At 37.0% G+C, this 144,179-nt stretch overlaps 4 protein-coding genes across 8 annotated transcripts in view; 1 reads left to right on the forward strand and 3 right to left on the reverse strand.

The window, feature by feature from the left end:
- Nucleotides 1-17,419: 17,419 nt before the first annotated feature.
- Nucleotides 17,420-30,073, reverse strand: LOC120494119 (uncharacterized). 4 transcript variants are annotated; one of them, XM_089118857.1, is made up of 9 exons: nt 29,784-30,067; nt 26,997-27,282; nt 26,792-26,914; nt 25,256-25,513; nt 23,569-23,660; nt 22,770-22,966; nt 20,725-20,894; nt 19,886-19,925; nt 17,420-17,897 (listed from the first exon to the last, which is right to left on the reverse strand). In XM_089118857.1, the coding sequence occupies exons 1-8, from the start codon at nt 30,051-30,053 to the stop codon at nt 19,897-19,899; spliced, it is 1,425 nt and encodes a 474-aa protein (XP_088974983.1). In that variant the 5' UTR covers nt 30,054-30,067; the 3' UTR covers nt 17,420-17,897; nt 19,886-19,896. The 4 variants fall into 4 exon arrangements, with proteins under 4 accessions (XP_088974983.1, XP_088974984.1, XP_088974982.1 ...); XM_089118858.1 differs by lacking the exon at nt 19,886-19,925 and having other exon boundaries at nt 29,746-30,073; XM_089118856.1 differs by lacking the exon at nt 19,886-19,925 and having other exon boundaries at nt 22,785-22,966.
- A 512-nt stretch (nt 30,074-30,585) lies between these two features.
- slc35f1 (solute carrier family 35 member F1) lies at nt 30,586-119,894 on the reverse strand. The gene is made up of 8 exons (XM_039693267.2): nt 119,495-119,894; nt 73,605-73,780; nt 61,259-61,386; nt 54,316-54,475; nt 52,985-53,141; nt 50,167-50,219; nt 44,505-44,659; nt 30,586-31,773 (listed from the first exon to the last, which is right to left on the reverse strand). The coding sequence occupies exons 1-8, from the start codon at nt 119,602-119,604 to the stop codon at nt 31,549-31,551; spliced, it is 1,164 nt and encodes a 387-aa protein (XP_039549201.1). The 5' UTR covers nt 119,605-119,894; the 3' UTR covers nt 30,586-31,548.
- Nucleotides 119,895-128,800: 8,906 nt separating this feature from the next.
- Nucleotides 128,801-136,614, reverse strand: nus1 (NUS1 dehydrodolichyl diphosphate synthase subunit). Its single transcript, XM_039693105.2, has 5 exons — nt 136,073-136,614; nt 134,908-135,039; nt 133,535-133,687; nt 132,083-132,182; nt 128,801-129,732 (listed from the first exon to the last, which is right to left on the reverse strand). The coding sequence occupies exons 1-5, from the start codon at nt 136,419-136,421 to the stop codon at nt 129,642-129,644; spliced, it is 825 nt and encodes a 274-aa protein (XP_039549039.1). The 5' UTR covers nt 136,422-136,614; the 3' UTR covers nt 128,801-129,641.
- A 2,576-nt stretch (nt 136,615-139,190) lies between these two features.
- Nucleotides 139,191-144,179, forward strand: part of gopc (golgi-associated PDZ and coiled-coil motif containing) — a 14,818-nt gene continuing 9,829 nt past the window's right edge. Inside the window, exons 1-2 of one of the 2 annotated variants that reach the window (XM_039693248.2) lie at nt 139,191-139,694; nt 142,365-142,529. In XM_039693248.2, the coding sequence (XP_039549182.1) occupies nt 139,413-139,694; nt 142,365-142,529 (447 nt within the window). In that variant the 5' untranslated portion in view covers nt 139,191-139,412. The remainder of the gene's footprint in view (nt 139,695-142,364; nt 142,530-144,179) is intronic. The other variant, XM_039693249.2, reaches the window with a different exon arrangement.

A 144,179-nucleotide genomic window follows, 5' to 3' on the forward strand; every position in this document is an offset into this window, starting at 1 on the left:
TCTGGAAGGGTTTAGAGCCTCCATTTTTGCACTCAGGACAAAGTTTCGTGGCCCTCTATCAGAATCCAGAGTTTTGAGAAGATTGGAGAAACTTAAATTTTTTGCCCAAAAACGGAAAAAAACGAAAGGGGTAACACTGTCGTTTTTTTTTTCAGGTCGAAATTTTGAATTTCGATATCTCAGCTCTGGAAGGGTCTAGAGCCTCCATTTTTGCACTCAGGTCAAAGTCTCACAGCCCTCTATCATAATCCAGAGTTTTGAGAAGATTGGAGAAACTTTATTTTTTGCCCAAAAATGAAAAAAAAAAAAACGAAAGGGGTAACACTGTCGTTTTTTTTTCGGGTCGAAATTTTGAATTTCAATATCTCAGCTCTGGAAGGGTCTAGAGCCTCCATTTTTGCACTCAGGTCAAAGTTTCGTGGCCCTCTATCAGAATCCAGAGTTTTGAGAAGATTGGAGAAACTTAATTTTTCGCCAAAAAACTGAAAAAAACGAAAGGGGTAACACTGTCGTTTTTTTTTCAGGTCGAAATTTTGAATTTCGATATCTCAGCTCTGGAAGGGTCTAGAGCCTCCATTTTTGCACTCAGGTCAAAGTTTCGTGGCCATCTATCATAATCCAGAGTTTTGAGAAGATTGGAGAAACTTTATTTTTTGCCCAAAAACTAAAAAAAACGAAAGGGGTAACACTGTCATTTTTTTTTTTTCGAGTCAAAATTTTGAATTTTGATATCTCAGCTCTGGAAGGGTCTAGAGTCTCCATTTTTGCACTCAGGTCAAAGTCTCACAGCCCTCTATCATAATCCAGAGTTTTGAGAAGATTGGAGAAACTTAATTTTTCGCCCAAAAACGGAAAAAAACGAAAGGGGTAACACTGTCGTTTTTTTTTCGGGTCAAAATTTTGAATTTTGATATCTCAGCTCTGGAAGGGTCTAGAGCCTCCATTTTTGCACTCAGGTCAAAGTCTCGTGGCCCTCTATCATAATCCAGAGTTTTGAGAAGATTGGAGAAACTTTATTTTTTGCCCAAAAATGAAAAAAAACGAAAGGGGTAACACTGTCGTTTTTTTTTCGGGTCGAAATTTTGAATTTCGATATCTCAGCTCTGGAAGGGTCTAGAGCCTCCATTTTTGCACTCAGGTCAAAGTTTCGTGGCCCTCTATCAGAATCCAGAGTTTTGAGAAGATTGGAGAAACTTAATTTTTCGCCCAAAAACGGAAAAAAACGAAAGGGGTAACACTGTCGTTTTTTTTTTCAGGTCGAAATTTTGATTTCCGATATCTCAGCTCTGGAAGGGTTTAGAGCCTCCATTTTTGCACTCAGGACAAAGTTTCGTGGCCCTCTATCAGAATCCAGAGTTTTGAGAAGATTGGAGAAACTTAAATTTTTTGCCCAAAAACGGAAAAAAACGAAAGGGGTAACACTGTCGTTTTTTTTTTTCAGGTCGAAATTTTGAATTTCGATATCTCAGCTCTGGAAGGGTCTAGAGCCTCCATTTTTGCACTCAGGTCAAAGTCTCACAGCCCTCTATCATAATCCAGAGTTTTGAGAAGATTGGAGAAACTTTATTTTTTGCCCAAAAATGAAAAAAAAAAAAACGAAAGGGGTAACACTGTCGTTTTTTTTTCGGGTCGAAATTTTGAATTTCAATATCTCAGCTCTGGAAGGGTCTAGAGCCTCCATTTTTGCACTCAGGTCAAAGTTTCGTGGCCCTCTATCAGAATCCAGAGTTTTGAGAAGATTGGAGAAACTTAATTTTTCGCCAAAAAACTGAAAAAAACGAAAGGGGTAACACTGTCGTTTTTTTTCAGGTCGAAATTTTGAATTTCGATATCTCAGCTCTGGAAGGGTCTAGAGCCTCCATTTTTGCACTCAGGTCAAAGTTTCGTGGCCATCTATCATAATCCAGAGTTTTGAGAAGATTGGAGAAACTTTATTTTTTGCCCAAAAACTAAAAAAAACGAAAGGGGTAACACTGTCATTTTTTTTTTTTCGAGTCAAAATTTTGAATTTTGATATCTCAGCTCTGGAAGGGTCTAGAGTCTCCATTTTTGCACTCAGGTCAAAGTCTCACAGCCCTCTATCATAATCCAGAGTTTTGAGAAGATTGGAGAAACTTAATTTTTCGCCCAAAAACGGAAAAAAACGAAAGGGGTAACACTGTCGTTTTTTTTTCGGGTCAAAATTTTGAATTTTGATATCTCAGCTCTGGAAGGGTCTAGAGCCTCCATTTTTGCACTCAGGTCAAAGTCTCGTGGCCCTCTATCATAATCCAGAGTTTTGAGAAGATTGGAGAAACTTTATTTTTTGCCCAAAAATGAAAAAAAACGAAAGGGGTAACACTGTCGTTTTTTTTTCGGGTCGAAATTTTGAATTTCGATATCTCAGCTCTGGAAGGGTCTAGAGCCTCCATTTTTGCACTCAGGTCAAAGTTTCGTGGCCCTCTATCAGAATCCAGAGTTTTGAGAAGATTGGAGAAACTTAATTTTTTGCCCAAAAACTAAAAAAAACGAAAGGGGTAACACTGTCGTTTTTTTTTTCGAGTCAAAATTTTGAATTTTGATATCTCAGCTCTGGAAGGGTCTAGAGCCTCCATTTTTGCACTCAGGTCAAAGTCTCACAGCCCTCTATCATAATCCAGAGTTTTGAGAGGATTGGAAAAACTTTATTTTTTGCCCAAAAATGAAAAAAAACGAAAGGGGTAACACTGTCGTTTTTTTTTCGGGTCGAAATTTTGAATTTCGATATCTCAGCTCTGGAAGGGTCTAGAGCCTCCATTTTTGCACTCAGGTCAAAGTTTCGTGGCCCTCTATCAGAATCCAGAGTTTTGAGAAGATTGGAGAAACTTAATTTTTCGCCCAAAAACGGAAAAAAACGAAAGGGGTAACACTGTCGTTTTTTTTTTCGGGTCAAAATTTTGAATTTTGATATCTCAGCTCTGGAAGGGTCTAGAGCCTCCATTTTTGCACTCAGGTCAAAGTCTCACAGCCCTCTATCATAATCCAGAGTTTTGAGAAGATTGGAGAAACTTTATTTTTTGCCCAAAAATGAAAAAAAACGAAAGGGGTAACACTGTCGTTTTTTTTTCGGGTCGAAATTTTGAATTTCGATATCTTAGCTCTGGAATGGTCTAGAGCCTCCATTTTTGCACTCAGGTCAAAGTTTCGTGGCCCTCTATCAGAATCCAGAGTTTTGAGAAGATTGGAGAAACTTAATTTTTTGCCCAAAAACGGAAAAAAACGAAAGGGGTAACACTGTCGTTTTTTTTTCGGGTCGAAATTTTGAATTTCGATATCTCAGCTCTGGAAGGGTCTAGAGCCTCCATTTTTGCACTCAGGTCAAAGTTTCGTGGCCCTCTATCAGAATCCAGAGTTTTGAGAAGATTGGAGAAACTTAATTTTTCGCCCAAAAACGGAAAAAAACGAAAGGGGTAACACTGTCGTTTTTTTTTTCAGGTCGAAATTTTGAATTTCGATATCTCAGCTCTGGAAGGGTCTAGAGCCTCCATTTTTGCACTCAGGACAAAGTTTCGTGGCCCTCTATCAGAATCCAGAGTTTTGAGAAGATTGGAGAAACTTAAATTTTTTGCCCAAAAACGGAAAAAAACGAAAGGGGTAACACTGTCGGGTTTTTTTTCAGGTCGAAATTTTGAATTTCGATATCTCAGCTCTGGAAGGGTCTAGAGCCTCCATTTTTGCACTCAGGTCAAAGTTTCGTGGCCATCTTTCATAATCCAGAGTTTTGAGAAGATTGGAGAAACTTTATTTTTTGCCCAAAAACTAAAAAAAACGAAAGGGGTAACACTGTCGTTTTTTTTTCGAGTCAAAATTTTGAATTTTGATATCTCAGCTCTGGAAGGGTCTAGAGCCTCCATTTTTGCACTCAGGTCAAAGTCTCACAGCCCTCTATCATAATCCAGAGTTTTGAGAAGATTGGAGAAACTTAATTTTTCGCCCAAAAACGGAAAAAAACGAAAGGGGTAACACTGTCGGTTTTTTTTCCTGTCAAAATTTTGAATTTCAATATCTCAGCTCTGGAAGGGTCTAGAGCCTCCATTTTTGCACTCAGGTCAAAGTCTCACAGCCCTCTATCATAATCCAGAGTTTTGAGAAGATTGGAGAAACTTAATTTTTTGCCCAAAAATGAAAAAAAAACGAAAGGGGTAACACTGTCGTTTTTTTTTCGGGTCGAAATTTTGAATTTCGATATCTCAGCTCTCGAAGGGTCTAGAGCCTCCATTTTTGCACTCAGGTCAAAGTTTTGTGGCCCTCTATCAGAATCCAGAGTTTTGGGAAGATTGGAGAAACTTAATTTTTCGCCCAAAAACGGAAAAAAACGAAAGGGGTAACACTGTCGTTTTTTTTTCGGGTCAAAATTTTGAATTTTGATATCTCAGCTCTGGAAGGGTCTAGAGCCTCCATTTTTGCACTCAGGTCAAAGTCTTGTGGCCCTCTATCATAATCCAGAGTTTTGAGAAGATTGGAGAAACTTTATTTTTTGCCCAAAAATGAAAAAAAACGAAAGGGGTAACACTGTCGTTTTTTTTTCGGGTCGAAATTTTGAATTTCGATATCTCAGCTCTGGAAGGGTCTAGAGCCTCCATTTTTGCACTCAGGTCAAAGTTTCGTGGCCATCTATCATAATCCAGAGTTTTGAGAAGATTGGAGAAACTTTATTTTTTGCCCAAAAACTAAAAAAAACGAAAGGGGTAACACTGTCGTTTTTTTTTCGAGTCAAAATTTTGAATTTTGATATCTCAGCTCTGGAAGGGTCTAGAGCCTCCATTTTTGCACTCAGGTCAAAGTCTCACAGCCCTCTATCATAATCCAGAGTTTTGAGAAGATTGGAGAAACTTAATTTTTTGCCCAAAAACGGAAAAAAACGAAAGGGGTAACACTGTCGTTTTTTTTTCCTGTCAAAATTTTGAATTTCGATATCTCAGTTCTGGAAGGGTCTAGAGCCTCCATTTTTGCACTCAGGTCAAAGTCTCACAGCCCTCTATCATAATCCAGAGTTTTGAGAAGATTGGAGAAACTTAATTTTTTGCCCAAAAATGAAAAAAAACGAAAGGGGTAACACTGTCGTTTTTTTTTCGGGTCGAAATTTTGAATTTCGATATCTCAGCTCTCGAAGGGTCTAGAGCCTCCATTTTTGCACTCAGGTCAAAGTTTCGTGGCCCTCTATCAGAATCCAGAGTTTTGAGAAGATTGGAGAAACTTAATTTTTCGCCCAAAAACGGAAAAAAACGAAAGGGGTAACACTGTCGTTTTTTTTTCGGGTCAAAATTTTGAATTTCGATATCTCAGCTCTGGAAGGGTCTAGAGCCTCCATTTTTGCACTCAGGTCAAAGTCTCGTGGCCCTCTATCATAATCCAGAGTTTTGAGAAGATTGGAGAAACTTTATTTTTTGCCCAAAAATGAAAAAAAACGAAAGGGGTAACACTGTCGTTTTTTTTTCGGGTCGAAATTTTGAATTTCGATATCTCAGCTCTGGAAGGGTCTAGAGCCTCCATTTTTGCACTCAGGTCAAAGTTTCGTGGCCCTCTATCAGAATCCAGAGTTTTGAGAAGATTGGAGAAACTTAATTTTTTGCCCAAAAACTAAAAAAAACGAAAGGGGTAACACTGTCGTTTTTTTTTTTTCGAGTCAAAATTTTGAATTTTGATATCTCAGCTCTGGAAGGGTCTAGAGCCTCCATTTTTGCACTCAGGTCAAAGTCTCACAGCCCTCTATCATAATCCAGAGTTTTGAGAAGATTGGAGAAACTTTATTTTTTGCCCGAAAACTGAAAAAAACGAAAGGGGTAACACTGTCGTTTTTTTTTTCGGGTCGAAATTTTGAATTTCGATATCTCAGCTCTGGAAGGGTCTAGAGCCTCCATTTTTGCACTCAGGTCAAAGTCTCACAACCCTCTATCATAATCCAGAGTTTTGAGAAGATTGGAGAAACTTTATTTTTTGCCCAAAAACTAAAAAAAACGAAAGGGGTAACACTGTCGTTTTTTTTTCGGGTCGAAATTTTGAATTTCGATATCTCAGCTCTGGAAGGGTCTAGAGCCTCCATTTTTGCACTCAGGTCAAAGTTTCGTGGCCCTCTATCAGAATCCAGAGTTTTGAGAAGATTGGAGAAACTTAATTTTTCGCCTAAAAACGGAAAAAAACGAAAGGGGTAACACTGTCGTTTTTTTTTTCAGGTCGAAATTTTGAATTTCGATATCTCAGCTCTGGAAGGGTCTAGAGCCTCCATTTTTGCACTCAGGACAAAGTTTCGTGGCCCTCTATCAGAATCCAGAGTTTTGAGAAGATTGGAGAAACTTAATTTTTTGCCCAAAAACGGAAAAAAACGAAAGGGGTAACACTGTCGTTTTTTTTTTTCAGGTCGAAATTTTGAATTTCGATATCTCAGCTCTGGAAGGGTCTAGAGCCTCCATTTTTGCACTCAGGTCAAAGTTTCGTGGCCATCTATCATAATCCAGAGTTTTGAGAAGATTGGAGAAACTTTATTTTTTGCCCAGAAACTAAAAAAAACGAAAGGGGTAACACTGTCGTTTTTTTTTCGAGTCAAAATTTTGAATTTTGATATCTCAGCTCTGGAAGGGTCTAGAGCCTCCATTTTTGCACTCAGGTCAAAGTCTCACAGCCCTCTATCATAATCCAGAGTTTTGAGAAGATTGGAGAAACTTTATTTTTTGCCCGAAAACTGAAAAAAACGAAAGGGGTAACACTGTCGTTTTTTTTTTCGGGTCGAAATTTTGAATTTCGATATCTCAGCTCTGGAAGGGTCTAGAGCCTCCATTTTTGCACTCAGGTCAAAGTCTCACAACCCTCTATCATAATCCAGAGTTTTGAGAAGATTGGAGAAACTTTATTTTTTGCCCAAAAACTAAAAAAAACGAAAGGGGTAACACTGTCGTTTTTTTTTCGGGTCGAAATTTTGAATTTCGATATCTCAGCTCTGGAAGGGTCTAGAGCCTCCATTTTTGCACTCAGGTCAAAGTTTCGTGGCCCTCTATCAGAATCCAGAGTTTTGAGAAGATTGGAGAAACTTAATTTTTCGCCTAAAAACGGAAAAAAACGAAAGGGGTAACACTGTCGTTTTTTTTTTCAGGTCGAAATTTTGAATTTCGATATCTCAGCTCTGGAAGGGTCTAGAGCCTCCATTTTTGCACTCAGGACAAAGTTTCGTGGCCCTCTATCAGAATCCAGAGTTTTGAGAAGATTGGAGAAACTTAATTTTTTGCCCAAAAACGGAAAAAAACGAAAGGGGTAACACTGTCGTTTTTTTTTTTCAGGTCGAAATTTTGAATTTCGATATCTCAGCTCTGGAAGGGTCTAGAGCCTCCATTTTTGCACTCAGGTCAAAGTTTCGTGGCCATCTATCATAATCCAGAGTTTTGAGAAGATTGGAGAAACTTTATTTTTTGCCCAGAAACTAAAAAAAACGAAAGGGGTAACACTGTCGTTTTTTTTTCGAGTCAAAATTTTGAATTTTGATATCTCAGCTCTGGAAGGGTCTAGAGCCTCCATTTTTGCACTCAGGTCAAAGTCTCACAGCCCTCTATCATAATCCAGAGTTTTGAGAAGATTGGAGAAACTTAATTTTTCGCCCAAAAACGGAAAAAAACGAAAGGGGTAACACTGTCGTTTTTTTTTCCTGTCAAAATTTTGAATTTCGATATCTCAGCTCTGGAAGGGTCTAGAGCCTCCATTTTTGCACTCAGGTCAAAGTTTCGTGGCCATCTATCATAATCCAGAGTTTTGAGAAGATTGGAGAAACTTTATTTTTTGCCCAAAAACTAAAAAAAACGAAAGGGGTAACACTGTCGTTTTTTTTTCGAGTCAAAATTTTGAATTTTGATATCTCAGCTCTGGAAGGGTCTAGAGCCTCCATTTTTGCACTCAGGTCAAAGTCTCACAGCCCTCTATCATAATCCAGAGTTTTGAGAAGATTGGAGAAACTTAATTTTTCGCCCAAAAACGGAAAAAAACGAAAGGGGTAACACTGTCGTTTTTTTTTCGGGTCGAAATTTTGAATTTCGATATCTCAGCTCTGGAAGGGTCTAGAGCCTCCATTTTTGCACTCAGGTCAAAGTTTCGTGGCCCTCTATCAGAATCCAGAGTTTTGAGAAGATTGGAGAAACTTAATTTTTCGCCCAAAAACGGAAAAAAACGAAAGGGGTAACACTGTCGTTTTTTTTTTTCAGGTCGAAATTTTGAATTTCGATATCTCAGCTCTGGAAGGGTCTAGAGCCTCCATTTTTGCACTCAGGACAAAGTTTCGTGGCCCTCTATCAGAATCCAGAGTTTTGAGAAGATTGGAGAAACTTAATTTTTTGCCCAAAAACGGAAAAAAACGAAAGGGGTAACACTGTCGTTTTTTTTCAGGTCGAAATTTTGAATTTCGATATCTCAGCTCTGGAAGGGTCTAGAGCCTCCATTTTTGCACTCAGGTCAAAGTTTCGTGGCCATCTATCATAATCCAGAGTTTTGAGAAGATTGGAGAAACTTTATTTTTTGCCCAAAAACTAAAAAAAACGAAATTGGTAACACTGTCGTTTTTTTTTCGAGTCAAAATTTTGAATTTTGATATCTCAGCTCTGGAAGGGTCTAGAGCCTCCATTTTTGCACTCAGGTCAAAGTCTCACAGCCCTCTATCATAATCCAGAGTTTTGAGAAGATTGGAGAAACTTAATTTTTCGCCCAAAAACGGAAAAAAACGAAAGGGGTAACACTGTCGTTTTTTTTTCCTGTCAAAATTTTGAATTTCGATATCTCAGCTCTGGAAGGGTCTAGAGCCTCCATTTTTGCACTCAGGTCAAAGTCTCACAGCCCTCTATCATAATCCAGAGTTTTGAGAAGATTGGAGAAACTTAATTTTTTGCCCAAAAATGAAAAAAAACGAAAGGGGTAACACTGTCGTTTTTTTTTCGGGTCGAAATTTTGAATTTCGATATCTCAGCTCTCGAAGGGTCTAGAGCCTCCATTTTTGCACTCAGGTCAAAGTTTTGTGGCCCTCTATCAGAATCCAGAGTTTTGAGAAGATTGGAGAAACTTAATTTTTCGCCCAAAAACGGAAAAAAACGAAAGGGGTAACACTGTCGTTTTTTTTTCGGGTCAAAATTTTGAATTTTGATATCTCAGCTCTGGAAGGGTCTAGAGCCTCCATTTTTGCACTCAGGTCAAAGTCTCGTGGCCCTCTATCATAATCCAGAGTTTTGAGAAGATTGGAGAAACTTTATTTTTTGCCCAAAAATGAAAAAAAACGAAAGGGGTAACACTGTCGTTTTTTTTTCGGGTCGAAATTTTGAATTTCGATATCTCAGCTCTGGAAGGGTCTAGAGCCTCCATTTTTGCACTCAGGTCAAAGTTTCGTGGCCATCTATCATAATCCAGAGTTTTGAGAAGATTGGAGAAACTTTATTTTTTGCCCAAAAACTAAAAAAAACGAAAGGGGTAACACTGTCGTTTTTTTTTTCGAGTCAAAATTTTGAATTTTGATATCTCAGCTCTGGAAGGGTCTAGAGCCTCCATTTTTGCACTCAGGTCAAAGTCTCACAGCCCTCTATCATAATCCAGAGTTTTGAGAAGATTGGAGAAACTTAATTTTTTGCCCAAAAACGGAAAAAAACGAAAGGGGTAACACTGTCGTTTTTTTTTCCTGTCAAAATTTTGAATTTCGATATCTCAGCTCTGGAAGGGTCTAGAGCCTCCATTTTTGCACTCAGGTCAAAGTCTCACAGCCCTCTATCATAATCCAGAGTTTTGAGAAGATTGGAGAAACTTAATTTTTTGCCCAAAAATGAAAAAAAACGAAAGGGGTAACACTGTCGTTTTTTTTTCGGGTCGAAATTTTGAATTTCGATATCTCAGCTCTCGAAGGGTCTAGAGCCTCCATTTTTGCACTCAGGTCAAAGTTTCGTGGCCCTCTATCAGAATCCAGAGTTTTGAGAAGATTGGAGAAACTTAATTTTTCGCCCAAAAACGGAAAAAAACGAAAGGGGTAACACTGTCGTTTTTTTTTTTCGGGTCAAAATTTTGAATTTTGATATCTCAGCTCTGGAAGGGTCTAGAGCCTCCATTTTTGCACTCAGGTCAAAGTCTCGTGGCCCTCTATCATAATCCAGAGTTTTGAGAAGATTGGAGAAACTTTATTTTTTGCCCAAAAATGAAAAAAAACGAAAGGGGTAACACTGTCGTTTTTTTTTCGGGTCGAAATTTTGATATTTCGATATCTCAGCTCTGGAAGGGTCTAGAGCCTCCATTTTTGCACTCAGGTCAAAGTTTCGTGGCCCTCTATCAGAATCCAGAGTTTTGAGAAGATTGGAGAAACTTAATTTTTTGCCCAAAAACTAAAAAAAACGAAAGGGGTAACACTGTCGTTTTTTTTTTCGAGTCAAAATTTTGAATTTTGATATCTCAGCTCTGGAAGGGTCTAGAGCCTCCATTTTTGCACTCAGGTCAAAGTCTCACAGCCCTCTATCATAATCCAGAGTTTTGAGAAGATTGGAGAAACTTTATTTTTTGCCCGAAAACTGAAAAAAACGAAAGGGGTAACACTGTCGTTTTTTTTTTCGGGTCGAAATTTTGAATTTCGATATCTCAGCTCTGGAAGGGTCTAGAGCCTCCATTTTTGCACTCAGGTCAAAGTCTCACAACCCTCTATCATAATCCAGAGTTTTGAGAAGATTGGAGAAACTTTATTTTTTGCCCAAAAACTAAAAAAAACGAAAGGGGTAACACTGTCGTTTTTTTTTTTTCGAGTCAAAATTTTGAATTTTGATATCTCAGCTCTGGAAGGGTCTAGAGCCTCCATTTTTGCACTCAGGTCAAAGTCTCACAGCCCTCTATCAGAATCCAGAGTTTTGAGAAGATTGGAGAAACTTAATTTTTCGCCCAAAAACGGAAAAAAACGAAAGGGGTAACACTGTCGTTTTTTTTTCGGGTCAAAATTTTGAATTTTGATATCTCAGCTCTGGAAGGGTCTAGAGCCTCCATTTTTGCACTCAGGTCAAAGTCTCGTGGCCCTCTATCATAATCCAGAGTTTTGAGAAGATTGGAGAAACTTTATTTTTTGCCCAAAAACTAAAAAAAACGAAAGGGGTAACACTGTCGTTTTTTTTTCGAGTCAAAATTTTGAATTTTGATATCTCAGCTCTGGAAGGGTCTAGAGCCTCCATTTTTGCACTCAGGTCAAAGTCTCACAGCCCTCTATCATAATCCAGAGTTTTGAGAAGATTGGAGAAACTTAATTTTTCGCCCAAAAACGGAAAAAAACGAAAGGGGTAACACTGTCGTTTTTTTTTCGGGTCGAAATTTTGAATTTCGATATCTCAGCTCTGGAAGGGTCTAGAGCCTCCATTTTTGCACTCAGGTCAAAGTTTCGTGGCCCTCTATCAGAATCCAGAGTTTTGAGAAGATTGGAGAAACTTAATTTTTCGCCTAAAAACGGAAAAAAACGAAAGGGGTAACACTGTCGTTTTTTTTTCAGGTCGAAATTTTGAATTTCGATATCTCAGCTCTGGAAGGGTCTAGAGCCTCCATTTTTGCACTCAGGACAAAGTTTCGTGGCCCTCTATCAGAATCCAGAGTTTTGAGAAGATTGGAGAAACTTAATTTTTTGCCCAAAAACGGAAAAAAACGAAAGGGGTAACACTGTCGTTTTTTTTTTCAGGTCGAAATTTTGAATTTCGATATCTCAGCTCTGGAAGGGTCTAGAGCCTCCATTTTTGCACTCAGGTCAAAGTTTCGTGGCCATCTATCATAATCCAGAGTTTTGAGAAGATTGGAGAAACTTTATTTTTTGCCCAAAAACTAAAAAAAACGAAAGGGGTAACACTGTCGTTTTTTTTTCGAGTCAAAATTTTGAATTTTGATATCTCAGCTCTGGAAGGGTCTAGAGCCTCCATTTTTGCACTCAGGTCAAAGTCTCACAGCCCTCTATCATAATCCAGAGTTTTGAGAAGATTGGAGAAACTTAATTTTTCGCCCAAAAACGGAAAAAAACGAAAGGGGTAACACTGTCGTTTTTTTTTCCTGTCAAAATTTTGAATTTCGATATCTCAGCTCTGGAAGGGTCTAGAGCCTCCATTTTTGCACTCAGGTCAAAGTCTCACAGCCCTCTATCATAATCCAGAGTTTTGAGAAGATTGGAGAAACTTAATTTTTTGCCCAAAAATGAAAAAAAACGAAAGGGGTAACACTGTCGTTTTTTTTTCGGGTCGAAATTTTGAATTTCGATATCTCAGCTCTCGAAGGGTCTAGAGCCTCCATTTTTGCACTCAGGTCAAAGTTTTGTGGCCCTCTATCAGAATCCAGAGTTTTGAGAAGATTGGAGAAACTTAATTTTTCGCCCAAAAACGGAAAAAAACGAAAGGGGTAACACTGTCATTTTTTTTTCGGGTCAAAATTTTGAATTTTGATATCTCAGCTCTGGAAGGGTCTAGAGTCTACATTTTTGCACTCAGGTCAGTCTCACAGCCCTCTATCATAATCCAGAGTTTTGAGAAGATTGGAGAAACTTACTTTTTCGCCCGAAAACGGAAAAAAAACGAAAGGGGTAACACTGTCGTTTTTTTTTTCGGGTCGAAATTTTGAATTTTGATATCTCAGCTCTGGAAGGGTCTAGAGCCTCCATTTTTGCACTCAGGTCAAAGTCTCACAGCCCTCTATCATAATCCAGAGTTTTGAGAAGATTGGAGAAACTTAATTTTTCGCCCGAAAATGAAAAAAAACGAAAGGGGTAACACTGTCGTTTTTTTTTTCAGGTCAAAATTTTGAATTTTGATATCTCAGCTCTGGAAGGGTCTAGAGCCTCAATTTTTGCACTCAGGTCAAAGTTTTGTGGCCCTCTATCAGAATCCAGAGTTTTGAGAAGATTGGAGAAACTTAATTTTTCGCCCGAAAACGAAAAAAAAGAAAGGGGTAACACTGTCGTTTTTTTTTTCGGGTCGAAATTTTGAATTTCGATATCTCAGCTCTGGAAGGGTCTAGAGCCTCCATTTTTGCACTCAGGTCAAAGTCTCACAGCCCTCTATCATAATCCAGAGTTTTGAGAAGATTGGAGAAACTTAATTTTTCGCCCAAAAAAAAAAAAAAACGAAAGGGGTAACACTGTCGTTTTTTTTTCGGGTCAAAATTTTGAATTTTGATATCTCAGCCCTGGAAGGGTCTAGAGCCTCCATTTTTGCACTCAGGTCAAAGTCTCACAGCCCTCTATCATAATCCAGAGTTTTGAGAAGATTGGAGAAACTTAATTTTTCGCCCGAAAACGGAAAAAAAACAAAAGGGGTAACACTGTCGTTTTTTTTTTTCGGGTCGAAATTTTGAATTTCGATATCTCAGCTCTGGAAGGGTCTAGAGCCTCCATTTTTGCATTCAGGTCAAAGTCTCACAGCCCTCTATCATAATCCAGAGTTTTGAGAAGATTGGAGAAACTTTATTTTTTGCCCGAAAACGGAAAAAAACGAAAGGGGTAACACTGTCGTTTTTTTTCGGGTCGAAATTTTGAATTTCGATACCTCAGCTCTGGAAGGGTCTAGAGCCTCCATTTTTGCACTCAGGTTTAAGTCTCATGGCCCTCTATCAGAATCCAGAGTTTTGAGAAGATTGGAGAAACTTCATTTTTCGCCCGAAAAAAAAAAAAACGTAAGGGGTACCACTGTCGTTTTTTTTTTGGGGGGGGGGGGGGGGGGGGGGGGGCTCGAAATTTTGAGTTTTGATATCTCAGCTTTGGAAGGGTATAGAGCCTCCATTTTTGCACTCAGGTTTAAGTCTCATGGCCCTCTATCAGAATCCAGAGTTTTGAGAAGATTGGAGAAACTTCATTTTTCGCCCGAACAAAAAAAAAAAACGTAAGGGGTACCACTGTCGTTTTTTTTTTTTTTGGGGGGGGGGGGGGGGGGTCGGTCGAATTTTTGTGTTTCGATATCTCAGCTCTGGAAGGGTCTAGAGCCTCCATTTTTGCACTCAGGTTTAAGTCTCATGGCCCTCTATCAGAATCCAGAGTTTTGAGAAGATTGGAGAAACTTCATTTTTCGCCCGAACAAAAAAACCTAAGGGGTACCACTGTCGTTTTTTTGGGGGGTCGAAATTTTGAGTTTCGATATCTCAGCTCTGGAAGGGTCTAGAGCCTCCATTTTTGCACTCAGGTCAAAGTCTCACAGCCCTCTATCATAATCCAGAGTTTTGAGAAGATTGGAGAAACTTAATTTTTCGCCCAAAAAAAAAAAAAAACGAAAGGGGTAACACTGTCGTTTTTTTTTCGGGTCAAAATTTTGAATTTTGATATCTCAGCCCTGGAAGGGTCTAGAGCCTCCATTTTTGCACTCAGGTCAAAGTCTCACAGCCCTCTATCATAATCCAGAGTTTTGAGAAGATTGGAGAAACGTAATTTTTCGCCCGAAAACGGAAAAAAAACGTAAGGGGTACCACTGTCGTTTTTTTTTTTGGGGGGGGGGGGGGGGGGGGGGGGCTCGAAATTTTGAGTTTTGATATCTCAGCTTTGGAAGGGTATAGAGCCTCCATTTTTGCACTCAGGTTTAAGTCTCATGGCCCTCTATCAGAATCCAGAGTTTTGAGAAGATTGGAGAAACTTCATTTTTCGCCCGAACAAAAAAAAAAAACGTAAGGGGTACCACTGTCGTTTTTTTTTTTTTTTTGGGGGGGGGGGGGGGGGGGTCGGTCGAATTTTTGTGTTTCGATATCTCAGCTCTGGAAGGGTCTAGAGCCTCCATTTTTGCACTCAGGTTTAAGTCTCATGGCCCTCTATCAGAATCCAGAGTTTTGAGAAGATTGGAGAAACTTCATTTTTCGCCCGAACAAAAAAACCTAAGGGGTACCACTGTCGTTTTTTTGGGGGGTCGAAATTTTGAGTTTCGATATCTCAGCTCTGGAAGGGTCTAGAGCCTCCATTTTTGCACTCAGGTCAAAGTCTCACAGCCCTCTATCATAATCCAGAGTTTTGAGAAGATTGGAGAAACTTAATTTTTCGCCCAAAAAAAAAAAAAAAACGAAAGGGGTAACACTGTCGTTTTTTTTTCGGGTCAAAATTTTGAATTTTGATATCTCAGCCCTGGAAGGGTCTAGAGCCTCCATTTTTGCACTCAGGTCAAAGTCTCACAGCCCTCTATCATAATCCAGAGTTTTGAGAAGATTGGAGAAACTTAATTTTTCGCCCGAAAACGGAAAAAAAACGTAAGGGGTACCACTGTCGTTTTTTTTTTTGGGGGGGGGGGGGGGGGTGGGGGGGCTCGAAATTTTGAGTTTTGATATCTCAGCTTTGGAAGGGTATAGAGCCTCCATTTTTGCACTCAGGTTTAAGTCTCATGGCCCTCTATCAGAATCCAGAGTTTTGAGAAGATTGGAGAAACTTCATTTTTCGCCCGAACAAAAAAAAAAAACGTAAGGGGTACCACTGTCGTTTTTTTTTTTTTTGGGGGGGGGGGGGGGGGGGGGGTCGTCGAATTTTTGTGTTTCGATATCTCAGCTCTGGAAGGGTCTAGAGCCTCCATTTTTGCACTCAGGTTTAAGTCTCATGGCCCTCTATCAGAATCCAGAGTTTTGAGAAGATTGGAGAAACTTCATTTTTCGCCCGAACAAAAAAACCTAAGGGGTACCACTGTCGTTTTTTTGGGGGGTCGAAATTTTGAGTTTCGATATCTCAGCTCTGGAAGGGTCTAGAGCCTCCATTTTTGCACTCAGGTTTAAGTCTCATGGCCCTCTATCAGAATCCAGAGTTTTGAGAAGATTGGAGAAACTTCATTTTTCGCCCGAAAAAAAAAAAACGTAAGGGGTACCACTGTCGTTTTTTTTTTTTGGGGGGGGGGGGGGGGGGGGGGGGTCGGTCGAATTTTTGTGTTTCGATATCTCAGCTCTGGAAGGGTCTAGAGCCTCCATTTTTGCACTCAGGTTTAAGTCTCATGGCCCTCTATCAGAATCCAGAGTTTTGAGAAGATTGGAGAAACTTCATTTTTCGCCCGAACAAAAAAACCTAAGGGGTACCACTGTCGTTTTTTTGGGGGGTCGAAATTTTGAGTTTCGATATCTCAGCTCTGGAAGGGTCTAGAGCCTCTATTTTTGCACTCAGGTTTAAGTCTCATGGCCCTCTATCAGAATCCAGAGTTTTGAGAAGATTGGAGAAACTTCATTTTTCGACCCCTGGAAAAAAAAAAAAAACCGACAGTGGTACCCCTTTCGTTTTTTTTTCGGGTCGAAATTTTGAGTTTCGATATCTCAGCTCTGGAAGGGTCTAAAGCCTCCATTTTTGCACTCAGGTCTAAGTCTCATGGCCCTCTATCGGAATCCAGAGTTTCAAGAAGATCAGAGAAACTCAAAATTGACCCCCCAAAAAACGACAGTGGTACCCCTTTCGTTTTTTTTTTCGGTGCGAAAAAATAAGTTTCTCCAATCTTCTCAGAACTCTGAGAAGAACTCAATCTTCTAAGTCTCATGGCCCTCTTTCAGAATCCAGAGTTTCAAGAGGATCAGACAAACTCAAAATTTTGACCCGAAAAAAAAAACGACAGTGGTACCCCTTTTAGGGTTTTTTTTTCAGGTCGAAATTTTGAGTTTCGATATCTCAGCTCTGGAAGGGTCTAGAGCCTCCATTTTTGCTCTCATGTCTAAGTCTCAGGGCCCTCTATCAGAATCCAGGGTTTCAAGAAGATCAGAGAAACTCAAAATTTCGACCCAAAAAAAAAAAAAAAAGACAGCGATACCCCTTTCGTTTTTTTTTTTCGGGTCGACATTTTGAGTTTCGATATCTCAGCTCTGGAAGGGTCTAGAGCCACCATTTTTGCACTCAGGTCTAAGTCTCAAGGCCCTCTATCAGAATCCAGAGTTTCAAGAGAATCAGAGAAACTCAATTTTGACCCGAAAAAAAAACGACAGTGGTACCCCTTTCGTTTTTTTTTTTCAGGTCGAAATTTTGAGTTTCGATATCTCAGCTCTGAAAGGGTCTAGAGCCTCAATTTTTGCACTCAGGTCTAAGTCTCATGGCCCTCTTTCAGAATCCCGAGTTTCAAGAGGATCAGAGAAACTCAAAATTGACCCGAAAAAAAAAAAAAACGACAGTGGTACCCCTTCGTTTTTTTTTTCGGGTCGAAATTTTGAGTTTCGATATCTCAGCTCTGGAAGGGTCTAGAGCCTCCATTTTTGCACTCAGGTTTAAGTCTCATGGCCCTCTATCAGAATCCAGAGTTTTGAGAAGATTGGAGAAACTTCATACTTCGCCGCAGAAAAAAAAAAAAAAAAAAAAAAAAAAAGACAGTGGTACCCCTTTCGTTTTTTTTTTTCGGGTCGAAATTGAGTTTCGATATCTCAGCTCTGGAAGGGTCTAGAGCCTCCATTTTTGCACTCAGGTCTAAGTCTCTTGGCCCTCTATCAGAATCCAGAGTTTCAAGAAGATCAGACTCAGACTCAGACGTGTCGTAAAGCTGCTTTATTAAGTCAGCAACCTTTGAGTCAAGGTCAGAAAACTAACCAGCAGTCCATCATGACAATTTACAAGTAAAATAAAAACATGATAGTAATATTAAAAAGCATCTCAAAAGGAGAGTACAGATCATTTGGATTGCTAAAACCAATACAGGAATAAACACATTACATTTACTCAGACATAAATTGAGAATGAATGGGTTGATGCACAAAAGCATGAAAAAAAAATTAAAATACAATCTTCTTTCAGTAGCCATGTTATAAAAAAAGTCAATTTAAAAAAAAGTCCAAATGTGTTCGTCTGTACCAAGGCTACGCTTGATGCATGCCGAGGCGATGGAGACACAGCTGAGCGCACTGCAGCACCATTCCCTTCAGCGCCTCCAGATAGAGCTCCTGACCTGAGTTCAGGTACAGCCACATGAGTCGACTCAGCTGGGACGCCACAGAGTCTCCATGTAAACACTCTGTTCAAACACAAACACAGACATGAATGCTAGGACAGGTTGATGGCCATCATCAACCAAACACTATAGTGAACAATCCAGATATTACAGCAAGGACACTGATGTACACAATATTATTTGATGGAAAATGTGCAAAAATGAAGACTGAGCGGGAAAAAAAAAAATAAAAAAAAAAACACTTGATATGGAAGTAGAGAGATGTACATCACAATAGGGAAGACAAGACTGAGTGGGGAAAAAAGTAGAACAAAAAAAAAAAAAACCCTTGATATGGAAGTTAAGAGATGTACAATAGGGAAGACAAAACTGAGCAGACAAAAAAAAAAAAAAAAAAAAACTTGAGATGGAAGTTGAGAGATGTACATCACAATAGGGAAAAAAGACTGAGGAGAAAATTTAAAAAAAAAAAAATTATGGAAGTAGAGAGATGTACACTACAATAGGGAAGACCAGACTTGAGCGGGAAAAAAAATAATAATAAAAACACTTGATGTGGAAGCTGAGAGATGTACATCACAATAGGGAAAAAAGACTGAGCAGAAAATTAAAAAAAAAAAAAAAAAAAAAAAAAACACTTGATATGGAAGTTGAGAGATGAACACACTATAGGGAAGACAAAACTGTGCGGACGAAAAAAAAAAAACTTGATATGGAAGTTGAGAGATGTACATCACAATAGGGAAGACAAGACTTGAGCGAAAAAAATAAATAAAATAAAAACACTTGATATGAAAGTTGAGAGATGTACATCACAATAGGGAAGAAATTGATATGGCAGTTGTGGTTTGCCATAGCTGTGATGTCATGCGAGTGACAGGTTGCCCCGTCCTGACAATAAATGTGCCAGAAGTCAAAGTTCTTTTCATTAAATTTCAGGGCACATAAAAAAAAAAATATATATATATAAGACCATTTTGCAAGATGTAAACACTGGTCCAGAAGCACTTCCTGTTTCAGTTTAACATTACATAAAAGCTGGGATAAAATACAACCAACAGAACATATGAAGAGTTCAGATGCAAAAGCCTCTAAGTGCCATTTGAAATTTTCTTCTAGAATGATCATTTTTAATCAAGTTTGTATATTTAAGTTCAGTGATTTCACTTAAATGGCAATGATAATTACCTATTAATTGTTATTTAAGTGAAATTACTGAACTTAAATATACAAGTTTGATAAAAAAAATCAGCATTAAAGAAGAAAATTTCAAATGGCATTTAGAGGCTTTTGCATCTAAACACTTCATATAAAAAAAGATGTTTTCTTTACTTGTGAAATAAAGAAAAGTTACAAACTGAAACAGGAAGTGTTTCTGGACCAGTGTTGTTTACATCTTGAAAAATGGTCTAATCCAACCCCCATAACTGCATTTAGGGCTTGTATGATTCCAATATTTAGTAATCATCATCCAGAGAAGCACTAAACAGGCACTTAGACAAAACACATTCCAATAAGATGCTTTGAAACGAAAGATCCAGCTAATAAAATGTCATGAACTTTGTGAGCGGTCGAGGCCCCACAGAGGAATGAGGTTTAACACCAACACTCGAAATGACTTGGCGAGCAGCGTTGAGAGAGACTGCATCAGCTAATGTTAAGTAGAGCCGAGGAGCACAGCAAAGATGAGCCCTGCTGTCAGAAGACCCAAAAGCATCGACCAGGCTAAGTCATTTAAAATGGGGGATAAATCTGTTACTGTACTAGGAATAAAAGGCATCAGTTAGAGCTGCTCAATATCTGGATAATTCTGGCACAATTTACTACAGGCTCTGACAAAATGTCAAATACTTCAATCATTTCATTCCTGGATGAATCAGCAAATCTTTCAAGAAACTTTCAAAAACAACGGCAAAAACATTTAAGTCACAGGTCACCACCTACAGGTGTAATGAAGTAATTGACACAATCTTTAAGGAAAAGGTTACTTTCAAAAGGTGATTTACTCCATTTTGATCACTTCCGTAGACAAAACTTTATAGTTTACTCACCAAAAGGATTATTAGGAACACCGGGTACCACTCATCTCCACTACAAATAGAAAAAAAGAGAGGCTACAATTTGCAAGAGCTCACCAAAATGAAACGGTTGAAGACTGGCAAAATGTTGCCTGGTCTGATGAGTCTCAATTTCTGTTGACATTCAGATGGTAGAGTCAGAATTTGGCATAAACAGAATGAGAACGTGGATCCATCATGCCTTGTTACCACTGTGCAGGCTGGTGGTGGTGGTGTGGGGAATGTTTTCTTGGCACACTTTAGGCCTCTTAGTGCCAATTGGGTATCGTTTAAATGCCACGGCCTACCTGAGCATTGTTTCTGACCTTTATGGCCATGTACCCATCCTCTGATGGCTACTTCCAGCAGGATAATGCACCATGTCACAAAGCTCGAATCATTTCAAATTGGTTTCTTGAACATGACAATGAGTTCACTGTACTAAAATGGCCCCCACAGTCACCAGATCTCAACCCAATAGACCATCTTTGGGATGTGGTGGAACGGGAGCTTCGTGCCCTGGATGTTCATCCCACAAATCTCCATCAACTGCAAGATGCTTTCCTATCAATATGGGCCAACATTTCTAAAGAATGCTTTCAGCACCTTGTTGAATCAATGCCACGCAGAATTAAGGCCATCAAAGGGGGTCAAACACAATATTAGTATGGTGTTGCAAATAATCCTTTAGGTGAGTATATATGAACAATACTTATGAAATATTTTGATTGATTTTTAGCCGTTTTAATGCTTGGTCTTATTTTAAATTATCAAGTCATCTTGGGGCCTGCTTTGAACTTTTAGAGCACCCTTCAAACTTCCGTTGAACCCACCTTGAGAAATTTTGGTGTCAAATTCCAGCAATGTGAAGAGCGATTCAGGAAGTAACTGTCTAGCCCAGATGTTCTCCTCCAGGTAAATCCAATCCCGGATTATCCTCTTTCGACGCAAGAAACCTTGCACATGATCCAGGTACACAGAATTACCAGATACCAGATACAGCCTTAAAAAAAAAAAATTACATGCATGAGCTGGAAAACCATTATGAAAGACTACACAAGGCAATAGTCAAGTCTAATTATTTGTTTTTTCATTAGCTTGGGGAATAAGACAACCTTTATTAATAAGCCACATAGAGAATTCAAAAACAAATGTAAAAGCTTTTGAGGGGAAAGTCATTTTTTTCATGCACTTCTGAACAAGGCGTTCATCTTCACAGTCATTATACAGAAGGAAATCTCAAGAGACCGTCTCAGCTTCAAACAGAACACCCCGGATGAAAAACGCTTAGGAAAACTCAGTTTGCTGTAAATATTCAAACATTTTTCAAATGTGGATTATTAGTTACATTTAAAACCAGCCAAACAGCACTGACAGTTTGAATGCTAATGACCAATTAGATGGAGAGATTACATAGCCGAGAAGTGCTCAACTACAAAACACAAAAAACGTTTTTATTTTGAGTTAAGCGTCACGGCATGAAAATATTTAATTAAGTCATCTTGTTTCTTTACCACGTCGATCACTCGCATCTACTTACGCAAGACGATCGCCCTTAAGGAACATGATCCCACTTAACTCTTCACAACACTGTTCTAGGTTTTCTCTGATGGTGTGGGACCAGCCAGTTCAATCCATGCTTTGAGATTAGTAGCCATACACTTCAAAGATGTCATCCACTGACTGCCCATAAGTCACTGCAGGGGATTTTTTTGAAGCTGCCATCTCCTCTAAGCTTCAAAGCCCAGTCTGAAAGCCAACCACTGGTAAAGCTCAATGCTTTCACCACTAGATTTTAGAGTGACAGCAACACTTTACAGCTTACAGTGATAAATGGGAACAATGTACTAAGAACAAAAATGTTTTTCCTTTGCATTTATGGAAAGTTTTGCTAACAGACGACAATGTTAACAATACCTGTCCACTTGGATCACTTTGTAAAGAAACAATACGCGCCTATAGATGGACTACATGACACGAATGCGCATGACAGTTAACAAATTCCCATTTTTGTAGTTTACATAGAGATCATAATTGAAACCGACTTTCAAAAGTCTGTAATTTCAGGCTCCCAAAACGCAGATGTCGTGGTAATCAAATGGCCAAAACTAATAAAAAGTTTTCACTTTAAAGTTGAAGACAGCGTTGTGTAAATGGCTTAATTTGGCTTTTTTAAAGTAGTTCACTTTTCAAAAAAAAATGTTTCTGATAATTTACTCACCCCCATGACATCCAAGAGGTCCATGTCTTTCTCTCGTCACTCGAAAACAAATTAACGTTTTTGATGAACATTTCAGGATTTTCTCAATACAAAGGGACTTCAGTGGGAACCAAACTGTTCAAAGGGCTTTAAACGATTCCAAACTATGAATAAGGGTCTTATCAAGCGAAACGATAGAATGAACGAATCTTTTTCCGAGTCAATTTGTTCGTTGAATGAACCAAATGACTCAGAAAAAGATTTGTTCATTTTGATGCACGTTTGTGACTCTCCTGTTGGAACTCGTTCGTCACAGAACAAGGTGAGCATTTGAGTTTATAAAACTTAAACTTTGTTTTTTTTTTAAATGACCAATCGTTTCACTTGATAAGACCCTTATTCATCGTCTGGAAACGTTTAAAGCCCTTTGAACAGTTTGCAGTTTGTACTGAAAGCGTCTTTTGGACCTTGAACCGTTTGATTACCAGTAAAGTGCATTATATGGAGAAAAGTGATGTATACATTGATGTTTAGATGAAAAAAAACAAATAAATTAAATGAAAAAATAAAATAAGCTAACTTTTCAAAACAAATAGAAAAGGATAAAAAAAAACAAAAAAAACAAACTTGCTGTCAATAAAAGAATATAACATTGTAATTCTGATTCTAAGCGCATACTCAAGCAGGACTGACTTGTAGTAAGGGAGTGTCTCAATCATTTTCCAGTTGACATAATTCACAGCCGTCTCCTCCAGCGCACAGACACGGGTCATCTGGACTTTGGCCACCTGCCAGAAGTGCTCGTGCTCGATGAGCGTCTCCTGCATGTCCCGCCTCAGCACAAGATATACACCCTCCAGGGTGTCTTCATAAACCTGCCAATGACAGGTACAACATTCTAACTGACCTTGCTCCCAAACAAGTGCATGCGTAAGTGAACAGGCCTACATTTGCATATTCATAACGCAAAAAAAAAGGAATTAAATTAAGACTAGAATAGTGATGTCGTATGTACCATGATAATGTGCACTTAACCTCTGTTGGTAAAAATAAGATTCACATTCAGTGTCCTTGAATGGTTACGTGTTACAAACCAGTGTGTGATACTGGGAGAATTTGTATGGTCAGTCGTGCAATGTAATTGACTGAGACATGCAAATCTATAATCCATTTAGGCAGCCATTAGATAGGAGCGTCTGCTCATGTCGTGACCTGTGAAATCATTCTCGCTGGCTAATGAAACGCAGAGGATGAGCACTGCTGGAATATTTAAGATCACCTCCTCTGAGGACCTTATTTGCCATTTTTAAGAAGGGGAAGACAATCAGGGACAATCATGTGTGAAGAAGAGATGGTCTCTGGAAAGACAGCTTGTCATTTATTCAAACCTCACAATGCACACCAGGGAGAGAGGAGTGCATGTCATGGAAAAATTATATATATTATTCAGCTTCCTGCATGTATTCTATAGACGTACCTTTCTTCGCTTCAGTCGGCCCCAGTCGCGGCTCAAGATCCAGGCAATGAGAGACTTACACATGGAAAAGTAGTTTCTAACAGTCTGAATCCCTGATGGAAAGAAACAAGTAGAGTCAGAACATGAGATGATATTCGAAGAGACTGGAGCAGTAACATTTGATCTACAGACTCTTTTCCTGACAAAGGACTAGTTTAGGCATAGTTTCTCAAGAGAGAGCGCCACATGAGACCGCCAGACAACAGAAAACATGAGCAAATACAGCAGGTCGCTTGACTCCTCAAAGGTTTAAAGATCAAGCCAATTCTCCACCAGAGATTGAACAATCCATGTCATTACTGAGACAGGAAAACAATTTTCCAAATGACTGGCTGATGGTGGATTTATGCAATAAATGTCCTTCAGGCATTTTTGGGCCAAAAAAAAAAAAGTATTCTTTTCTTAAAAATGTATTGGTACGAAACTTGCTATGTGAAAAAAAAAAAAAAATTATATATATATATATATATATATATATATATATATATATATATATATATAAAAGATTTAGACATGATTTAAGAGTAAAAGATGTTCTGTAAAATACATATTTCATTTAAAAATGTAATAACATTTGTGTGGACCTTTCATAATTGTAGAATTGCAAGTTGTTAACTTTTTTAAAATGTCTCACTTCAGCAATAATCTGCCATGTGTCTTTTAAAAGACAACAAACTTAAGTTTGTGCTCAAAAGCATTCAAGGTTTATGATAGTTTAAGTCAGAAAGGGAATAATTGGATTATAACTACTGCATAAATATAATTTGCCATCAAAAAATAAAACATTAAAATAACATTATTGATCTAAAATATAGTACATTAATTTCATTGAGAGAAAAAAAGGCCATTTGACCATCACATGATGAACACCAGAGGATTGAAAAAAAGAATTAACCCTTAAACCATATTCTGGACAAATGTGGGCAAAAAAAGTTTATTAAAAAGGAGGAGGATATATTTTTATAAGGATTTATTTTTAAAAAATAAATAGCCTTTATCTGAGCGGTACAATTTTTTTTTGACTCAATTCTGTTAAGTGGGTGAATAAAAAACCTCAATCTTGTATTTGGGTCAAAAATGGGCACCCATAGAAATGAATGGGAAAAACTGTCATTTAGAGCATTGTAAAATAAGCCAAAATAAGACACCAGGTGACGGCAAAGTTACTTTATCTTTAGGTTTTAGCTTTAAGAACGTATTGGAATGACATTTTAATGTAGTTAAAAAAAAATAAAAAAAAAGCATAACTTGCATAGGAAAGGTACTTTTTGAAGTAAATAAATTCAAAAATACTCCCAAAATAAATAAAAAAATGGATAGACAAAACGTTATCGAAGACAGTGATAACATTTATAATAAATAAAAATTAGGATCACACCCGAGTCCTCTGTGCCCACAATTACAGGATTAAGGGCTATAAAGTGAATACGGTTTGAGGGCTACACAAAGAATAAATTACATAAATTATATTAAATGAAGCTATTAAAAGTAATACATGCTAATAAATAAATCTATACAAAAGCTATTAGATAAATCTATACACAAGAACAAATGATCAACACAATATATGCTATTAAAGAAACAAAACGTCAGTAAAACAAACAGTAGTAGTAAATATGTATATAAATTAATTAACCAAGTAACTCACCCAGGCTCTCATTTCCCCGGGCCAATCGGCCTCTCCAGTAGTCTTTGGTGATGGGGTGAAGGGAGGCCAGGTACCTCACGTCACACAGCGTTTCACCCCAGGTGGCCACCTTTCTCTTGCTGTGCTTCTTCCACTGCAGGAAAATGGAGCGCAGCTGCTTGTTGTACGGACTCGGCTGACGAAACAACCAGTATGTGAACAGCCACTGGAACCTACACTGGACGTATTGATGGTACATGGACTCCAGCTCTGCATGCTCTAAAACCAGTACAAGAGATGGGTGTCAATGACAACAATAGCACCAATTAAAAAGCTAGTTAAGCAGAAACTACTTATGAATGCATATCTATATTATCATAAAGTAACCTTACAAGGAACTCCAAACCTCCGGGTGGAAATTTGATAGACCTTTAGATTGATACAGACCATGATGCATCACAACCTGTTCAAAGCTAACAGCTATAGAACATGGGCCTTTCATATACTAGTGTATTAAAAGATGCAGGAAATAGCAGGTGAGTGTGACCTATGAGTCACAGTCCTTTACCAGGAACATCACTCAGTGTCACACTCCAACTCTCCGATCAAGGGTCCATCACAGCAGTTTGAAGTGATCCACCAGTGCAAAAAATTTGATTACTTCATCTTTCTTCAGAAATCCCATTACTTTTAGTAGGAGAGAGGAAACATATAGCGAAGACAAAAGGTCAACGACAGTACCCAGACATCCACATGTCATTTCGGGCAAGACGACGATACAGTATAGGTGCCATCGTGAGCCAACCATCAATTTGCTAAATGCACTGTGGAAATTCTAGTTGATTAAGACAAGGCGAAATTGCATATTACACTATATTTGTTCAGCAATATCAACGCCAAAATACGGAACGTTGGTTATTGCACTTTTATTTGGCCATTAATTGTCCTGAAGACCATGCAAGTAGACCTAAAAGGGAGAATCTCAGATTTAAATCTTTAAATTTTGTAAAGTCCCCTTTGATTCAATAAACGTTAGATCGATAAAACAGATAAATATAATATTTTTTTTATAAGGCATGTTTGATTGTTTTATATTTCATATATGCAAGACTCAGTCACGGAGTAAAGTGATTACCATTAAAAAGGCATCTATATACAGTAGTCAAAGTTGTCCTTAGACAAAAACTGGTATTGTTCAAAATTCATGTATAACTTTAACCCACTTCAAATGCTGACTACTGTAGTTAACTGTATAAAGACGATTTATACTTTGAAAAATTATTAAAACATTAAATCAAAATATTTTTTGGATTCTATTAAAATTACAAAACTATATTTTTTTTCTGCTCATTACTATAATGATAGATGCATTTATTCACTCGCATCAATTTTTTATTTATTCATCCGTTTAATTTCATTTTATTTTTTTACACTTTGAAAAAAACATGAACATTTACACTGGCACATTAGCACTCCCAGGGGCCCCCAGATCCCAAGGATTGGTCTAAAAACTGCTACTTTTCCGTTTGTTACATAAACATTTGTGCAATATCTCACCCTTGTTTTGGTGTTGGCTGAGAACATGCTGGAAAACCCGTGAGACACTACCATGATGCTTCAGTGCAAGATGATACAGCTCCCTCCATTCAAATTTGAGGGCGTCACAATCTTCAGTTTTCTCTGGTAAAGACAAAAGAAAAATCAGCATGTTAAACTTGAATTAAGCATGGAAACCTCAGGTGTAAGTTGAGAACATGACCACCTTGGAGTTTGTCCTGGAACAAATCTGTGGTGATGCCCCACAATTTCTCCACATCACTGCAGGGAAGCCTCACTGAGGGCAACGGGACGATTTCCTCCAGCACGAGCCACTGGACCCAGTACTTGTGTGGCGCGAGTGGAATCTCCACGAAGAGCTTCTCCTGAAACGCACGGTTACAGTGGATGTTTCTGAAGAGGGATCGCCACATAAAAACCAAGCGGAAGGCGGTTTTGGCTGTTACGGGACACCTGGCGTGGGTATATGACAGACTGACCCCAAACGAATCCTGTGGAGAAACATTGGAGAGGATTAGCACACGAGTACCTGCTGCATTCACTTACAAAGCCTGCGGATCAACATTCAAAAATAAGAAAACCCCCAAATTACCATTATTAACGTAATGGGAATAATACTGATTTATCATCTTAAATAATATGTTCTTATACACAATAGTATATTTTGTACTGCTATTAAGCTGAATGTGGATTTTGGTGTACGGTCAAAAAATAACTATTGGTGACATCTTTGCAAACAGAATTCATGAAAATGTCATGAAAATTGGAGTAATGTTGTTGTAAAACACTTTGAAACATTATAAAATTGTTTGAATGAAAATTGGAGTAATGTTGTTGTAAAACACTTTGAAACATTATAAAATTGTTTGAATAAAACTTATTAAATGTATAAATACAAGATGCTCTGGATGCAATGATTAGCATTTAAAAGGCATCTATATAATGAAAAACATTCAAATCAAACCAAAGAATCAGACTTGTAACCTAAAGTCAAGGCAGGAAGCAAGGCAACTAATCACCAATTAGTGTGTGTGTTACTCCTAAAGTATGTGCACTAACTTGGATGGGTTAAATGCAGAGGACAAATTCTGAGAAAGGGTTGCAGTACTTGGTCTACATGTAAAATATTTATAGTTTACTAATAAAAATACTGAGTAATCTAATCAGTGATCATATGTTTCAACAAAATGACTAATTCACATCCATGAACCGACTGTATTTTTAGTTCTCTTACGCAAGTCTTTCCTGCCTCTGAATACGGATTATAGAATGAGCAGATATCATTCAAGTGTGAAGTGTGAAAGCATCTTGCCGTTTGAAGTGGTTGAACAAACGCACTGTGAATGAGTCAGTTTGTTTGTTGTTCATGAGGGGAATGAAAGAATCAGACAACCCGCTCTTGCATGATGGACCACCTCACAAACTAGAGGAATGCGTGTTATTTTCATTCACGAGTATGAATACAGTTAAAACTCTTAAATCGTTTAGGCTTTTACAAATCATGTCTCCATTGACTTCCATTCATTTTTAATTAGAGTTTTACTAAATCAGTTTTTACTAGTAATAATTGCATTAAAGAGCTCTCTTAATGTAATTCTTATAGTAAAAACTGATTTAGAGAGCACTCTAATTGAATTCTTACTATTAAGAATGCAATTGCAGAGCTCTGCAATTACATTCTTACTAGTAAAAATCGAATTAGAAAGCTCTCTAATCGTAATAGTTATTTGTAAGAATTTAATTAGAGAGCTCTATAATTGCTACAAGTAGGAATTAAATTGTAAAGCTCTAATTGAATTCTTACTGGTAAAAATGCAATAATGACGAGTAAGGTAGGATACAATTTAAGCTAAAACGGCTTGCCATAAGATTCTGACTTGTGGTGTGCAGACCATAGATCTCTATATAAAGGCTAGATATGTCGTCCACACTGCTGGCCAATGGGCTATATGCACGCATAAGTTCCGCATTTAACGCAAGGATGCTCGTCCATTTCCGGTTGTGTAGATTAAAGCGGAGGAAAACCGGAGAAAACGGGATTATGGCAGAGTCTTCAATATTTACTGTCCTCCCGTCTTTGAAACGAAACGTACGTTTAGATGTAATTTTATATATAGTTATGTTTATTTAATATAATTTTAAAAAGAAGCATAAACACAACGAGGGGTGTCTGTTTTATCTGTTTTTGTGACTAAAGTTTCATTAGTATAAGTAACCATGGAGTATAAAATTCAATATAAATTCTCGGTATTGCATTGGACTCTATGATCGGCGGAAGTTATCGAGCATCCTTAATCCTTCACCGGAAATAACGCCGTGCATAGAGCCCATTAAGGTCGACGTCTGCACCTGGCGGCCATCTTGTCACAGGCAGCTCGCTCACTCGAAACATTGTGTTTATGGTACATGTACTATTTAAATGACCATAACTTGCTCAATTTTCTACCGATTTTCAAACGGTTTGTTTTATTATAAACGTCAGAGATAGTTATGACACTGCAAACTTATGAATAAAAAGTGTAAAAATAAATAATCATCCAGATAATTATAGCCACGCGTTAATAACGTTTGTAAGAAACCAAACCGTTTGTAAATTAGTCAAGATTTCAACGAGATAAGAGTATTTGTGTTCGTGCTGACCACTCATCTTACATCAGCTTGTCTGTGACAAGATGGCCGCCGGTGATGACGATGGAAACTCCGCCGTTACACTTCCGACAGACACTTAACTAACCCATGAGGCCACAGGAGAGGATTTATGAATGGCAGTGAATCGACACAACGACGCTGGCACATGATAATGACAACATGGCGGTCCGAATTTTATTCAAACAACAAACTTTTTTTATTTATTTAGAACGTGCTAATTATTTAAAATGTATTCAAACCACTATTGAAAGCATGCACAAAGGTTGAATTGATGAATTAAAATATGAAATAAAATATCGACTTACTGTGATAAATCAGAAATCAATGTCCAAGCGTATTGTACCTGGAAGTGTGTGGTCCACAGGGAGTTGCACGAACAAACTCGGAACAATAAACTGCACGTGCTGCCGAGCCTCAGCAGCGACACTGGGTCCAAGTTCCTCAATATAACCAGGAGAACTTCATCACTTAAATGCAATAAGCCCGTTGTGTTGTCGCTGCTTTCCGAAGTAACATCTGAGGCATTCAGATGGAGCTCTTCCTCTGTGGCGGCAGTCAGACAGGAGAATCGCTCCAGCAACTCACACTCCCAGGTCGTACTAAGGTCAGCCATACCTGTGCCGGTGTCACCGCTCCGAGCGTAAACAATTCTCAGGTTTTAAAGGTTAGGAAGAAACCACTTGAGAGAGGTCATGTGGGGGTGTGGTTGGGGGGGGGGGATTAATGTTTTTAATCAGTATTGCACATAATGTAAATGAGGATTGATTGAAAACAGTGCAACCCAGTTTCATTAAGAGTTTGTCTTTTGTAAACAGAATGATTTTGTAAAATATGTAAACATGATTCAATCCGTTAATATTTCATCACATATTTAGGGTCGTCACAAATATTTAATTAAAGGAGAAATTGTAGATTGTGCTATTATGTAATCTGAGATGCATTAAGGGATATGTCACCCAGAAATAAACATTTTGTAATCATTTATTCACCCTCAAACTGTCTCAAATTGAGGGTGAGTAAATTAAGACAACATTTTTATTTTTTGGGTGAACTATCCCTTTTAAGTAAAGTTTGATTATGATGTGACATTGTTTTGCAATCTTAAAAACATTTTCCCACTCATGGCACATTCACATTTTTTTGAGTTTAAGACAAATATACTTTATTTTAAGCAAGTCAAACACATTAAGAATTTCCAATATTTAAATGACAATTTTTTTAAACAAAACAAAATGTAGATATCAGTTCAGAATAACTTTACACATGTATTGGATTTTATCCAAATAAGATGATAATTAAAGACTGAACTGCTTATAAAACAAAGTCAAGTGCAGTAAAATAGTTTACAAGTTTACAATCAATTGCTATTACACAGACTTTAATATTTAATACAAATGCATGTACCCTTTCTTGGCAGAAATAAAACAAAATAAACAATATGATGACAAATATAAAAAAATGAACTTCGTATAACATTTAAAGAAGGGTGGAAAATCACGTTTTTTGTTGTTGTTTTTTTTACCCTTTTGTGGATGGAAATATTGTTCATTTTGAGCAGATAATACAATATGCAATCATGACATGATGCCCAATACTGATGACACTGTTTTTAGAAGTCATGATTTCTCATTGGCTAAATGGAACCCACAATAATATTACATGGCAAGGCACTGGCTCAAATCAGCATTTTTAAACTCAGAATGCAGTTTTCCAGAGACGTCGTCAGATAGATCATTTAAAAAGTAAAATATTCATGAAACTGTAGTGAGACGAACCTTGTCAAACTTTCAGATACAATGAACCCTTTGTGCTTGTATAAGAAAGTAAAACATTCACAAGTGAGCATTTGGACAAAACAGTCAGCACGAATCCTTCTAAACACTTAATTTGCTGTGGGGAAAGAGGCAATGAGGTGAAATCATCTCTATACATGATGGATCTGATAACTCAGATGTACAGAAGTCACTGCTACCTATTAAAAGTTCGTAATCACAGTGTACTCATTTGCTACGTGGTTGATTACATCATTCAGTGATCGTTACCGTTCCCTTTTCTACAGACTGCTGGGCCGGGCCGTGGATGATTGGCTTTGAGAGACCACGCCCCCTTCAGGCGACTCGTATGCGAGGCTCCTCCTCTATTTCCTGACCCAGGCTCGTATAGGTCACCGAAGGCTCCAGCGGCCCCACAGTGGGCGTGTCTGTGAGAGCGTTTCCCGTGTTGCGGAACTGTTTATAAACGCGAGGATCCTGTGCCACGTACGTGGAGGACGAGAAGTAGAAGACCAGTCCCAGGACGATGATGAAGAAGGACAGCAGGTACAGCCCGGAAAACTGTAGTAGACAGATAAACAATATAATCAGCTTCATATATCGAGTGATTTAAAAAGTCTACATCGTGATCATTCTAAATCAAACACTGATTTACAAATTTGAATCATCATTTATTACTTGTAAATAGTACACTGACTTAAAACTGTAAATCATGATTTAAGTTGAACAAGAACACTGATTTAAAACTTTAAATCATAATCTACTACGCTCCCGCCGGTCTTAAAGGGTTAATAGAACACTGATTTAAAACTGTACATCACGATTTATTAATTCCAAATAGAACATTGATTTAAAATGTAAAATCATAATAGAACAATGACTAAAATATAATTTACTACTTTTAAAGTGACTTCGTAAATCATGACTTAATAATTCAAAATAGAATGCTAATTTAAAACTTCAAATCATAATTTATAAATAATAAATCAGAACAATCCAAATCTGTTATATGGAACATAAAAGGGGGGAAAAAATCCAAATCCAACTCCTCCCACATTACATGATTTACCTAAACCTAAACCTATCCAGGGATCAGTAGGCGGATTTATCTCCGCCTCCTGATCCCTAACCCCACCCCTAATCCTACCCATCTCCACCCCTTAGATCTGGATCCAACTCCGCCCCCTGGATCTTGTGTACTGCAATGAGGCGCTACTGGTTATAGAGAGAGAGAGAGAGAGAGAGAGAGAGAGAGAGAGAACTTGACAGTCACAAATGTCTGTATGAAAAAGTCTAACATAAATGCTCCTTTTGTGTTTCCTAACACATTAAATAATGACAGAACTTTTCATTTTGTGTGAGCTATCCCTTGATGCCACGGTCTAATGACAGCCATTGCAGACAACGTTTTAAAAAAGGTCACATTAGGGTTATATTTCTTTAATAAACATGAGGGAATCAGACATGGAGGCCCAATAGAAGAGTCTCCACTGAGAATGAAACTAATGAATAATATTAGAGATGGAGAAATGACTCTCTCTCAGGGTCAGTCTACTGTTCAAGGCTAGAAGTCTGTGATTGAAATTACAGATAGGATGGCATTAATAAATTAACCATGGTTCAAAATCCATGTTGTGATACATGTGATTTAATGCCCCAGGAATGCCTAAAGGTTCTTTATTTTTATTGATCAACATCCATGGACATTTTTTTAAATGTTCTTTATAGTGGAAAGGGTTCTTCATATTTTAAGAATGTTCTTCACACTATTAAGGGAAAAGGTTTCAGTCAACTAAAACTAAAAAAGGTTTCAGTCAACTATTGACTGAAAGGTTCTTTGGGGATCCAAAAAAAAGCATTGAAAAGGCATTGATGCTACATACATTTTGAATTTGCCAGAATTTTCAAAATGATCCCAAAGTCTACAGCATGAAGCCAAATTACATAGCAGGTTTTTATGGAAGATGGAAATGAGCACTCATGAAAGGGAGCCAAATCTTACATTTCTGAATTTTGCTTCTTTTTTATCTTAGAAACCTTCTAGACTGCTCAGACTTTTTTTAAAAATAACTTTAGCAGCTATGGTATTTCAACGCTTTCTCATCCTAGGGCGTCAAATAGTGACACTTTTGAAATTTTGTCTAAATCCAACGCACATGGCACCCTTTAGCATCAATATAACACACACAGAGCTTTGTTCGGTTATGGTAGGTTTAGTTCTGGGGTAGGTTTAGGGTTAGACCACTAGGAGGCTCCTTCTGGCCCATATATAACTGTGTCTCATATTGACGCTAAAGGGTGCCATGTGCATTGGATGTAGATGAAATGTCAAAAGAATCAGTATATGACGCCTTGGGATGAGAACGGGCTAGGTATTTCCAGAGGTGTCTACTAAATTATACACTGGAATGGAATGTAAAATTTTGAATTACTGATTATATTTTGCTCTGCATTATGGTCAAGTAGGGACTCAAAACCCTTGTCAGCACTTTGAAAATAGCAACAACAATCACGACTTGGAAAACTGAAACGCTAATGGTTCACTCTATTTGCCATCACTCAATCTTCAAATCACATCAATCATTTTTCCTAGGGTCTGAGGTGTGGATGAGAAACAACAGCAGAGCTGCTATGAACAATGTCTCTCAGCTGGATCGAGGTCATGATTAACAAAGTGCTTCAAATCACACATGGCCTTCAGCTCTGGCACGTAAGAGCAGGATTCAGCAGTTAGTACAGTCTTTTCACTGGGGAAAAAATATATAAATAAATCAATACCATGATATCTGATGCTTAACAATATCTCAAGAGCTTTTCTTGTTCAGCCAATAAAATGAATGGCAATTACAGATTTCTTTAATAGTCACACTCACATAACATTTTCATGCATCATCACTTCACCACTTACAGCGTCTCTAAATACTGTACAATTTGCAGTGAACTCAGTATCTTTGTGAGATGTGAAGCAACGATTGTAATTTCCATTTGTTTTAGACTTTCACATAGTATGGAGGACCAGGAGTGCCACTTACAAATAAAATGAAAATTCAATATATCAATTTAATAATTCACACATAAAAATGTAAAAACTTTTAAATGGACAAATTAATAGACATATTTAAAGTTGTTTATTTAATTTGTGTTTTTAAATGTATTGGAATAGAACCATAAAACCATAAATAAATAAAAATAAAAATAAATGTATAAATAAAGACACATTAAAAATTGTTTATTTATTTAATGTTTTTAAAACGTAGATTAATAAAACAATAAAAAGTACTTTATATACATTTTTATGTGTGAATTATTAAATTGATAAATTGAATCTTTATTTTATTTTTAAGTGGCACTCCTAGTCCTCCATATGGTGGAAGCTCACAGACCATTAACAAATTGAAAACATTGTTCAATATTAAAGTGTTTGATCAGGAAATCATCAAAATATCTGTGACTCCGTGAGCCTATGCAATTACTTTTTAGCATTATTAGCTGATCACATCCCATCCAAAAGCTTTAGAGAGGACCACCGTGAGACCATGTGTAAGCTGAGCTGATGCGACTTGTAAAAACTTACATGCATGCACACACACTCATAAATATTTGCTAGCACTCATACTCCAAAGCCCTGCAGTGATAGACGTTAGGCTTTTGAAGTCTAGAGAAACTCCACAGAGAATTTTAAATAATCTTTGACACTTTCTCACAGTTTGCAGCCCTCTTCTGCCTTCCCCCCCTCAGGCATCACAGCAGAATAAATATGTCCAATGAATCAATAAGTGACACTGTCCTGGTGTGGTTTTTGTGCATCTCCAGAGTTGCTTTTAATAAAATCAACTCTATATAAGTCAGCACTCAAAAAAAAAAACAAAAAAAAAAGATTATATGGTGAGTTTATTTTAAAAATAATTTTCATTTAACCCCATTTTATTAGCTTGTATTAGCTTTCTCATTCAAACACTGCTGATAATTGCTGATAATTTACTCACCCCCATGTCATCCAAGATGTCCAGGTCTTTTTTTCTTCAGTCGAAAAGAAATTAAGGTTTTTGATGAAAACATTCCAGCATTTTTCTCCATACAATGGACTTCAGTGGGAACCAAACGGTTCAAGGAACAGAGCAAGGCGAGCATTTGAGCTTATTGTTTTTTTGTTGTTTTTTTGTTTTTTAAATGAGCAATCGTTTCGCTTGATAAGACCCTTATTCATCGTCTGGAATTGTTTAAAGCCCTTTGAACAGTTTGCAGTTTTTACTGAAAGTGTCTTTTGGACCTTGAACCGTTTGGTTCCCAATGAAGTCCATTATATGGAGAAAAATGCTGGAATGTTTTCATCAAAAACCTTAATTTCCTTTTGACTGAAGAAAGAAAGACATGGACATCTTGGATGACATGGGGGTGAGTAAATAATCAGCAATATTTTTTTTTAAAAGTGAACTACTCCTTTAAGCATGCTTTAAAGGGATACTCCACTTTTTTTGGGAATAGGCTCATTTTACAGAGTTAACCTGTTGACTTTACCGTTTTTTAATCCATTCAGCCGATCTCCGGTTCTTGCGGTACCACTTTTAGCATAGCTTAGCATACATCATTGAAGTGGACAAGACCATTAGCATTTCTCAAAAAAAAAAAAAAAAATGACCAAACAGTTTCGATATTTTTTCCTATTTAAAACTTGACTCTTCTGTAGTTACATTGTGACGTGCACTAAGACCAATAAAAACAAACTTAGTCCCGGTCACGTTGGAAGTTACCGAGCTGGGGACTATTTTTCAGGCGCTGCATCATATCATTACAAGTATCCAATTACAAGTAATGAAGTTGCAATTGTGGGATAAAAAATGCATGATTTCTTGTTGCAATTGTAAGAAACAAAGTCACATTGTGAGTAACAGAAATAAAGATTTTTTTACACTATAAGGTGAAAACAAGCTTTTCCTAAGTGAAAATAGCAGAATAAATATAGCAAAGTCTCTTTTTTTTAAGTTAACACACCTGAGAGTTCAGTGCAAAACCACAGGATAGAAATTAGGCAGATGGTTCTGGCAAACGTATGGAAGATCAAGCACGGCCTGAGTGATTTTCCAGTACTGGAAGGGTATTAGAGCCAACAAGAGTAATATCTGCTGGAGAGGAATATATTCTCCTTGAATTGCCGGTGTGTCAGGTTGCTCATTTAAATATATCAAGTGATGCTACATGCCAACATAACTATGATAAAGCACCTGCTATTTCAAGCCAGACACATGGTGCCCCCTTTTTCCCAAGCGTTAGTTTTCAATAAGGGTACCGTGATGTAATTACAACCTCTATTTTTTTAAATGCTCACACTCGCAATAACTCATACTGTAATATGCAAGGTGTTCTGGGTGTCATATTTCAAAATGAAAGTTATGAACCAAAGATAGATTTTACTGTCCCAGAGACAAACAGCCATGTGTTAAAGAAGGGTAAGACTTATTCTTACACAAATATGGCTTCACAGATCGTTTGCATTGCTAATTTGAAAAAAGGTGCTAACTTGATATAGCCGAACCCCAATTTCAAGCCATCCTATTAATTTCCTCATATTTAATTGCTTTTGTCATTCTGAATGTTTCTATGGAAGCTTGTTCCCGCTATATAAAAAAAAAAAATAGCAAAATTTTTATCATTACATTTTTCCAGTTTCTTTCTCATTATAATTCAGACGTTATAACTCACAATTCTGAGAAATAAGTCTTAATTGCAAGGTATAAACTCACAATTTTAAAAAGTTGATATCTCGCAATTATGACTATTTTGTGTTATTCGGTTTATTACTTATTTAATTCTCATAATTGCAAGCAAAAATAAGTCAGAATTGTGATATAAAAAGGTACCTTACAATCACAAGTTACAATTACCATTTTTATTATTTTACACAAGCTTCCATATGTGTAAATGTAAAAAATTCAGAAAATCAGTCAAATCGGTGGTTTTCACCTATGAATCACACTTTAAGCTGCGCTGATGCGGCCTATACATGCAAGGCTGAATGGAAAGCATGTCTTGACCCACTAATTCTGCTAGAATTGCCTACAGAACGACCTAAAATAGCCCGAAAAAACAAACTGTGTTCAGCATTCAAGCTTTTGCGGCCACATTCAAATTGAATTTTCATCGATTCCAAGGAATAAAATTAGTCCGCTATTAACAACTGTCCTCAATAAAGGAGGCATGTTTAGAGAAGCATTTAAAATCCCCGTTAGCCTTGAAGTGCTGCAGATAATGGCTGAGACCGCAGCTCTCCGTGTTGTTGTGAAAGGAAATAGCACAGCCATTAAAGCAGACAAGAGAGAACTTACAGTAAAAGCACCAAGCCACACTCAAATCAATGCTAACAGCCTTCATCTGGTGCACGCTATATCTCTGAATAAATCAATAAAGTTTGATTAGATACTAGACTTAATTATCGGCATAAGCCTTAAAGGGATAGTTCACTTTGAAATTAATTTTTGTTAAGTTTTAGCTTACCTCAAGGGGATCCAAGATGTAGGTGCCTTTGTTTCCACAGTAGTTTCAATTTTAATATTTTTAGGTCAAACCGTTGTTGTCTGTCAGTCATATAATGCAGGTCTATGGTCACCACCTCAAAGAGCATGCACAGAGAGGTCCAAATTAAACATGATTTAATGACTCGTAAATGTAAGTACACATTGATGGCCTGAGGTGGTGACCATAGACCTGCATTATATGATTGACAGACAAGAACAGTTTGACCTAAAAATATTAAAATTGAAACTACTGCGGAAACAAAGACACCTACATCTTGGATGCCCTTGAGGTAAGCTAAAACAAACCAAAAATCAATTTCAAAGTGAACAATCCCTTTAAAGTTTAGGATTGCTGTACATACTGATGAACCAGCATTGACATCAATCTAAATGTGGTATGCGTTAAGTACAGTACATTGTTTTACTATACAAATCATTCCTAGTATGCAATGATATTTGTGTTTGTGTGTGGTTCAGGTATTCCCTACATTTTGGAGACAAATAATTTGTTCTGTAACCACAAAATGCTTCCGGTAAAAATTATCATTAACTATTTGATCTGGACAAACAACCCAACTGCTGCGAATAAGAAAATATGTCCATCCTCGTCATGGAACGGACCAAACAAGCCACAAAGTGAAAACCAAAGCCTAAGTGTTGTGAGAACATGCTTCTGTCACACATCTACCAGCAACCAAGATTTTAGGAAATTGAGCAACCTGTCAAGATAAGAACTCAATCTGGACGGCTCATTTTTCTTCTGAATTGGTCCGGCTGAACGGAACATCAAAGGCTATTGTGGGAATCAGCTCGATTCAAATTTCAAACACACTCTCATCTACTTCTGTCTGACAAGCGGCAAATCACTGTGAAAAACATGCAAGCACGTTCAAAACGCTCTTAGCCAAGAGTGGGCATATGCCAATATCTGTCCGCTGCAGATATGGACTCATATACAGTGGGGTCCAAAAGTCTGAGACCATTAGGAAAAAAAAAATCTAGTCTGAGACCATTAGTAAAAAAAAAAAAAAAAAAAAAAATCAAATTTTTCCTTTAAAAAAAATACTTTTTTAATAAAATGTTATATTTTTTTTTTCAGTTTTTATTTTAATTTTAGTTTTTTTATACATCAAGTTAAACTAAATGAAAATTAGATTAGCTGGACTTAAAGAAGTTTTTTTTTTAAATATAACGTTTATATACAAAAAAAAATTGTAACAAAAAATGTATTTTTTATGGTTTTAGTAGTAGCTAATTATACACTTTTAGAAGAAAGGGTTCTATTTAGAACCAGAAATGGTTCCATCCCCCGCTTCATATATGGAACTCCAAAATGGTTCTATAAAGAACCTTTTTTTTTTTTTTGTAAAAGGTTCTATTGGCCAAGTATGGAACCCCAGGGTTCTATATAGAACCAAGAGGAACCCTTTTTTTAAGAGTGTATAGAACCTTTTAGGGGTTCCAAATATGTAGCGCTGATAGAACCTTTTAAGGTTCTATATAGAACCTTTTCTTCTAAGAGTGTAATAACAGATTTTAGATGATCCAAATAACATATTGTGCTTTAGTGGAAGCAAAAATCAACGTGATCTCATGAGAATACGCGTGTATTTTTACGTAAAGTAAAATCACATGTACATTTATTTACGTTTTATACACGCAGAAAAACGTATAAAACGTAAAACATTTATGTATAGACAGCACAAAAACGTAATTTATTTACTTATGAACAAATCAACCGACGTACAAATTTGTACGTATTACTATTTATGCATATTAAAATCGTGGCATTAATGTTTTGACTGTATTGCATTCAATTAGGTTCAATTGAATTCAATTAGGTTTGACTGAATTCAATTCAGCACATTTATTAATATAACACTCATAAATATTAACATTTCGCTCGGTCCGTGCCTTCTGCTGCAAACTGGTTTCGGAGGATTAGACTGCATGGTGATAAACAAGAATACAACCTTAAAAATACCTTCTTTAACCATTTAACCATAAATGTTGCAGATACGTCCATATTATACGTTTCAGCATTTATCCAAAAATACAAAAAAGTATGTTTTCTATCTTTGAAAAAAAAACGTATTAATACCTACGTATTAACAATGAGACCATTTGACTGTGTCTATAAATAGGAGTCGCATAAATGTCACAAATTTGCTTAATGACACTACAGTTCGACAAAATCTGAAATATTGCTCATATCTTTTCTTATTCATTTAATGATATTATATCTTCCTTGTTGTCTCAGACTTTTAAGCTCTGCAGAACACTCACAAGGACCTTGAGTTTGCCTCGTGAGCAGAAACCAGGTTTCAGAACACAGAAAGCCAGACACAAAAATAAAGGAGATGAGACTGCAGGTGCAGACTACAGACCAACAATAACAACAGCGTGCAGAGAATCTCAGAGAGCTCTGGCTACATATGACCATACAAATGGCTCTGGCATTCAGTTCAGGGCTGGACAGGAAAGGAATTCATTAGACAGCGCTCCCTGTCTGCTGGCTTCTCTCATGCTGGTGTAACCCCTTGCCTTTTGTTATGTGTGTACAGCACAATGACCAGAGAGAAAAACAACACTTTTTATATCATACACCAGACATGAGCATCATAGAGTTAAGACTACGAATGTCAATTACTTAATGTAATGCATTTATTAACTTAATCATTCATTCATTAACTTAATTATCAAAAAAATAATGTGTTAAACATAAACGAAGGTTTGCGTCCTAGCAAAAGCAATATATATATATATATATATATATATATATATAAAATATCTTCATTTGGGGGCTTTTCATAGCATTTATTGATACAGTTTTGTGACAAATTGAATTATTCATCATGTAATTAATTTGATTTCCAAAAATGTAAAAAAAAAAATTGACAGCCTTGCTTAAATGCTAAATTAAAAAAGATCGTCTCTTAAAGAACCTTACTCTATTATATAATATAATAATGCATTACAACATGTCTATCAAATATTAGCTGAAATCCATGATTATTTCTGTCAGAGATGACAGCTGTGCTGAGCCTCTTCACACAAGGACATCGAAAACAAAGCCAGAGATGCTTTAGATGTGATCACTCCTTTTGTTGTCTCTAAAAAAAAAAAACACCGCTCCACTGAGACCAAATCTGATTTCGTTGAGCCACGTCTACCTTTTCCCAACAAGCAGAGAGAGCATCCAGTAACCCAGAGCTTTCTGCCTTCAGCCACAGAGATGGAGGCTTGTTTCATATCCATCACTCTTAATTGTATTTCATGAATCCTGAAGTTCAAAAACATGGCCCTAATACATTCAACTTGGAAAAAAAATTCACCAGCAAAACATCTCTTTCACACACACTTCTCTATTAAAAAAGTTCTTAATTGGCATTGATGGTTCCAAGAAGAAATGTATCCCTTTTGAAACCCTTCACTTTACAGTTTTTCTGAATCACTAACAACTCTTCTGAGTGTGCTTTACTGTAACATGCTTTTCATTTCGAGTTTTTTACTGTAAACCTTTTGGCTTTTGCAGTTGAGTCACTGTATTTTCACAGTATGAGATTCGATAGGCCTATAGACCTTATTCAGAGCAGCGCCATGACAGGTATGAAAGTGAGGCTGTGAGGGATAGACTTACCGTGTTTCCAATGGCATCCGCTGTAAAAAGCTGAATAAAGCGGCTAGATTACTTAAAATTTTCCACAGCTTACATTGTCGGGTTTTTTTTGTCAACTGACATTTCTTGGAAAGATATTTTTCCAGTGTTTCATGAGCAGAACAATCCGAAAACACATTAAATAACAGTACAGCCCATTGAAGAGATGCAAGTCTATCCCTCACAGCATCGCTTTCATTCTCATTAAAAATCAAAGATATCGCTGCCGTGAATAAGGCGTATTCAATATTCAGTAATACTACACTTGCAGTGGATACAATCCATTGCACTGAATATTGCAATCCATATTGAATATTACAATATATATTGAATATTACAATCCATAATGAATATTACAATCCATATTGAATATTACAATCCATATTGAATATTACAATCCATATTGTACTGAATATTGAATAGGCCTAGAGATTCGATAGGCCTATTCAATATTCAGTACAATACTACACTTGCAATGGACACAATATACAATTTATTCACCTTGCTACTGTAAGTTATCATTACTATACTTTTTATGCAATTGCAAAGTTTGTTTACTTTGTTACAATATACTTTTTTACTGTAACTGTAAACTTTTTTGATGTATTGTCTAATGAATGATCTGTAGCGTTTATAATTTTGTATGATCTGAGAGCATTGTTTGATTTTGAGCACGGATAAAATGGTTTTGAGGCAATTGTTTGATTTTGCCAGAAGAGTCAGAGGTTCTGTGAACGTGCTTTGAAAATTTGGTTTTGTGTTGAAGGTTTTCAGAAATTGAGTGATGGTTTCAAGAAATGTGTTTAAGCAATTCAGTAATAGCGCCGTAACCATTAAAACTAATCAGTGTGATACTCTCTATTATAATCAACTCAAAAGAAGCAGAATCTCCTTTTGTCCTCCAGACAGTGTAATCCCAACTAGACAAGGAAGGGGAGTTTAAAATACTGTGCTCATTGTACAATAAGACTAATGTCTTTGTTCATTGATGGCTTTCGCTGTAACGGTGGTGTTTAAAGATGAAGTCTCGCATTGTGTCTGGATCTTTGCCTAAAGACAAAGGAAAAAGTCCTTGCTCAATCTTTTAAAGGCATTGTATAATTGTATTGTGAATCTGTCTTAATATAATGCAGCTTTTCATAGTGTCCATTATTGAATCATGAAGCAGTGCAACTACAGGATACTGAACCCAACAGCATTACCACAACCAAAGTCTCCACTGCAGTGTATAGTACTAAATTTTTTATGGTGTTATTTTAAACAAATTACATATCTAAGACTTGGCAACACACACATATCTGCCTTCGCTCATCCTAAGAAAACGGTCATGCAAAACTAAATGGTGAAAGAAGTCTTGACTATAGGGGTGTAACAATATCTCGTGCAATAATACGTATCGTGGATAGTGATAATATGTATCGTGGATCGACCCCCCAAAATAAAAATTACTGTGTGAGAAAAAAATTCAAGTTTTCAGAGTTTTAGTGTAAGTACTACATTAAACTACTATATATGATGTTGATTATAATGTATAATAATGCAATGGTCCTGATAATGGCAAATGTCTGATGTTACCAGTAAAAAGTGGCCAATATTATTTTAAATATATCTAGTCAGTGAAAGCGTGCAAGCATATTCATCTACAATAATTCTGTATTTTCAGCTTCAGAATCATGAATATTGTTATTCTGGTGTCACCATTGTCCTTGGGTTACAAGCACCAAGTCCAAACCTATTCATTTAAACTTACAATGTAATAGGAAATGTTAGCATTTTAATCAACAGTACATTTTTTGTTAACCTTTTACCATGTCTTGGAGTATTGCAATAACATCGTATCATGAGTTCATCGTGATATGTATCGAATCGTGACATGAGGGTATTGTTAAAGGTGCCATATGTAATAATTGAGGTAACAATATACGAAAAATGAGCTACACGCATCAAAAGAATGAGAAGAAATAAGTGCAAAGATGTCATTAAAAAACTGACAAGTTATAGTGCTGCCGAGATATTAACCTGAATTAGCATGCTAAATTACTAGCCCCGGCCCGGCAGGTATCGTAATACCAGTTCCGGCCATGGGAGGCGGTATGCGGACGGGCAACGTTAGCACCAGCCAAACTGCAATAGACGAGTGAGTCGCGCTCGCGCCGGCTTGTATGTACTTGAACCTGATGTCAGTCGTGTGGAAATACAGCCAATTACTACATTTCAGTTCAGGGAAGAGTTCAAAAAATGATTGGTCGACATTATGCATGAGGAATACATTTTGGTAAGTTGTAGCATACTGTGTCTTTCACCAGTGTTCGTGTTCTTTTTCCAGCTAGTAGAGACGATCGGTTCACGTGCGCTAGGGATCTGTAGTGTAACATGTACAAGCGCCAAAATGGTATTTATTCTTTGAATTGCGTAATATAATTGACAGAATCTGAGAGCTTAACTAACCTGCTTGCTAAGTGTCAATTGCGTGTGTCTCACGGTGAATTCACGGCGCTAGCTTGATCAACATCAGCGAATGCTGTCTGTCAAATTAATTCACTAACAATAAAAGTGTAATATGAACAAAACGAATACCATAAACTTCAAATAATTGCCCAAGCTTTTATTTTCCCATACCGTCGAAATGCACCAGCTTGTTTTTGAGATCTATGAGGCGGTCTTCATCATTTAGTGTTGAGATTCATAGTGTTTAGTTTAGTTCACTCTAGTGTTTAGTTCATTGAGTCTCTGATCTCTAAAAATCTCCAAATGTTCCACGTGAAACTGCGGTCTTCCAACCTTTTACTATCATGTCAAATGATTTGAATAACATGCGCGATGGTAGGAGCACAAGTCATTTTTTGGAGGTATACTGCCCCCATCTGTTATGGAATATGGAGTAGGATTTGATTTATGATGTTAGATGGCACCTTTAAACCCCTACTTGACTAATATTGTAAGTAGAATCATGATGGGAATAATGATGAACAGAATTCTCTCCGAGAAGGAGAGCAGAGAAATTATGCTCAACATTCATGAGAAAAAAATGGAAGAGACCAGGGCAAGTGGGCAAAATTACAGCTGGTGTAGAGATGTGTATAATGGTGGAGGTGAGAGAGAGAGAGAGATCATATTGTAACCTTGTATTGGAACAGGAACAGACCGCAGAAGAGGCTGTACAGGTCAGCCGTGAGCAGAGAGAGGTTCACCGCTGTGGCGCTGGTCCTTCTGATGACCACAGGCATGAAGCTGTACAGGCCAAACATGCACGCGCTGAATCCAATGTACAGCAGCCCTAAGAGGACATAAAGAGTTACGGCCAGTTCAAAGGAATAGCAGAGTCCACACCACAACTGTAACGATAACGGTTTCAGAATGACCTTTTTCATCTGATAAAAACTTTTACAGCCAATCAGTATCCATCCTGCTTTAGAGTTCGAGCAATTAAAGTAGTGGCAGAGGACAAATTTGCGATGCTGAATACGGGTCTTAATACAGGCCTTATCAAGCGAAACGATCACTCATCACTTTTTAAAAAAAAGAAAAAAGTTTTATGAGCTCGAACTCGTTCATCAAAATGGCCAAATCTTTTTCCGAGTCAATTTGTTCGTTTCGTTCGTGGAATGAACCAAATGACTCGGAAAAAGATTCATTCATTTTGATGAACAAGTTCGAACAGGAGAGTCACGAACGTGCGTCACAGAACAGAGCAAGGCAAACATTTGAGCTTATAAAACCTAAACATTGTTATTTATTTATTAAATGAGAGATCGTTTCGCTTGATAAGACCCCTATTCATCGTCTGGAGTCGTTTAAAGCCCTTTGAACACTTTGCAGTTTGCACTGAAACTGTCTTTTGGATCTTGAACCGTTTGGTTCCCATTGAAGTGCATTATGTGGAAAAAATTGCAGGAATGTTTACATTAAAAACCTTAATTTCTTTTCGACTGAAGAAAGAAAGACATGGACATCTTGGATGACATGGGGGTGAAAAAATAATCAGCAAAAGTTTTTTCAAAAGTGAACTACCATGCGATACATATGATGCCATAAAGTATCGCATGCGCAGGGTAAGATTTGTGAAAGAGTACATAAGAGTGCAAGCATAAATAAAATTTGCATGCGCAAGAGAAGAGTAAAGGTGTAAATGGCTTTTTAAGTGTAATTCATGTATTGTGAAGCTGCAGCTTCATACTAATGCTAAGTAAATAGGATCTGTATTCCTCTGACTCCTGTTTTTCCGCGCTTAACACTTTTGGCGCACAAATACGGCCAAAAGCACTGCAAGCCTGTGAACAGCAATTTGGAAGTGAAAGATTGATCACGTAAAATCAACCTTTGTGTAAAAAAACAAAAAACATGTTGTCATGTTGCAAATGACTTGTTGTGTGCATGGGGCAAAAAAAAAAAAATCAGAAATAGCCCGATTTGTACAGTTGCGTCTTTTTTTTTTTTTACCTGTGCTTACAGTTTTGGCACGATTCTCTCACTCATTGATTTTTGCAAGCAAAGAGGAGGGCGGGTCCACTTTCATCATGTAGCCAATCAATGGAGCTTCTCACTTATGCTCAATTTACACTTATCTGATTGGTTCAATAAACACGCCAGTCCCCAGAACACATCTTTATCTTCATTTGGCTCAGCATGGTTCGCAAAATGGTACTTTTAATGCACACATATATTAAATAAATAAATACATTTGTAAAAGTAAAAATATAATAAAGTATATATTTAAAAAGTTCTCAGGGATACTTGATTCTGATTGGTCAATAATAAAATTCTGCAACTAAATGTCTGCTAAATTGTTTAAAAGGCTAGTTCTTAAATTGTTTAAAAGGCTTTCACATCACTCTGAAGTATATTGCTCACATAACTAAACTTAAATTAATATTTCATATTATTTAATTATTTGGTAAGTAGCCGTGTAATCTATATTGCATCTGGTGTATAATATTCTCTCTTATGTATATGCTTACATGGCTATGCTCTTAAAATATAATGCATTATAACACAAAGTAAATAATGCATTTTATGTATAGGATTCATATTAAATATAACAGCTTCTATTATTTTACAGTACTTTGTACAACATTTTATTACAGCTTCATATTAAGCTGAGAAGGGTACAGATGAAGCTAGTGTAGTTTAGCACAATATTCTTCTATTACCAGCAATCAGCTTTTTATGGCATATAGAGGACTGAGAGACAGCAGCTGTGAAATCCAGGTCATAATTCATCTAGCACAATCATAATGGATTTGGATTTGGAAAAACAAAAATTATTATTCACTTGTGTTTTCTCATGCCATTCATTTCTAAATGCATTTGTAAAGGACACAACTTTTTTTCCAGCAGAAATGGAGATTGATAATGATAATTTGTTTTGAAATGAAAAACCTGACAATACTAACAAAATCTGCTTCCTGTCTGGCATCCCAACAAGTCTTTTGTAGGTAAAGTCCACAATTTTTTTTATTTATATGCATTTTTTTATGTTTTATGAGATGTCTTCCTATCTCAGTTTGAAAAACAGAACGCATCAAAATAAATATATAAATATAAAATATATTTTATATAAATATAAAACATAATACTGTCTTTACCTGCTCCGTACTACCACGATACAATTGATTTTTATCATATATATATATATATACTTATATATATACTTTTATATATATATATACTTATATATATATATATATATATATATATATAATTTTATCATATACATATATATATATATATATATACACATATCATTTTTTGTTGTGGTTAGTGAGGACATTACAGCTATAAAAGAAAATGACAGGATCAAGTCTGAAACCCTGGAGGTAAAAACAAATAATCAGCTCATAGCCAGCAAGAACAAATCAATGTCAGGATTATATCACACTATATATTTCAGAGCTCACTGCTGTTCACACGCAGTTTGTTCTCAGGCTATGAGGCTTCGGAGCCGAGCAGAAGGCTTCATAACTTATTCAGATGCCTTGCTGACACTGTTTGGCGATGTAGCACATCAGAGAAGTATACACGTTGTCACCTGCTATTCAGGGAGAGGTTCACATCTATCTGTGGGCAAGGATTTAATGTTAAAAAAAGCCTGAATGTTAAACTATAATTGGTTGGAGGTGATGACAACCTTTTAGGAACATTTCAGAGCGGATCTGACAAATCTAACTAATGAGACCACAAAACATATTTTTGGCATTTTTTGAAGCGTAATCACAGTTTTATAATTAAAAACATTTTTTGTGAAGTGTTTTGCTTAAAAAAACTGAACGTAAACTATTTTTGAATTTGTGTAATCTTATGCAATGACATTCTATGGAAACAATTGTAAAAAATTGAGACGTGATTTTAATTGTGACTTTTTAAATCACACAATTCTGACTTTTTTCCCTCACAATTGCGATTGCACTTGTGCCTTTATCACAATTTAGTCTTTCTCATAAGTTTATAAAGGTAAAAATTGTAAGATGACTACTTTTATGTCACAGTTGGGATTGATGAAATTATGTGTGCACAATTCAGTTTTTCCACGGCTGAAACTAGTTTCAATAACATTCATTCATATTTAAGCACCCAAATACTTTTAAAGTCACTGCATATTAATAATATGCAATGGTACACAAACTAATATGAATTTTCAAGGACAGTAGCAACATAACTAAGGCATTATGATCAACATGCCCTCGTTATTTATCAAGGACATCACAGTTTTGGCGGGAATCATTCCTTCTTCTGGCATTAAGTGTGTAACTTGCAACAGCTCTGACAGTTAATGACGTTGCCCCTCAAGCGACTTCGAAACTAGCTAATGTCCCTGTGACAAGCCAGCACCCTCCTGGGATCCAACCCAAATGCTGCCTTTGGCACGACCCCTCAACACTTCAGCCCGCGACAGGAGCATCAATCTGGATTAAACATAAGTGACTTCCTGGATCATAAAATACACTGAATTCGAGGACAGTGGTTTTGCCAAGTCTCATCTAAATGGGATTACAACCCAAAAGATATGTGTAATTATTTCTAATCAAATGCATTTAATATTAACCATAGTAAAATCACCTCCTTAAGTGGTGTATTGCTTTAATAAAAATGTATTTATGTTTGTGCTTTCATGAAGACACGAGCAGGCGAGTGTATTTATAGACGGGGTAGAGATGTCACAGACTGCATAAGCAATTCATTTAGCTAATTGCCTTTTGTCAACAGTTTAAATATGCCTGTTATCATTCGTGAGGAAGTCAAATGGAAAGTCACATCTTCTGGTGATGTTTCCTCTCAGCATCTCTCCCTGAGCTCAACAGCACATGCACAGCAATATTTAACCATCCCCGTACGTTCACAGCTGTCTGCTGTTACTTCTGAGGAGCGCTCTGCTAGAACAGCGTTCATTTGACTTTAGTGCCATGAAAGCTGTTTTCTGAACTTGGTTGCATACAAGAGTTTATGTAATTAGAGTTTTGTGATTTATGAACGCAATCCAGCCTAATTTTAGGAAATGCACTGCTATTGAGGATGCATACTTTGTTATATCTGTCACAAAATATTCTCAAGATAAATTGAAAATGCTGACTTGTTGAGAAAGTAAATTCAATTCTTAGGTTAGAAAGAAGCTGTGGTTAGTCAGACAACACACAACTTAATTGATTAAAAAGCTTAAAAACTATTTTTTTTACAGGACAGAAGGCATGAATAATTGCATTCATTTATTAAATTTTCCTATTTAATTGCATTACATTAATGAGTTCAATTAACAGTCCTTAAAAGCACTTAAAGGAGTAGTTCACTTTTAAAAAAAACTTTTGCTGATAAATTACTCACCCCCCAGTCATCCAAGATGTCCACATCTTTCTTTCTTCAGTCGAAAAGAAATGAAGGTTTTTGATGAAAGAATTCCAGGATTTTCTCCATATAATGGACTTCATTGGGAACCAAACGGTTCAAGGTCCAAATGAGAGTTTCAGTGCAGCTTCAGAGGGCTTTAAACGACACCAGACGATGAATAAAGGTCTTATCTAGGACCCTTCGAGTCATGACTCGAAAAAACGATTTGTTCATTTTGATGAACGAGTTTGAACAGGAGAGTCACGAACGCGCATCGCAGAACAGAGCAAGGTAAGCATTTGAGCTTATAAAACTTCAACTTTTTTATTTATTTTTGAAATGGCCGACCGATCGTTTCGCTTGATAAGACCCTTATTCATCGCCTGGTGTCGTTTAAAGCCCTTTGAAGCTGCATTGAAACTCTCATTTGGACCTTGAACCGTTTGGTCCCCAATGAAGTCCATTATACGGAGAAAATCCTGGAATGTTTTCATCAAAAACCTTAATTTCTTTTCGACTGAAGAAAAAAAGGCATGGACATCTTGGATGACATGGGGGTGAGTAAATTATCAGCAAAAGTTTTTTTAAAAAATTGAATTACTCCTTTAAAATATCCAAATTGCGCTTTTATTTTTAATTTCCACTTTTCTTAGTCTATTACTTAGGCACGACTTCTTAAGTGGTTTTTAATTGTTTACCGCCGCTTAAAAATTTTGGGATCAATAAGAAATTAATATTATTCAATCAAAGCCAATACAACGAATTGCATTGATATTAAAGACATTGTCTGAAAAAAAAAATCGTAATATTTTTAATTTAGAAGAGAAAGATTTTTAGATATTTCTATGTAAAACAGTGTCAGTGTCAGTGGTAGAGACTGTGCAGGGAGAAGGTAATTGAATTCCACTCAGGTTTGGGCTCAAGCAATCAAACCAAGTGTGAAAACCGTCAAAATCAGAGGCTTACCGATCTGCCAGTCCCACTGCACTTTCAGAAGTTCCTTGTGCTCCATAATGGCCCTGAAAAACAGAAACACAGCGCAATTCCTGTCAGACAGGTGAGCACGGCCGAGCTAGGGGAAAAAAACAAAAACATCAATAAAAGATAAACAGCGGCAACACCGAAGTCTCGACAGAATGCTTCATTTTGACAGGTGGGTGAACCCAACAACGGGCAGAGTGACAAATCCACCCAGCCTACCTGAGAAAAGAGCGCTCAATCCCCCCTGAACAGTCCGAGGGAATCTAGTGACACACGCCTGGATGTGTATGAGCTTTTCCGACTTACTCACGATGACAGGTCATCCCATCCCCCCCCCAAAGCCAAGCGGGAAACAATCCTCTGGCCCCATGTGACACCGTCACTGACTGGTCTGATGATCTGTTGCCAAGGATACAGTCTCATCTGCCGACAGCGTCTAGAGGTGCATCATGGGAGACGCTCCTGAACCCTGCAGATGAAACTATCTGATGCAGGCACAGAAAGAAAGAGAATATTCTAGATCCAGTGGGCTTGTCACGCTGCTTCCTCCAGAGCCCTTTATAAAGCAGTGAGACTTTAAGTGGAAGCAGGACTTCGTCCACAATTCCAGCCTGCTGTCAGATATGAATGTCTTTCAGCATAATTACACCCAGCTGGCATGGATAAACTGTGTCGTTGGCGTTTATGTAAATACGCAGCAAACATAGATGTTAAAGCACACTGAAGCTTCGGCACCGGGGGAATAAAGGTGTTAGATGAGAGAGAGGGGCTGGTGAATTCGACTCCAGCTGGAGCTGCCGTACGCTTGCTGGGGGACGCAGGCGGTCCAAATGTGCCTCGTTTGCAGATGGATAAAAAAAGAACGGAGATGAAAACCTTCCAGCTGACTCGTGCTTGGAAGTAGCTGGGAAACGTGGTGTCGGAGATCCGAACGCCTCTGGTGGAAATGATAATTAGACATGCAGGCTGTGTAAACGTCAAACTGTGAGGAGGGTCTGCGGCTGACAGCGGGCGATTGCCGAAAAATCATTAGATTTCTGTTAAAACCATGTGAGTAAAGAGGCTTATTCAATGACACAATTATGATGGACAATAGACTTTAGTTTACATCATAGGCTGGAGAAACCAATGGGGGGCTGGTTAGCATTGATAAATGTCATAACTACACCCATATGGGCCCAAAATGCTTTCATTCCATTGACAGTATAGTATGCAGAGATATTCTGGTTTATACCATTACGGTTGGATTCTGGATGTAAAAACTCTATTCATTTTCTCCATAGGGAAATTGATTTTGAATGATAACTTTCAAAGTTTGAACAACAGGCCTTTTGTGAGCTACGAGGTTGTTAAAGGAGTGGTTCACTTTTGAAAAAACTTTTGCTGATAATTTACTCGCCCCCATGTCATCCAAGATGTCCATGTCATTCTTTCTTCAGTCGAAAAGAAATTAAGGTTTTTGAAGAAAACATTCCAGGATTTTTCTCCGTATATTGTATGGACTTCAATGGGAATCAAACGGTTCAAGGTCCAAAAGACAGTTTCAGTGCAAACTGCAAACTCTTCAAAGGGCTTTAAATCTTTTTCTGAGTCAATTCGTTCGTTTCGTTCATTGAATGAATCAAATGACACGAAAAAAGATTTGTTCATTTTGATGAACAGGAGAGTCACGAACATCACAGTACAGAGCAAGGTGAGCATTTGAGCTTATAAAACTTAAACTTTTTTTTTTTTTTTTTTAAATGAGCAATCGTTTCGCTTGATAAGACCCTTATTCATCATCTGGAATTGTTTAAAGCCCTTTGAAGAGTTTACAGTTTGCACTGAAACTCTCTTTTGGACCTTAAACCGTTTGGTTCCCATTGAAGTCCATTATATGAAGACAATTGTTTTCATTAAGAACCTTAATTTCTTTTCGACTGAAGAAAGAATGACATGGATATCTTGGGTGACATGGGGGTGAGAAATTTATCAGCAAAAGTTTTTTTTTTAAGGTGAACTACTCCTTTAAAATAATGTAATCATCAACATTAAACAGCATATCAAATCAAATCTCTACTACGTTACTGAAAGAAATGTTGAACCCATGAAGAGGAAACGACTGTGAAGCTTTCTGAGTGTTGATGGACTTGATCTACTTCTATGTTTTGATCACAGTTCTGAATCTGATTCAGTCTTTGACAAAAATGCGATTTTTGCTCAAAATGTTTTTTTTTTTATGAAACCTACCCACATTCAAGTATTGATCAAATAATACCACATTAAGCTAAAATAAAACAGAGGGTCTGTTCTTTTTTTGTTTATTGCATGTTCAGATATTCAAACAACACAATATTCTGGGAACTTTTATAGTTCATGACCTGAAAATCCATGAACTTTTTGTAAAAATAAACAAACATGGTGGCACTGGCTGGCAATTTTTTCAAGCATTAAAACTTTGCAATGTACAGTATTATTTGGATTTGCTTACGACTATATTTAACAGTGTTATTAAATTACTAATATTATTCAATCTAAATGTTGATGGAGCGAGCATTAGATGATTAGATGACAGTAAAGGCCGATTCACACTGTTCCAACAAACGCTGACAAATGCAGACGGTCACCAGATTACAGCATGTCACTTATCAGACACTCCAACACTCCAAAAAACGCCAATTCAGCATGTTCAGTCGGTGAAATCAAGCTCAGATGCCATGAATGGCACATTTTGAATTGGTCTTGAAGGCCAAAAAAAAAAAAAAACTACAATTCTTTGGTCTTTAACGTTATATATATGGACTGTTCAGAGTAAGAGACTCACAGTTGGATACCACTGAAGAAGGAGCCAAAGAGACCCATCATTCCCAGGAATTCGACCCGGCTCAGGTTCTTCACGATGAACTCCTCACAAACGTTGGAGATGCCATAGAGCGTCGCCCCAGCAAGAACCAATAGATCCCCTAAGAGTTTATGGTCCCCTGTATGGAAAAGACACAAGTCGTATATTAGATAATGCACTTACTGGTTTTATATGCTACTAAACATGCTTCATGCAAATATTTATTCATTCTGAAACTATTTTTTTAGAACATCATAGATCCTTAGTCAAGGTGCTCAAATACAAATGTTCCCGGTAAAATAAATAATAAAACATTATTACACTGTGTGATTTTTACTCCATCTAGTGGTGAAAAGGTATATGACCATCTAGTGAATATTAGTTTCTGTTCCTCTCAATTCCGATTTCGTTTCAACTCCTACGGTGGCCAATGTAGTCCAAGATTAACATGGTTTCAAGTGCGACCTCGTCCATGATTGTTAACTCAAACGTAAACGCGAAAGGCGAAGCTTGAATCAACGGGTATGTCCCTCTTTGGCTAATGTACTTTCAAGATGGAGGGTCAACATGGCGACCGACATTAGAACCCCTTACCCGTATGCATTTTCAATGGCATATTATACACTCACGAGAATACTTTATTACTTGAACGAAGTAAATATACATTAATGAGCACATATATTTTTGAAAGAACTAAGTGTTTTGAGCTAATAATAAACTAAAAGAGTTACACAGTGTAGCTTTAATGTATATGTAAAATAATATTTATAATCATAAAGATTTTCTCTTTTTTCTTTGCAGAAAATAAAATTTCAGGCTAAAAAAAACAAAACAAATATTACATTTTCTGTAGCTCAACATGTAATGCAATGCATGTGTTAAAAGCCAAAGACAAGGGTTACATTTTTAAGAGAACACACATACCTACAATATGTTAGTCGCTTTGGATGAAAGCAATCCGCCAAATGCATAAATGTAAACACTTACTCAGTGGTGGGTAAATTATTCTCAGACAACTCTAACAACTGCAGAATTGCTGCAAATTAGTATGTTTTTCATTACACCGCTCCTTAGGGAAAACTGTGTGTGTGTGTATCGACAAGCCCCTGTTCATTCATATTTAATAACTGACTCTGAAACTGAATCAATCTGCCTGATGCAGGGTTCTCGAGAGGCTTTACACTGATGTAACGTCTGGACAGTGGCTGCTCGAGAAACAAAACACCACCCAGGGGAAAGGAGAGAGGGTTATTGTGTGGGTTAATATTCAATAAGGGTGTGCCGTGACACTGGTGTATGGGATGAGGACTTACCGAGGCCTTGTTGTCGGCCCACCAGGACGTCTGCGCCCACCATGCAGCCCATGCCCAGGAGACACACGCCCACACCCACAAAGTGCAGCGCTTTATACCTGACTAACAGGAAGAACCACGACAGCAGCAACACCACGGGGATCACGAAGCAGTCCAGCAGCTGGGGACCAATTGAAGAATTCAGTAAAAATCAAACACATAAACCTCAAAGGGGAACATGTTCATGCAAAATGTTAAAATCGCTTACAAATTCAACTGACAGTGAATTTTAAATCGTGATTCGAATCCTGTATCTGAATTGAGAAAACATACGGGATGCAGAACAAAATTTGAATGTAATATAATTGAAACTTCATATAAATGTAATTGCGGTAACACTTTATATTAGGGTACAATTCACACTATTAACTAATTAACTATGACTTTTGCATCAATAAACTCCTAATTACTGCTTAATAATAGTTAGTAAGGTAGTTGTTTTGTTTAGGTTTTGGGTGGGATTGAATGGGATGTAGAATATGGTCATACAGAATAAGGCATTAATATGTGCTTTAAGTACTAATAAACAGCCAATATAGTAATTATGTTAATAAGCAACTAGTTTATCGTGAGAATTGGACCCTAAACTAAAGTGTTACCATAATTTCGACCAGAAAAGCAAAGTTTGGTTTAACAAACACTTTTTTATGTATTTACAGTTTTTTTTTATTCGCTTTGGTACTATTTTCACAAGTAAGGTGTACATTTTCAAAACTCTTAGTGCTAATATCACAACAGATCATCAAAAGTGCACTTTTTTCAAACATTTCATCATGTTTTCAACTGTGTTAGTACAATTCACACAATCACAAAGTATCCTTTTCACAACACAAAATAAGTGTTTCATCTACATTATTGTTTCATTCACAGTAACTGCCTTTCATAAAGCTCTTACTATCAAACTTTTGATTTGCATCTCTTTTTGTTCAGTTTAATACTTTTGTCTATTATTTAATCCAACTGATCTTAATGTTTAATCAATTAATCATTTGGTAAACCTATAGATTTTCAATTCAGCAATATACAGTATATGGATTTTGAGAACTACAGAAATAAAATGTGTGTTTGTATGAATATTTACAAGTACATTACATGTAACCACACATGATGAATACTCGTTATAGCTAATTGATTTCACATAGTGGTAACCACAATTGGCCACTATATACAGTAATGTGTGCACTAAATGTTATGTTTTGTTCTTGTATTTACGTAGTTACATTTAATTATTGAAAGTATACCTATGTAGAATTATATCTGAAAAATAAAAACTATAATTTGCCTAAATGATTGTAGAGGATGTCTTCATTGATCCTTCATTTGATTAGGCCGACATATATGATGGATATTTGGAAATTATAGATTATGTAAATGTTGGGTACTGTAAGTGTATTGCCTAATGTTACAGTAAAACTGTGTAATCTGTCTTTTATAGTACTGTAGCATATTCATTTCAGCACTTCTAAGGCCGATTTGAAACATGTATCTTGCATTGTTTGCTGTTGGATGAACTGATTGTTAAAAGTACTAAACTGAAAGAAGATCATATTGTTGTGTTTCAGTGATTAAACCAAATGTTCTCATTACATATTACAATAATCTTGTGTTTGAAATAATGATTATGTGGACTGAAAACATGTGTAACTGACTGAAAGCATTACATCAGGTTTTGAAAGAATGACTAGCTGCGTTACAAGTGTGATCAGTTTGGATTTTTGTACTAAGAGTTTTGAAAATGTACACCTTAATTGTGAAAATAGTACCAAAGCGAATAAAAAAAACCGTAATATTTAATTTAAGTGTGTGCAATCTGATGGAACGATAGATAGAACGATATATGGATAGATTGATTTATAGATAGAACAATAGAACGATATATAGATACAACGATATACAGATACAACGGTAAAACGATATATAGAATGATAGAACAATATAGAATGATAGATAGAATGATTGAACAATAGATAGATAGAACGATAGAACAATAGAAGGATATATAGATATATAGATAGATAGAACGATATATTTATAGACTGATAGAACGATAGATTGATAGATAGAACGACAGATAGATCGATATATCGATAGAACGATAGAACGATCTACAGATAGAACGATATATAGATATGTAGATAGAACGATAGATAGATAGAACGAGAACGATATACAGATAGATAGATAGATAGATAGATAGAGCCATAGAACGATATATAGATATGTAGATAGAACGATAGATAGATAGAACGACAGATAGATAGATAGATTAGATAGATTAGATAGATTAGATAGATTAGATAGATAGAAGTTAACTGATCCAATTTTCAGCTCCAATCTGATAATATTCCTCTAGTAAGGTATTAAAAAGTTTAGTGCAAATACATTTTTCATGAGTTTTCAATGACTGAAGGACACACAAGAGATATAATGATGCCATAAAATTCATACAGCGCCTCTATTTATGGACTAAGATCAGAGACATTTGTTAAAACTCTAGATGACACGAAAGGGAGAACAGGAGAAGGAGAAGAGAATATATAAGCAGAATTAGTGAGGACATTTGCATTCTGGACCTCAGCCAATCCCATGACCATCTATAACAAGTAATCATCTACTCTTAATAGGCAAATGTTTTATAGAGCGGCTCCATCGTTCGGCATGACTGCATATTAATATTGATGAGCCGTTGTGTAACCTCATTATGCTCTATATAAAAATGTTAAAATACACAGGGGGAAACGGCATGCAAAAGTTTGGGAGGTGGGAAGCATCTCCTCACACGGAGAAGAGCACAAGAGTGATGAACTCCAGTGTGGGATGAGTAGCAACCCGACTGACCTCATCTAACAAGCTATCATGAGAGAAAATGTTGAAAATGTGGAAATATTTTTTTTCCAATTTAGAACTGGAAAATGCATTTGCTCTGCTCAAGCCTCTGGCTTGTTTATCAGTCACTTCTGTTTGTGACTTCATTTGATTCCTCCTGTACACAATGTTAGGTGTAATGACTGAGAAAGGTGGGCTGCGTGTGTATGATTTACCATATGCAATTGACCTTTAATCTAATTAATCTAATTATATAACTTGGTCTGTTATACTTGCATATTGAATTTACTTTGAAAACAGCAAAACCCTAATTACTACAGTCATTGTTAATACTGTAAATTATATTAAATTATTATATAAATTAAGATCACATCAGTCATCTCTTTAATGTACCAAGTTTCCAGTTTTATTAGATAGATGGAAAAGACTGTTACATCAATACGCCACAGTACAGTTGGTGACAAATGACCTAATGAGTGAGTCATTGAATCGTTCATTAACCTAGTACAAAAACGCTGATTCAAAAAAGAACTGAATCATTGACTCAAATTGAATCATTCAGCAACTAGGCATTGTTTATCTGAAGTCTTCATATATATACATGAAGAGTTCAGATACAAAAGCCTCTAAGTGCTATCTGAAATTTTCTTCTAGAATTATCATTTTTATCAAGCTTGTATGCTTCTGTTAGGTTATTTCACTTTAATGGCAATGTAAATTACCTATTAATTGTCATTAAAGTGAAATTACTGAACTTAAATATATAAGCCTGATAAAAAGGAAAATTTCAGATGGCACTTATAGAGGCTTTTTTGCATCTGAAGTCTTCACATAAATAAATACTTTTATATCACTTTAATAAAATTGGAAAATACCATTATAGACAACAAAAAAAAAACATGATATGAAACATTTGTTAAGTAATATTTAAGCTTAAATTGCACAAATGCCAATGGAGTTTTGGAGAAAACTATGGGAACTATGGTACATTTTTGTAACGTAATCTCAACATTAGCGTGTACTTTTCTGGCAAACTTTGAAACTTTGTGTTGAGCACCTAATGTCGCCTGTCTCCTGATAAATAACTAACGTTGTAGTGTTCCTCGCTGGTAAATCACTTTAGATTAAATAATCTGTTCATTTAATAAATACATCTAACAGAAGAAATTTAAAGCAGAAGGTTTCAGTTCATTAGAGTGTTCATTAGAGTGTGTATGAGTGTGTTGCTGTTTGTCATCAGTGCGGTTCCTGCTATAAATCTGATAAGTGTTTCACTTCTCCGTTTCAAACAAATCTTGCTCATTTCCATCCAATGATAAACAGCTTATTTTTGGTTTATTAACTAAAATAAACAATTTGAATCCAGGAGATCTTGCACTCAAGTTTACCAAACCAACTATTTTAGACACGACTAATTATAAAATACAATATAGCTCAAAAGTTCATTTGAACACTGTATTGAAAAAATATATTACTTTTACCATGTCAATTTAACATTAATTTGGTGTGATTATGATTATTTATCATATTCCCTAACAGTTTTAAAATTCTGTAATGAGACATTTTCCTACATTCCCTGTTGCACTTCTTTTTTCTTTTTTTTTCTTTTTTTTTTACAACAAAGCTTCGCCCATCTACAGTATTTATACTAAAGTTGGTTAGAAACCAATGCAGTAGAAATAATTAAGAACTCTGGTGGCGTACTTCAGGGTTTCGGCTTTTGATTGACCAGCAGGAGCATCTGCGTCTGTTCCCCTGTCTGATGAACAGAATGAACTGTATGTCTAATTCTCTTTTGAGGTGGGCAGAGAACACAGAGACAGATAACGCTTTAAAGTCAGCAGCACAGGTTGTGGTGCGCAGGCTCCAGAGAACTGCTGAAGCGGCAGTACCTGCTGATTGGTCGCAGTGGGCGGGTTAAAAAAATAGGACTCTTGAAAACCAATAAGTGCATGTTTGCAGGGACAAACATGCACTTATTGGGTTTTTTTATGTAGTCCTGGCTGGTGCCCTTACCTAGATATGACATGACCCAAACAACTTAGTAGTTCATTATATAAGTGCAAAACAAGTGGATTATTCAGATACTGAGCTAAAATACAGTATTACTGTGTTTATTAAACAAATCTAAGCAACAACTAAATTTGACAGCCAGTGGTCATGCAGTTTTATTGTATAAGAAGCTTTGAGATTTGCATTATACTTTTTTATGTATAGGCCTGTAAGAGCTGTGTGTGTAAACCTCACTCCCCAGCCTCAAGAGGCACACTAGCTACTGACGCTAGTGGCAGCGTTCTTTAACACCCTTGCTTCTGTAGCGTGCCCGCCTCCCACGCCAGAAACCCCAGGGTGAATCCCACTCGGAGCGGGTCAAGTAGAACCGTTACATTTGGTGCCGTGACCCAGATGGGAGTTAGGTTTAGGGGGGTGAGTGTAACGGGCGTAGGTCAGTAAGAATTGTGCGTGTAAACCTCACTCCCCTAGCTTCAAGAGGCACACTAGCTACTGACGCTAGAGGCTGCGGTCTTTAGCGCCCTTGCTAGCACGCCCGCCTCCCACGCCGGAAACCCCAGTGTGAATCCCACTCAGAGCGGGTCAAGTAGAACCGTTACATTTGGTGCCGTGACCCAGATGGGAGTTAGGTTTAGGGGGGTGAGTATAACGGCGTAGTTCAGTAAGAGTTGTGTGTGTAAACCTCACTCCCCTAGCTTCAAGAGGCACACTAGCTACTGACGCTAGAGGCTGCGGTCTTTAGCGCCCTTGCTAGCACGCCCCCCTCCCACGCTGGAAACCCCAGTGCGAATCCCACTCGGAGCGGGTCAAGTAGAACCGTTAAATTTGGTGCCGTGACCCAGATGGGAGTTAGGTTTAGGGGGGTGAGTGTAACGGGCGTAGTTCAGTAAGAGTTGTGCGTGTAAACCTCACTCCCCTAGCCTCAAGAGGCACACTAGCTACTGACGCTAGAGGCTGCGGTTTTTAGCGCCCTTGCTAGCACACCCGCCTCCCATCCGGGAAACCCCAGTGTGAATCCCACTCAGAGCAGGTCAGATAGAACCGTTACATTTGGTGCCGTGACCCAGATGGGAGTTAGGTTTAGGGGGGTAATGTAACGGGCGTAGGTCAGTAAGAGTTGTGCGTGTAAACCTCACTCCCCTAGCCTCAAGAGATGCGCTAGAGACTGTGGTCTCTAGCGTCCTTGTTAGCCTGCCCACCTCCCACGCCAGAGACCCTGGGTCGAATAGGACTGGTTACCAAATTTAGCCACTTAAATGTGGGATTTCTGCCACAACTCCTTTTTCAAACAAAAACCATAAAAATGATCAAAGACACTTAAAATTTGCAATCAATACCAACAAATTTTTGAGAGGGAATGATGCCTCTGTGGTGTTTGTGTTTTGGGGCGTATAAATATCGAACAGCATCTGTATTATTCAACTGTAGTCGCATGCTATCATACTGCTGTGGGATCTTATCACAAAGAAATCAATAACAACAACACACTCTTGTTTTAAGATGTCCTCTTTTGTGCACATTATAAAATCCTCATTGATCTGATCCTGATTGAGCTGATCCTCTCAGCTACACCTTCACACCTGATAAAAGCCTGTCTGAATGTCCCATTGAGCGTCTAATGGTAGATTAGGCTAGACTAATATATGCCTGGATGCCAGCTCAGTCTCTAACAAATAGTTGATGACAGTCTTTGCATCCACAAGGGCTCTTGTAATGACTGTTGGTGATGGCAATAGAAGAGTGAGAAGTGAAAAAAAAAATCGATCCTTTTCTCTGTTGGAATCTCTAATAATCATTGAGACCTCCTCTGGCCACTAATCAAACACCATTAGCAGTGACGTGAATAAGGCTCTTTCAGCACTAACGGCGCCTTAATGAAGATTAAATGACAAGCACAATGTGAGGCAAACAGCCGAGCTTTAACTGCCAATCGGACAGGCATAACAAAGGCTTCAAGCCACTGCGTTTTCGCTTCTTAGGACACTGGTTGTTTCAAAATCTTTCTTCTCTTTCCCTTACAGTGCACAAACACACACTCATAAACATTTGCTGGGGTGTAACCTACCTGAACGCTGGTCAGTGTGGTGTATTGGTAGGCTTTAATGACCAGGTAATTGGCTTCTATATCAATAAACCCCAGAATCATGTACTTCCACCATCTTCTTTTCAGTATTGCCAGTAGATTCTCCTCTCCTGTGGGAAAACATGAAGGTACACAGTGATTTCACTTATAGATCGTGCTGTGGTATAAGTCATTTTACACAATCAATATGAACTTAAACGTACAACAAACTCTTTGGGAAAACGGACAATTAGTTGAATTGGTTTGAAGTCAAGCAGGTTGAAGGCTCATATTAATATGATTAGAACAATGAACATAACCCTGGATAAACGTTGTTTTTTTCTGATGGTCCTGGGATAGCATTCCTATAAATCATTGACCTCAGATTTTAGGAATACATGGATTAGGTCGCATGGAGTAGATGGTACCATGAAGAAGAATAAACCCAAAAAGAATACACCAATAATTTGTATACAAAAATATATTTTAAAATATATTAAAATACAAAACATTTATTTCTAATCTTAATAATATTTCATAATTTTATTGTATTTTTGATCAAATGTAGCTTTGCTGAGTTTAAGAGACTTAAACGAAGGAAAAGAAAAATCCTACAATTTTGAACTATAGGGTTTGTAAAATGTATTTACATTTAAAATGTATCATAATAAAACACTTTCCACGAGAAATATGACATGGTACAAAAAACAAGATTAGTAAAGAAAGGTAAAAATAAATATAATGTCAATTTTCAAGAAACTACAGATGAATCAAAAACAGGTCTACAGATTTTAGATAGGCGCAAGGGATCCTGCATTTCCAACCCTGAAGAAATAAAATACAACGAGCAGTTTTCTGCAGTAATACCTTGACGCAGCAAAGCTGCTCTTGAAATAAATATGAGTTTTCTATAGAATCATAACCGCAGAGGCACTGCAGGTAATAAAGAAAGACAAGGAGAACTTACTGTAGGAACAAAAGTCTTTGTCTAACTCAGTTTCCACATTATGATTATCTAACCTGAAGTAGAGTGGAAAGGTGATGATCACACACTTTCTCTTGCAGGCATTAGCCACGACACATTACTGAACTGTCCATCTAGTCTAAATCGAACAAACTTCTCTGCATATTCCAGAAACTTTTAATGGACAGCCTAGTTTGGGGGGATCTATTTGTGTTCCAATTTGTTTTCCCAAGTTTGAGCACTTCCTTTGTAACCACTAGTGTCTTATGGCAAAACCTTAAAAGTTAATTGATTCATTAGGCCTTTTCAACATTTCAAAGGTCTCAGGGTGGCTCCAGCAGACAAAACCTGAAAATAAGGATAATGGCTCTAATCCAATCGAACACAAAACAATTGTTTTGTTCTTGCAGCTTCCATAATCTGAAATGTTATTGGGAAATTAAGGTTAAGAGAAACTGGTAAAGTCCAGAGAAAATTTGCAGACCAAGAAAGAAAGATTTCTGAAAAGCTGCAGACTATGGAAGGCATTTTCTGCCAAAATTAAATAAATAAATGAAATGTAAAAATGAAAACTAACACAAGTTTAACCATTTCATTACAGAAAACTGTACGCAAAATATGTGACAAAATTGATAATGGAATTAAATGATTTCATTTTAATTTTTATCGTTTAATTTATTTATTTAATTTTGGCAGAAAATGCCTTCCATAACAGACCAGCAGGCAGTGTTGGGAAAGTTCCCTTTCTACAATACATGAACTAGTTTAAGTTCATACTTCAAAATTTTGAACTGAGCTCACAGTTCCAAAAAATGAACTTTTTCCCCCCATATTTTGCTGTGAGCTTTATTTCTTTGTAATTATTGGTGGCTGGTGTTGTCAAATTTGGTGGGTTTTTTTCAGCTACATATTAAGGACGGTTTACGGTGTGTTTTAGCGGTGTTTTCGTCTTCAATAGGGTGCCAGATTTCTCTCTCAGCTTTATAAGGATACAGTATATGACACTGAATTGTTCTCTGAGGCCTCCATCGTTTTCCTTTTAAATCATATTATCTATTCCCACCTCCCATTTGTGAGAATGTTAATGGTGTGCCATTATATTGACTTTAACAGGATGACCAGAGGCAGCAGCTGCGATAGAGATGTCATCGTAGAGCTTGTTAAAGGGAGTGACTGGGGAGAGCGTGCTGGTCAAACAAGAGAAAATTACTCTTAAAGACAGGTCATTCTGAGACACCATATAATAATCCTGTTCCCAGAGAGCAATGACAAATTCCACTGATACCAGAGTTTCTCAAGATGGATCTCTCGACAGACCACTCATCCTCACACTGGCAGTGCAAGGTCCATATGTCCTCAAATTTGCAAACGGCTTGTGGTAGGTTTCAGATGTGTGTGCGACTGACTAATGGTCCAAATAAGCAAGCAGTGTGCAATAAAACATTCACAATTTGCTTCGGACTGTACTATTTTAGTTATTTATGCAATGAACAAAATGTTTAAGGAGACATTAAGAGGAAACTTTAAGGATTAGTTCACTTTTGAAAAAACTTTTGCTGATAATTTACTCACCCCCATGTCATCCAAGATGTCCATGTCATTCTTTCTTCAGTCGAAAAGAAATTAAGGTTTTTGATGAAAACATTCCAGGATTTTCTCCATATAATGGACTTCAATGGGAACCAAACGGTTCAAGGTCCAAAAGACAGTTTCAGTGCAAACTGTAAACTGTTGAAAGGGCTTTAAACAATTCCAGACGATGAATAAGGGTCTTATCAAGCGAAACGATCGCTCATTAAATAAATATGTACGTTCGTGACTCTCCAGTTCAGTCCTAGATAAGACCCTTATTCATTGTCTGGTGTCGTTTAAAGCCCTTTGAAGCTGCAATCCTGGAATGTTTTCATCAAAAACCTCAATTTCTTTTCGACTGAAGAAAGAAAGACATGGACATCTTGGATGACATGGGGGTGAGTAAATTATCAGCAAAAGTTTTTTTAAAAGTGAACTACTCCTTTAAAGCAGCGGACGACAAACCTGAAGCACGTGCTTAGAATAACACAATGCTATTGTGTGTTGGACACTAATATATTTATCTTGGTGAGTACTTGGTGTAAATCAGTGGTGATCCTATGATGCAGTATTGTAAACCTCAAAGAAAAGCCTGAAGCCCTGAGGTAAAAGCATCTAGTCAAGACAAAACAGCTATACTCAGGAGATCATGAAGCACTTATGATAAAAGCAGCCATTAAATTAATAAATAATGCAGAAATCCTCTGTGCAGCTTCATTTACCTTGGCAATTACTAAAAGCCTTATAGACTATGATCACTCCTGAGACTAAAGTCATTATCTGTTCTCCCATTACAAACAAAATAGTAATAACTGCAAATGTCCATTGATGTACATCAGATATTGTAGACTGCCTTGAACTTAATGAATTAACATTGTGCACAACTTATATGCACAAATAATATATAAGCTACTTTTCAGGAAAGCATTTTGTTCAATATTTCCCTTGTGTGTTCTGCATAAAAAAAACAAAAAAACATGCACATGACTGACATAAGGGTGAGCAAATGATGACAGAATTTTAAAGTCAGAATGAAACAGAAGTTGCAATGCTTTTTCTTCCTATGTATATCTGAGTGAAATGGCCTCTCGAATACGAGAAAATGTAAGACGGGGCTTTATTTTGATTGAATCATTGATTCGTTGGGGTTTGCTATTTTTTGATTATTATGAGGGCACATGAATGGAAAAAAATGTGCATGCATAAATATTCCATAAAAAAAAAAAAAACAAGAATTGTTTATTTTGATTTCATGGTGACCTTAAGATCCTCCTTAACTTGATTTTTACTTAAAAATATTTTTTTCATGTTTGTCTTTTTGTTTTAGATAGCAAATTGTGAATAATTTCAGGCAACACCTGTTGTATTAAATGGTGCTATATAGACAAATAAAGAACATGAACATTGACAAACTAACCTTTTTTTCAGATGAAACTGAATATCACTTGCTGAATTAAATCAAAAAAGTAATTTGGTAAAGTAAGAAGGTTGTTTGACAACAGTGTAGCATACCATATACTGTTTTACATTGTACTTAAATCTGTTGGCAGTGTTAAGTAGATAATGTGCAGTATATGTTAGCTCTTAAAATTTGCTTCCATTTATCCATTTTCCCATTGTGAGGTACAGTATTCGGGAAAATGTAGAAAGTAGGTCATCATCCGTGCACAGACAATTTGTATACCGTGCTCTTCATCTGCATATTTACATTTAGACACTTGCACCCAAACGTGTCAAACAGACCAAATTCAGGATGTATGAACAATTATACATCTTAATGTATTCATTTACATTTTCCAACAAACAACTCACATTGCTTTCAAGGTTATTTTATCTATGTGTGATGTTTGCTAGGAATCAAACCCATGACCTTGGCATTACCGAGACAGCACCAAACGGAGTCTGTGCCATTGTAGACACAACACTTCAACACAACCTCCAAAAAGCTGCATTGGATATATGCGTGTGTGGTCGTGAAGGGCTTATTCACACTCAACACTGGCCGAGGAGGATGCATGCACGGCCCATCATCGTGTGGACACAGTATATTGATTATCTGTCCATGGGGGAACAGAATAGAGTCAAGGCGTCGTAGCGCTGCAAACAATAAATCTCTTCCCTCACTCCTGCCAGCTCAACACTTCTAATCTGTGTCAGTGAGAAGGAGTGGATACAGCTGGCCTCTAAAAAACCAATAAAGAAGCTTTCTGGGGTAATCATCAATGTAAAGGAGAAAGCTCTGACCGCACACATTACCCAGCAATCCTAGCACTCGATTTTGCAAGAGATAATGAAGACGGCGTGATGGATATGCTACAAACTGACAGCAAACACAAAGTGGAGGCCACGACTCTGAGGCATTTCACTAGTATAGCCTATAGTTTTATCAAGGTATTGTTTACTATTGAAATGCATCTTAAAGACAGTGCAGGTAGTGCTTTAACATGCATCGAATCACAAATCGAGTGACAAGAGGGACATACCCATTAATTCAAGCTTCGCCTTTCGCGTTTACGTTTAGGTTAACACTCATGGACGAGGTCGAACTGGAAGCCATGTTAATCTTGGACTACATTGGCCACCGTAGGAGTTGAAACGAAATCGGAATTGAGAGGAACAGAAACTAATATTCACTGGATGGTCATATACCCTTTCACCACTAGATGGAGTAAAAAAAAAATCACACAGTGTAGCTTTAAAAATGTATTTTCACTATAACGTCGAATGTCATGAAGTTTGACAAAATATGGATGAATTAATCAAAAGGATCATGATATGGACTAGTTCCTGTGAATATTAAAGCACAAAAAACTGCTATTTAAATATGAGTATGCATTTTGTGTGAGTGTCTGAAAACGAATTTGGGGGGAAATTAAACAATTTGGGAAAAAATAAAAATAAAACAGTTAGGACCCTAAAAAGCTTTTCATAAATCGTTAAATTTAAAAATATATATAATTTAATGAATCCAGACAACAACAAAAAAAACAATACCCCAACAAATTTAAAACAGAAAAAAATAATAATTTGCAAAATAAAAAATTAACAGAATTTTGGGGGAAATAGGATGGATTTTATAGGGCCCCACACAAATTATACCAGGAAAGTCATCACAGAGCAAATGCCAACCGTTTGAATAATGTGAACTCACTCTGAAAAAATCATTACCATTCATTCCATCAAGCATCATAACTGGCAAAACTTGATTCGTGTTGGGATGCAAAATGCTTATAAACCCAGAAGTTATTATTTTTAAATGAATGTTTCTCCGAGACAAGCTGTGAAAAGATAAAATTGACTGATTTTGCTGTTGCAATCCACAAGGAAATCAACCTATGAAACATCTGAAAAATAATTGTGCCCTAATATCAGCGATCTCATCTCTAGACATGTAGATAACAGAGTAAAAACAAATCTTAGAAGCGCAAAATCAATACTAGGGGTATTGCATCAAAATGATTCATTAGATTATTGAATGAACCTCCAGGGGAGAGTTACAATTGCTGTACATGTTTTACAAGCCTCTAATGTCAGATTATGGCAGTGATGAATGTGAGGGGGCGTGGCTCTTCACAGCTCAGGGCCAAAAGGCTCAGAGGAAATCAAACTCTACACCTGCAGTAGACTCTGTACTAAATGCCAGAGACTGGTGGTCTTAGACCATGTGTCCACTGAAGCCTTTTTTCCTAACGTCAGCATATTCTTAACAATCTGATTTCAATGGGAGCACACAGCATATTTAAAAACGCCAGGAGCGTGACAAGGCACTGAGCGACTATCCATATTGAAACCTGCTGTTGTTTTATTTTTTCTGGATGGGTAGATTTGAAAAATGCTCAATTTTGGTTAAACACACTTTTTTACCATGTAAATCACAGTGGAGGAGGTAAAACTGCACATTTTACAGTGGAGGGGATAAAACTGCACATTTTAAGCCCCATCCACATTACTGCATTTTTGTTTAAAAACTGAGAATTAAAACGAATAAGATCCCCATCCACACCAGCGTTTTATCTGCATATTAGAATTGATCTCCGTCCACATTAAACGACTGAAAATGCGGATCACGTGACCATTCACCAACACTGGGCATGCGCATGCCAGTGTAAACAGTGGTTGACGAATCAGGGAAGGACACGTAATGACTGAAAACACACAATCATAGAGACGAGTGTGAGTCTCTGCGCCACCGTTTTGTCCCGTCTTCACTAAAACGCCCTCCGTAGATTCAAAACGCAAAACGGAGCTGCAGCGTTTCTAAAATTCTCAGTTTTTTTGCTTTTTCTGTTTTAGTCTGGATGGGAGGTGCAAACATAGCAAAAGGTCTCCGTTTTTAAATGAAAACGGACTAGTGTGAACGGGGCCTAAGAGTAGCCTTTTATTGTGGCCAGCCTAAGGCACACCTGTGCAATAATCATGCTAATGCTAATGCTAATCAACATCTTGATATGCCACACCTGTGAGGTGGATGGATTATCTCGGCAAAGGAGAAGTGCTCACTAACACAGATTTAGACAGATTTGTGAACAATATTTGAGAGAAATAGGCCTCTTGTGTACATGTAGAAAAAAAGTTTTAGATCTTTGAGTTCAGCCAACGCATTCTCATCCTTTAGCGTCAGAACGCTATATGACAAAACGGTGCTATACTACGCACATGGCACCCGTTATCGTTAACATAACGCGCGCTGTGATGGTTAGGTTTAGGTGTGGGGTAGGGTAGGGTAGTCTCATATTACGCTAAAGGATTTATGACGCCTTGGGTTCGCGTGAATATTAACGATAAAGGGTGCCATGTGCGTAGTATAGCGCCGTTTTGTCATATAGCGTTCTATGTGACGCTAAAGGATAAGAACGGGCTGGTTCAGCTCATTAAAATTGGGGGGAAAAACAAAAGTGGTATGTTTCTAATTTCATTTAGTGTATATAAATAATCAAATGTCCATCATAGTCAATACTGCATTTTATCACTAAAATGGGTTTTAGGGCGGCATTTAGGACAGCACTAAATCTGAGGCAAAGCAGCTTAAAAAACAAGTCCAGTTTTCACACACAATTTCCTCGATTTTCCTACCACTTCCCTCGCAGCAAACTGTTTTCAGCTTTTTTTTTTGTGTGTGTGATTATTACCATTATTGCCACGCACTCGTTTCCCTTTGCCAGCGTCCACTTGGCAGACATGGTACAGCTCCGACAGATTGGTAAAAAGAATTCTGGCATGCAATTGTATTTGTTCTCTTTTCCTGAAACAATGGGAGAGAGAAAGCCATATGCTGGGTAGACACGGTCCTACTGGAACAAGAGCTATTCTGACTCAGTTTGCATGCTCACACCGGGTAAATGGGCTTTTCTGATACACCGCTTCTCTCATGCTTTGAAAAGCTATTCTTAAAATTTTATCTTTCAATATCAGTAAACTTGACACCAATGCAGCTCACTTGATACAGTATAAAAAGGCCATTTATACAATGAAATTGGTGTCTGAAAACTATATCTGAAACAAACAGAAGCATCAGAAAAACAATTCTTTTCAAATATAAAAGACATACCCACTGGGATCAAAAATGATAGAGTTGTTCAATTCCAAAGGTTCCTGAAAGCTTTCTAAAATATTAAACGTTGAAGGTGTATTTAATATTGCCTCTGATCATCAGCAGAGCGTAATGTTCTGGAATTGCCATAATATGAATCAGGCTTAATGCACGGCAGAGCAAAACGCTGTCGCTTCAAACATTTCTGTAAGCCATCAGCATTAGCCTCGAGTAATTAATATTTGCCTGGCCGCATTAGTACAGGAAACCAGATTATGCCTGCATGCACTGGGAAAAAAGTGATGTAGTTGTGACTGGAAAGAGAGAGAGCGAAGACTGATATCCCTCCATAGTCCTTCTTCACTTCTGCAGTTTCATGGCTTAAATCCAATTTGAACAGAGCACATGGGTCACGACAGCTACAAGTTACACAGAAGAGGTGAGAAGAGACGACCGTCAGGAAGGAAATGAGAAAAGCAAGTTTCATTTTGACCAAGGCTATTGTGAGATGACAGCTTCTACGTTGTCGGACTGTACAAGATGAGCGTCATTGTTTGGCCGGAGCTCGTGGACACAGGACGGCTGACAGGCGGCTGCTTTTGTTGCACTCTCGTTATTCTAAAAGCACACTTTCCCTGTGCCAAAGCGTGTGGCCATGTTTACCGAGGCTGCAGACACAACTCTTTGGTCACTGGAGTAGAACAAAGAGAGTGGGCCAATTTGGCAGGGGCAGTTTTGACATGTCTGCCCGACTTCTCAATCAGAGAAGCAAGCTAGAAATAATGAGTTTGTATGCAGTCTTTGTGTGCTGCTTGTCAATTAAAATGATGCATTATGGGGGGTGGGTGTTCATTATGACAAAAAACTTGACAGAATGACTACTAAAGGTAAGCTACTGTAAAGTCAAAACCCAAAAGGTATCTATCACTATCAAACTATCCACCAACTATCACATTTTCTTCACAATACTAGGCCTATATAAAACAGTCTATCTTCACCTACCATCTAAACTTTGGTGTTCCAGGCCTATATAATAGCTCTCTGCTCGCTTTCGGGTTGAGCTTTCCGACTACGCAACTGGGGTATAGGTTGCCAGGTTGAGATGACAAATGGGTTGAAATTGTATATGGTGTGTGGATTGTGTGAATATAATGCATTTAATACAAGATCTGGCAACTGGTCAACATTTAACAAACATATTGGTCCGATTATTCATAAAGGAGATTGGGCCATGCAAATTACGGGAGTTTCCCGGGAAAAATAACAAAACGGGAGCGGTCCGGGAGATAAAAAAACGGGAGAAACCCGGGAAAAACGGGAGTGTTGACAGGTATGGCCTATATGTCAGTGATGTTCAGAAATTAACAAATCAAATGTAAATTCATGTCCCAGTTATATAGTCACATTGTCATATTTTTTTTCAGATTAAAAAACATGACATTACATCAAAAAATATATATTTTTTTTAAATAATGTAATAATTCTATTTTTATTCTATTTTTTCCATTTTTTTTTTTGTTCTAATATTCTGAATGTTCCAATCCAATCTGATCTCTAACCTATTAGTGCTGCCTGAATCATAATCATACACTGTTCGTTCATTGGCCAGAGGAGAACTGGCCCCGTCTGACCCTATAGTTTCTCCCAAGGTTTTTTCTCCATTCTGTCACCTCACCTGATGGAGTTTTAGTTCCTTGCCATTGTCGCTTTTTTCCACCTTTGGCTTTTGGCTTGCTTAGAATGAGGACATTCAATTTTCAACAATATTATTGATCTGCCTGCATTGACACCATCATATGAGAACTGAACTGAGCTGGACGATGACGATGAGTGGATATATATATATATATATATATATATATATATATATATATATATATATAAATTAACTAAATTAATAACTTTTTTACATCAAAAATGAACCATCACTGAACAAACTTAAGCTGGACTATGATGCTATGGACTATTTTCTTCTAGAAACAAACTTTATTGCATTATTTTCCTGTTATCTCTGTGAAGTTGCTTTGAAACAATCTGCATTATAAAAAGCGCTATATTAATAAATGTGACTCATCATGTTTTCAGGCCATTTCAAGTTTGATTTTGATGTGACATAAAGTGGTGATATCTAAGTGGCTGAGTTGTTTACTTACTTTTTAATTATTAAAAGTCTGATATATCCAAAGTCCCTTTCAGGCAAGTCATTTCCCTCGTCGGCCATCTTTTAAGCTATTTCAATCATACAAATGCAACTCCTATCTCTTTGAATGGGGAAACGTCAAATTCGATAAAGCTGTTCACCAAACCAATGATTAATTTAATATCTGAAATCATCAATGAATCTGCCAACAAGTGCCTCATGTTTTGTTTCTAAAACATGCATTTTTCAATCCAATGCACAAGTGCGTACGTAAAGCAATGACTTTACCAATAAGTGATTGGCTGTGTTTTTTTTTTAGAAAGCATTACTTATTCTACCATATTGCAGGTTTAACTTTCTCCCATTTATAGTAAAATGAGTTCAAAGTCTTTGTATATCTAAAGTCTTTGGACAATCATCCTGAAGTTTATATGGCAATATTGATTATAGACAGTACATAGCACTTATGACATGATTACTTACCAGTTAAATTTTGCACGTTCATTGAAATATTCTATTCCAATAGACAAATATACAGTTCAGTAGGTTTATACAAAAACATGTGAGAGTTCTGTAAAGATATTTATTATTAATTCTGGTATACAATTATAAAAGCTCATGGGGATTGCAAGAGTTCTCAAAAATCATTAATGGTCCTGTTTAGTCTTAAAAAAACATTATTATCCGTTATTGGTCTGAAAAGGAGCCTATTAAAACAACCCCATTTCTGTAAAAAAAGATTAAAGACATGTGATATATTATAAATAGACTGTGAGTTGGCATATTTCTCAGCTCAGAACACGACTCTTTTCCATATCTATTCTTAGCCTCCTGAAAGTATGCCAGAAAACATTGTGTCAAAGCTTTCTGTGTGGACGAGAGGCTGAACATGACATCAATTAAGGAATAAAACTTGAGCTTGACACCTTTAACCTGACTTGGCTGTCTACACATTTCTATACAATGTTTAGAAACATGAAACATATAATTACCACATCTGCATTATTATGCACTCCTACATGTTTCATTTAGTAAATAAACAAAACACAGTGTTTGCCTACAATTAGGGTACATTTACACAAGACGTCAATGTTGTCAAAACATTCCCCGTTCACGGTAATGAACAAAAATGCTGTATTCTGCTGGCAAGCCAGTAGTTGGCGATGTCACTTTGTAAAGAAATACAACACCCTTATAGATTGAACACATAATAGTTGACACATTACTATTTTGAGGCAACTGAAATAGACTGTCGAAACCTGGTCGAAAGTCAATGGCGTAGTATTTTTTTGTTATTTAAAGAGCGTGTTAGTGTAAGGCTGGTCCACAATGCACATACTTATTACACACACAGTGCAGAGGCAGCACACAAACATGCCAAATATTACAAATAAAAAGATTACAATATAAAAGATTAATATTTTTTACATAAAGATATGGTGGAATTGAGCTTGTAGATGTTTAATCTCGCGCACAAGCAGATCCGTTTGCACTCTGGAGGCGTTTAGTCTTTCCGTTTGCAAATTGCGCCATCTAATTCACGAGTTCACACACAAATAAGTCGGATAAAATAAATGGTATGCATATTTAGCGTGTTATCTGAGGAGAGAGCTACGGGCTCGGTAAACATGGCGCAGACGCAACTGGCTTCGAAAGGGGACTGGGAAATTACACTCTGATTGTTTTTTTTGCACGTTACGACCTTGAGGTTTTAGCTTACCTCAAGGGCATCCAAGAGGTGTCTTTGTTTCCACAGTATTTTCAATTTTGATATTTTTAGGTCAAACCATTCTTTTTTACAAAATTTTAATCAAAATCACTATTTTAAATAATTTATTATTTCCAAAGATAAATATTATAAAACATAAAAATACAAACATAACTTTAATATAAAATATAAGAATTAAACAGGCTAGTAGTTTTGAAAGTTTCTGAGTCTCTGCCAGAGTCCCAGAAGAAGTCAGAGAGAAATTTAATGAAAAAAAAAAAATGTCATTGCCCTTTTTCTGACAGTCTTTAATAAAAAATGTATGTTCCCATAGTCTTATCATTGCCTTGTCTTACAGATAACCTCCCGTTCTTGTTTCCAATTGACAGAATTTTTATTAAACTTCACAGAAAGCAGAGAGGAGCCGCCCCTTACCTTGCCTGACTGCAAGTGTGGTAGTGTAGACCAGGAACAGCAGGATGTAGTTGAGAAAGCTCTGAAACACAGGGGTGTTGGCGTGGTAATCGTCCGCCAGGTATTTGCTGGTCAGGCCAATCCCACAGATGAGCAGCGATAAGACCTGGCCGAGGGCCAGCGTGAGGAGAAGTTCTCTGTGAAAGGAAACCCAGGAGTCAGTCCCATATCACAGAGATCCAGAGAAACTGTACTGTATCCCCTATTGCAGAGGCATCTCTTCTCTGATGGTGTTATCTGGTGCGAGGTCGAGACAACTACTCAATTCCCCATGGACAAAATCACATCATTTTTTTCATGAAGCTGTTTCACTCAGATATACGTCACAATAGTGAAGAAAAGACTATCGTAACTTCCATTTCATGCTTTAACTCTGACTGGTGGACACATGTAAACAGTGTAAATTATAGAACCAGCTAAATTGCGATGGTTAGTATACATATAACTGTGCTGCATATTGAGTGATTCAATGAATCCAAGCATAAAGCTCAACAACCTTGGAGAATAATGGGTTTAAGGTATCAATATGGATATCCATAGAGTTGGCACAGCAGTTAGCGACAGATTAATCAGGCGACTGGGTTTGAGTCTGACTCGCACATTTCCTGATCCTGCTTTTCCTCTCGTCGCATCATAAAAAGGGTCTAATCATGGCTACTTTTTACCAAGAGACAGAATCATTTCTGCCAGAGAATTTGATTGAATTTAATCAAGAACCAAAGATACATAGTGTGTTATCCTTTCTTTAGAAGTTGATAAGCCTATTTATTTTGCAACTATATACAATTGTATTGCCTTTTGTTTCGTATGTATGTATTGTGTGCAAGTGCAGACAATTCAATTCATCCATTAAAAAAATACAGTCAAATGTGAACAAAGATATGAAAACTTTAAGGCCACAATATGTATCTCTCCATTAGGATACCACACTCTTAAAAGTAAAAATATTCAGATGCAGATGAGGACACACTTTTCTGAGTCTGTAAGCATAAAATCACTCAATACAATTGCAACATGTTTAAAATGTTTCCAATCAATTAACACTTCATTTCTTTTTAAAAGAGTATTCAAATTGAACAATCCAATTTTATGTACAGGAAAAAATGCAGTTTTGTAGTTTTGGAAAGTAAATAAGTAACACCACTAACCTTAACTACTCTTTAAAAATCATTCTTAATGACAAAGTTCTCACAATACTTAAAAATATATTAAAATTAATAATAAAAAAACGAATTTAAGTAAAACAAATATTACTCGCAAATTATATTTAATAAATATTGATGATATTTTTAGCAAAATATTTAGCTTCTGCTGTTCAAAATGATAAGATGGGGTAGTTATAATATATACATACTGTATATATATATATATATATATATATATATATATATATCAGCCCGGTCTCATACCAAGGCGTCATATAGGTGGCGCTTTTGAAATTGCGTCTACAACCGACACACCAATGGCACCCTTTAGCGTCACGGATATATATGGGCCAGAAGGCACCACCTAGTGGTCTAACCCTAACCCTACCCCAGACCTGAACCTACCCATTACCAAAGCATGTTATATTGACCATATAAGGGTGCCATGTGCGTCGAATTTAGACGCAATTTCAAAAAACGTCACCTATATGACGCCCTGGGATGAGAATGCGTTGATATTTATATATACACAGTCCATGATGTAAAACATGATCGCTAACACAGCTGCAGTCTGACTCACGTGTGGTAATTACAATGTCAGGCAGGAAATCCAAATGGTTGTCCATCATTCACTGACATCAAATACGGCTTGTCATTTGAAAAATGTACAGTGCTTACCATGCTAAAGTTGACTAAAAAGAGGAATAAAAAAAATCATCTTTTGGAAAATGATCTTATTGCTCAATTTAAAAAAAATAGGAAAAATCCCACCTTTAAGGACACCCAATTTTCTTTGTGAATGAATAATGAATAATTTATCGTAAATAATACATGTTCTTCCTTAAAAGTCAGGACACCCCATATTAAATTCCCATAGACGCAGGTGGATTTTTATTTTTAAGGGCCAGTTATTTCATGGATCCAGGATATTATGCATCCTGATAAAGTTCCCTTGGCCTTTTGAATTAAAAAGTCTTTTAAATAGTCCCACACCATCACACACCCTTCACCACACTTAGAGATTGGCTTTGCCACCTTCCTGTAATTCATCAACACAGTTGATCAGATTTGGCATTTTCTGGGTGGTGTCAGTTACGGGTGGTGGTTAGTGAACAGATCAGTAAAATCCACCTCAGAGCTGCCAGTGCAACAGGGCATGTTTAATTGTTAGTGCAGTATGTGTGTGAGCTTGTGTGCCTGAGTGTGTGACAGTCCAATTGGTGGGATCAGAGCCCTGAAGAGAACACAGGATATGCAGGCGTGTGGATCCCGGTGAGGGAATGAACTGTCAATCAACTGGCCTTAAATGTAGGAGACTTGCCCTCACTTCAAAAACCCCATCCAGCTCCCCAGTGAACACAGTGCATACTAAATGAGCCAGTGCTCATGCACATGCACGAGTAACGAATGAAGCACGCATACAGGTTAGTTCCAGAGACGACATGCTGGAAGATGAAAGAGATGGAGAATTATCAAAAAAAAAACATGCAGCATTGGTAGGCCTACACTGTTAATGACAAGGCGGAAAAGAAAAATAGGGCAGGAAAAAAACAATGTTTTTGTCCTTCCTTTCAGAAAAATCCTCTTAGTCGTACAACAGAGATAATAAAATTAATGTTGCTCTTTGTCAGGTAATCGAAAAGTGGATTAGAGGCTACCTGAAAATAGAAGTCGGCATAATTACAAGAAATCGAAAATGTCTGTCTGTAAACATACATAGAAATACGGTATATATATATATATATATATATAAATCTCTGTATATATAAATCATAGTATATATATATATATATATATATATATATTAATATATATATTAATACTGTATATATATATATATTTCTGTGTGTGTATTTCTCTGTGTGAGATGGACATTATTGAAAGCAAAGATTTGCTGTTGGATCAGTGAGAAGTATGTTGATTCAGCAAATGCTCTGATGGATTCAATGAACAATGAAAACTGAATATATATATATATATATATATATATATATATATATATATATATATACATATACACACACTCTAAAAATTGCTAAGGTTGTTTAAACACAACTTTGGGTCAAATATGGACAAACCCAGCCATTGGGTTTCATTTTTTAATTACATTTTTAACCCAACATTTGGGTTTTTCCATATTTGACTACATTTATATTATCATATATATTGATATATTTGATTACATTTTATATATATATATATATATATATAATCAAATTTAATATATTAAATGAATCAAATCATAAGAGTCATTAGTTTGTGAGTCAGACTGCACTGTTTGTGTTTGTGTGCAGCCAGCGAAGATAAGACCGAATGCCATTTTACATTTTATATTGTATTATTAATTACGATAAACAGTATTTTTCATCTTAATCACTTGTAACTCTGCAAGCTCATTTACTCAGGTAAAATATAATTTCCCGTGCTGTGGTCCTGTAGATTCAGAAGCGTGCAAAAATGCAAAAAAACAATGGTAGAGGTAAATCAAATATGCTTATTTATTCAAGGTAGTATTTCAGAGCCAAACACTGCAGTTAACGACAATAAACAGCTTTGAGACTTTGAAAAGGTTACTGAAAACATTTTTTTTCTTTGCACAGTCACAAAGCTGTCCTCATTACAAGACAAAAGCTTATGTTTTACACAATTAACTGCAGCCTATAAGACCCTATCCAAAATGGTACATTTGATGAGGATTTGCACTCTCGTGGCTTTCAGTATGAGTATCTGTAATGTGCATGAGACCGTAGAGTTTCCTATTTGTCATTTTATTTCAGTTGAATGCTCACGAAAGTACCACATTTTTATTATTATTATAGTTTATTTAGATAGGGACAGATACAGATAACATAGGTACACTTTGACAGTGATCTGATATATGTATCAATGTTTTTAGCCAAAGCTAATTATTTGTGGTTGCCACAAAGACAAAAACAACTCTATTTAACAAGAAGGAATATTCAACTATAGCAGAATAATTATCAAGACAAAGAGCATGAACAAGTGAAATTCTTGCATTCAAGTGAACAACAATCAGTGAAAGAAAAGTATCAAATACTTGAGGTTAACCCAAGAACATTTACCACAGGCGATTCTGGGATTTCAGCCTTTAATCTGAGCGTGAGCTGATGGAGCTCAGAGGAATAGTTTTGCATTAAGCGAGAGAGGTCACAAGTTCAAATCTGGCTTAACTGATCATTTGTTAAATAAATAAACAAATTGAAATGCCATCTGTTTGTCAGTAGATGTATTTCAGTAATCATGACCTGTTTGGTTGCATTTCTCTTGTGATTTCACTGGAACGGAGACCTTTTAATATAGTGCAATAACTTCACATAGCTTGCTAAAGCCGCTGTCTTCAGCAAATGTGAAGACGGATCACAGAATCACTGATTTGTGGACTGACAGCTGAAGACCCTCTAAATAGTGTCTACTAGTAGTGTGTGTTACCACGTCTTTGTCAAGAAATGGAAGGAATGCAGCATTGGGATCTCGTTCATGAGAATGAGACTAATGAATGTCTGATTAGCTCTTCAGCACTTCACAGGCTCTGCCAATAATTGAGCAATGGCCAATTTCATGATAACAATATTAAGATCAAACATCTCACATCTCTATCCCCGGGGCTTTTGTGGCCATTTTGTAATTTTCTCAAAGACTACAGGAACATCAGTCTGCTCTGCAGGCAAAAGCTTTGAGCTCCATGTAATAGCACTCGGAAATGACAGCAATGATCAATCAAGTGTGACCATCCTTTTTTTTCTTCAAAAATGTTTAATACTAATTGAAAAAAAAGAATAAAAAATACAATAAATAAGATACAAATAAATATAAAAAAATCAGATAAAATAATCTAAAATAAAATAAGAGAACAACATAATTTAAATAAAATAAGAAATAAGATAAAAAATAAGACAAAATAATAAAATACAAGAAAATTAAAAATAAAAACAGGTAAACCGCTTTACCAGTGGAGACTCTGGTAACTCACCAACTCACCAAACCACAAATAGGCTGTGTCCGAAATCTCCCACTACTCACAAGTGGACTATATAGTGAGCTCGCCATTTTTGTAGTGCTGTCCGAATGTATTGTGATGATTATTATACCCTATATAGTCCACTCAATGTATCCCAGAATGCATTTTGAAAAGTAGTGTACAACCGATGGTCAGTACCCCAAGCGACAGCAATGACGTAATCAACGGCGCCGAGAGACGATCGAGTAGTGTCCGAAAGTGATGTTTCTATTATGCTGGTGAGCTCACTGTATAGTGCCCTGCATAGGAGGTAGGGAATAGTGGTTTGAGTGGAGATTTCGGACACAGCCATAGTCTCTTTCAGTTATGTCCTACTCACAACTAGCCAAGAACCGATAAGTGAGCCGAAAGTAAATAAATGCAAAACGGTTACCAAAAAATTCAATTATCAAATCAATTCATGCTTATAATAAAGAAAAATATAGTGGTATTCAAAGTGATGCATGCAGCATCGAACCATTTAAAATCTCTGCCGGAATTCACCTGTCAATCATTGGAGGTTAAATATTGAAATGTCATACATGATTGAGGCCTTGCGTGTGTTTCAGGAAGGTCCAAAACCCACATGCATGAGCTCACTTTACCCAACAGTTCCACAGAAGTACAAATTTGCATTTAGATAGAAACCAATTCGCTTTTCTCTAAGGCCATTGTATTTAAGATGAAATATGTTTTTTTTTTTTCCTCTCTCTTTTTGGTCTATGTAACATTGCCCCAAGACAAATTATCTGGCCGCGAGTTTAAATAGAATTTGCTTTATAGCTCCTGTTAGGAGCTCTCTTTCATTATGGAGGAGAAAGAGGGACAAGGACAAAAAGAAAATGATATTAAGCTCATATATGCTTTACTGTCCTTCACATGTACCTGCTTTGCCTTCAAAATATATAAATGCAGCCAGGCAGGCTGTCTGCTGCAAAGCGTCTGTACAATAAATGCTCAGAATGATGGATGATGTTTGAAATGTAATGATTGGTCACTCCAGTCCTCCAGGAAGCCGATATGTTCAGACTACGAAGCAGCTTTTGTGTTTGTAGACTCTCAGCGTTCACTGAACCATTGAAAGAATACATGTTGTATTTGTTGAACTCTGTTACTGTTCGTCTCAAGGACAGAGACGTGATGAGGACGAACGGGGGAGAAAACAACAAGTAAACTATTTATCTACTAATGCAGACAAAAAAAGATGTTAAGACACAATGGGCCCAGGCTTCTGTCACAAAAGTGTCCTGTTTTGTACCACTCCTGGGCTATAAAACACGTCGTTTGAGACAAAGTGTGACAAATTTGTGTCCTGTAGTGTTCAGGGACAACAGAAATGTCATGAAATAAAGTCATTTGGGGATGAAGTCTTTAAATAGTCTTCAGTCACACGATCCCTGGTGCTCAAGAATATTTGTCACAGGAGGTGTATGCAGAGGAAGACGAGAAGTCGAATTTCCAATAACAATAACTCAAGAAACTCCATATATAAAGGCTAATGATTCTTAATGTATTTCACAGTCCAGTAGCCAAGTGTGAAGTAAACTGACTCACTAAACATTCACACAGACAAGGCAGCTCTAACTGAAGATGTGAACAGAATTATTTCAGAGTTGGTAGAACAAAAAAAAAAATTGTTCTACCAACTTCACAACTACATATTTTTGAGCGCCTATGAATTCAGGGTAATTGGAAAGATTGTAGCAAAAAATAAAAAAAATAAAAAAAGATGACAAAGGTGTGTGAGGAGGAGTAAACAACTTCAGATCAAAAATCCAAGATAGTCTGCAGGAAGATGGATGCTGGTAAGAGAGGAATTTATCAAAAGCTTTCTGACACCCGTTTCCATGCAGGCTTATTAATCTTTGGAACAAATTGGGATGTGAAGAAATGGATATATCATCCTGCATTCTTGGGCAGTTGCTGAGACAAAGGAAATAAAATTAGAATGTGACTAGAATTTATTTTAGAGCCATGAATGACCATCACTAATATTTTTAACCATCTGATAAATCAGAAGAGGATAATAGGAGGACACAGAATTTCAAATGAAGACATGAGATCTGTTTAAAGGTACAACCGTCGCACGTAAAAATGAAGTAAATACTACAGCAAAAACAAATGTAATTTCTACCTGAATAAGTTAGTTTGTTATAGAATTTAAAGAATACTATAAAAGAAGAATAAAAAAAACAAAGTAAATTGTACAGTATATTAGTATTCAATTTAAGCTTAAAGAAATAAAAGCGGAAATGCCAACGCTATAAATTTAAGTAAAACCTACTCAACTCTCTGATACTAGTCCTCCCATCATGCACTGGGGCATAAATAATTAATACGGTTGCATTTTTCACAGTTTTCCAGCTGTATTTACACAGTTTTATCATTGCTTTTGTTGTTAGGTTTAGTATCTTGCTGTCTTATGACAAAAATAAGTGTTTAGATCACTGTGTCTGGGAAAGTACCACATTACTTCTGTTATTGTTTACACAATATATACAATATATATTTTTTTTACTTAGATGTTAGGAAGCATATGCTTAAAAATCATGGCCTAATTCAGTGCTATATTGTAAAATGTAAAATGTTAAAACCGAGTATTGTAACGTAAACTAAGTAGAAATTACTCAACAAACTTTATCTGGCCGAGTTTGTATTATAGCTAGGGTTGTAACGATATACCGGTATGGCGGTTTATCGCGATATTGACATGTACGATTATCATATCGTGCACATTTGCTTATCCGCGGTTAAAAAAAAAAAAAAACAGAATTCACCTGCACTGCCGCATGCAACTTCTTTCAGCTTGACTGCTTATCCGTACAGCGCTGAAAATGTCCGAGACAGAGGCTGCGAATCTCTATCTCCCGCCAAAAAAATAAATAAAATCTGCAGTAGGCTATACGGGAATATTTTGTAACTTATATCCGAAAAACGATCGTGATGTTGTCCTTGAAGATGGATATCCAGTTTGCAAGATATGTGGACGAAGAGTGGCTGCAAAAGGAGTAAACACGTCGAACATGTTCTCCCATATTCAGGAACACCCAGGGGCGAAAATTTCATCAAAATGTTGGGGGGGACAATAAACATAACAATTCTCAAGAGCAAATTTTGAAGGGGACACCAATAATACAGGCAAAAACATACAGAGGAAAGCCTTACTATTATTAGTGTAGCATGGAGACCATTTCATTATACTTCTTAAAATTTCTTTCTGGTTTAAGCCAGCGGCGAATCTGTTTACATACTCTCCTCACGCAGCGATTTCATTTCATTCATTGACTCATTATTTAACTATATTAAATGATATAAACCAACTAAATCACAGTGAAAGCGTTACAATATAAATGCACAGCGCACCCGGACTTTCTCATCAGTGTATGGCCAGCAATATTGTAATGTTTAATGACATGAAGATAATGTCTGTTCTAAGTTATTATTGTACTGTACAATTAAATATAATCGTTGCTGAGTCTGCAGTCTGAAAACTTTACCTCAGAGCATCCGTTACTGAAAGAATTGAGAATCTCACCTGAAAAATCCAATAACACCAGCAATTGCATTCAAGCAGCTGATTTCTGTAAATAAATGCAAAACTAAATGCATATTGCAGCATAGGGCGAAGTCAGGATCCGTCAGCACCGATTTGAGACAAAAAATAATTTAAATTGTATATAAAACTATGTAAATGGCGCTCTGTGGTGCAGCAGGGTTTTGAACACGGTCCTGACTGAGCCGTTGCTGGGCGCCGCGGACAGACGCCGAACGGCGCCGCCGGTGTGTGTACACTCATAGAGAATAATGTGTTCGAATTTTAAAGACGTGGCGCTGCGCGACGCGACGCTTCTCGTCCGGTGTGCGACCCCTTTACTGGAGTTCCACAACTATTCAAACACTATGTTTTTCTCTCCGGCCACCGGAATGTGTGTAAGGGGACGGAGGCGTCTGAGGTAAAAGGGACGGAGGCAGTGGACCAATGCACTGTGAGGCAAGGGAGGGGGGTCTCAAAATGTTTAGAACGCTTTTTTCGATATTGCCCCGTTTGCATTTGTGTTATTTTATTTCTTAATTATTTTAAGAATATATCATTACATTATTTACAATACACATATTTTAATGTTTTTTTTGCGGGGGACAACCCTCAGATAGGGGGGGTCCTGACCCCCCCGACCCCCCCGCGATTTCCGCCTATGGGAACACCATCCCTCCGTGAAGATGAAGGTTATTCATAACTTTTATAACTTAAGGCCATATTATTTCTGTCATGCTGAGGGAATCCCGGTCTGTCAAAAAGACGCACACATGCGTCTTTTTGCGTTACAAAACAGATGCCACGTAAAATGTGCGATTTAAAAAGATAGATGGATAAATAAAGCAAAATATAGCTATGCAGTAGCCTAAATCAAATCGCGATGTGCGTGTCTGTGAATATACAACGCAAAAAGACTGGTGTGCAAGCCCCTTCTATATTCAGCGTGTCTCTGAATGAGCAGCGCCGTTTCGTCTAGTAGATCTAGTACACACTCAAGTACGCATGACGCTCATGGTTTTTAAAGCTGTCTCAGCCACTACGAAGACGTGAACACATGAACATATCTAGACAGAGAACACTTAATGTGCACTTTATAATTATTTTTTTAAAGAATAATCATCAAATACACTGACTGAAACTCATAGGTGTTCAGTAGGTGTTAACGCGGGGTTAAATGTAACACGGCCCGTTTACACAGTTCGTCAGGATCAAGCAGGCTGTCTTTCCGCTATTTTTCTCTTGCTGCCAGAAGACGGTCTCCCGCGAATTTGCGGAAAGTTTTGATTATATTTCGTGAAGATACTGGACAAAGAGTGTTTTGACACCATGAAAGTAATTTTTTTCATCATAGGTTTTTTTCGGTTTCTGAGTTGGGTGTATACGTTTCCAAATCTAACTTTATATTGCCTTAATCACCGTCTTGTTGGCTCAAACATAGCACCGTTTTGAAACATGTCAGCAATTCCTAGCGACTGTTAGCTAGGTTTAAAATATGTAATACACAGCGGGATTAATTCTAACAGAGTGGTACAACTTAAGCCTCCAAGTGTACAATGATAATCAAATGAAAACGGAGCCACACAACTTTTCAGGTTTGAGTATACATTTAACTTTGTTAGACGTTCACAAACAATGTTGGGATTTAAAATGTTTAAAATTTAGTGTTCTATGAATGATAACTTGTATATTTATTAAAAATATGGCCTGTTATTAATGCAATAAACCCTTTAAATTTTTATTTTAAGCTAATTTGTATTATCATTACTGTTATTAATAATAATAATTGTACATCATGCAGCTGCCACACACAAATCTAATTTAATTGCAATTACAATATTTATAATTTTATTTATTATTATTTATTGCAAAACTATGCAGCCCTTTTCTATGTCTCTATCCATGATATTGATCCATAATAGAAGGATGATTGGATGAGGGATATGTATGGATATCTGTTTATACAGATCCACAAACAATATCAAACTATACAAATAAAATAGTACTGAATTATGTGTGTTACAACTAACCCCTCTGTCTGTTACAATTAACGCCGCATATGGGGTAAGTTGTAACATTTGCACTTCTGTCACTTTCAGTGCAACTGTACAAAAATGGTAGGTCCTAGAAAAAAACTTTTAGTGTTCATTTGTAGCAGAGATGTGCATGTTGCTTGTGTAAAAAAAGTATTAATCTAACCTAATTATTTTTTAATTAATTCAGCCAAAAGCAAAAAGCGTTAGGTTGTGCCCCGCTCTCCCCTACAACCTGGGAAAAAAAAGTTTGGTTTAGCCTATGACTAAAATATATATTGTGTATAGTTTTTTTGTCCATGTTTTAATTTATTAAACTTCTCTTGTGTATAGACAAACTAAAGTTGTTACATTTTATCTGATTGCATTCTCAAAAATACATTTTGTATTCAATCACAGAATCCAGACCAGTTATTTCAGACAACCCAGAATTTCTGAGGAAATAAATATACATTTCATAAAGACTCTATTGAAAAAACCTTTGTTACAATAAACCATGTTCAACCAAAAACAATATCTGTTTTTATTCATTTAAGGGCCATTGTAGCTGATGCTGATTATAATAATGATAGTTTAATATCGTATACCGTGAAACCGTGAAACCGTGATATTTTCTGAGACGATTATCATACCGTGAAAATCTCATACCGTTGCAACCCTAATTATAGCACGTATTTTCTTTGTTAATTTTACTTAACTTAATCCCATATGTGAAATTTACTTTTTATCTGTGTAAATGTTACTTATTTTCTAGTGTTTAAATTTGACACTTTTTCTGTTAAAGCCATTTTATCAAATCATGTGATATTCAATTACTGACTCAATTTGACAAAAATGACAATTTTGTCATGTCCTCAATTATACATTATTTTTAATTAATTTGTATGTGAACTTATTTTAGTCAATGTAACTGATTAAATGACAGAATTATTATATAATTTTAATAAAAATAATTAGGCAAAGCAACACAAGTTTTATATATTGATAGATTTACATGCATGACCAAACTAATTCTTCAGACCCACTTCAACCTCTTTCTAAGCTCTAATTTCCAAATGTCTTGGATCAAATGATGGTTAACTCAAATGAATGTCTATGTCAGATCAATAGACTTCGTTTTACAACAAAGACTCATCAGAAAACTCCCTCGAAACAACAGAGGGAAGAAAGCTTCAAAGTCAATCCGACAAAAGTGGTGTCTTTCTGGTAATCTTTTCTGACGGACCCTTTGAAAGAGTGAAGTAAAACTACACACCGTCCGTATTCAATGAGCTACAATCAAGTGCTCTGGTAGAAAAGAAAGAATTGTTAAAGATTGATTTTCTTTTTCTCACTTGCATCTTCAAGCTTCTCCTCATCAGGATCTACACTCCACACTAACTCTGAAAGCCCTATCAAACATCATTTTCTCTCAAATTACTCCAGTCCAGATCAATACAGATCAGTGGGATGACCTATACAGACTCTCCTCAAGGGGTAAATATACATCAAGTGCTCATTTCATTCCCATTCAAGGCATCAGCTTGCCTCTTGCAATAAGACCCCTAAAAGAGACTATTTTTTATCAAAAAAAAATCTTAAACAAAAAAATATGCAGTGGTAAATTACATGGAGTGCCTGAAGTCGCTACACCATGAAATAAAAAATATATAGAGTTTTAGATTTGTAAAAAATATAAAAGGGTCTTAAATATCACTTTTTGTTTTCAATGTCATGTTTTTTCCCGGGTTTTAATTTCAACTGTCCAAGTCAATTTCTCATTTGACACATTTCTAAATTGACATTTCAACAAAATGACTTCCTGTGCAACCACCTGTCACTTTTCACAAACCAAAGAACTCCTGATGAATAAAATCATATCCCACCCTGCATATTTTTGCATATCATCCTATTTAATGCAGAAAAACATCCGATTACAGAAGTGAAATGACGAACACTGTTATATAGCTACATATACATGTCGATTTTTTGCTCAAACATGATATTTGATCGGAAAGGTGTGAACACCAGCTGACTGCTGTACAGCCAATGTGAAATTATTTGGTTTAATGAAATTTTAATGAACATCAAGTTATATAGGCTAACTTACCTAACCACAACTAGGGCAGGGACCTGCTTGGAATGTTACACAGTGCATTGTGGGATTGAATGTGTGCACTCGATAACTGTCACGGTGTGGGGTTTGTGCCTTGTTCCTTGTTCTTTTCTGTCATGTGATTCCATGTTTGTCATGTGGTCCTGCCATGTGTCTAGTCATTTGTTAATTGTCAGGTCATTGTTCACAGGTGTTCCTTGTCTTGTAATTAGTCAGTGTATTTAAAAGGAGTTCACCCAAAAATGAAAATTTTTATTTCAAAAATGAAAATTCAGTCAGAATTTACATGTTGTTCCAACCCCGTAAGACCTTCGTTCATCTTCGGAACATGAATTAAGGTATTTTTGATGAAATCTGAGAGCTGGCTCACTCCTCCATACTAGTCCATAGGCTTCTTGAGGGATTGAAACTAGCCGGCCTTGAAAAGTTATAAAAGACATTGTTAAAGTCCAAGTGACTACAGGGGTTCAATCTTAACTTTATCAAGCGACGAGAACACTTTAAACCAAACGTAGGTCTTACGGGTTGGAACAACATAAAGGTGAGTAAATACTGACAGAATTTTCATTTTTGGGTGGACTAACCATATAAGCCCTCTTGTTTTGGCCTGTGTCTTTTAGTATTGTATGTTAGCAGTGAATGTTGCCTGTTCTAGTTTCTAGCCTTTGTTTTATGTTTGTTCTTGTGTTTATTATTAAAGTTGCATTTGGGGACGTCTTGCCTCCGGTGGAATCAGTTTGTACCAATAATGTCCGCTATGGTTTCGGACACAACTACAAAAAGCTGTCCCCTCAAATAGTGCCCTTTTAAAAGGTATAGGGGTATATTTGAGACACAGCCTTAAAAACTTCTAAGCAGGTGTTTGAGCTGGCGGTCAAGGTGTTTGAGTTTGACACGTGACAGGACGTTAACAGAGACTTCTGATGATTTTCTGTCCTATTTCTCACAGATGCTTGACTGAAGTCACACACAATGCAGAAGAGAAATCTAATGGTGTTAAATAAACAATATTTTAATGAGAACTAGTTCATGTCTCATAGGAAAGACATCACTGTATTCGCATTTGCACAGATAAATGTTGCCCTAATAGAAACAAAACTGAGCTGGCATACATGGGCATTTGGGTAGGCTATTATATTGCATTATATTGGCTATTGCATTTATATCTACAGCAGGAAGAGTAGGATATTTTTGTTTCATTGAGGATTTCAATTGATTAAAATTAAGTCAATTAAAGATTTTAAACAAATTGCTGATTAAAGGAGTAGTTCACTACTAAAAAAAAAAACTTTATTTCTCCATATAATGCATTTCAATGTGAACCAAATGGTTCAAGGTCCAAAAGACAGTTTCAGTGCAAACTGTTCAAAGGGCATCAAACGATGCCAGACGATGAATAAGGGTATCGTCAAGCGAAATGTTTTATAAGCTCAAATAGTCACCTTGCTCTGTGATATGCGTTTGTGACTCTTATTCGAACTCGTTCATCAAAATGCATGAATTTTTTCCGAGTCAGTATGTTTTGGGGTTTTTTTATTCAAACAAATGACACAAAAAAAGATCATTTATTTTGATGAGCAAGTTTGAACAGGAGAGTCATGAACGCTCATCACAGAACAAGGCAGCCATTTGAGCTTATAAAACTTAAACTTTGTTATTTTTTATAAATGAGTGATCATTTCATTTGATAAGACCCTTATTCATCATCTAGAATCGTTTAAAGCCCTTTGAACAGTTTGCACTGAAAAACTATCTTTTAGACCTTAATGTTATGAATATGGAAGAACCCAGGCGCAGACAGGATGCAGTAAAACAATGTTTATTAATTGATGAAAAAAAAGGGAAAACAAAACCCATGAGGGGGCAAAACAGGACTGGAACAAGAATGACTAAACTAGACTAACACTTGACAAACTAGAATATAAACTAACAACAGAAACAGTAATACACTAGACAAAACACACAAAAGTTAACAAGCAGATGAACCGACCCAGGACCGCAAATACAAGGGGATTATAAAGGGAACACTAATGACAAGGACAGGTGAAACCGACTAGACGAGGATAACAAGGGGGCGGGGTAACGAAACGAGACAACACAAGCACATGACCCAAACAGGCTATCCGCTTGTACGCAAAACATGATTTGGTCATGATCCTGCCTCATGACCAGAGAAAATAAACGACAAGAGGGCAGAATCATGACACTTGAACCGTTTGGTTCCCACTGAAGTGCATTATATGGAGAACAATCCTGGAATGTTTTCATCAAAAACCTTAATTTCTTTTCGACTGAAGAAAGAAAGACATGGATATCTTGGATGACATGGGGGTATTATCAGTAAAAGTTTTTTTTTAAGTGAACTACTCCTTTAAGTAATCAAATTTAAATGGAATTAATATCAATATTTTCTGAGAAATGGGAGGATTAAATATGGCCAATTTTATAAATACAGTTTTCTTAAAAAAAAAAATAAACAGTAAAAATAGAAATATTACAAAAAAAATATTTTTACAATTTTAAATAACTTTTCTAATTTAATATATTTTAAAAAACAATTTATTCCTCTGAGTCAAAGCTGAATTTTCAGCATCATTGAAAAATCATTCTAAATCAAATCAGACATTATGAAAATATTTGAATATTTGAAACACCATTCAAAGATTTGGGCAAGTACGATTATTTTTTATAAAATTGTTGCCTTTTTAAGCAAATTATTTTGCATAACAAAAAGAAAAAGTCATTTTGAATACTCATCATCTCTAGAGCAACACACCTTTAAGCCGGGGAGACACTTAAAGGATTAGTTCACTTTTGAAAAAACTTTTGCTGATAATTTACTCACCCCCATGTCATCCAAGATGTCCATGTCTTTCTTTCCTCAGTCGAAAAGAAATTTAGGTTTTTGATGAGAACATTCCAGGATTTTTCTCCATATAATGGACTTCAATGGGAACCGGATGGTTCAGGTCCAAAAGATAGTGTTAATAACAGTTTCAGATGCAGCTTCAAATGTCTTTAAACGACACCAGACGATGAATAAGGGTCTTGTCATGCGAAACGATCGGTTTTTTCAATGCTTATTCCAAAATTGTAACTTTTCTAAGGACAAATGCTAGCCTTTCTCCATTCTGTGAGGCGCGTTTGCAACGTCACGTAGTACGTAATTACGTTCAAAAGGTCACGGGCGACGTAGCCAGAAGTACAGAGTCGAGTGTTTACAAGTTGAACGCATAGGTTGAACGTGAAAACTAACTCAAACGCCGTTTACAAAAAAGGAATTAAAAGGGAAAACAACGATGTCGGACGATTTTGATTCTGTACTTCCGGCTACGTCGCCCGTGACCATTTGAACGTAATTACGTATTACGTGACGTTACAAACGCGCCTCACAGAGTGGAGAAAGGCTAGCATTTGTCCTTAGAAAAGTTACATTTTTGGAATAAGCTTTGAAATAACCGATCGTTTCGCATGATAAGACCCTTATTCATCGTCTGGTGTCGTTTAAAGACATTTGAAGCTGCATCTGAAACAGTTATTAACTGTCTTTTGGACCTTGAACCATCCGGTTCCCATTGAAGTCCATTATATGGAGAAAAATCCTGGAATGTTTTCATCAAAAACCTAAATTTCTTTTCGACTGAGGAAAGAAAGACATGGACATCTTGGATGACATGGGGGTGAGTAAATTATCAACAAAAGTTTTTTCAAAAGTGAACTAATCCTTTAACGACTAGCTGAAACTATTGTAAGACTGAACTGAACACACTTACAGACCGTTTCCTGCAGCAGATTTTAAACATGACTGAACGCAATTGGCGTGTTTGGGCATGATCAGTTGTAATCAAAGTACATTCATAACTGGCATCGGCTTAAGCACAAACACAAACCACATTTCCCCAATCCGAAAGCAGATGCTAGACCTAATAGTGTCAGTGTGATCAACATGCAATTAAGGAATGGCCGAGAAATCAGCCCTACACACAATTTCTTGAGAGTTTCGCATGTTATTTTTCACCCCTTCAAGAACAACTCCCTGTGGGGTCTCCGTAACCGCGGCTGGCCCCTCTTTGCTATATGTATCAGAGAGCCCATGCTTCATTTAACTAATTCGCAGAGGGATTAGAGAGAGCACAAAAGTGAATTCTTTCTCAAAGGAAGGGAAGTTCTTTCATCTAGTACTCTCGCTGTGCTTGGGGTTTGGGATTGGTCTCACAGAAGGGTTTTACTCAAGGGTTTAGTCACCATGAGGTAAAGCGACCACAACTTTGATTTCCACATTGAAAAATCTGGGATGAGACACTCTCTCAACCTGGAACATCAAATCAATGGCTCTCATTCTGCCACACACAGCTGCTGAACAGATTATAATGATCTGATTCTCTTTGAAACGGAAAAATCACTGAAATCTCAATAAATGAGCAGCTGATGAGCTGATATACGCTACCGTTCAAAATTTTAGGGTCGGAAAGATTTTTAAATCACTTTGAAAGAAGTCTCTTATGCTCATCACTGCCTTTATTTGATCAAAATACAGTAACATTGTACAATATTATTACAATTTAAAATTACTCTTTTGAATATGAATATGCTTAAAATGGTATTTATTCTTGTGCTGGCAAAGCTGAATTTTCAGCATCATTACTCCAGTCTTCAATGTCACATGATCCTTCAGAAATCATTCTAATATGCTGATTTGATGCTCAAGAAACGTGTATCAAGTAAGAAAGATTAAAAAACACAATAACAATTTATTTACTTTTGTAACAATGTTCTTACAGTCACTTTTGATCAATTTCACTTTTGAACGGTAGTGATTCCACAACATTACAGATTCTACGCTAAAAAGTTCCACAATATGACCAATAATGAACTATTAATCAAAGGAAAATTTGTTTATTGTGAATTTAGTAGTAGAAGTAGTAGTCCAGTCATGAACTATATTAAAAGTCTTCATTACAAGATTGCTTTATATGATGATAAGACAGATATCTGTGTACATTTTCACTGAAAATACCAGCATTATGGGGAGAGCATTTGATTAATTATCTAGCTGAAGCAGAGGACGAGATTTATATGGACAACATTTGTGGTTCTTAATTTGTGTGCTTTTTTCCCCCCTTTTTGATAGATATGGTGATGGATGGTGACTGAACTCCCATTGTATGGAAAAGCAATGTCAGTGTTACACTGAGAAATAAAATCAAAACGTTTTGGAACAACAGATTTGGCTTTATTTTTGTGTGAATTAACCTGTCAAACTCTGTATAACCACCTGATGACACACTTAGATATTCAAATTGGATGCAAATGCAAAAACGCACCTCACTTGTTGCAGGTTAAAGGTCCAGAGCCAAAAGCCCGTAACAGATGGCTGCCTGACTTTACATGCTTTTTTTTCAGGTTTCCTCAGTTAATGGTACAGTATGTAAACCTACAAAAAATATATTGTTGCAAATCAAATATATCAGAGTATGGAAAATTTCAACATAAAATCAAACTTGACCTTTTCATTCAAACACTGTAAAAAAATGAATAATCACAACATTTTTTCTTTTGTCAAATCAACTTAAATAATTTATGTAGTTCATATAACATAATATTTTGAGTTTCTAATGATTAAATCAATCTCCTTCATTGTATTAACTCATTTTTCCATTTCAATGAACTTAAAATTCTAAGGCAACCATTACTTCATTTTTTAAGTTAAACCAACAATATATTTTTACAGTGTATGTTCTGGGAAGTAATAACTACTTTTCATGATCCAATCGATTCCTGGCAGATTATTCGTATATTTTTCCAATTGAATGTCCTGCATCTAGCACGTTGATTATACATAAACAAACTTGAGATAGATTGACTTTTGTGCTGATGCTGTCTTTTCTAAATAGGTAAAATCTTTCAAGGACTTTATTGTGAGATACAAATCATACAGAAAAGAAAAAACACTGTTAGAAATATTTCAGTTAGTTAAGGTTCAGAATCAGATAAGACTACCAAATAAAACTTCAGTGACAAAAACATTTAACATAAATACAAATATATTCTTTTGAAGTCATTAATATGTAGTTTCATAAGCACGTTAAACTGAGATTATACTGGAATACAACCAATAGGTTTTAACAGACTCTAGAGATTAACCCTTTAAAAGACAGGACATTTTACATAAGACAGGACTTACTTTTACGTATCTGTTGGATACTGGTTAAAATGGCACATGAGTGGGCATCTCTTTCCAGAAAGGAGCCAGAATGAATTAGAGATAGCTAACACAATGACCAAATAGCATTATTCAATACCACAAAAATAGTTTTTTCACCTCATACTGTCTTTAAACACTGCACAACAAGGCATATATCACTTCCGACATAAAAATAAACCTGACCATTCCCTCCCAAAAAAAACACTCCCACATTTCAGAAAGTAGAAAACAACATGGCCTGTGTTCAGTTGGCATACTGGGTAGCAGAGAGCCATTGTGAGATCCAACCATGCAAGCCAGAAAACAACTCAATGGTCACTTCACTCAGTACAGAGCTGTAGTCACGAAATAAATCATCCTTCATATACTGCAGCACACAAATAACCACTGTCTCCATTCACACTCACAGGGTCATAACTCAAGCTGACCGGATGCTTTCAAATGTTTCTTGAAATATACAAGCTTCTCTCTACCATTTTGTAGTTCTTATAGAGCAAAAGTGCCAATTAATTTTTATACAATAAAGAAGTTGAGTTTAGTACTCATGTTTTAAATCAGTCACTGGTTGCCAATTTGGTTGCCAAAAACCTGTTAATTGGTTAACTGATTTACTATTCCATGCAGTTAAAAATTGTAAGTTATAAGTGACAAGTGAATGAAAGACAAGAAAATCCTAACCATCGTCCACAGCGCTATGGTAATATTAGGGATCAGTTCTTGGGCCCCTCCTCTTCTCCACATATACTACATATATGTTTGTGACATCAAGGCTAGATTACTGTAATGCTCTACTGGGGGGTTGCCCTGCACGCTTAATAAACAAACTTCGGCTGGTTCAAAACGCAGCAGCTCGAGTTCTTCTTACCAGAACCAGGAAATATGACCATATTTCTGTCAACACTGCATTGGCTGCCAATTAAACATTGTATACATTTTTAAATATTGATGATTACTTAAAGTACAAAGCAGTTTAGCTCCCCAGAACTCTTAATGCATTATAGTCCTTCACGTCTATTGCGATCTCAAATCTCCGGCCAGTTGATAATACCTAGAATATCGAAATCGACTGCTGGTGGTAGATCCTTTTCCTATTTAGCCCAAAACTATGGAACAGTCTTCCTAACATTGTCTGGGAAGCAGACACTCAAAGCTAGACTAAAAACATATCTCTTTGGGCTAGCATACACATAACACACTATAGACTTCCTTAATTCAAAATTAGGATTAGGACAAAGTTTAGATCAGCCGGAACCGGGAAAACGTCCCGTAAATCCTGATTTACTTGGTACATCATAAGAAGAATGCCGTCTACGCTAATATTAGTTTCTCTATTTATCCTGAGGGACCTGAACTCATCCCGACTCATCCTTAAGTGCCGGCCTCATCGACACGACAGCCATCGGCACTGATCCTTAACAACTCGTCTCCATACCGGCGTGAAAACTCCGTCTTCCAAAAAGATGGAAATGGACAAATACTTTAAATGTCCCACCAACCAATTTGTCTTGTTGTAATGCTGCCCGAATCACACACTGTTCCTTCATTGGCCAGAGGAGAACTGGCCCCCAACTGAGCCTAGTTTCTCCCAATGTATTTTTCTCCATTCAATCACCCGATTAAGATTTGGTTCCTTACCACTGTCGCCTTAGCTTTTGACTTGCTTAGTTGGGGACATTTAATATTCAACAATATCATTGAGCTGTGTTGTATTATTTTCATGTTATCACTGTGAAGCTGCTTTGATACAATCTGTATTGTAAAAAGCGCTATATAAATGGGATATGACTGGGACTCATTATACAGGCACGTGGTTTATACTATTGCTATTCTGATGACACACAACTCTACTTTCCACTTCAATGAGACAACCCCACGGTACCTGCATGAATCACAGACTGCCTGGTGGACATGGATGAAGGAACATCACAACTCCGCAAAGGCAGAGCTTCTTGCCTTTCCAGTCACTTCGTCAGTACAGCACAATTTCACAGCAGTTCAGCAACAATGATCCCATCGAGTTCGGCCAGGAATCTTGGGGTTCAATGACCAATGTCCATCTGGCTGGATTTCCAACATGTGCAATCAGACCTCTTCAATTGATTCAGAACGCACCGGCTTGACTGGTCTTCAACAAAACTGAAAGAACCCATGTCACACTGCAGTTTATTTCTTTGCACTGGCTTGCAGCTCACATTAAGTTCAAAGGCTTGCCTACAGGACGGCCATGAGCTCTGCCCCCTTCTTACCTCCTTTCTCTCTTACGAGTTTTAACATCACAGACATGCACACAATTATTGTCAAGAACATTTTTGTTAACTGTTCCTGCCTGGTGGAATGATCTTCCCAATCCTATTTGGACAGCCGAACCCATGACAAATTTTTAAGAAGCAGCTGAACATTTTGCATCAATTTCTCAACCTCATGTCATTCCAAACCCATGAGACTTTCATTCATCTTCAAAAAACAAAAATGAAGATATTTTAAATGAAATCTGAGCGATTTCTGTCACTCCATTGATAGTTCATAGAACGACCACTATTTCTCGCTTCAAAAGGTTCATAAAGAGATCGTAAAATTAATCCAAATGAATTGAGTGGTTTAGTCCAAATTGTGTGGAGAGACATGATTGAATTTAGGTTTTTAGTCTCATATAAACAGTGAACATAAAGCTGAACCATACTTAACGCACAAGATCAAACGTGCTGCGTAACACATGAGAATGAACCTCACTGGTTCCCCAACGTCAAGCATACTTAAGCTTCAGTTTACCAGATCTGATGTGTGCACGAATGAATGTTTATATGCAAATAAAAGCCAAATTAAATCTGTTCATCATATATAGCGATTGAATCTCTTCCGAAAATTTGGACCGAACCGTTTGATTCAATCTCTCCAGAAAATCTGGACCAAACCGTTTGATTCATATGGATTAGTTTTACAATCTCTTTATGAACTTTTTTAAGTATCAAAGTTGTAATTGCGTAGCGGTCAATGGAGGGATAGAAATCTCTCAGATTTCATTAAAGGGGACATGAACTGGCTTTTTAATTTTTTTATATTGTTGTCTGAGGTCAACTTATGACATTCGCTTGGTTTTTACATTCTAAAACATCAAAATGAATAAGTAATAGGCTATTTTCTTCCCTAGTTTTGAGCCTAGCTCAAAAACGCTCGTTTTTATGGGCGTCTCGCATTGAAGACTTGGAAGTAAACGCCCACTGCTGTGAGTGGATAACAGTTTTGCATATTATAATGAGTTTCAACTCACCCGCTTATGCAGCGACTGTCTTCTTCCACAAACAAGCACTGCATAATATTTTGTATTGCTCGGGAGCTGGATCCGGTTTGTCATCACAAGGTAGGCCTATGTTATTTAGCTATGTGTGTAATGCGCGACGGTGTAATGCGGTGGGCGGGGCTAAACCGGCCGTGTTGAAGTAGGCGTTGATCTTCTTCTGCGGGGGTGGTGTTTTATCCTCTTTGACGTCTTAGTTCCCCACTTTGAAAAAATAAACGAGTCGTTTGCTGAGCCTGGTGTCAATAAAAGCTTTTATTGGACTAACAAGGACTTTTTCAGTATTGAAACTTACAGGATATTCTTTAGATGTCAAAAGCTCAAGGAAAATTTGATTTCTCAGTTCATCATCCCTTTAAGTCAAAAGTCTTTAGGGTTTGGAACGACTTGAGGGTGAGTAAATGTTGACAGAATTTTCATTTTTGGGTGAATTAACTTTAATATCTCTTTGTCTCTCATTATTTCTTAACCCCTCCCTACTCTAGCTTGTATCCTGAAACTACTAGCACTTCTCATGTTCATTGCTTCTTCAAATGTAACATGCTTAGGACAAAAAAAAGCATCTGCTAAATGAATAAATATAAATATTACCATGAACATACTGCATGAATACATGCTTCGAAAAATTCAGTGTAATTAGAATTCCTTGTCAGTTTTGACATACTATTTTTAACTTGCTATGATTTGAGACATGATGATCCTTATCTTGCATATAACGTACAGATAGTTTGCAAATTGGAATGCAGTCACTGTTTCAAAGAAGACGGACATTGGCAGGCACTCTTAAAACAGAAGTTAAATCATAATGAGCTTCATATTAGCCTGATGGGAAAAAGATGGTTAAAGCATGAGACTTGAAGTATAATGGGATGCCGCAGTGCTTCATCAAACTTAATTAGAGGTCTAAAAGACAGCAATACTTGGCTGCAAACCAAGATGAGGTGTCATGACCAAGAGCAGAAGACGGCAGACAAGCACATAAAAGTTTTTTTCAACCGTTAACGAACGTCCCGCAGAGATGCCTGTCAAATGGCACAAAAAAATGACTAGTGATCACAGCTTCGTTGTCAATCAGAAACCTTCAGCAAGTAGCAGGACTACTTAATTGGCACCATCACATGGCATACCGATGAATACAAGTGACATCGTACAACTAGGAATTGATTAGTAGTTGCATTATGCAGAATTATCAAATTCAAACTTGTAAATTAGCTGACACTTCCATCAACTTTAAGTTTATTACTTTAACAAAACTTGTGAAGTAACTTTCATAGTGCTCATGATTCAGAGACAGGATAGTGAAAAGGGACAAAAGTACATTCTTCAAAACTTCTCCAACAAAGAAACCAAACCATAACGGTTTGGAAATACATGAGCGTGAGTAAATAATGACATTTTTCATTTTTAAGGTGAAATGTTTTTCCAATCATACGAGTTTGGAATGACAAAAGCGTGAGTAAATAATGACAGATTGTTCATTTATATGTGAATCGTTTCTTCAATCTGTTCATACTGATTAGATTTGAATATGATTACTACCTAAATTAGCATGGAAATCCCAGCAATTACCTTCAAGATTAGTATCATCATGACCTAATTAATTATACATTCACTATCTGCAACAGATACTATCATTTACTAATCAAAGTAAATTAGTGAGTGACATCATTCTTTCAAAGCGAATGCAGAAACTCCAGCGGGGTTCTCCATGTGAAGTAGAGATCTGTACTACTAATGAACATCATGCAAATAAAACTTAATGATAAATGCCCCTAAAAACACATAAAGCTTGATGGAAAGGTTAATGAGAAACATCCAAAGACAAATCAGCGACTGACTAAATGCACAGTTCTATCAAAATCAGCCAAAAAAGAGCTGCACTTTTTTTTCTTTTAATAATGTAACCGTGATTATTAAAGGGATAGTTCACCCAAAGATGAAAATTCTGTCATCATTTACTCACCCCCAAGTTGTTCCAAACTTGTATGAATTTCTTTCTTCTGCTGAACACGAAAGAAAATATTTTGAAGAATGTCTGAAGCCAAAAGGTTGATGAGCCCCATTGACTTCCATAGTAAATAGTAAAAAAAAAAAATACTATGGAAGTCAATGGTTATAGTCAACTGTTTGGTTTTTAGACATTCTTCAAAATATTTTCTTTAGATAGAAAGAAAGAAAGTCATACTGGTTTGGAACAACATGAGGGTGAGTAAGTGATGAACAATTTTCATTTTTGGGTGAACTATCCCTTTATCTATCAATCTATCTATCTTACAATTACTATCCAAATCAAGATAAGTACAGCATAAATCTCATTGGCCTTGGTCCAGTAATGAAAACAGTGGTGCAAAAAAAATGGATTAAATAGTAGATTCAAAATGATACAATTTACACTTTTCTTGATTACTTAATTGGGTCGAATAGGCTGTCACAAAGCGTCAGGCACTAAAGGATTCGGCAACACTTTAGTTTAGAGTCCAATTCTTACTATTAACTAGTTGCTTATTAACATGCATATTACTAGGATATTGGCTGTTTATTAGTACTTATAAAGCAAATATTAAAGGAGTAGTTCACTTTAAAAAAAAAAAAAAAACTTTTGATGATGATTTACCCAACCCCATGTCATCCAAGATGTCCATGTCATTCTTTCTTCAGTCGAAAATAAATTAAAGTTTTTGATGAAAACATTCCAGCTTTTTTCTCCATATCATGGACTTTACTGGGAACCAAACGGTTCAATATCCAAAAGACAGTTTCAGTGCAGCTTCAAATCTTTTTTCGAGTCATTTGGCTCATTCAACGAACGAAATGAACAAAATGACTCGAAAAAAGATTCGTTCATTCTGAGTTCGAAAATCACAGAACAGAGCAAGGCGAGCAATTGTGCTTATAAAACTTAAAGTTTTTTATTTATTTTTAAAATGAGCGATCGTTTCGCTTGATAAGACCCTTATTCATCGTCTGGTGTCGTTTAAACCCCTTTGAACAGTTTGTACTCAAACTACTCCTTATTCTGCATGACCATTTTCTACATCCCTTTAATCCTACCCAATTCCTAAAATGAACAACTACCTTAACGATTAAGCATTAATTAGGAGTTTCTTGAGGCAAAAATCGTAGTTAATAGTTATGCTGAGAGTGAGAATTGTACACTGATATACTATAAAGTGTGACCAAGAATTCAATACAATTCAATCTTTAGGGTGCATCCTCTCCAACCCTCTCTAAAAAGACGAATAATTACCTCAGCGCCTCGGTCCCCAAAAGCCACTGGTTATGATAAAGACAACCCTTCTGAAATTGAGATTGAGATTGAGAATCTCTGTATGTGAACGAACAAAAGTGATTTCTGCGGCTTCATTTATTTTCTTATCGTCAAAGAGAAAGAAGCTGTTCCTAGCTGACAAGAATATCGATGAGCACGATGGGTACATCCTAACCTCAAATCTATTTCACAGAACACTAACTCGCAAACCATATTTCATCTTTTTTGTGAAATATAATCCAAGATGTCCATTTTATGAATCATTTATCTGTTCTTACAAGGTAATAAGGAGCTACTCAGGCATACCACTCTCATGAATTATTCCACTCAAACTTATATTTCTCATCTAAGAGAAGGGGGGCCTGATTGTACTGTTTTCTAGGCTCAAACTCGACTTACACTGACATGATATATGCCCTCAGAAAGTTGCATTCAGGTACAATCCTTGCTGACTGGATACAGGCTGCAATCACTGTTCTCTGTTACAGCACATTTCCTGCCTCAGTGGTTCAGTGAAACAGTCTTTCCAGAAAGGGTCATGAGATAAGGAGATCCACACACTCTTTAGTCCTTACACATTTAGTTTGCCTCAACGCTTTGCAGTCTCAATGCACACACGCAACCCAATTAGTCCATGTGGACACACGCCCACATATGCTCATTATGACACTTGCACACATAAAACAGTTCACTCACAAATGAATAGTCTATCATTATTCACATGTTGTAGCAAACCTGCATGTTATTCATTTCTAAATGTGTAAAGATATAAATGCAAATAATTGTTATACAGCTCTTGACACATAATTAGTTTATGTCTTAATGTCCAATCTATGTCAAGATTAATATATAATGTATGTGTGTGTGTGTGTGTGTGTGTGTGTGTGTGTGTGTGTGTGTGTGTGTGTGTGTGTGTGTGTGTGTGTGTGACATGTTACCTAAATATATATATTTCAAATATGGTGGAAGGGAGGTTCATCAGAGAATTCTTAAAAAAATCATTTGTGACACAGAAGACAGCTTTGAAATCAGAAATAATTGACGTATTAAAATATATTAATATAAAAAAGAGTTTAAATTGTAATGCTATTTAAAAATATTTTACTGTTTTTGCTGTATTTTGGATTGAATAAATGTAGCAGAAATGACCCCAAACTTTTGAATGAATGAATGAATGAATGAATTAATGAATGAATTAATGAACGAATGAACCATTCAATCATTCAATCTTACCTTAAAAAAGTGAGGAAACCCATTGTCTTAAAATTAAGTAAATAACCCTTATGAGTTTTCAACTCAAGTGTAATTGAAAAAAAATTAAGTTACGTGAACTTAACAATTCCACATAACAATTTTTTCAATTACGCAAGAGGTTTATTTATTTAATTTTAAGGCATCGGGTTTCCTCAATTTTTTAAGTTAAGTCAACTGATCACTTACAGAGAACGATTCATTTAAAAAAAGCAATGATTAAAACAAATTTACATATAAAAGTAGTCCAGTCGAAAACTACAGTAGCCTTACAATAGGTTTCTGTAATATCTGTGCCACTACCAGCACTGGTAAAGTCTGGTAAACTGGGATAGAAGAAGATTTTTAACATTAAAAATTAGGGCTGTCATTTAAACGCATTATTAACGGCATTAACGCAAACCCGTTTTAACAGCGTCAATTTTTTATCGCGCAATTAACAGTCTTTTTGTCCTAACAAACTTTGTAGTTGTTTTTCACATGCTTTTGCAACAGTACGCGGCATGCGCTGCGCTGTGAAACCTATTCATTTCAATGGCTTGTGCCGCGCGAGGACGTTTTGTCGTTTCGTCGACCAAAGTGCTAGACCGGAAACAATACAACAGGCACGCCGCACACACTTGTTTGGGCTTGCGATCCGGCCAAATAGTAGGTTAACGTTAATCTGTAGGTTAATCTATGTGTTTTGTCGTTGTGAACTGACCTATTATCATCGCAGCGCGTCCAGTCTGAAATACAACTTGATGATGGCCAAGCACACACACACACACACACAGCTGATGCGACTCCGCCCCCTCGTCAATATCAGGACCTCGTCAGTATTTCTTTCACCCTTTTATTGATGGACAGTGTTACATTGTGTGAGAAATTATTTGCTCCAACTAGTGAGAAAGTTAGTGTGAAATTGAACACCGTATATATGCCAGTGATGCGCGGGTCAATGTATAAACAACCCGCAACCGACCGACGTTTTCAACTACCCGCCCGCAACTCGGACCGCAAAAAAAAGTAAAAAAAATATTGTACCCGACCCGCTTCCTGACCGCATTTTTTAAAAGTAGTAAATGCTCATCGGAGCGTTATTGGGACATCTCGTGTAACAACACAGCATCGCAAGAAGACGTAGCCTACATATAACAATGGCAAAGCCAGCACTTTGGTCATCATCTTTCATTATTTCAGCAAATGTCTCCCACACTTTTACTCTTTCTATTTGTGTATTTGCGGAGCTTCCACTCCACAGTCTTCACCTTTTCTCTTGCCGCCTCCATCTCTCTGCTGTAGTGATCACATGGCCGGTTCGTCTACGAATCGTTCTTTTGAACCGGTTCTTTTTAGTGAACCGGTCGAACCAGTGCACTAAATAGAACTGAATCGTTCGAAACAGTTGGCGTCTTGCGTCAGCGCTGATCCACAAGTTACTAAGGTTACTCACTTTCAGTTTCAGACATGCCTGACAGTCCCTCCGAAACGAAATAAATCAATATCCCAAATTATATTTTACTCCAGTAACTCCAACAGTTCACTGAACCGAGACATGTTGGTGCCACTGTTGAGAGAAGTGATGAGCAGCTGCGCATACTGCGTACTACCGAACGCACAGGGACAGCGGCAGTTTCGTGCCAGTTATTCAGCCAATAATGTGTAGGGCTGTAGGCTATATTTCATCAAAAATTGTGTCTAGTACTATATTAATCCAAATGTTTAATTGGCATCTTTTTTTCAAACGACCCGACCGACCGCGACCCGAATATCATTAAAAACATTTTTGGATGACCCGTAACTGCGGGTAACCGCGGGTGACCGCAGGCACCCGCTCATTTCGGATCAACCCGCGCATCACTGATATATGCCAACGTTGTTTAAAAAAATACAAACAATTGCACAAAGCAATTGATCCACTTTTTCATGTTGATAAGAGCATTAAAATGAGAAAAAATAATGGGACAAAAAGAAATCAAGATTTTAATCATTTATAACAGATTAAAATGGGCGATTAATCGCAAGTTAACTGTCACATTAAGGCGATTAATCGCGATTAAATATTTGAATCGTTTGACAGCACTATTAAAAATAGATTACACACTTGAACAGCAACCATAACCAAGCAGGCCACAGGACTGCCACCCTATTTAACTGGCCTTGCACCTCAATTCTTCTAAGAAAGCCTTGCAGACGTCTGATTCTGATAGGTGAGGTTCCATTATTTATCAAAAACAACAACAAATGAAAAAGCCAGAGAGGGGGCGGTGAAGCTGGAGTTGCGTCAGCTGAGATGGGAATTATACGGCCGCAGGTCATCCAGCAGCCCAGGGATAATCATTCTTCAAAATCTCTATAGCAGCCTTTGGAGTGCAGCCACTTTACCATCTCCAAAGGGGCATCAGCCAGCGGGTGCCACGGCCGGACAATCGACCAGCAGTTCTCCGGTCAGGCGGGACTACTATTGAAGATGAAGCAGAAATGAGGGAACGCATGCTGAGAGGTGCACAGCCCTTGGCATTTTGTCAAAATAACTGAATCTGCACCTATACAGAAGAAAATGTCTCTAATAAAAAATCCTGATAGGATGTTTTTTTACCTGCTCTATCTTAGCAGAACCTTTGAAAACCTCAGAGTTAACACATATATCATCCCCCTAAGAAGGCAGCAAATTTATGAGGTAGGGGAAAAAAAGACAACCATTTCATCTTACTGTCTTCCAGCAAAGAAATCTGCCAGCATTTCCTAAAAGCAACAACACTTCCATCAAACAGGAAGTTACAATCCAAGGCAAAGGATCCATCCATGATCAGTGACTCCATCCATGCATGATAAACACACAGTTGTCAGGCCAAACACACCGGCTTTGAGCCTAAAACAAACCCTGCAGTCCTTCAATATCCCATCAATCCATATCTGCCACTGAGATGTCAGATATGAAAAGGCATCTGCCGGCAGAAACCTCCATCTCTCTACCTGCTACAACAGTGGCATATTTAATCCAAACACAAGCATTTCCTTCAGCGGCTACAACACTCAAAATTCAGGGAAACTGCATTAATATTGGTCAAATGTAGCAGCTAACACTAATCAACGTATTTGATGATGGAATTTTATAATCAAACTACATCACAATTAAGATTACTGTAAGATAATAGCAATTTATCACTGTAAAAAATAATCCTGTGAAAAAACGGTAAACTACTGGCAGCTGTGGTCATACCGTAAAAATACGGTGTGTTACTGTTTTTGAAATTAACAGCTAAGTACCGTATTGTCAGCTACATTAATAAAACTTTGATTTAACAGCTATATGCTCTAACACAAAAACAGTAAAACACAGTATAGTTGGCAACCACAGCTGCCAGTAGTTTACCGTTTTTTTTACAGGATTATTTTTTTACAGTGAAAAAACTGTATATTTTTTATACACATACCTGCAACAATAACCTGAATTTTTAAAGGTATAATGCTTATATTTTTCCTATTCCATCTTAATATGCGAAGCCAATTATAAGCCATTCATACAGTAGGCTGTTTCAACCAATAGCGTGAGTTTGGGATCCCTGAATGTTCTCCGGCCTAAAAATATGCGTAACTGATGGGTCTTATTTGCGATGACATTCACAGAATCTCTCTTTGTTCCCACATTCATGACCCCACAAGGAGTGGGCTGATATTTCACAGGATCGCTTCCTCACAAACACGTCTATTCATGAACCATGTGCACAGCATGTCTAAACGGAACAAGCCCTTACTGAACAAGCCCGAGAGGGTGAGGGGCGAAAGCCTTGCTCACTTGTTCCGCTTCATTTAAGAATTTCGTTCTTTAAAGGTCAAGTGTGAAATTCTGCGCTTTTGAGCATTGCCAAATGGATATGCAAAAATAATGACTGTTTTCGAACAGGTTTCCCACTATTAGTCAAATTGAAATTCAGCACAAATTCAATGAACTGAGGCAATGTTTAGGCAAATGAACCAAAGAATGGCTTATAGTTAAAGTCGCCTCTACATATTAATGCCAGACACTCACACTATACAGAAAAAACAGATGTTTTTTTTTTTGTTTATTTAAAAAAAAAAAAAAGATTTTGGCTTCCATAACATGTCTTCTTTCAGACTACACTAAAATCTAACATTGTTCTTACATATCTCTACTTTACAGTTTTATTCTGAAGGTTTTGACAGAATATTCAAACATTTATTATGGAAATATGATATATAATTTTATAACATTTGTTAACATTTTATTCCTAAAGACATGAATTTGTAGCTGTTGACAACAATGTTGTACTCTGTAAAACATCAAGAAAATGAAACAGGTTTTATCCAATGTTCAGATTTCTGTTCTGGAAATGTATGCAAATTAGTGCATATTTAATTAGATAGAGCTGTATTTGAAAAGTTAATATAACTCAAAATAACATTTCACAAAACTTGTAATCCAAAACAATTGTTTTACTTTAGGCAAGTATCATATTTATTAGTTCAACGTTTTTATTCTATTCAGCTGGAGGTTAAGTATTTTAACATTGAAAGTTATATTTCAGCTTAAAACATTTCTTGATAAATGTCTCTGCTCTCTAACCTGAATTTATAAAAAAAAAATAATGATGTATATTATTCAATAATAGTCATAATATTTCATTGAAATATATTTTCTCCAACTCTAACTTTCTGCTCACATATTCAAGGATGCATGGGCAGTATTAACCAATCATTTTATAGCCTGTTCACCTTGTTCTGAGCCACTCAAATCCCAATGAATAGTAATAATTTAAAAGGCACTTAACAAAATAATAAAACTTACTTTAGTATAATACGCCAAATTTAAAGACTGATTGGTACAAAAGGTGAAGCACAATTCACCTCGAACTGCAGAAAACAGCATTTCATGTTTTCTTTAATCTTCCCTTTTACTTTCTCTTCAGCCATTTTCTTGTCTTTTTTTCCCAGTCTTATTCTCCTTATCTGTGGCTTCAGGGACTGTTTCACATTTACTCCTGAGAGCAGATGAAGGTCTTTAGCAGTGGCTCCTCAAGCCTAAACCACATTAACCAGTGATGGGAGTATATGGACCCATTCCATCAGAAGAATCAGGGTTAAGGAGAAAACCACAGAAGAATAATAATGTAGTTTAAGGTTTGCCAGGTAGGCTAATGAGTTCCCACAAGTCAATGATCCGACACCCTGCTTCTGCCATCAGTGAAGCCACGTTCACGGCCCTGCTCTGCTTAGCTTAGCTTTGCTGCTCTGCTGGGACGCGGCTAGCAGAGACTGGAGCGCTCACCGTGCATGCTAAAAGGTGTCTGCGCATGCTAAGTGCATCTTGGGAAAACTCTCAGGGCTGAGAGTAAACATCAGAATACAGAATCAAAAAATGACAAAGAGCAGTGTGTATAGAAAAGTTCCTCAGGTCTTTCAGTGCATAAGCGATGTAAGCATGTGAGAACTAGTTAACCCTAGAAACAAGCCACTCATTGAGAGTAGCTACTGTAGGTTTCCAGTGACAAACACTGAAAGCAAAAGGCGACATGACACCGTAGCAATTAACAGTCAGAAGATGATTGATATACACACTATATAAATATATTTCTAAAATAGATTTCAAATATACTAAATAAAACAATATTCATAATATAAATACATTTAATAACATAGTTTTGAATATATTTTAAACATATAAAAAATATATTACTTACAGGTAACACTTTACAATAAGGTTAATTATCATTCACTAATACATTGTGAAAATCAAACGTTGTTATGTTAATTAGTTGTTAGTTGTAATGAGACCATTTATAATCAAATTTAAATATATGAAATAATAAATAAATATATTTAAATATAATACTACGCTGCGTATTGACAACATGCCAAATTACTTCCCAAATAAAAATAAATCAATTTAAAATGTCTATTTTTGGCAGTCAAATGAGTCAAAATAAAGCTATTGGCGTTTTAATATTCTGGTTCATTTGTTGCACTGGGAATGTGAGTTATGAGATATATTATTATGTGCAGTGTTCATGGGTTATACTGCACGATTTGCCATACGGCACTCTATGCAGAACATTTACAGTCTGTGCACAATATGCATATATCATATATAAATAGTAAGATTAATACACTAGCATGCAAAAATACTGTCTAAAAATAAAAAATACTTATACAACATTACATACAGTACTTTTTTTAAAATATATGGAAAAATCAAGGACATTCAATTATAAAGCTAAGGATTTTATCAAAAAATACTGTCATTTGTCAGAATTAAACACTCAAAGATGGAGCGGAAAAGCATTTTCTGTTCTTCCAGTGTGATCGTCTAGTCTGCATGACCACTGGAGGTGTGGAGAAAATGTTCAAACAGCCCCAGTGCGATCAATGCCTTGATTATGTGCGGATGCTCCTCGCCTTACATCACTCCTTGGCAGTCATGAAGACACCGCTAAATGGGCGAACAGGGCCGGAAAACTGGACTCCTGCCATCTTTAGCGACACATCCTCTCTGTGATGACCTTTGACTCTGATCTCAGAATTTCCTAGCAGACTGGACTTGACAGGGTGTTTTTAAAGCTGACAGAAATGCTCAAATGTTTCTGGCACAAAAATCTGTATTCTCATCCAATATATCAGTCTATGCATGAGTGTTTCTTCAACTATGGGCACTTTTGGCCTTTTAGAAAAGAAAGCTTCTCATGTATTAAAAAATCTCTCATTAATCTATGTCATTTGTCCACTTACAATGTGTACCTGTGCATACATACATCATTTCCACCATATCTCAAATGTATCATATTCATTTTAAATATTTTTTTAAATAAAATGGCCAACTCTTTTGCCTTGCTCATGGCTAGCATTATATGTATGCTAAAACACACAATTTAATCATATTATAATACTTTTTAAAGTACTAATTTAAAGCAGAATATGACAATATTACTGTCTGATTGGAAAAGACGCACAATATATTCAGTGATATTTACTAGGGCTGGGTAATAACTATCGATTTCTCGATATTAATCGATTCTCATTTTTACAAACCGATATCGATTCTTAAATCTCAAGAATCGATTAGTCATCCTGTTTCATTTGAATGAATGAGACATTGTATCGCGGCTGCGCACATCCAACAAATCGCACTAATCTTTGTCCTGCTTTGTTACTATTGATATGAAACAAAGTCTCAATTTTCAAATTACGTCCATTTTCTTTAGAAATTCAAAAACATAAAGCGTTTTGCCGTTTTGGCGCTGTGGCGTGAGATCGCTCTGGCGCAGCTCCAAAGCAGCAGCGCTGATTTCTCTTCCGGCTTAATAATACCAGTCACAGCGCGAAATAAACATGAATGAGCATCTGAAAGTGTGTTAAAAGATCGAGTACAACTCATCTAAATCCGTATCATGTCACATTGATTCGCTCAATCTGCGTTTCAACCGTGGAAAGACGTCAATTAAACAGCTTGTAATCAATGTCATGTATCGTCATATTTACCTCAGAAAACCCACATCAACTCGTTAGTCCACACCCGTTAGTGTTCTTCAATATTTAATGCATATTTGAATAAATCTGGCAAGTTTTTATGACAGCCACCATTTAAATGTTTATATTTCATATAATCTTATTATAAAAATAAATAAAAGTGTAATTTAAGTGTTTGTATAGCTACAAAACAGTTAATTATTACCTCCATATTAGGTTAATGAAGCCTAGTAGGCTACAACTAGACTATATATAGACCATAGTTTACAGCATTTAAGAGATTTGATTCCCTTGAGAAAAATTGCCATTTATTGTAACTGATATCCAAAATAATCGATATTGAATCGAATCGTAATCGAAATCGAATCGAATTGCAAGCTTGTGAATCGAAATCGAATCAAATTGTGAAATTTGTCTCAATACCCAGCCCTAATATTTACCTTTACAAAATAAAAATATATAAATATTTTCTACACAAGAAACATAAATCATATAAATGATTATTAAAATGTTGTTATAAAATATTGTATAAGACTTGTTTCATTTATTAAGATTGAAAGTCTGTGTCTTGAACAAGGGTAAAAAAATAATAATAATAACAATCTAAAATAAATATCAACCCTGGGACTTAAAAGTGCCTGTAGTTGAAGAAACATCCTCATAGCTGGGCATTAACACATTAGAGTATCAGTACACCACTCACAATCTGATTTTGCAGATGCTTTATTGCATTGACAGTGTGCCATCTGACACTTAGATTTTGTCCGTGGCGTTTATTGACTGATAGCACTGAAATGTCTTTGTCATAATGTCTGTTTATTGGACACTAGGGGAGAGGAAATGGAGACTGCGTTCCAATTAAGCAGTAGGAAATGAACATGAAATCCTTGTATCAAGACAAACAGGGATGGTCCAGCCCTTTAATTAACCCCTAAAACATGATAAATCGCCTAGTCATTCCTTCTCTCTTTAATCTTTTAGAGGTGTTGTTTCGGAGGCTCTGCTATTCAAGCTTGAAATTACCATAAAACTAAAAAAGAAAAACAATTTCTGGACACAGAGTGCAATGTTCTCTGATTGGTCGGTTGGACCAGTGTGTTGTGATTGGTCAGTGTGTTTCCGAGATGTCATGCACCTTTACCATAACTGCGAGTTTCTCAACACACTACTAATGCAACTCAACCAGGCCTCATCGTTTTGTTTTTTTTGCGTGCCCTTAACGGGAATTATTTAAATGAGGAATATTGCGACAAGGCTATAATCAAGGTCGAACTAAATGTCTAAATGTAAAAAATATATAATAGGCACTTTTTCACTTAAGTCAGTTTATAATGTTAGTCCAATTTTGTTGTTCCAAAAACCATAACAGGTGCATGCAAACACTATTTTCCCGCTTCTATGCGAAACCTGCTGTACTGTGACAGGTTCACAAAAAAAATCGGTGCTTTTAACACAAACTGCTAAAATCAGACCAGACAGTTATCACTGACAAGTGGGTGATTATGTGCTACCATTTCAATAAGTGGTCTTGGGGAGTTGTCAGTTCTGAAATATAAAGGGATAGTTCAACCTAAAATGGAAATGAAGTCATCATTTACTCACCCTGGTGTTGGTCTAACTCCGAATGTCCTTTTTCCTTTTATGGGCCACAAAAGAAGAATTTTTTAGAAAAGAAATTGCCGCTCACCAACATGAATAGCTTTTTAAAAAGGAGCGAAAGTATCACAGTTTAAGATCCCACGTGACACATGCCATCTATGTTCTGGGGGTATACAATATTACATTTTATGTATTATTACATGAAAATCCTGACCTGTGCACGGCTATGCGACGTGCAAGTTCGTGAGACAACCAGAAAATACACACAAGTTGTGAGAAATCATGATTAACAAAAATGCAAAAAAAAATTCTTTTGTGGTCCATAAAGCCTTACAACCATATCAGAGTGACTAAATGTTGACTTAAATGAGTAGTTCACTTTTTTTTTTTTTTTTAAATGTTGATAATTTACTCACCCCCATGTCATTTGGTTCATTCAACGAACGAAATGAGTGAATTGACTCGTTCGAAAAGATTCGTTCATTTTGATGAACAAGTTCGAACAGGAGAAAAATTTCTTAAATTCTTTTCGACTGAAGAAAGAAAGACGTGGACATATTGGATGACATGGGGGTGAGTAAATTATCAGCAAAAGTTTTTTTAAAAGTGAACTACTCCTTTAATGTAAATTTTAGGGTGAACTCTCCCTTTAAGCTCAAGGACACTGAAGTTTTATTTGGATTAAAGCGGACATATGAGGAATCAAATATCCCTAAATCTTTTTTAAAGTAAAATTTTAGGGGCACAATTTTACCAAGAATTTCCCCCCTAAGTATCAGACTCCACCATAAAAGCGTAGCTCCAGTGCACTGACTGAAATAACTCAAGTCAACAGACAGGACAGATCAAGTGGTTTCTAGTAGAAGGAAGTGTTGCATGACAAACATTCAAGCTTTTTGTACCACTCGAGTCACAGTGATGAAAAGTGGCTGTCAGTGTAGATTATGACCAGCTTTTAAAACTGACGGGACGCGTACAGATGCGACAGCTCTGTCACTGACCCTTTATGAAAATTCACATTTTTCCTTCCTTTTTTGTAGATATGTCACAGAGAACTAAAAGAGCTAACGGGCCTTTTTAACCAGCAAAATCTATGAGCCATTGAGACTGTGCTTCATTAATTTAACTGCAAAGGCCATATTCATAGAACTATTTAAAGGTAAAAATACCAATCATTCATGCATAGAAAGTTCAAAAGAACAACATTTATTTGAAATAGAAATGTGTGTAATGTTATAATTCAGTCACTTCTGATCACTTTAATGCATCCTTGGTGAATAAACGTAGGGATATATCGATAATTACATTTTTTTCCAATACCGATAACCGATAATTGAATGCCGATAACCGATATATTGGCCGATAAATCTAAATCCAAATTTTTATATAATTTTTAAGAGCCTGATTACAAAAACAAAAATCTCCATTAAAAGCCATAACCAAAGCACTCAATTATAATATGTGTTATATATATGTTCTAGCTTATATGATAGACTTGCACTGCACTTAACCATATTTCAATCATATTTAAAGCTATCCAAAACCATCATGGCAAACAGTGCGCATCTGATGTATCTCAGATGACCGCAATAATCGGCTTTTCTTATATAAAAAATTAACATATATTAGCCGATACCGATATGGTGGCCGATATATCGCCAATCATCATTAAGTAAAAGTATTAATTTATTTATTTAAAAAAATGACTGACCCTAAACTATTAAACTATAGTGTGCAGTGGCAAAAACAGTCAGAACGAGGGTGAAAAATAGACATTTAAAACTAAATCTTTGTTTATAGGAGCAAGAAATACTACAAACTCAGGTTCTGCAATGAAAAGTGCACATACTGTATCCCATTTGAAGGCGTGCCTGAGGGAGCCATTGTTTTTGAGCTGGGGAATATGAGTGGGATTTTCAAGATGAAGCACACTAAGATTCTCCATCCTCCCTATCAAAGCACTTGCTTTCCCAGTGGCCCATGCGGAGACAAATTGAATCCTGGCCGTCCTTCATTCACCGGTAGACTGACGACACACAGGGCGTCACTCCTGAATTCACCTCGATTAATCACGTTTCACTGGAGGGAATCAGACGTCAAGTGAATGGTGATATTTGACTTTGCTGCAATGCTGTGAGGGGCAATCAATCATTTTTATTTAATTTAAAACCATTTTTTGGTTATCTTCAATTTGGCCATATTGTCAAAAGCCAGCTTCCCCGTCACCACTATACACACAATCAGAATAGATCCAAGAAGGATCTACAAGTCTGGGCAAAGTATCTAACACTCATCACTACACACACACTCGCATGTAACTTCAGCGCTCCAAACGATTTATTGGAGAAACCAACTGCTGAGTTTGGGAATGGCAACGTTTTCAGACATTTTCCACTCTCATGAGCTGATGTGTGATATTTCTTTTATTCTTAGTCCACCCACAAAGCCTTAAATATCTATGCTCTTCAGGTGAACTTGATTTCACCAAATACAACATCTTTGTTTTTGATGGGATTTTCAAGGGTTTTGGAAAAAATATTATGAAAGGTTGAAAAAGTTGCATAGTGCTGCTTTAAAATCTTGAATTAATGATATCTGCACTACATTCATGTTGGCTCTGTTCTGTTTACCCTAAGGGGGTTATTGCTGCTCTCATCGCTCTTATCCATGCTAGGCTTCATAGATGTGCAGGGAGTTCTCGCCTAGAGCAGAACCATACCACCAATCCAAACTGTATGCTATCAATCATATCACATATGAAAACATAAATGATCAGTACAGAATCAAACTAAATACAAAGTACATTTTAATGCAGCACTGCATCCTCCTCGCCAAAAAGTGAAATGAAGATATTCAAGTGCATGGAGGAAGGAGCTGCATACAAAACTATAAGGCTCATTATCGGGACAATTTCGTAACGAAGACTGAATGTTAACTCAATTTTAACAGCTCCAGCCAAGTCATGCCATGTGAGTTTCTCTGACCTGATTACCACCACATGATTAAACAGCCAATTACATCGCGCCACAAGGCCCCGGAATAGCCATTCTGAGAGCAGAAATCATCAGATCTGCTCCACTGTTATTTTGAGAGGGCACTTCACGTCGGAGAAATACTGGATCAGTGAGTTCTAAGCCTTAAGCAATATTACGATATCCCTATAAAAAATGGCTCGCAAATAGAACGTCTTGTTTGTGATGAAATTTTGGAGCTTATCTGATTAATTTATTCTAAACTGTAATTTAGAATCATTCCTTATGAAGATCCAAATTGAAAAGATAATTTGCACATCTCTAAATCTTTGCCTCAGAGGGATGAATGGCACATTTCATTTCACTTTTCTCATGATTTCAGCTGTTCGAATGTGCCACAGGAAATGGGAACAAAGTTGCGCTGTTAGACCCAGGAAGTCCACGAAGCCATGTGAATAGCTTGGCTGCACCAGAACAATAACATCATCCCTCCCCCTCCTCAATGAGCCATGCACATTCCTTGCATTATCTCCCCGGTTGCTAAGAAAAGGAGACACTTTCTTCGAGGATTACATTGCGTCTTAACAACGTGAAAAACTGGTATGACTAGCAGAATCTGTCGGGTTCAAAGAGGCTGTGTAATTCCAACAAACATTCGGCACCAAGGATTCTGATTATTTATTTTTCAAGTAGCCTAATATGTGGAAGCTGTAGACTTGCAGAAAGCATTGCTGTCTGTGATCTTTTGCATTAGTACACGATTTTCAAAAGTCGTCGGATCGCTGTTCTTCTCGCACTACACAACTTGTCTCATTTTTGGTTTGTGTATTTGCTCGTGTTGCATTCATATTTCAGTTGAACCCCACCAGAGTTCGTTTGTTCATTTTTTCAGTGGTCTTGGTCAGCTTGTTTGGTGCGTGCAAGCGTTCGACTGGCAGCATTCACACTTATTCTAATGAATCGCACTAACAGAGCAATCGCACCAGGGTTCGTTTTAATCGAACCAAACATGGCAAGTATGAACATACCCTACAAAGAAAGATTTCGATATAATGCTGCGTTCAAGTCCTCCTGGGAAGTTCGTACAGGTACGTACGAGGTGGGAAGTCGTGTTTACGACGTGAGGTGCGTTCAAGCAAAATGGCGGTGTACCTTCTTTTAATGAATTACACGAAAATACAGCAAGGTTTGTTAACTCTGCTAATAAAAAAAATGAAGAACAAAGAATGCGCATCAGGTGTTTTTCTTTTTATGTTTTTTATTAGCTTATGAAGCCAATGTAAACTCTATCATTAGGTATAATTTTTATATTACAATGATATCATATTTTGTGCAGAGAGCTTGCTTTATAAATGAAAAAGCCTTACAATGTCAATGAGTAGACATTGAAATTCAAGGCGTTGAACAGACGTTTAATGAACGTTTCTCACTGACACGCCCCCAACTAGTACAGATCGGGGCTTAAAGAAATCCCAAGCTCCCCACTGGTATTTACGACATTGTGGTGGCGTTAAAGTGCGTTCAACTCGTAATTACGATCTATACGAGATGACTTGAATGTAGCATAAGAGAAGAGGAGCTTCAATGGGTCAGAGGTCACCCTTTCACTGGTTTATCAGCCCATTCTCATCCCAAGGCGTCATCTAACTGACCATGCGTCAACATCTGACGCGATCCTTTAGCGTCAGTGAGATGACGCTATCCTAGTGGTCTAACCCTAACCCTACCCCAGACCTAAACCTACCCGCGTCATCTAATGGCGCTTTTCCACTGCTGGTACGGCTCGGTATGGCTCAGTACGGTTTGGCGCGGCACGGTTCAGCCCGCTTCGCTTTTCCACTGCGTGGTACAACTCGACTCGACACGGCACGGCTCGGTTCGCTTTAGCTCGGTTGCTTTTCCACTGCAGTTAGTACCGCTTTAAAGTGGGTGGGATTATAGACCGAGCGATAACAGCGGTGGCTGTTACCGGCTATTTAAATCTAGCGGGTTTGGTTTCTCTTGTCGATGTCTATTGGTCGCAAATACAATGACGCTGGTAGTGACGATTCTGTCTGACCAATCAGTGATCTGCAGTGTTTCACGTCACATTTTAGTACCGGTACGGTACGCTTGGAACCTCAACAGACCAGGTACCATTTAAAGCGAGCCGAAGTGAGCCGTACCATATCGTACCATGCAGTGGAAAAGCGTCAAAGCGTGCCGTACCGTACCATGCAGTGGAAAAGCGCCATAACTGACGCTAAAGGTAAAGCGTCAGTTAGATGACGACCTAGGATAGTTTAGTTTAGCTTAGTTTATTCGTTTTTTAATCACGTGGACAGTCCCTTTTTGAAAGAAAAAGAGCAGCTTTAGCCTCTACGACTAATTTCCAGCTGTAGTCCCCGGCCAGTTGTCAATGGGCATACATCAATAAAATACATTACAATTATATTTACAGCAGGACTTATTAAGAGGGGACAAACATACTAAACATGCGACACTCAATTCAAACAAATAAGCAAGAAGAGACAGATTGCAAAGGCACAATTACAATTCATGCAGTAAAACAATACAACACGACACAAACAATAATCATACAGAGGCCACATTAAGGCACATTAAGGCACATACTGGACATAAGTGTCTCTAAGCACATAGCGTCATCTCTAACTGACACTAAAGGGTGCCTAAAGCGTCGGATGTTGACGCATGGTCAAAAGCGTCAGTTATATGATGCCTTGGGATGAGAATGTGTTGGGTTTATGGCTGAAATATGAAAGTTATACACACCTAGGATGGCTTGAGGGGTGAGTAAATTATGGGATATATTATTTTACTCTAACTATTATTTTAGTATTACTGAAGTTAACATTTTTGCACGACTGCTGCATTCGACTGCTGCATTTTACCAAGATGTCCAACCCCTCCAGATGTCCCAGAACTCGCTGGGATTGCTGGGTAGATCAATTTCAGAGAAATATAATCCATTGTAAAACATGATCAATTTCCCCCTCAAACAACTTCAATCCATTTGCAAACATTATTAGCTGTAATGCAAGAAAGATATCTTAAGCAAATCTTACTTTGCTTGCCATGTGAACCAAATGGGTTTTTCTACAGACTAAATGTAATTAGATTTAGCTGTTCTCACTGTCCATGTGTCAGAGAAAAGAACTGCACCCCCCCAAAAGAAAAACACATTTTGATTGAGATCACTGTGGACTGGCACAATATTAATCACTGAAACAAAAGATTTGTTTTTCAGCAGAACATTACGCACACGCATTTTGAGGTGAGGACGGAAAACAGCTCTACCGAAGGTAATGGCGGACAAACTCCTTTTCACTGTAATGCTGCTCCTAAAATGCCATGGGGAATTAATAGACGTTGCATATTTTATATCTAATTATGCCACATTGTTTCTGTAACCCCCGTTGCACACTGTGAAAGCAGTAACATGGCAGGTTTTACCCTCGATACAAGTACACAAAATAAAGGGTGATATTTTTTTGCCAAGCAAACATTATGCTTCTCTTACCATGCAACAGTTACTAGTCGCTCTAGACCTCCAAAAAGCATAAAGGGTTTAAATTTTTGAGTGAGCTGTTCCTTTATGTGGTTATTGAATCTAAATGGAAGACAATTAACCAGGGTGAAACAACCTTGAGGGTTATAAATGCAATCTGAATCTTTCCTCCATTAATGGGCCAATTAAGCTTTATATCGCACTGCTGGTTACAGTAATAGGGCATTGCTAGTTCGTAGCTAACGTGTTCGAGGTGGTTAATGAGGAATTGCTAGGGTGTTCGGAGTGCTATGTGGTTGCATGCTGGTAAAAATGATGAGATATCTATCAGAGACGGACAGAGTACACAGCTTTATTACTTGAGTAAAAGTACAGATACCCCTTGCTAAATTTTACTCAAGTAAAAGTAAAAGTACTACAGTCAGATGTCTACTTAAGTGAAGTACTTGGTTTTAAAAGTACTTGAGTATCAAGAGTACAAGAGTACATTTTCTAAATATTGCATTACCACTGCCACAGTGCTTACCTTTATGTACAGAAACGTCCTACATGGAGTTATGAAAAACGCAACACAGTCTCATGAAAATGCGTATCTATTTTTGGCGTAAATGGCGTAAATTCGTGCTATGGATAAGAACATTCATGAGATCGGGCTCGAAAAACGTTAATGTTAATATCTTGGAAAATGTAAAAGGAATTGAAGGTAAAATCAAGTCATTTTCATCTTTTTACCATGTTGCTTTATTAAACATTTAAGAAAATTTAAGAAAATTCAGAAAATTTAAATAGTCTGGTGAGGTGGGGCCATGGGTTGGCACATACCCAGGATGGACCTGCTGCGTCTTCATCCATTGTTTCGTCCATGGTTTCGTCTCTTATCTAAATCTGACCATGGAGTTGAGTTTGTCAGAAAACTGAAGGTGATTGCTGATAGGCTGTCCCAAATCAGTGGCGCCTGCACAATCCAATCACGTTTGAGAGGAAAACAACAAATTGTGGGTTTCCGAGATTTTACTTTTTCCATTTTCTTTTTTTTTTTTTTTAGAATTAGTAATGGGTAGCCACTGTTATTAGGCAAAGTAAAGAGTACAATATTTCCCTCTCAAATGTACACTCTTAGAATAAATAATTCTATTTAGAACCAGAAATGGTTCCATCCCCCGCTTCATATATGGAACTCCAATTTTTTTTTGCTAAAAGGTTCTATTGGCCAAGTATGGAACCCCAGGGTTCTACTGTATATAGAACCCAGAGGAACCCTTTTTTAAGAGTGTATAGAACCTTTTAGGGGTTCCAAATACATAGCGCTGATAGAACCTTTTAAGCTTCTATATATAGAACCTTTTCTTCTAAGAGTGTACTTGAGTGAACTCATGAGTACTCCCCAAAAATGATACTCGAGTAAAGTATCAGAAATCTGTATCACATCTAGTATCGGATAAGTTTCACGGTACATTTTAGTGCATACGTATAGGGGTATGAGCAATAACAATAGTGATGATGTGGCACTAAAGATGTTCATTTCTATACAGTGGAATGATGCATCCTACTGGTTAAAAGATTCCTCTGTCAGAACAGCCTTACTTTCACCCTAAGAGCAATTTCTACTTTTGGCAGGTTCACAATGGGCACAGAAGCACCCAGTGTGCAACCTGATCTGCCCCTGCACAGATTCCACCTCCTGGGATATTGTTCTGGGAAATAAAGGCAAGTGGTGGGGATAAAAAGGACCAGCAGATGGCAAAGAGAGAGAAAGAGTGGGCCGCCTGACTCATCTGACCTAGGACTACCAGCTGTCATCCTCTCTGCATAACCACACACACAACTGGAGCTAATGAAACCTCCCGTCCGGATACCGTCACACACACAGACACGCAAATTACCAAACACAACTCAAACAAGTTAAGGGAACACTTTGACACACGATCAGAAATTAACCAGGGCTCGAGGCAAAAAATGCCACCAAAAGTGCCTCAATATCTTAAATATAAATACAAAAAAGGTCACTGTTTGTATTTAAATAGCCAGTGTATTATTGCTGTTGTGATTATTATGTTTCTTGTAAAGTTATATGGTAGCTTTTCATTTCTTATACAACCATGAAGGAAGACTGATCATGGCCATAACCCAGGTCAGGATGATAATGTCAAGATTCTTCAGGCTCAAATTGTGAAAGAATGGTTGGGAGGGAGCATGAAGAATCATTTTCTCAAATGAATTGGCACATCTGAATCCAGACCTTAAATTCAATGAAAATGTATGCACCTCTTGATGGAAATAACGTCGCATCATTTATCTCCATTAAGATGTCCATACATTTTTGGTCAAGATCTTGTATTGACAATGTAAGAGGCAAGCACTCTGTAAGGTCTGCAGAAAAACATCCTTGCAATTCCATCCTGGAATATGAGCATGTGTCTTCCTGCATGGTTGTTTAAGAAATTAAACGCTACAAACTCCATCAATTAGGGTTAGAAGAAATATTGCCAATACCATGCAATAAACATAACAGCAATAATGAGCCGTAAGCATTTGCAAATCCAAACAGTGGCTTTTTTTTAATAAATATGCTGTATTCAAGAATCAATAAGTGGCCTGTAATAAATATTCATACTCACACAGTCTTAAATCAAATTGTGTGCTAGGCTAGCATGATGGGTTTTGATGGAAAATAATAAAACACTATAAAAAGGAATCAATTGGAAAAGGGAAAGTTAATTTCTGACATTGGCTGCCTCCTAAACTAAACCTGAATTTAATTTGGCAATTTCAGAAATCGATCATCAAGATTCGATTTTAGATTTCTAGATTGCTCAGATCAGTTTTATTTGGCCGAATTGTTCTTTAGTTCTGTTTAAATACACCACAATTGAACACGCGTTGTCGAGAGCATTCCTCTGGCGTGTGCGAGCACTTGTGATTGATGGACGCACACATCACAAGACAAAAGAGGCAAAGTGTGCATTTCTCCTCGAGACCTTTCCGTCACCGTGATGAAGTGAATCCTGACTTTTACAAAAAGAAAACCTGTACTGCTCACTGCAAGCAGGCAGAGGAACGACATTGGAACGATGTTTTGTGGGAATCAATAAGCAATTACAGTATTTGCCATTAGAACATGAATATTTCATAAATCACTGTCCAACAAAGATCACAACAAAAGAAACCTGCTCACAGGACTTGCTTCACCTAGGCTACCTATAGCTGATGACAGACTAAAATAAAGATATAAAACAGGTTATTATTTGGATCAGCTATCACAAACAATATTACAAATGGATGCTCTCTATTATAAACTCGATTGTGGCCACTAGAACAGATGGGTTCGGTTTACTCTAGATGAGCAAACCAATAAACATCTCAATAAATGTGCTTAGCATGGCAAAGTTGAATTGATTTCTGCTGGCATGTAAGGGCAAACCCAAACATATCCTGATAGAATATCTCCAGTAGTTTCTCTTACCTGTTCAACACTTTCTTCATCCTCTGAAACACCGATGGTGATGCGGTGACTGTCTCTGCTGGAATGGTCTCGATAGTGGTGACAACATGGTTCTGGTGCTCGGGCATCATCTCTAAAGCTGAAAACTAAAGCGCTCAATCAGTAAGCAGAGATCATTCCTGAGGCTTTGGTTATTCCGACCAGCTCCAGCTCTCCATATTCCAGGTGAGAATAAACAGGTGTATGTATCTCCAGTAAGTGGAGGGATGCTGGAGGCTCCTATAGGTCGCTGGATTTTACAGATTCATGCAAGATGAAGCACCTGTTTGTCCGTTTGATTTCTGAGCAGATGTTCCCGGTGGTTCAGTTCGCATCTTCTGAACGCCAGAGCAGGACTGCCGTGGTTATTAGGAGGCGGTGCGTTTTTGAGTGAAACAGACAGTTTGTCCGCTAGAGGCCGCTGCTGCAAACGCAACGCTTCAACCAATGGGAATGATTTTTTTTATGACTATCATTACTGTAAATAAAACGCTGTAATAAATAAATAAAACAAGTAGATTTATTAAATGTAAAAATAAATAGTGGATAAATGATGTAATAAACAAATATAACAAGTAGATTTAATAAATGTAAAAAAAATAAGTACTATAAATAATAAATATAGGGATATTTAGTAAATATAAGATAGATAGATAGATAGATAGATAGATAGATAGATAGATAGATAGATAGATAGATAGATAGATAGATAGATAGATTGATAGATTGATAGATTGATAGATAGATAGATAGATAGATAGATAGATAGATAGATAGATAGATAGATAGATAGATAGATAGATAGATAGATAGATAGATAGATAGATAGATAGATAGATAGATAGATAGATAGATAGATAGATAGATAGATAGATAGATAGATTTTATTATGTGTGCAAAGATGGCTCATTAATTTATTTACTTTAACAAAAATCACCGCACAGAGCAGCCGCGGCGCTACCATTGGGCCTGGGTGGGCCTGGGCCCACCCATTTTAGGTCCGGGCCCACCCATTTTAGGTCCGGGCCCGCCCATTTTGAGCCAGGCGGGTAACTCCTATTACCGTCTGCAGAGACCTCGCAGGCGTACGGATTTTCATTCTCAGTTCATCCAATAAGCAGCCAGAGGAAAACTTTGAGTGAAAGCTTCTAAACCAATCAGCAGCTTCTACCTCACGTGTGGACTCTTAAGCCTGCCCACAGGCTGCATCGTCACCAGCAAGTGATCCAATGAAATGAATGACGTTGGCGCGCAAGATTTTCAATGAGACAGAAACAGTCGGTAGCTATTAGCTAAAATGAAGCGTAATATGGAAAAGCAAAGCAGCTTGTTTTCATTTAAATTTAGCAATAAAAAAATAAAAAACGCTCCGAGGAGCAGGAGGAGGAAACTCCTGCCATTTTTAGTAACGCGGTTACTTCAATGAAGAGTTACCATCCTGCTCGGCCGCCCTCTCTGCATCAAGTCCTCCCGTAACCAACTTATAATTTTTTGCTCATGTGAATGTGACACTGTGACAGATCGGATGTGTTTGTGACCATGTAAACAGGAAAAAAAACCCGCATGCATTCGGCTATTTCGAGATTGGTTTCAGGCCTCATTCATATGTGGAAATAAATTGGAAATGAATCAGATGTCAATGCATTTAGACCACTTCTCCGCGGTTTAATGACGAGAGCCGACGCGCATCTGCAAAGGGATGGATTGCCCGACAAAACGCCGTAGAGAAAACGTGAATGTTTGTGGACAAACGTTGACGCATATCAACATATCAAAAAGGTTGGCTTGCTCTTCCTAAAATTTCGGACCCACTGCTCCTCGTTAAAGCCTATATTTAAACACGATATGCTTCCACCAGTCCTGAGATTTCTCTCGCACACAATAACTGAAGCGCATGCGGCCATGCGCAGGCAGCAATGATGGCACTTTTCGTCGTCCTCCTCCTCAAAATCATGGTAATGTTTGGAGAACTTCGCATAAATTGCAGATTTAGCATCAAGCATGTTTCACGTTCGTCCATCTGTAAAAAAGAGAATTTAACCCTTTAAGCTAGGGTGACCAAACGTCCTGTTTTCCCAGGACATGTCCTGTTTTCACGTCTTGTCGTGGCTGTTTTTTATAAAGTGATGAAAATGTCCTGGTTTTAATTATTTTTCATTGGGCCATTTAAAAAGAAAAACATGAAAAAGAGGAAGAAGAAACCTAAATATATAAACAACTTTTGTTAGTTAGGTTTTTGTTAAGTTTGTGAGAGCTATTTTGGTTCAATTTGGAGGTAGGCTATTTTTTATTTTTATTTATTTATTTATTTCTAATACAGAAGAGACATTATTTCTATCATTATTTTTGAAACCTGTCATAATAAAACATGTTGAGTAGAGTATAACCTCTGAGAAGCCTATCTGAATTTGGTCTTATTTGGTTATAGATAGTATTTTGTAATGTAACCATTTATATCCGGAGGCATACCCTATTAAATTATTGAAATTAAGGCATCTTTGAGTAAACTTCGAGTATCATTTGAGTATCTCATTGCCGGGCCGATTGTCCTGGTTTTTGATAATCAAAATATGGTCACCCTTTAAGCAAGCGCGATGTTTTTAGATATGCAGTGTAAACACATGACTCGGATAAAGTTGAAAGAACGTGTAAACGGACGGTAAAAAAAAAAAAAAAAAAAATCGGAGAAATGTAACAAATTAGAATTGGGCATCAAGACCTGCAGAGTAATCGAGGCCTTTTTTTCAGAATAATAACAATTTAACTTTTTTATTTAATCTAATTATAGGCATATAATTTTTACCACTCTCCACGCCTCCCATGGCATGCTCTGGCTCCCCACTTTGGTTAGATATGTTGTTCATTTAATTATTTCATGTTGGTACAGTTCTTCTATCATTCTGAATAAATAAAAAAAAACAGTTAAATAATTTTGTATCGTTTTCCTGCTGTTTTTGTTTAGCAGCTGTGTCAGATTCAGTGCTGCTGTTATTTCATGTCGATAAAGTTCTTCTGTCATTCTAACTTTATAAGAAACAGTTAAATAATTTTGGACAGTTCCCTGCCCGTAACTGGAGAGAGAAACAGAGACCCTCCAAAGATATAATTCCGTTTCATTCTTTTTGTGTATTAAACATTCAAAAGAGATAAATCAAGTTATAGGCTTACTGAGTCGCTGTCCACAGTGCCGCAGAAAAGCGCTGAAACGGATATGAAGGGGATTTTTTTTTTTTTTTTTTTTTTTGCCTTACGGACGGGCCCATCCAGTTTTCTGAAGGCCCACCTACAATCAAAATCCTGGCGCCGCTAGTGGCACAGAGATCTCAGTGACGTTCAAAGGCTGTCAGTAATGACTGGTCTGGGACAGCACAAATACATTTTTCCATTCCGCTTATAAGAGAATAAAAATAGGACTCTTACATAGCTGATCCACTGGCAGTTTCCGCAGTGCATTCAAGATGATAATTCAAAATGTTTTATAAGGTTCGCACCGTGTGTGTCCAGGTAAACCCTAAATTGTGGGGGCAAAATGTCCCCACATATATCCGAAATCCTTGTCCAATGGGGAAAACGGCAACAGTTTTTTTGTTTGTTTGTTTGTTTGTTTGTTTGTTTTTTGAAAAAGTAAAATGCAGAAAGTTTTATGGGATTATACTGTAGGGGGATAGAATATACAGTTTGTACAATTTTAGTACAATTTGTACAATTTTAGTTTGTACAAATAGTTGGTTTTACGGAAAGTCCCCATAAAACACGAAAACACAACATGAGCTGTGTGTGTGTGTGTGTGTGTGTGTGTTTGTGTGAAGTCAATTCCCTGTTCACCAAGATGTCAAAGCAGAAGCATGCGGTCAGTTAGCCACTCCTGAGGGGGATACACATCTCAGCTGAGAGGCTTGTTAGTGTTGCCAAAAGACCAACAGTTATGGATGTTTTTGTTGAAAATCAATACATTGATATCCTTTACTTGCAACACATTTTTGTGTTTAATGGCTATTAGAACTGAAGCTTTGTTTTTAAAGCTCTGTGTTTGTTTGGTTCGACACTTTGAGTTTTGCTTTGAAAAATGCTTTGAGTTTTAAATCAGCATCCACTAATGATAAATGTTCAATATCAGGTGGTTTAGGTTGAGAAAGTACTGTTTTCATACAGGCTTTGACCATCCATCACCCCTTTGTTGTCATGGAAACCAGTGGCCGGCACGCTGAACTGGATTCACTCTCATAATAATTGTGTGAGAAACCGCAGTGTAGAGTATATTCTGTGTGCCTGAACCACAAAGAGGGGTCACTGAGAGACTATACTAACAACAGGTGTGATCAAAAATTCACAACCTACACCATCCATCCGTCCATCCATCCATCCATCCATCTATCTAGGGCTGTCAACTTTAGTCGTTTAGTCGACTAATCAGTCGATGCGGTCTTGGTCGAGTAATTCTTATTGGTCGACCAGTCGCATTTTCTTTTCTTTTTTTTACCAATAGAGAGAGAGAGAGAGAGAGAGAGAGAGAGAGAGAGAGAGAGAGAGAGAGAGAGAGAGAGAGAACTGACATTGAATCAACGTGGAAACGACGTCTCTCATGACATTGAAACAACGTTGATTTGCTCATCGAATTAACGTTGAACCAACGTCAGACGCGGCATTCTTTAAAGCTAAATGAAATCAAAAATTGGTTTGCTTTCATAACGTTGAAACAACGCGTTGATTTAAAGTTGATTTTCCGTTAGTTTTGAAAGAATGACGCATCTGACGTTGGTTCAACGTTAATTCGATTAGAAAACAATGTCAGATCAACGTTGTTTCGATGTCATATTTCCACGTTGATTCAATGTCAGTTTGCTATCTGGGGAGGGGTCATGTCTTGACTTTAAAAAATCTGTTAAAAATCCCAGCCGTAAATTCTTTTGGCAGGCTCATCCATTCATCACAATAGAGATGTAATGTCAGCTGGAGAGGAGTGCATGAAAATTGCTAAAAGTTGTGCAAACTGAAACGTGTGCTACACATAGTAGGCCTAAATAAATAGTAGTATGTTAGTATGCTGTTTCAAACACAGTTATCAATTATAATAAATTTCTTGACTGAAAGACTGGGTTCCAAATCTATTTAAACTTTCGTGCAGCCTTCAACATCATGATATAAAACAGCCTTTATCCTTACCTTTTGCTGAGGGCACATGACTGGAACACGTTGTCGAGCAGCAGAAGACAAACACCCTATAACAAGACAACAACCTGACAATGGCTGCTATAAATAGGCACAAATTCAAATCAATAAAGCGAGAGAACATCATAGCTCATAAAGCAGGTGCTTGAGTGGATTTATGCGTCCGCTAATGCATCCTGACTGGTGTGTGTTCCCTAAAACAACCTAATGATAATTTAGATTTTGGCTAATCCACCACAAGACGTTATTTCTGTAGACAGGTCTAAATTATTCTTTCTAAGCACTTCAGTTCAATGTGCTCTGGTGATCAATCGATTTGTTTCTATTCATGGTGTTGCGTGCTGCTGCAATATTTGTGTTATTAGCCACGGGGGGAGGAACACTGGAGCTCGGTCGATGAGCTTCTCTGACTGACTGAAGGTCCACGCGGGATTTTTCTTTATTGGAAACACGTACAATAGGAACAACAAAGGATTTTTTTTTAACAAAACGCTTCATATAACACACTAAGGTCATTCTGACTGTGACAGAAACAGAAAATACCATAATCCACTATCAATTAAAGGCTCGTAGCCTACGGTCATGTTGATGTGTTTAGTTTTTCTTCTCCTTCAATTTCAGTAAAGTGGGACCACGGGACCATAAGGATACAACACAAGACTTAAGATCAATATGGAAACTGTATTCCTTAACGAAGCCCTCAAATTGTTAACATTTCATTAGTTGTGTAGTCATTAAAATAGCTACATTTTTCTACTATTGAGGTCTTTGTTTCACTGTCTATGAAGTTGTTTTCCAAAAAGAAAAGTTCAACCACATCAAGACAATTCACGCTTTCTGACATATCATGTGATTTTCACAATGTTTTCTGCAATTACCTGTTTTCCACTGTCCTTCAACCCCAAAACATTTTGAAATTTCTAGGTTGTTGTGGCCTGAGGTAAAATATCTATCCATCCATCCTTTTCGGCACTATCTATCTATCTATCTATCTATCTATCTATCTATCTATCTATCTATCTATCTATCTATCTATCTATCTATCTATCTATCCTTTCCAGCACTATATCTATCCATCCATCATCCTTTTCAGCACAATCTATTTAATCCATCCATCCTTTTCAGCACTATCTATCTGTCCATCCATCCATATGATGTGCCTCTAACTGTTTTAGGTCAAAATATGATACTGATCATTAAAATGATTATTCATGCAGAAACAAAATATGACTATATAAAACATATAACTTTATACAAACTCTACATACAATTTCCATGCAAACAAATTGTAAAACATTTACAGTACAATTTCAGATTTACATATCATAAAAAAATGTATACTTGATTAAAAAACAACAAAAGAAACAATTAAACATCTTGCTGGATTTCAAATTTATGACACTGACATCTGCAAGCAAAACAGTGAACATCTTGTCTACTCAGTTTCCTTTATCATTTAAAAAAAGGTGTAATATGGATTAACTAGAAAACGCATAATTCCATGTCCTCACCTCATATTTATTCAAAACAACCATCAGCAACAACCATCACTTATATACCAGCTACACTCTTTTGTTTTCCAACATTCGCAGGTAGGACACACCAATTTGTTCTTCAGATACTCGCACACATCTTCACATAGGCTACTTATTGTCAGAAGCTTCCCTCAGTACAGCTATCATTAGTTAAAAGTTGTCATGTATTTTTCACGTTCAGCCACTCTTTAGAGACACAAAAGACAAAACTAGATTCAACGAGGCTTGAGGTAATAAACCCATCTTGCTTGCAATTGCACACAGACTGGTTGTGAATCCACATAAATATATATGAAATGAAATGAAGTGATATGAAAAATAGCAATAAATAAATTTGGAAAAGCTTGTAATACATTAAGGATGATGTAGACTGAATTTCAAACTGCATTGAAAATCTAAAGCCTTGGAGCCAAATTTATGTTAATCTACGGCGTTATTCCGTTCTCCTGAGGCGAACAGGCTTTTAAAAATGGAACGAGGTATTTTCAATTCCAGCAACAATGCATAATGAAACATCAATGAAAACATAAAGCAGATTTTAGTAACTGTAGATTCAAATAACAGATATTGAACCATCAAATGAAGTGCAGTTATGGCATTTTCCTTCTCAAAATGGCCATTTTCACAGTCTCTTACCTCAAAAAAGAAGTAAATGACACCTGACAGAAGCCATGAATAAGTCTCGGGATGTAATCGGTGGCCCAGATGTTCATAACACCTCCTGTCCTCACTGACTTGAGTGTGTGAACTACTTCAGAAACTGCATTTTTGGACATGGAGTTGTTTAAGATTTCCATTTCAAACAAATGCTGTTCTTTTTAAGCATCCTGTATCAAACATTTACATCACATATACATCTCATTAATAAGAAATTTCTTGATCAGCAAATTAGAATGATTTCTGAAGGCTCATGTGACACTGAAGAATGGAGTAATGATGCTGACAAGTCAGCTTTTCCATCGCAGGAATACATTTTAAAACATTAAACCAGAAAATAGTTATTTTAAATTGTAACATTATTAGCAATATCACTGTTTTTACTGCATTTGTCAACCCCAAATATTTGAATAGGACTGTATGTGAACAAAATTAGTGTAGAGTAGCCAATACAGCAGAGTTCCTGTGACCGGTAGAGTATGTGTCTCGAAATGCCAATGTCATGAGCTCAATTCCCAGGGAGCAAAGTGAGAAAATATACAGCCTGAATGCAAGTCACTGTGGATAAAAGCAAGCCAGATGAAGAACTGTCAGATGAAATTCAAGTTAAGAGAAAAATTATGTACACCAGTCAGAAGCAGGAAACCGCAACAGAAAATCATTCCTCTTTTGACGTCGACCCCACTTCAGAAGAATCAATGCCACTCTCAGTACAACTACGGTTAAAGGATATCAGTAACGTTTATTGTACATTCACGCTGGACACTAGCACACATTTAAAGGGCTAGTTCACCCAAAAATGAAAATTAAGTCATTAATTACTTACCCCCATGCTGTACCAACCCCATAAGACCTTCGTTCATCTTCGGAACACAAATAAAGATATTTTTGATTGAATCTGAGAGCTAACGTTAGATCAGTCCTACATAGACTGCCTAAGGGACTGGCTCTTGACGGCCCATAAAGTCATTAAAGGAAAGGTTTAAATATTCCATGTGCCTACAGCGGCTCAATTATAAGTTTATCAAGCGACGAGACTACTTTTTGTGCGAAAAAAAACATAAATAACGACTTTATTCCAATATTCCATTACTTCCTTATGGGCGCATGCACGAGAACTGAGACGAGGACGTTCTCATTCGACTACTTCTTGTTACCGGCTGCTCACCGCTTAGGAGTTTTACCGCCCCCTACCGTATAAGATGATGTGCTGATATAGCTGGAAGCGCAAAACTTTCTGTTTACAAGCAGAAGAAGATGCGCGCTGTACATACGCTTTTCAATTTGCGTATTTTCCGCACTATAAGGTGCACTTAAAAGCCTTTAATCTTCTCAAAAAACGACAGTGTTCCTTATAATCCGGAGCGCCTTATATATGGATCATCATTTTATACGGTAGGGGGCGGTAAAACTCCTAAGAGGTGAGCAGCTGGTAACAAGAAGTAGACGAATGATTACGTCCTCGTCTCAGTTCTCGCGCATGCGCCCATAAGGAAGTAATGGAATAGTGGAATAAAGTCGTTATTTATGTTTTTTTCGCACAAAAAGTAGTCTCGTCGCTTGATAAACTTATAATTGAGCCGCTGTAGGCACATGGAATATTTAAACCTTTTCTTTAATGACGTTATGGGCCGTCAAGAGCCAGTCCCTTAGGCAGTCTATCTAGGACTGATCCAGCTCTCAGATTCAATCAAAAATATCTTTATTTGTGTTCCGAAGATGAACGAAGGTCTTACGGGGTTGGTACAGCATGGGGGTGAGTAATTAATGACTTAATTTTCATTTTTGGGTGAACTAACCCTTTAAGACTTCTTCATAGGGGCCTTGCTTGATGAAAAGCTTATGGCATTTTATGAACGAAAAATTACGGATCTCATGAAACCACATTTCTGATCCACAGAGATCTTGACTGAGAAAAACAACAGACTTTTGAATGAAAAAATATTTACTGCTTAAAGTAAAATCAAATAAAAACAATTAGAGCCACAAGCCATTACAAACAACAAGAGCTTTCGGGGGTTGACAATGTAGAGCAATCAATTTACGCACTTGAAATTACAAACTTCGGGGTTTGATGCTAATTGGCGTCATTTGTGGCATGCTCGCGCACATTCAAACAACACAATTACAGAACCGTTTACAGCGCGCTTGGAAAGCCTTCATGGAGTTGCCATATGACAGATTAAGCATGCAGAAGATTTGCCGAATAGAAAACCCTCGCACGTTTTCACTGTCTGAAAGCAGCTGAGCAACTAGAAGTGTATTTAATCGTGTAGTTCACCAACAGTACATTATTCAAGGGCTCAAAAGTCACACTATGAGAGACGGATGACAGTATGCAAATTCTGTAGAGTTCAGTGCACTGGCACAGACTGTCATCATTCGACTGTGTCCAGAGATACGGCCAAGGAAAAAGAGTACATTTACACCATATAGCAACGTTTCTTTAATGTTCTTTGTGAACGGCTTGCTGGTGGGCGTAACGTAGGGCAGCGCTCGTGTACTTTTCTGCGTGTAGTTACTCACGGAGACTCACACATACACAAACATACAAGCATAATCTCACACACACAAGGAGGGCTTGGCGGAGAGGAGCAGAGATGATCCAGACGGAGAAGAGCAGCAGAGGCGTGTTGCTGGCGCAGAGGCTCCAGAGCTTCTACTGTAAACATGAAGAGAGGGATGGATGAACCCCCTTCATCCCCTCTCGCTCGTTCAGTTCCTTCTCTGCGGACCCAGTCCCAGTTCGGCTCTCTGCGGACCGTTCCTCACTTGCCCAGCCGCTGCTCACACACCGCATAGCACTGCAGAGCGCCGAATAGGTCGTCGTAAGAGGCGTCTATGTGGGACGGCATTGAGCTACAGGTGGAGAGGAGAGAAAAATGGAGAGAGAATAAATCCTTCAGCGACACAGTCAAATAAATAAATGGCTTCAATAAAAAAAAAAAGGTTTAATATTTTTTATGTTTGGAAAAATGTATTTATATATGAATCTTATGTACACTACCATAAGTTTGGGTTCTGTAGGTTTTTTAAAAAAATGTTTTTGAAAGAAATCATATCAAAATTATATAAAAAATACAATAAAAATGTAATATAGTAAATAATCAAATATGTTTTCTATTGTTTAATATATGTTTTAACATGTAATTTGCTCCTGTGATATCAAAGCTGAATTTTCAGCATCATTACTCCAGTCTTCAGTGTCACATGATCCTTCAGAAATCATTCTAATATGCTGATTTTCTGCTCAAGAAACATTTATTATTATGATCAATGTTGAAAACATCAAACAGCATTTATTTGAATAAATTGTAAAACAATTTTATAACATACATTTCTATGCTTGCTGAATAAAAGTATTAATTTCTTACAAATATGATTGTTTGTATATGCAATTAAATTACACAATTTCAGTTATTTCCAAATGCACACATTTAATTTTAGTGGAAAGATCAGATCATGATCAGACGTGGTTGGACTATATCCATATCCTCAGGGTAACTGAGCAGATTATCAAAATCAAGCTAATTATAAACCTGAAATGTAGATGCATAATTGTAAATCAATTTCTTATAAACACTTCATTTTTTTTTTGTGCAACAGCTGACAGATCAAAAGTCTACAGATGTGTTATCAGACATCAAACAAACACAGTCCAAGACTGAATCCGTCATGACACACGGAAAGGAAACTAAACAGATCAAGTTTGCTAATAATGCAGCAAAAAAACAGCAGTGAAACACTGCCCTCTAGTGAAACAAAAATAACAGTGTTGAACAATGCAAATTCCCCATTATTTTCGTTTGCTTGATTCAGTATCTTTTTTAATATAATATGTCTTTATTAAATTATAATGCATTATTGCATGTATTATGTCAATGTAAGTACACAGACCTAGTGAAATTAAATGGAAGACTTATTTTTTAACATTCTCTGAAATTAACTCTAGTTAAAGAAGACATTAGTTATGTGGCAAAAACTCCATGCATATAATATAATTAGACAAAAACAGCTGTTTACACTAGTTTAAGATGAAGCATGACAGGTACAGTGGACAGTGACAGTGGTAATGATGCAATGCAGTGTAAGTCTATGTGTGCACTGCAGTGATCTCACAGAGCTGTGCACATCATCACGCGTGCTTGGAAAGCTTCCAGAGATAACGGTGCTGGTGTAGACAGGTTTAACAATTAATCTGTGCTGATAATCTCTCTAAAGGATTTAAGGGAACTCTCCAGGCAAAACACCAACATACAGAACATGTGAACTCAATTATGTCCAAGGACACTATGCTACCGATCTAGGGCCCTATGAAATCAGTTTTATTTTTCCCCAAATTCTGTTTTTTAATTTTAATTTTTTTTTTTTACCCTTGACTGTTATTTTAGTCGTAAAAAGAGCGTGCTTTTAAAGTTAATGATTAAAATGTAAACAAATAAAATAGGAATGACCTTAAATTTATTGAGGTAATACAAACATTTACTCTGTAGCCTTTTCAGGACACATACTGCATGATGCAACATAACACTGCACTCTTCAAGTAACAACAAAATATGGTTATGAGCTTCAAACTGTCCAGTAAAATAAATTATATTAGTTTATCTAAGTTTAAATAAAGTCACACTCTGTCTCTCTCTCGCCCAGTGTCGCTAACGTAGTTTGCTTCGCTTTTGTCCAATCCGGCGCCTTATAGACAGGCATGGTGTGCACGTTGTGTGTGTGTGTATGTGAGAGAGACGCGTGAGGCGGAGGGAGAGCGGGGAAACTTTTTTGCCGACGAAAGCAGAGCCGTGGAGAGTCGCTTCGCCATGCTTTCAATGTTTTGATTTTGTCATTGGAGCTGAAATGACAGGGGGAGGGGTTTGTGTCGCCCAGAATTGCTTCCCCCGGTCTGCATTTTCACCAGACATACGTTCTTATCCCACACAAAAACAGAATTTCAAACCAAATATGTAAAATTCCACGAAATTCCATGTTAACACTAGATTCCGCGTTAATTTGCCAATTCCGCACGCGATTCCATGATCGCGGTAATCAAAGGGCCCTACGATCCCACAATATCCCTCTCATAAAAATGTTTAATATTTCTTTGTTGTACGTTTTTCAAAATCCTAAACTGACTGTTTATTTCTAGGTTTAAATTAAATTTTAAATTCGAGATTCTTCTGTACAATTTGTGCTTGATCAAATATATAAACATACTCACATAATCTCTGTTAGTCTGATGTGCCAGGGAAGAAAACCAAGTGTGCTTTCCACAGGGCCAAACTTCAGCACCAGGTCTGGGTCAGGTATGTTTTCAGACTCTGCATGGGAAAAAACATGCATCAGTGGAATGAAAAACAGCTCTTTGAGGGTGAGGCTGAAGATGGAGAACAATACAGGCACTTTTGGTAACAGATGATTTTGGAGACCATAGAAACAGCAGACAAAAGGTTCTGCTCGCGAAAAGTGGCCAGTATAAATAACCAGTCAAATGCATTGCACGTGCATGTCAAAATGCTTTTAGGATGCAAAATGACTGTAAACACAGTCGATAATTAGACAGACAGGACAAAGATCTGATGCGTAAAATTGATTTGTACATCAACATGAATGCAGCCTATTAGATCTCCCGATGCCAATGATGTCATCAGTAAACAGCAGTAAAGCTCTCGACTGGAAAATGTTCAGCTATTGAAAGCTCTGTTTTTTGCTGATATGTTTCGTCGTTGTTCCTCAAATTTATCTTCGTTTATTTAATAATATTTGCTTGTATGTTTTGAAACTATATGAATATTCTTAACATAAAATTGTTTTGATTTAATTTTTACTTATGTTAAAACTTAGCTACTTATGACTACACAAGTAATTGAATCTTACATTTATTTGTACAAATCAATTGTACAAGAAAAACTGTAGATCAAGAGCTGTTTTGGAAACCGATCATAACTCCCAGAATTGGATTGGATCGTGAGGTGGCTAAATATTCTCAACCCTAAGGATGAGCGCAGTGAGCTGCAATAACAGAGTAGTGATAGCTGTGATATGAATATTCACCATCATTCAATTCAATTTATATTTATTTGTATAGTGCTTTTCACAATACATATCGTTCCAAAGCAGCTATACAGAATATGCATGTTTCTACGTTACAATTAAGAGTAATGTGATGGCCAGAGTTTCATTGTGAATCTGACATTATCATGCTCAAGATATATATTCAGTGTTTCGCATACATTGATTAATATGTGGCAGAGCCCACCACAATATCAACATTGACCACCATAAATAGATCCCATTCATTAAATAGACTGTGGTTGCCTGAAAATATATTTCACCTTCTTTTAATAACACAAAAAAGTCACATTTTGCGCCACTGCTATCTAACAAACTAAAATCAAAAGCACAATAAGATTTTGAGCCCTTATAAAAAGACTGTCTGTTATAGTTGCACAAAGAGAAGTACAGTATGTGCACTTCCCTCATGCGATCAGCATCTTTGCTTGGATCATGTTAATATGCAGTGGTTACCTCTAATTTCAAATGGCTTTCAATAAGGCCAGTAACAAAGCAGATAAACAATAAATACATTTGCTTCTTAATGTTTTTTTGGGACTAAACGCTCATATTTAACTGCTAGTTTGCGCTAATGGTCAGCTGACTGATTACTACTCACCTCTGAGTAATGAGTCCATCACATTGACATCAATGTCTTTGGATGTCCTTTCCTTCTGCTCGACGGCCCTACAGAGCTGCTGGGCTGCCTGGACGATACTGAGCCGCCCATCGTCTGGAGATAAGACCTTTACCACTGACTGACAAGATAAAACTATAAATGAAAGACAGAAAAAAAATTATTAAGTGCAGTGCAGACAAAACATTTAGAAAGACTAAAATACCCAGGTGAGGCACTGTCCCTATTTCATATGTAAATTTAGAAAATGACTAAAAGTCGAAGACATGTGATGAGACTGAGCTCAAAGCAGCAATTATTTCACATCGTATGAATAAGCTCATACAAAGTTACAAAGATATTTTAATATGTCATTGAAGATGGAAAAAGTGAGGGATAAAACTAAGTTAAGTCAGAGCAGTATTTAGTACATGTACATGTTCATCCAGATGGAATATGTTCAAAGAAAAGGTGAAAAGTAAATAAATAGAAAGAATATAAAATACAATATAAATTAAAAGTTTAGGGTCAGTAAGAATTTGTGTTTTGAAAGTCTCTTAGGCTCACCAAGGTTGCATTTATTTGATCAAAAATACAGTAAAAACAGTTATTACATATATCATTCTATTTTAGTATAATTTTAAAATGTAATTTATTTCTGTGATGGCAAAGCTGAACTTCCAGCAGCACTAATAACCATATATTGTTATATAAATGTTGAAAACAGTTGTGCTGTTTAATATTCAGGATTCTTTGATGAATAGAAGTTCAAAAGAACAGTATTTGTAACAAAATAAGGTAGCTGTAATACTAAGTCATGTTTGATCAATTTAATCCTTTCTGAATTAGAAGTACTCATTTATTCCCGAAGAAAAAGAACAATTCTTACTGACTCAAACTTTTTACTGGTATAAATGATTTCAGGGCAAATTCTGAACTACTAGTCCAACTGAAGTCCTTATTGTTGATCTCTAAAAAATATGTTGCCTATGCCTAGGTGTAAAACAATAACCAAAGTGGGTTTTCCCCATGTATCCCTGACTCAGGTTCCATAGTCTTCAAAAGATGAATCGCTTAAGGCACATTTGGAGAAGTAAAAGACATTTCCAGACCTACAGAGTTTGAACTAACAATGAATCTTTCCGAAATACAAATTGCATAAAAGTTTCTGCATTTTACCACAAAGCCTGTGGTGAATTAAGAGGAAGTCATGAATACAGATAATAAAACAACTGATCATTACGATTCACAAGAGGTGTCAGAGGAACAAAAAGGGACAAAACCAACAGTCATCCAACCGGTTTGAACAGGCGTCCAACCACAGTGGGTGACTCAAACAAAAAGCAACAGTCATTTTCTCCGCTTTTGAACCTCACCTTGATGCTCTTGTTTATCTGTACCGTTCTTCAAAAACTCCACCGAGTATTTGGAGCTGTCCATTCCCAAAAGCTCCTGCTGCTTTTTCAGGATCTCCTCCATGAGTCTGGAGTTATTCCTCTTGAAGACACCTTTGAAACAAGGATGACAAAGAGATGATGACCTAAATATATCCCACTCCCATAAACACTAAAGTTTCAGCAAGATGTTCATCATCCATGAGAGTTAGAAACTACTATAAAAAACATGCTGTGAAGTCAGATATAACAGATGCTGGAGTCGCGCTAGTCAGAAACGTACAATTTTTACAATATATTGTCAGACTCGCCAATTGAGGAACATTACATTAGTGAATTAAATTTGCTGGTCTTTTAAATTAATCTAATGATAATGGTGTTTAGATCAGTGGCGTTCAACTGGTGGGATGCAGTCATGTTCTGACAGGGAATAATCCATCCATGCTAAATAATAAACTGCAATTAAAGAAAATATTAAAGAACATTCAAATAAATAAAGCAAAATTAATAGGATTATCACATTTTAAAAGATCTTGAAGCAAAACGAGTTGAGAAACACTGGCTACTTGGTTTCTTGGACCACGGTGGCATAAATGAAAAAGAAGGTAATTTGACCTTTAAATTGAGATGTGATTCAGATCTCGGTTCACCCTTACCACACTTTTGGAGGTCATGAAATATATGTCAAAGGTTTTAAGAAATAAATCATATCACATAGCCAACTCCCCTTGCTTCATTGAGAAATACTGAGCTGAAAGAGATTGTTTTGAAATAGGCCAGACACATTGTACTCTATAAAGACGAGTAATAGGCCTTAGGCATTTCAAAACCTCCTAAAAGGATTGAAAGACACTTATTAATGTAAATAATGGTATCATAAAGTCTAGTTTTTAGTGTAAGCATGTAATATAAACGAAACCATTCAACAATAATCATCCTATTTGACTTCAACATAAAGCATAAAAACTTTTGCATTAATGCAATCATATCTGAACACAGAATTCATCACTAAAAGACTTTAAATGTGTCAATTGAAGTCTTTGCTTAAATCATCACGAGTGTTGAAGAAACAGCAGGTGACTGGATGCATGTGACAGAGACAGCAATTCACTTCCCTTTATTCAGTGCAAACCTGGATGAGACTTACCTTGATTATCATACACACTGACATATGAGATGCCCACTGCCATGCACCAGACCACTAGATTGGCAATGTCAGTGTAGTGGATCTCCTCCTCAGTGATCAATAACCCCACATGAATGGGCAGCTTTTCTAACGTCCTGCCTTCGGCTCCCCAGCGAACCTGGCGGCTAGACCGTTTGCCAGTGCGTCCAGCCTTTTTCTGATTATGAAAGCCGAGGGCAAGGGGCAGTAATAACCCCACCACAGCCCGTTTCCATCTCCAGATGTGGACTCGGAACCAGGCTAGCAGCGCGCGCTGAACATAGAGCAGCGCGTGCAAAAACCGCCAAACCATCTCATACAGTAAAGCCATGCGTCTTTAAACACGTTCCTATTTGAAAATCTATCGGATTTTAAAGTATATTCCTCATTTTAAAGTAATACGTGAGCGTGTGAGCGATGGTCTATCGAGAAATTTGCCATTTTGGTCACTGCCAACGCCGCAGCGCGCCGCCGGCTGCCATTTCTTCTTCCTGCCAACCTTTCCACTCTGAACCTGCTGCTGTGTGACATGGAGCTCTCTGATTGGATGGCTGACGTCATTCTAACCGCTGGTCTGGGGTCAGTTATGACGTTTGCCTGGCAAGTGTTACAGTAGCACCTCAATGCAGAACATGAGATCCACGGGGAGGAGTCGGATCACGATCCAAGGGGTGGAGATGGTTAGGATTAGGGTTGGGTTTAGGGATTAGGGGTGGGTTTAGGGATCAGGGGGCGGAGTTGGTTAGGTTTAGGTGTATGGAAGGTGGGAGGAGTTGGATCTGGATCCGACTCCTCCCCATGGATTTCATGTTCCGCAGTGAGGACCATCTCAAGTGTTAAGGAAAGAAAATAACTGTTTACGTCTGGTTTCAGATCAACACTGTTTTAGCCTTAAACGAGATTCAATGCGATTGGTTGCTGGACCAGCAAACGGAATATGTGTAAATCCTACTATTTTAATAGGATTAAAAGATGCCTTGTCATTAGATTTATGAATATAAAAAAACACAATATGTTATATATGTGTAATAAAATATATTTCTAAAATCAATACTTTTAATATTATAATATTATATATACGGTCACAAAAAAAGCACATTTTTAATGGATAATTGATGAGAAGTGATGAGAATCATATTTTCCCATCTAAACACAGTTAATTTTATTGTAGTGTGATGAATCAGAAAAATAAACAAATATAACATTTGCTTAGGCTATGTTTTATCATTTAATCAATCACATTTTAAATCATTAGGCCAGTATCATGCTGGTGTTTCTCGTTATTATCATTTTGATGTGTTCACCATCATTATCATTTGGAAAAAAATATGTTTAATGCTTTTCTTTTATTAATCTTTATGCCTCAAATGTAGCTGATAGACTTTGGGTGAACTTTTGTACTTGCTGTTTAGATGAGGGCAAAGTTTCCGATAGACAGACCACAAATGCTCGAATGTCTCAGAATAACGTGGTAAACAAATCGTATCTTGCAGAAGGGATATGTTGTGCAGCAGTTCTGTCTTGTGTAGTGTGTAAAGGTTAACATCTTTCTGACACATTTGGGGTATACTGTACGAGATAATGTGTGTATGGCCCCCCTCCACAGTGTGAAACCACGTCAGAGGAAGAATCATTTTCTGTACGGGTCAGTCTCTACCTTGGACGAGCCCATGCTCTTTTGGCAACCTGTCTTTTCAAAGAAAGATCTGTCAATCAGCTTTACTTATCTTTAGGCAATAACATTATACCCTGAGTGTGTTAATATTTTAGCTCATTTGCATTTAAAGGGACAGTGCATTTTACCCTCAAAAAGTGACAATTTTAACATGCTGTATAAAAATATCTGTGGTATTTTGAGCTAAAACTACACATACACACTCTGGGAATATCAAATACTTATTTTACATCTTGTGAAGGGCATTATACCACCTCTTTAAGGTGATGTTACATTGTATTTTCTAAAATAATTACTGGTGGGAAATATGAATTAACTTTTATGAATCAGACAAATTCTGACTCTACCATCTGAATGTCTCAACAGAAATCGAGACTCATCAAACCAGGCAACAGTTTTCAAGTCTTCAACTGTCAAATTTTGAGTTTGATTGCTCGTTGTTGATTGTAGGAGACACATAGAATAATGCAGACTATCATTGTTATGAGAAAACAGCTTCCCAAACCTCTGTGCTGCTGAAGCTGCATTTTGAGCATCCAAGGCTTAAATATCCAAGCCATGTGAGAATTAGATCTGCTTTATTTAGAACAATGGCTGAGATCATTATCTTGCTTAGAAAACAAAATCTTACACCGGCAAGGAACTGACATATCAGCAATATATCGTCCTAACTGTTTGCAAATAAGAAACTTGCTGATAAACTATTTGCATCCCATTCTGTTGAATGCATGCATTTTTATAGGCCTATATAAATTGTTGCATTCAGTAATATTAACTTTACAAAACAAAGCTTTAAAACCTAACATGCATAACATTTTTATATTGTAGACTATTGGTCAAAACTGTTAATTAGCCTACACATTGTAAAATGCCCTGGAAATATAGGCCTATAATGTGTGTCTTTATAACCTAAAAAATAAATATCAAGTTAAATAATAATGAAAATATATATATATTTATATATGTATTTATAAATACGTAGGTTGGTTTGTGCTACAAATAATCGTAATTATTAAACATATTTCTTGAGATACTGTATGCCAGCTACAAGTCTGTTAATTTGTGTAAAAATGATACTGTTTCAATCAATCATATTAATAGTGGTAATTAGTTTGAATGCTTTTTCGTAATGCTTTTTAATGACAGAATAATGACTAATTTTCCATTATTTCGTCATTTTCTCTAGATCAGGCTTCTGTACTTTGTTAACAAATATAAAACAATAATAATAACAGAAAAAAACAAAAATATATAGGCATAATTACCATTTGCAAACATATCAGAGAGTTCATAAGACTGTATTTGTTGCACAAACGGTCTATCTGCTGTAAGGTAAATTCCCATTAAGCAAACACAGATCTGACTTACTCAGCAATCGATTCGCTCGTCTATCGACTGTCTTCCTCATTGACGGACCTCATCGTGTGGCAGACCAAACTAATCGATCCAAGTTGTTGTCTTGTTCTATCTCTGATTTCCTGGTCAGATGAGAGCACGGAAAACACCTCAACAAAGCATCACTCTCACTGTCTATCTCACCAGAAGCATCTTATCAATATAACTTGAACGACCAAGTGATCGTGCCGAGTAAAGGAATAAATTGAAGTAAATCTGCGTGTTCTTCCTGTAACGTTACCCGAGTTGAAGATGTCTGCGTCCGCTGGCGGTGCTGGATCCCCGGGCTCGGCCCTCTCCGCCGGTTCGCCTGCGGCTCCCGGCCCCGGCATGTCCATGTTCCGATGGCTGGAGGTGCTGGAGAAGGAGTTTGACAAGGCGTTTGTGGATGTGGATCTGTTACTGGGAGAGATCGACCCGGATCAGGCTGATATCACATATGAGGGCCGTCAGAAGATGACCAGTCTCAGCTCATGTTTTGCTCAGCTGTGTCATAAAGCCCAAACCATCTTCCAGCTCAACCACAAAGTAGAGGTGAGGAAAAGAGATGAAAATGATCTTTTAAAGGCTTTAGGCAAAGTTGATGCTCTTTTATTTATGGACATAGAACTCTCTGTGGGCTATATGTTTCAATCAAATCTGTTTTGATAGTTTGGGAGTGTCTAGCTAATTGTGACATATTTGGAATTATGGGTGGTGGGTGTTACTCTTTAATACTAGGTTTGTATATATTTTACAAAAAAATTTAATTAGAATATAAAAAGGTTTTGAATATTCTCTAAAATTGTAACTTCGTGTTTCAGTTGGATTTTAAACTATTACTACTATAAACGAACAAAGTTACCACCTAAATACCACGGCATATAAATATACACTAGACCATTGTGTGTGTGTGTGTGTGTGTGTGTGTATATATATGTGTGTGTGTTTTTTTCCGTTTAGATTTATAGATTATGGCAAACTTCCTATTGTGTAACAATACTTCTAAGTTAATGCACTAATAAACCTGGCAGGGTGATCAGGACCCTGCCACGAAGCAAGATGTCGTGATGTAATAAAAAAAGGCAAACATACAAAACACCATGTTCATATTTAGAGTTGTAAATGTTAAATAGGTCAAATCCGGCCAATTATTTTATCTGGAAAATGCTTTGCATAAGGATATAAAAACCTGTTAAACCTGCTTAGCTCAGTGCTAGACTGGTCATTCTTCTGTTTAAAATTGACATCATGTAAAAGACCCCTCAACATTAACTGCAGGATAATATGAATCTATGTACGAGCTCATATTTGTATTAAGAATTGTGGCTGTTGAGTTCTGCTCTCCTGTGATTTTTCTGTTACACAGTCTAGATAATTAGTGTTTTGTCTGTGTGTTGATGGTTTCAGGCTTCCCAGGAGACCAGATTGTTTAATCTGCTTTTCCCACCACTTTTCAAATCTGTTAATGGCTTTTTATCAAAGCTCACAGTCCAATTTGAAAAGCAGTGTTAGGCTACCGTCCACAGGGGAAATCGTCTTTGACATAGAGGAATCCCATGAGTCCAGGATAGAAAATTCAAAATAACATGTTCTTAATGCTAGTGACTCTCATGTATATTTGTGTGGGGGCTGAATTTCTTTCTGAGAAGGTAGTTTAGCACATGACCTCTTCACTGGCGCAGCTGAGCAGAGCAGATTAACACACAGCTTGATAAAAACCCTGCTGCACAAGAGTATAGTTGGATGTGACAGTAAACAGCTTCCTGTGCTTATAAAAGCACTGAGGCGAGACTATACCATTCCGTGGTATTCATTTACACTCAACTAAAGGATTATTAGTAACACCTTTTCAATTTCTCATTAATGATTTTGATTTCATGCTACTACTCCTATGATGTAATTTTCCAAGGGTCCCACCCAAATATCTTTACTGAACACCCTCTCTGAAGGCTGTTACTGTATAAAAGGTCTTGGCATACAACGAGGCCTTTTTCTCTAGTTATAGGCTGCATCGCAAACTCTTTTGAGGAACTTTGGTGCCTTCGTTTCAAGTCAGATTCAGTTACATTTTTAATTCAAAGGAAAGATATTCAGTTTTGCCGGTTGAAATTTTGTTAGAATATCGTTTTGCTTTTTCGCTTATCGATTGGGAAGGGAAGCGGTGGGAATCTGAAGTATTCTGAAGGGCCATTAGGTTCAGATTCACCACTCTCGCTGCGCTTGATTTGAGTACAACCGTACAGACAGATAAATGAATCTTCTTTGATGCATTACTGCTAAATATGAGAGTCCCTCAGCTAACATTGGCTATCCAGCAGAGGCCAGGCGCATAAATAAATGAGTGGATTTTTTACGAGAGGACGTTTATTTCTGTCCCTGATGCAGATTCTCTACTAAAGAGGCTGAAATGAAGGAGGATTGAGCTGCTTTTTAAATGATCGTGCCTTCGGATGGGGGATGGGATCACATAATTCACTGTGGCTGTGGTTGTTAATGGGTGTGTCGGATGAGTTAATGAATTAACCATTTTAGAAAAAAAAAACACCGCATGTTTATGTTTCGGATGAACCTAAGATAAACTAAATGTCAAGTGTTCTTTGTACAGATTGTTTAGCATAGCTGATTCAAATGCATTTAGTTATTTATTGGTTTGAACATGAAAAAAATACAGTTTTTACAAACCTATTCCAAACAACGTTTGAAATCCAATTTTTCTAATGAAATCCGATGAATCAGATTGGATTTCAAGTGGGTTTTTTATCATGCAGGACTGTAACATCTTACACAAAGCCTCAAATTAACGTACTATATATACAGTGAATGAATGCATATGCATGAATATGATGTAAGAAATATCATTATTGATATATGCAGAGGCGAAGTATTAATTTTTCCATCTTCTCTACAGCTACATGCTAGAGTCATTCAACATCGGAAACATGGCTCAACTTGCAGGAAGGCATGCACTAATTGCTAGACCACTGTCTAGTCCCTCGAAAAGTCACACAATTTGGTAGCATAGTTTTAAATTTGCAGCTTTTCATTGAATTAGAGTCTTTTAGGATAAATATCTGCCTTCGTTTTATGTTTTTTCCTCCATGTATGTCTTTACTTTTCTGGATCAGACACTATTTGAGTCAGCACAAGTCTCAGCATGATTCATGATTCTTGGATGGCTAGTTAATAATACTGTGTCTGTGTGTGTGTGTGTGTGTGCTTTAGGCTCAGCTGGTGGACTTGCGGTCGGAGCTGACGGATGTCCAGGCGGAGAAGGTCGTGGTGGAGCAGGAGGTTCACGAACAGCTTTTGCAACTCCACGCCATGCAGCTCAAACTCCAAGCCAAAGGAGGCCAGGCGGTCGACTCAGACTCTATCAAGGACAGGATGGTGAGCACAGCTTCATATTACTACAAATGCAGCAGAACTGACTGGGTTTTATAGATGATTTATTTAAAAAAAACTGTGAGACACTTAGATATAATGTTAGCATTAAAAGGATAGGTCACCCCGTCATTTATTTACTCTCCCCTCAAGTTTTTCCAAACCTGTATGAATTCCTTTTTTCTGCTAAACACAAAAGAAGATATTTTGAACAATATGGGATAACCAAACTGTTGATGAGCCCCATTGACTTTCATATTTTTGTGCCCCCATACTATGGAAGTCTATGGGCCCATCAACTGTTTGGTTTCCGACATTCTTCAACATATCATATTTTGTGTTCAGCAGAAGAAAGAAATTCATACAGGCTTGGAAAAACTAGAGGTGAGTAAATGATGACTGAATTTTCATTTTTGAGTGTACTATCCCTTTAAGGCCACCTGGATCTTCAAATCAAAAAGTTTGCAAAAGTATGTGGACACCTGATCACTGAACATCTCATTCCAAAACTATTGGTATTAACAGGGGCTTTCGCACCAAGTAGTTATAGGAATATAGTTATAGACCATTTCACAAGATGTAAACAACACTGGTCCAGAAACACTTCCTGTTTCAGTTTGTAACTGTTTTCTTTATTTCACATGTAAAGAAAACATCTTAAAGATGTTTGTTTAACTTTTTGATTCAGTTTTATATGTTCTGTTGGTTGTATTTTATCCCAGCTTTTATGTAGTGTTAAACTGAAACAGGAAGTGCTTCTGTACCAGTGTTGTTTACATCTTAAATGGTCTATAAGAACTAGCCACCAGGATGAGAACTAAATGTTACGCTGGACTAGGGCCTCTTTCCTGGTTGCATTCGCACCGCCAGTAGGAAATCTGAAGTGACGCAAGTCGTGCTTGTTGTGACTTTTATTTGACGGCGCTAACAGCGCTCACATTCTCCGTCTTCATTAGTTTATGATCTGTTTAACAGTCCTGTCTAATACGTTATTTATACAAATAAAGTAAACAGCATTAGTGTTTGCCGTGTGGTTGATTAACCAATGTTGCTAGCATGCTAGCATGACTAGTGTTGCTAGCATCTCATTGGGTTTTCTCCTTAGCGTAAAGATTCATCTATCACTGTTTTCCATGTTTGCTCTGAGTAAATATATATAGGCTATAAACTATGTGTGCACACAACGTTTTTTGTTTTTTAATGGCGGGTGCTGATGTTTCATGTGCGTTCAGACAATCAGTGTACATTTACATCACTGGTAGTTCCTATTGGGTTAGACCCTGCTCCGAAGTAGGAGCTGAAAAAAGGAGAACTAAAATCATTCCTATTTCCGGAAAGGGCAAACATGCCAAAAAGCAGGTACTCTGCTTTCTGCCACTAGTTCTAGGAACTATGAAAAGGTTCCTCTGCTGCGAAAGCCCCTAATGTGGAATTAAATCCATTATAATGGCCTCCACTCTTTTGGGAAGGTGTGTTATTGATGTGACTGACTGATGGAGTCATTTGCTTGCATTGGGGTGACAGTGGAGTCTAGCATTGTGTTTGGTGATTAAAAGGTTAAGAACAGGCCAATCGAGTTCTTCCAGACCCATCTCAAAAGAGAATTACTACTAGAATTACTATACTAGACGAACCTGACAGAAATGTTGTTTTAGC

Source organism: Pimephales promelas, chromosome 13 (assembly GCF_988280905.1).
Source record: "Pimephales promelas chromosome 13, fPimPro1.hap1.1, whole genome shotgun sequence".
In the NCBI taxonomy this organism is placed as follows: domain Eukaryota; kingdom Metazoa; phylum Chordata; class Actinopteri; order Cypriniformes; family Leuciscidae; genus Pimephales; species Pimephales promelas.

Coding starts and splice junctions, on each gene's coding strand:
- LOC120494119 (XM_089118855.1), bottom strand. CDS start 30,053: ATGGCTGACCTTAGTACGACCTGGGAGTGTGAGTTGCTGGAGCGATTC. Junction 22,967..23,568: donor GCCGACTGAAGCGAAGAAAG/GTACGTCTATAG, acceptor TGTCATTGGCAG/GTTTATGAAGACACCCTGGA. Junction 17,898..20,724: donor TGACACCAAAATTTCTCAAG/GTGGGTTCAACG, acceptor GTGTTTGAACAG/AGTGTTTACATGGAGACTCT.
- slc35f1 (XM_039693267.2), bottom strand. CDS start 119,604: ATGATGCCCGAGCACCAGAACCATGTTGTCACCACTATCGAGACCATT. Junction 44,660..50,166: donor GCAGTGGGACTGGCAGATCG/GTAAGCCTCTGA, acceptor ATGTCCTCTTAG/GGCTGCTGTACATTGGATTC. Junction 31,774..44,504: donor TGTTCCTGTTCCAATACAAG/GTTACAATATGA, acceptor TGTCTACTACAG/TTTTCCGGGCTGTACCTGCT.
- nus1 (XM_039693105.2), bottom strand. CDS start 136,421: ATGGCTTTACTGTATGAGATGGTTTGGCGGTTTTTGCACGCGCTGCTC. Junction 133,688..134,907: donor AGATAAACAAGAGCATCAAG/GTGAGGTTCAAA, acceptor TTTCATTTATAG/TTTTATCTTGTCAGTCAGTG. Junction 132,183..133,534: donor GATGGACTCATTACTCAGAG/GTGAGTAGTAAT, acceptor TTTCCCATGCAG/AGTCTGAAAACATACCTGAC.